Below are 121,896 nucleotides of genomic sequence, written 5' to 3' on the forward strand. Positions count from 1 at the left end.
GAGGACTATTATCCTCTCAGGGGTCCAACATTAAATATAAAGAAGAGATTTTACATTTACTACAAGCAGTTCGGAAACCAACTGCAGTAGCAATCATGCACTGTAAAGCACATCAATCAGGGAATACAAAAGAGATTGTAGGGAACAGATTAGCAGATAAATCAGCTAGAGAAGCAGCCAAAAGGAATGCCCTACAAATGGCATTAATTCCTACAAAAACTATTGCAATACCAAAGGAAAAACCTAAATATTCAGAGGAGGATGAGAAATTGGGGAAATTATTAAATGCAAGGAAAAATTTGGAAGGATGGTGGGTGACATCAAAAGGACAAGTAGTAATTCCACCATCTGTAATGAGGGAAATAATACAGACAAAACATAAGGAATGTCATTGGAGGACAGAAGCATTAATAACTCTTTTGAAAAGGCAAGTAATATCAGTAAAAATGCTAGAAATAGCTAAAATGACAACTACGAAATGTGAGATATGTTTAAAGAATAATCCAGTTGTAAAAAGGAAGGTTCAAATGAGAATGTTGAAATCAGGAATGGAACCAGGGGATTATTGGCAAATAGATTTTTCGGAGTTACCTCGACAGAATGGGTATCGATACATTCTAGTGGGGGTTGATACTTTTACAGGATGGCCGGAAGCCTTTCCCAGTCGAACTAATCAAGCAAAGGAAGTCATTAAATGGTTATTACAAGAGATTATCCCGAGATTTGGGGTACCTATTAGAATCTCGTCTGACAGAGGTTCCCATTTTGTTGCAGAAGTGGTCCAGGGTGTTAGTAGAATTTTAGGAATTACGTGGAACTTGCACACACCTTGGAGACCACAATCTAGTGGGAAGGTGGAAAGAATGAATCAAACATTGAAAAAACAAATTAGTAAAATATGTCAGGAAACTAATTTGAAATGGCCTCAGGCCCTCCCACTAACCCTTTTACGAATTCGGGTTCAGCCAAAGAGTGGGACATTAATCAGTCCCTATGAACTATTATATGGTAAACCTTATGAATCTCCTGAGCCAAATCTGAACATACATTTAAAAGGAAAGCAAGATGTGTATAACTATCTGCTCTCTTTAGGAAAAACTCTAACTGCGCTTCGGAGTACAATTGTTTGGAACAGACCTTTATCTTTGGAAAATCCAGTACATGATTTCCAACCAAGTGATTATGTCTATGTGAAGACATGGACTTCTAAACCCCCTCAGGAACGCTGGAAAGGACCCTTCCAAATATTGTTGACCACCTTCACCGCTGTCAAGATTGCGGAGTCAGATGCATGGATTCATTATACTCGAGTAAAGAAAACACTAACAGGGAACTGGAAGACTAAAGAAACTGGTCCTTTAAAATTGAAAATTTATAAATAGTTGGCATGTTGTTTATTGAATTATGAGTCACTTAATTAGACTGATAACACTTTTTTTGTATCTCACCCCTAATTTGTAGCCAAAGAAATACAGAATGGCCATGGTCACAAACTATTGTTCAGTATACTCAGAGTATGGGACGATATCCCAAAGGCCGTTTCCCAAGCTTAGCCACTGTAGTAATGCATGATTCTGAAGTGTACCACCCATTTGAATGGGGGGAATGGGACAGAAAAGACTGGGTCCGTGTCTTGACTGGAACGGTTGGAGAACAAATCCAAGTGGGATGCAGAAAAGTGGAAGGATCTCTTTATGAGAAAGCCTCTTCAATTACCATCTCTGGAAATTTATTGGACCCAAGTTCCAACATCACTACGAAATTCTGTCCTACTACAGAATGGAGATGTAACAAACAGGATTCTATCATTATGTGTTGCCGTCAAAAGAATGTCGGTAACTACTCCCTAGACCCAAGTACCAGCAATGTTGAAATTACCAAATCCTGTATTAAGGAACAAGGAGATTGTTGGTACAATTTCACTCTGACCAAACCAGTCTATGTGGTGTGCAATTGGCGATCTAATCCACCGATAGGAGAACTATCAGGCCTAACATTTAAATTCAAAATGAATGCTGTAACTAGACCTATAGTGATGCTTGTTGCAGTAGTCACACACGATGACATAGATACCCTCTTTCCGCTAACTGACAAAGATGAAGTTATACCCTCTTTTACGGTGATACAAGGAGATAACATCGCAATAAGATGTAGACTGATCACTGAATCTCACATTGAATCCACAAATAGTTATGGGATTGGACCATATGGCCCTACTTTGTTGTGTAAAAATCAAAATCTAGACTGTTGGTTAAATTTGACTGCTGTACAATATTCTTATAAAGTCATGTGTGGAAAAAACAATACCAAATATTGGGGAGGATTTAAAATAGATGTTACAATACCTACTACTCAACCAATTGTTGTACTTAGCCCAAAAATCTTTGAAATTGGACCGTATGTGATCAGAAATACGGGCCTACAACAAATGCTGCTTAACCCGGCATGGTCTCTCAAACGGGTTGAATTGTCGATGCAGAACAATGTTTCAGACATTCAGCCAGCTTGCTCACCTTTCCTAAAGACTTCTTACGAGGGATGGACAACCTGGCTACAAAAACGAACTCTTTCCATGAGAAGAACGCGGAGAGACCTAACCGGTGTTTTGGGAACAGGATTGGGAGTTTTAAATAGCATCGATTCGGAAGTAATAATGAACAAGTTGGCTATTTCAATTAGTGATTTGACCAAATTACAACAACCTTTACGATCCTCGTTATTGGCTTTGGGGACCAACCAGTGGCTGTTGTCCAATATATTACCAAAATGGGAAGAGGTAAATGTAAGGGACCACGAATTGATTACTGATGCACTTGGGGTAGTCCAAAATAACCTTTCTTTGGCTCTTAGTTGTATCCAGGCTCAAATATGGATGCAGTCGGTAGCCGCCTCAATTATAAGGGAAGGTGAAGAAGGCATTCTCCCTACTGAAATTCGGAAAATAATTTGGGACAGTGCCACTGATTTTGAGAAAGAACTCCAATCTTGGTGGAACCTGGTAAACTTTACTTATGATCCCGTTACAAATACAGCTACAACTTTTGTACTTACTATATATAATGCTACCATATACCCAATTTATCCCATTATTGCATTAGGGTTAAACCACAACGGAACTATACTCTATCCTTTTGAACATAGAGTATGGGCTCGAAAGGTGAATGAAAAATGGCAAACTGTTAATTTGGAATCTTGCATTGTACGGGAACAACAAGGATTTGTTTGTGAAGGTAATGCAATTGAGGCACAAGATATTTGTTTAGATACTGAACAAAATATTTGCCATTTTGAGATTCATCCTAATGAAAACCCTGAAACAGTACTTATATATATTGGCAAAGGCTGTGTATGTTTGAGGACTGTTTGTGACTTTTTATCTGTAGATGAGATAGTTGTAGAGACTAAAAATCATTCAAATTATTGTGTTTGCAATTTTACTAAGATTGTAGGATGTGACTTTTCCTATTCGGCCCCGGTCATGTCTCACCAACTTTTGCAATCTAACTACATGTTGATTCATGAATTACTACCTATACCCATCGGAATGAATCTTGCTTTGGTAAAACAGTTATTACAACACAAGGATTTAGTTGAGATTTTGGAGAAAATTAGGGAAAATGGACAGAAAACCTTAATAACTGTTCATAACAATGTGAAAGAAATACACCGAATTTTTGAAAGAGTGCAAAAAGATGTAGAACATAAATGGTGGGACACACTTTTCGGATGGTCACCTACTGCTACAGGCATCCTGAACAAGTTGTGTCACCCCATCGTGGTTCTTTTGATATTGGTTTTGATCAGTTTGACTCTGTCGGCAATATTATATATCCTAACTTGGAGAATGATGAATCGACTAACACGTTTGACTCGTGAAAGTTCTTTTAATCACATGATCGTCCAAGCTGTTGCAAAACAACAAAATGAACAAAGAATCCCAGAACCTCCTCCAATAGTAACTGATCAGTAAAATTATAGTGAAAGTATTGAAATGATTTTCAAAACTTTCAAAGGGGGGAATGTTGAAAATATTCTGATAAAGAAATTAAAATCTAATTATATATATATAAGAGTTTGGTTTGATTAAGAAGTAGAAAATTGTGAAGCATAGGTATGGGAGTGTTAAGTTTGAAATGTAGTCATAGGAACTTAGGAACTTTAGGAAATGTACTATATGTGACTATAAGAATTCAAGTATTGTCTAAAATCAGTTAACCACAGAAACTTTGACAAAGATTTGTTGGTTTGTAGTGTTTTGTTCTAGGAAGCTAAGGAAACCGTCATGGACACCAGTTTGCTGCTTGGAAACCCTTTACCTCTCTCATCTCGATCTGAGTATCGAGGATTCTAATCAGTAGAGTTAAGAGAGATTAACCAATGATTGTTTTAACATAAGAATATTAATAAAATGGTGTGACTGAAGGACCAATCAATATAAAGGTTAAATTTAAGAATAGACATAGTATGCATTTTTATGTAAACTAATATAGATGATGGTGAGAATCGTACTGCGCAGAATCACCTGAGAGGTCAAGAAGCGGACAAGTGAGGAAGACTATGGAAGACCACCAGAGGGCTTCTGAAGACCACCAGAGACCTTTACTGCGCTTTCGTAAAGGACATTTACATATGTTAATAGTTTCCCGGAAAACTAATGATTATGTATAATGTTTCTCGGAAATCTAGTGAATATGTATAACAGGTGTGTATTTAACTGTATCGTTAGACAAGACAGGTGCACACGATAGGTGGAGCGATCCCCCGTGTGCCCAGCGCTGCAATAAAGGAGTGCCTGCTTCTTAACTTCTCATTGCTGTTAAGGAGTTTTATTCCGGATTTCGGCAACAATTGTCTGTAAGCCATTACCAGAGTTATTAGGACATCAGACCAGCTTTGCAGTAATACCAAAATTATGCTAAGGATTTTTTTTGCAAATGCAGAAAATATTTTTTTGGTAGTGTTTTCATCTGTATCTCAGAAGTGGTGTTAAAAATATGGCAGATCTCACTGTAGTCACCACCTCATAGAGTGACCAGGGAATACATTGCAGTCAAAATGGCTTCTTGCCTAAAAGAGGGAAAAAGAACCAAGAGCCAGTTATGCTAGAACCAGCCTCCCCCCTTTCAGTTTTCTGTGTGAGAGAAGAGCCTTTTTCTTCACCTGATAATTTGAGCTCTGAAGTAAATGAAGAGGAAAAATATTAATCTTTGGAGCAGTCACCAGCAAAAAGCCATTATCTGCATTCAGATCTGCTCATATCTGGGAAATAAATGGATGTTGAGAAATTAAGTGATTGGGTTGGGTTTTTACTGTTAGGGTTGGTGGTTTTTTTCTTAAGATAAATGTCTCCTAAATGTTTTAAGGCATCTGACTTCCACATAGATATTGACTGAAAGGAGAGGGGGGTACCAACAGTAGGTTTTGTTTGGTTTGCTCTGAGAAAGTCTTGTAGACAGTAGTCATTCTAACTGTAGCAAGAGACTGAAGTTCCTTGCAGCTGTATGAAAATATAGCTGGAAAAGTATATTGCCAAATACCTGTCTTCAAAGAGAAAAAAAATCCTTTTTGGACTGCTCTAAAACTACTCTCGTTTGTTGTTGCTTTTGGGTTTTGGTTTGGTTTTTTTTTTGAAGTAGCTGCATTTCAAACACATCATGGTGTTTCATGCAGAAAAGGTTGACAGACTGCATCTTTTTTATGTATGCTTTTGTGAAGTATAAAATATTGAGAAAAATGCCTTGAGAAGTAATATCTGTAGACAGGATTGCCCCCCTTTTTTTGCCTTTCACTGTTGTTTTGTTTTCAGGCAGAGCAAGGTAACTTGTTCCTGGAGAGCCCCAAAATCCCCTTGTAATGGAGATGATAGCCTTCTGTTTTGAATCAAGAAAGAGTTGTTACATCTCATTCTGCAACTGACATTGTTTCTGAAGCAGCCCCTTCCGTGAGTTTCAGAATCTTTTTCTCTCTTTTCTGTCTTACTCAGCATATTCCCATTAAAGCTGTATCCTTCAGAGTTATAGTCTGTTGAGAGCTAATTGATTATTCTTTCTCCTGGAGCCTGGGAGAGAAAGCAGGAGAAAGATAATCCTAGTAATTACATCTGGTGCATTAGACTTAAGACTGGTCTCCCTTCTATTATTATACTTTGCCCTTTATCAATATAGAACTAATAATGTCTTCCATTCTTTTAGGGATTCTGTTTTTGATTGTAATGCTATTTTTTTCTTCAGTAAAGGTAAATGTTTTAAGGCATCCACATGTGTAGGGAGCATGTCAGTCTTAGCTCAATTACACTGGAGAAGGTTTCATTACATAGGGGATATAATATTATGCACTAACCTAGAATCTCTGTGAGAATACATGCATCATAAGAGTGCTAACTGTCACGACCCGGGCTGGACAGACCAGGGAGGGGTCGTGGTGAATTCGGAATTCCCTCGGGCTAAATTAAGGTGAAACGACAACAAAAGATCAGTTAAACATTTTATTCATGGCAGAAGCAACCTGAACTTGGAGGGCGTTAACAGTAGGTGGCGTGGTTTCTCTCAACAGGAATTGGCATGGAACTACCTCAGTAAACCGTGTAACCCGTGATAAACACATACATCAATTCAGGGGAGAAAATAAGGAGATCCCTCCTGTTGAGTCACGAGGTTCAGAGTGGATCCCCTTGCTTTCTAGACTCCTTCACAGAGAAGAGCCTAGGGGCGGCTAGATCCACTCCTAGTCCCAGACTTGGTCAAAAGTTTTATGTCTTAAAGGGATGAGGTGTAGGTATTTGTTGTGGTTTAACCCCAGCCAGCAACTAAACACCACGCAGCTGCTCACTCACTCCCCCCCACCCAGTGGGATGGGGGAGAAAATCGGGAAAAGAAGCAAAACCCGTGGGTTGAGATAAGAACGGTTTAATAGAACAGAAAAGAAGAAACTAATAATGATAATGATAACACTAATAAAATGACAACAGTAATAATGAAAGGATTGGAATGTACAAATGATGCACAGTGCAATTGCTCACCACCCGCCGACCGACACCCAGCTAGTCCCTGAGCGGCGATTCCCTACCCCCACTTCCCCGTTCCTATACTAGATGGGACGTCACATGGTATGGAATACCCTGTTGGCCAGTTTGGGCCAGGTGCCCTGGCTGTGTCCTGTGCCAACTTCTTGTGCCCCTCCAGCTTTCTCGCTGGCTGGGCATGAGAAGCTGAAAAATCCTTGACATTAGTCTAAACACTACTGAGCAACAACTGAAGACATCAGTGTTATCAACATTCTTCACATACTGAACTCAAAACATAGCACTGTACCAGCTACTAGGAAGACAGTTAACTCTATCCCAGCTGAAACCAGGACAGTATTATGAAAAAGGAAAGAGAAAGAGAGAGAGCAAGACAGAGAGAGAAAAAGCAAGAGAAAAGAGAAAGATTTCACCGGTCCTGGGTCCAGCGTTGGTCCAGTCAGCCTAGGGGTCCAGTTCCCAGTAGGCACGCATGCGTGGGGCTTCAGTTTGTGTCCTTTTATCATCTCCTTGCCCCTCCTTCGGGCAGGTACTTGAACTCATTAGGCTAATTAGGTGTCATGCACAGTTTGTGCTTTCAGAACCTTCAGGAAATGGGTCGGTGGGCTTGGGGGTCGTTTGGGGAGTAACTTCCCCTTCCCAGCAGACGTGATCTTTGGCCATGCATAGTGAGCTGCCCTGCTCAGCATATCAGAACAGCACATCAGAACATGGAACTGCGCATCCTTGGGCATGCCCTCCTGGTCCTGTTGCTGATGTCCTGTGCTGATCGGCTTCTTTTCACCTGTGGTTCGTTGCTCTGCAATAGCTATGGTTCCACACAATTTAATACAGTTATAAACAAAACACTGCCTTTGTTACAGCTCTTTCAGCTCATGACCTCAGAAGCAATTATGTTCAGTGGCAAAGCAATTTACAGCTTCTTATGACAGTGAAAAGGCCCTGTTGGTATGGTTTTATATTTCTGTGGTTATGGCCCTGCAAAGGATGTGCAAACCTCTTGTGTTTTGCCTTTTCCCCAAAGCAGACAGTTGCTGCTAGGACCTGGCAACAGAGAACTGGGCCCAAGCCCTTGGCTTTGGGAGCATGTGCCATTGACCACTTAAGATGCAAATCAGGAGATTAGATACTACTCTTAATAGCAGCAGTAAATCTATTTTTCTGGAGCAGTTTAGAAGGGAGACTGTGTATTTCCCAAAGCTTAAAGATGCATAAGATCACGTTAAAGCAGTTGATACCCCATTTCTAATGCAGTAGTGATGTTGCTTGGCTTCAGACACCTAACAAGTACCTGCATTAGGAATCTAGGCTCCCATCAGCTTTCTAGTTAGCAAAGAAACCCCTCCTGGGAATGATGTCTAGCCTGGGTTTTCTAAATTGCCCCCCAAGTGATACTCTTTGCCCCCCTTAAATTGCCCCCCCAAAAGTGACTCTCTTTCTCCACTGAGTGTATAAAGAGGACTAAACTCCTAAATTATGCTTTTAAGCTACACTGTTGAAGACTTCCTTTAGAAGCCATGAGTTTTATTTGACTAGTGTCCTCTGTATTAATAACTTCTGGTCACAAGGAAGCTATAATTATAGTCATGCATATATATATGCACTTAGAAAAAGTGATAACATGGAAAAAATGATGAACCAAAATATCAAAGAAGTTCTGTGTCAAACTCAGCAATAAACCATCAATACACCGAGCCAGCCAGTCTGTATTTCCCTAAAGCAATTTTTGCTACAATAGCCCAGTGCTTATGGGGGCTTACAGTTGTGTGTAGCTGTGGTAGTAATATTAAGAGTAAAGTAGGATTGGGACTAATGGGCAGAGGTGTACAAGATGCCACAAATTTAGGGATTTCAGGTCCATTAAACATATTAAAGTGGTGACAGATATACAGACTGTCCCTTTCCACCCCAGTTAGTAACGCTGTCTTTAAAATGCCTTCAATGAGCATGTTGCCGAAATCCGGAATAAAACTCCTTAACAGCAATGAGAAGTTAAGAAGCAGGCACTCCTTTATTGCAGCGCTGGGCACATGGGGGATCGCTCCACCTATCGTGTGCACCTGTCTTGTCTAACAATACAGTTAAATACACACCTGTTATACATATTCACTAGATTTCCAAGCAAAATGTTAATTCCTTTTCAATGATTGGTCTTTTAATCATACCACCTTATTAATATTCCTATGTTAAAACAATCATTGGTCAATTTCACTTAACTCTACGAGATGGGAAGGGTAAGGGGGTTTCCAAGCAGCAAACTGGTGTCCATGACGGTTTCCTTAGTTTTTGAAACAAAACATAGAAAGACCAGTATCTTCCTGGTGAGGTTTCTATGGTTTGCTTATTTCAAACTTAACAATACTAAGGTTCCTATAGTCACACATAACACAGTTCCTAAAGTTTCTATGACTACATTTCAAACTTAACACTGCTATACATTATGCTTCACAATTTTCTACTTCTTAATCAAACCAAACTCTTATATATATAAAATTGGATTTTAATTTCTTTATCAGAATATTTTCAACATTCCCCCCTTTGAAAGTTTTGAAAATCATTTCAATACTTTCACTATCATTTTACTAATCACTCACTATATGGTGGGGGAAACTCTGAGATTGTTTGTCCATCTTGCTGTCTTACAACAGCTTGGATGATCATGCGATTAAAAGAAGTTTTACGAGTAATTTGCCTTTTCAAAAAGTAATAAATCAAAATGATCATTACAAAAATTATCAACAAGGTTAATATTGTACTAATCAATGATTTGATCCAAGAACTCAGATTCTAACCTAATCCCTTAAAGATCTTGTCTATCCAACTCTCTTGCATATCTTGTTGCAACTCTTGAGTGTCTTTCTCAATTTTTCCCAATAATTCCAAATCATGTTCCACATCCTGAGTTACATTCGGAATGTGTATACAACAATGGTCTATTCTGTCTTTTAAATATCCACACACTCCGTGTTCTTTGAGTAAAAGCATATCTGAAGCCATTCTATTTTGCAGAGTCATTTTGGAAGTGGCCTGTAATTGTATATTTAGATCTCTAAATCCTTTTCTGGTCACATTGGCCAGTTTCTCTACTTGTCCTGTTAGTTGGTACAGCCAGTCTCGATTCCTATATATTGCCAAAGGGGTTAGTAGAGATTCTAGGGCTCAACTAATTCTAACTCCAGTGGAGGGTTCATTCCATTCATCATCTATTTCTGACCTTTTTGCCCGTTCCAATTTCAAATTTTCTAATGATCCTTTAAAAGGAGACTTTTTCCAAATTGGGCATAATGTTGGCATTCCCAAAGTGATTTGTTTTACCTTCCCATCAAGAGGCAGGTGGGTTGTCTAGGTTTCATCACTCATTGCCTAAACTAAGTGTCCTGGACTCTGAATAGTAGTTTTTCTGCAACTAAATATTGTTCCTCTTTTAGGTTTAAAGGTTTCAGTCAATTGAAGATCATTTTTAAGTCCTCTACACAAGCAGCCATACTTCACGGCTGCTGCTAAAGGTGGAATTCTTTGGATTGCCATGTCTTTAGTACTGCAATTGTATATTTTCTCACATTTCCACCAAGGTATTGAATTTTCCTTCTTTCTTAATGTACTCCCTTTGTCATTTACTGATGGTCAAGTTGTAAAAATGGTTCCATCCCAAGTAAAACACCAAGGAGCTTTAGCCATATATTGGAATTGAGACAGTATAGTCATAGACCACACTGAGTTCTCAACTAATTGTCCTTTCTAACATTGTCTGATTAGCCTTGTCACATTTCCATTCCATGATCATTCGAGTTGTATTTTTCTTAACTTGTTCATCATAAGTACAATATCCTACATTATGAAATCTCCCAACTTTAATAAAAACAGAATTTAATAATTTTTCACAATCTGCCCTGCTCCCTGGAGACTTCCATTGCTTCTTGATAATTGTCACTTGTTCTTGTCATCCAACTACTGGCCTTTGTTCACAGTGGGTAGTCACATTTCTATGTTCTAAATTAGTCAAATTCATTGTCAAAATTCCCCATGGAACGGATTCACCAACTGCCCTTGGTATTGGTAAACAGGCAGTAATTTGTGTTACATTCTGGAAATTAGTAAATCCCTTAATCAATCCTACCATCAAATTTTCTTCCTGAGTTTTCTTTGGGAGGTAAATTAATTGTTCAGCTTGTCTCTTATTTTTTGTCTTTTTCTTCAGTTCAATTTGTCTTGTTAGATACTTGCCTTTTCCCTTATCTCTCATCTAACTAATTTCTAATTTGTCAAGATTAAATTCTGGAATCTGAGTAAAATTACATCCCAATCCCAAAGTACCTCCATAGTTCACTGTTACTTGTTGTTTAGCCACAATCTCAGACCAGACTCCCACCAATATTATTTTCTAAATCAAAATCCATTTCTCCCAGATTCCAAAATGATATGGAAGATTAGACATGCTTCAAAGTCAGTTTTAAGGTTCTAGGGTCTCTATATACAACTTTCCAAGATGATGGAGCTTTCTTCACCCGAGTATAATGGATCCATGCATCTGATTCAGCAATCTTGACAGTGGTGAAAGTAGTCAACAATATTTGAAAGGGTCCTTTCCAGCGTTCCTGAAGAGGTTCAGAAGTCTATGTCTTCATATAGACATAATCACCTGGTTGAAAATCAGGTACTGGATTTTCCAAAGATAGAGGTCTGTTCCAAACAACCGCACTCCGAAGTGCAGTTAAAGTTTTTCCTAAAGAAAGCAGATAGTTATATACATCTTGTTTTCCTTTTAAATGTATGCTCACATTTGGTTCAGGAGATTCATAAGGTTTACCATATAATAGCTCATAGGGACTGATTAATGTCCCACTCTTTGGCTGAACCCGAATTCGTAAAAGGGCCAGTGGGAGTGCTTGAGGCCATTTCAAATTAGTTTCCTGACATATTTTACTAATTTGTCTTTTCAATGTTTGATTCATTTTTTCCACCTTCCCACTAGATTGTGGTCTCCAAGGTGTGTGTAAAAGTCCCATGTAATTCCCAAAATTCTACTAACACCCTGGACCACTTCTGCAACAAAATGGGAACCTCTATCAGAAGAGATTCCAATTGGTACTCCAAATCTCGGGATAATTTCTTGTAATAACCATTTAATGACCTCCTTTGCTTGATTGGTCCGACAGGGAAAGGCTTCTGGCCATCCTGTAAACGTATCAACCCCCACCAGAATGTATCGATACCCATTCTGTCGAGGTAACTCCGAAAAATCTATTTGCCAATAATCCCCTGGTTCCATTCCTGATTTCAACATTCTCATTTGAACCTTCCTTTTTACAACTGGATTATTCTTTAAACATATCTCACATTTCGCAGTTGTCATTTTAGCTATTTCTAGCATTTTTACTGATATTACTTGCCTTTTTAAAAGAGTTACTAATGCTTCTGCTCCCCAATGACATTCCTTATGTTTTGTTTGTACTATTTCCCTCATTACAAATGGTGGAATTACTACTTGTCCTTTTGATGTCACCTACCATCCTTCCAAATTTTTCCTTGCATTTAATAATTTCCCCAATTTCTCATCCTCCTCTGAATATTTAGGTTTTTCCTTTGGTATTGCAATAGTTTTTGTAGGAATTAATGCCATTTGTAGGGTATTCCTTTTGGCTGCTTCTCTAGCTGATTTATCTGCTAATCTGTTCCCTATAATCTCTTTTGTATTCCCTGATTGATGTGCTTTACAGTGCATGATTGCTACTGCAGTTGGTTTCCGAACTGCTTGTAGTAAATGCAAAATCTCCTCTTTATATTTAATGTTGGACCCCTGAGAGGATAATAGTCCTCTCTCCTTCCATAAAATCCCATGGACATGGACCACACTAAATGCATATTTCGAATCAGTCCAGATATTCACTTTCTTTTCTTCATTCAATTCTAGAGCCCTTGTCAAAGCCACTAATTCCGCCTTCTGAGCTGAAGCTGTGCTTGGCAAAGCATTGGCTTCTATAACTGATTTTTCAGTTGTTACCGCATATCCTTCATAGCGGATTCCATTTTCGACGAAACTGCTACCATCTGTGTACAATTCCCAGTCTGGATTGTCCATAGGTACATCCTTCAGATCCTCTCGACTGGAATATACATACTCAATGGTAGTCAGGCAATCATGTTCCAGTTGTCCTTCTTCCTGTATAGAACTCAAAAAGACTGCAGGATTAGTCAAATTAGTGGTTTTCAAAAGTACATCATCTTGCTCCATTAAAATTACCTGATATTTCATCATTCTGCTTGGGGAGAGCCAATGGCCCCCCTTTTGCTCTAACACTGATATCACCATATGTGGTACATATACCACCATCATCCTTCCCAAAGTCAATTTTCGGGCCTCCTGTATCATCATCACAGTGGCTGTTACTGCTCTCAAACAAGCAGGCCAGCCCTTACTTACAAAGTCCAATTGTTTGGAAAAATATCCAACCGGTCGCTTTCAACTTCCCATCTTCTGAGTCAGCACTCCCAGTGCAATGTGTTGTTTCTCATGTACGAATAGCTGGAAGTCTTTAGTTAGATCTGGAAGTCCCAGGGTTGGTGCTGTCATCAGGGCCTGTTTTAGATTCTTGAAAGCTCTCTGCTGATCTGGACCCCATTCAAATGGTGGACCCTTAAGAGCTTCATATAATGGTTTAGCCAACAGACCATAGTTCATTATCCATAGCTGACACCACCCAGTCATTCCCAAGAAGGTTCTCAATTCGTGGGTATTTCTCGGCTCCGGGATACTGCAAATTGCTTCTTTGCGGTCTGTTCCCAACTGTCTTTGCCCTTGTGAGATTTCAAAACCCAGATATATCACAGTCTGTTTTGCTATCTGGGCCTTAGTTCTAGAGACTTTGTATCCGCTTAACCCCAAAAAGTTTAAAAGATCAATTGTTACCTTTATACACGCTGGTCTCTCCTCTGTTGCTATCAATATGTCGTCTACATACTGTAGGAGCAAATGTCCAGGTTTGGGACCATCTCATTTCCACATCTCAAGTTCTTTTGCTAATTGGCTCCCAAAAATTGTTGGACTGTTCTTGAATCCTTGCGGCAATCTTGTCCATGTCAATTGTGTCTTTTCGTCCTGTTTTTGGATTTTCCCACTCGAAAGCAAATAATTTTCGACTTCCTTCTTCCAGGGGTATACAAAAGAAAGCATCCTTCAAATCAAGCACTGTAAACCACTGGTGATTCTCCCCTAGAGCTGTTAAAAGTGTATATGGATTGGCCACTACAGGATGTATGTCTTTCACTATCTGATTTATCGCCCTCAGATCCTGTACTAATCTATATTCTCCTGATGGTTTTTTTCACTGGTAAAATTGGAGTATTATATTCAGATTCACACTCTTCTCAAATTCCATATTCCAAAAATTTATCAATTAATTTCTTGTTTCCCAATCTAGCCTCAGGTTTAACTGGATACTGCTTTAATCTCACTGGCTTCACATCTTCTTTCAGTTCTCCAGGTATCTCTGTGTTCCAAACTGTAGGGATCACAGCATCATCAACTTCTTGTGGCATCTTCTGAATCTTAACCTTCTCCTGTATCATCAATATTTCTCCTGTCTTTGATTCTGGTATCTTTAAAAGAATTTCTCCTCCCTCAAAAGCTATCTGTGCATTTAATTTGGATAACAAATCTCAACCCAACAAGGGTATCGGACATTCTGGCACATACAAAAATTCATGTGTAATTGCCTTATTTCCAAATTTTAAATCAAGGGGTTGAAAGAATGGTCTATTTTCCTGTTTCCCAGTCGCTCCAATTATGTTAGCTGTTTTATTTCCCAATTTCCCTTTATAAGTATTCAAAACAGAATATACTGCTCCCGTATCAACTAAAAATTCAACTTTATCATTTCCCAGCTTAATTGTAACCAGAGGTTCAGCTGGGTTCCCCTCCGGTCCCCTTCATTCATTTAAAGTCATCATTTTTGCTGACTGCCCCATAAAAATCAAAGTCAATTGCTGTTGTTCTGCCTCTGTTTCCAATTTCAAATCAGTATATTTTCTAACAGTTTCCTTCAATTTTTCCAAAAACACAGAGGGAGATTCATTTTTATCTTGCTTTATCTCATATAATTTAGACCAATTCAAAGCTTTCGGCATTGCATGTTTTACTCCATACAATACCCATTTTTGATATCGAGTTAACCTTCTCCTGTGTACAGGGTCATTTGGATCCCACTGGGGATCTCCCGAAGGAAAACTCTGTTCCAAAGTTCCAGAGAGCATTTCATTCATAAGTGCTGCCTTGCTTGTGCTTTTCCAGTTTTTAATACCATCTGTTTTTCAGTACTATCCAATAAATTATTCTCCCTGACTCAATACTCCTTTCCCGTGAATGTGAGGGAGAGAGATCCTGCTCCTCCCTTGGTGGGGTTATTTCTAATTCTAGTTCCATTTCATCTTCTTTTGGTACCGTACATCTAATGCACCTCCTTCCAATATCACAAGCCGAACAACAACTCAGCTTTCTTATTTTCTGAAGTTAATGTCATCACCAAATTGTCTCGACTAATTAACTTGCATTCCTTTTGCCAATCCGTTCTCTGCCTCAAATAAAAGAACAGATCCACATATGGCACTTTACTCCATTTACCCTCTCTCCTACAAAATAACATTAACTGTAATATAGTATTATAACTTAAAGTTCCATTTGTTGGCCACTTTTCCTGCTCTTCCAAAACATACAAAGGCCACCAATGATTACAATATTCAATCATTTGACTTTTACGTAAATCATCATGTAATTCACTCCAATGTGCCAATAAACATCCCAATGGTGATGTTTTCGGTATCTTTTCATCAGTGGTTATATTTCCCATACTCTTACTCTTAAATAATTTGGCTAATGCCATTATGCTTATATATCAATTACCAAATACACCAAATATCAATTATCAAAGTTCCAAATATTAATAACCAAATATCAAATACCAAATATCAAATACCAAATATCAAATACCAAATATCAAATATCAAATACCAAATAAATGTAAATGACAATTGTCCCAGATACACAGATGTCCAACCCAGCAATAGCTTTCGCTTATGACTTACGGGCAGACTTATCCCAGATACACAGATGTCCAACCCAGCAATAGCTTTCGCTTATGACTTACGGGCAGATGCCTAGGCTTCTCCACAGACGGGTACCCTCTGAGCCCCAACCCTGCGAAGCTTTCGCCGCGCCTTACGGGCAGGCTATCCGAACAGATTCCAGAGAAGAAGTGCCTTACCCTTTCTCCAGGGAACGTTGCGAGGAGCTTTGCGAGTCGAGAGCGATGGTTCCCCCCGAGAATCCCTCGGTGCCGGCTGGAGTTCGATCACCACTCGATCTCGTCCAGTCTCACTCGCAAGGCCCCATCTGGGTCGCCAAAACTGTTGCCGAAATCCGGAATAAAACTCCTTAACAGCAATGAGAAGTTAAGAAGCAGGCACTCCTTTATTGCAGCGCTGGGCACATGGGGGATCGCTCCACCTATCGTGTGCACCTGTCTTGTCTAACAATACAGTTAAATACACACCTGTTATACATATTCACTAGATTTCCAAGCAAAATGTTAATTCCTTTTCAATGATTGGTCTTTTAATCATACCACCTTATTAATATTCCTATGTTAAAACAATCATTGGTCAATTTCACTTAACTCTACGAGATGGGAAGGGTAAGGGGGTTTCCAAGCAGCAAACTGGTGTCCATGACGGTTTCCTTAGTTTTTGAAACAAAACATAGAAAGACCAGTATCTTCCTGGTGAGGTTTCTATGGTTTGCTTATTTCAAACTTAACAATACTAAGGTTCCTATAGTCACACATAACACAGTTCCTAAAGTTTCTAAGTTCCTATGACTACATTTCAAACTTAACACTCCCATACCTATGCTTCACAATTTTCTACTTCTTAATCAAACCAAACTCTTATATATATATAATTGGATTTTAATTTCTTTATCAGAATATTTTCAACAGTGATATGCGCATTTTGAGTCATCATTTTAAATCTTAAGAATTCTTAAGTTGGCTGTGTAGTATTAATTCCCCTTACATCATTGAGCCTGTGGTTTACAAAATGTTACCAGCGTTCTAACTAACTTTTTACTGAAGAATAAATCTGAGCTTTAACACCTGTTGCATTTGATTGTTCCTCCGTAACAACATCTAGTATATAAACTGAGGGGACTGGGGGTGGGGGATTGCCGCTCGGGGACTAACTGGGTGTCGATCGGCGGGTGGTGAGCAATTGCATTGTGCATCACTTGTATATTCCAATCCTTTTTATTATTACTATTGTCATTTTATTAGTGTTATCATTATCATTATTAGTTTCTTCTTTTCTGTTCTATTGAACCGTTCTTATCTCAACCCACAAGTTTTACTTCTTTTCCTGATTTTCTCCCCCATCCCATTGGGTGGGGGGGGCGGATTGAGTGAGCGGCTGCATGGTGCTTAGTTGCTGGCTGGGGTTAAACCACAACAGTCCACTTTGGCACCCAATATAGGGCTTAAAGTGTTGAGATAATGACAAACCTGACCAGAGCTTGTTAAAACAAATTTGTTATAAGCATTCATTGTATTGGTCTAATAGTCGCTGGTCACTATGTTGATTTATGTGTTCTTAGAACTGTTGCTCTGGTTTTTAAAGTTCTGTTATATATCACCTCACTTGCTGTATGTAGTCCCTTTTCTGCTGCTTATCACCTGTGGGAGGTGGATTAAGGTTTTTGCTTTGATGTATTGTGTAATACTGGTTTATGGTATGATAAAGTCATCGTTTGTGGGATTAATCCGGTATTTGCACTCAGCATTGTTGTCACCTCTATACTTCAGGAGCCATCTCTGGGAAACTATTAATAATTACACAATTTACCTTTCCTCCTCAGAGAGCCAGTCTATGGGTGGGTTACCTTTCTTGCCCTTTCACTTCTCCTTCAGTCCAGTTAAAATGGTGTTTGAGAATTTTGAAAAATTTGAATACCCTTGGGATGTTGAGATCAGCACAGTCCTAGTCCTACGCTAGTAACTATCATGCTCCTGAATGTGGTTCAGCTCTTGCAACTACTTAAGAAGATCACCCAGAGATCTGCCCCGAGGCTGGATAATTATGAGTGCAGGGTGTGTGGGGTAGTATGGGCAAGTACCTAGAACAGTGGGCACCTCGAGTGTTTTGGAAATTCACCCCTGAACAAGTGCATAATCCAGAAGAACTAGTAAAATATTTGAAAAGGTATGCTGTCACCCTGGCAACTCCAGAGAGATACAAATTGCTGCAACATGCTGGGGCCTGGCCCATGCCTATCAAGCCCTGTTCGACACCACTCAGTACCCTCAAGGGGAACAGGAGGTCTCTGGATCTAACAAGACAACAGGCACTGCGGATACGCAAAGCCTGCAACAGGCACTGCGGTCCTCCAACCCTGGCGACGAGCACTACGGCTACCCAAACTCTGGTGACGGGCAGTGCAACTGAACCAGTGGACCAACCCACACCAGTATCAGTTGCCCCCATACAGAAGATGAAATATACAAAAAAATCAGTTCGCTTAGCGAAGGATGAAGGTGAACCAGGGTCATCATGGGAACAGGAGGAAGAGGCAGAACCAGAGGTAATCACCCGATCCCTATCCTTGAGTGAGCTGCAGGATATGCGAAAAGATTTCGGCCGTTATATAGGTGAGCATATGTCCTGGGTTCAGCTGGGATAAAGTTAATTTTTACAGGAACCTGGGAGGTGGGGGGGCATAGCCGGGGCAGCTGACCTGAACTAGCCAAGCAGCTATTCCATACCATGTGACATCATGCTCAGTATATAAATGGGGAGTGGGCCGGGGGGAGTTCTCTCGACTTTCGGTGGGGGAAGCGGTGGAGCGTCGGGTTCCGGGTGGTGAGCAGTTGCACTGTGCATCACTCGTTTTGTATATTCTTTTATTAGTACCGTTGTTGTTGTTGTAACTTCTCTTCTTTTTTTTTTTGTGTTGTCCCAGTAAACTGCCCTTATCTCAACCCTCGAGGTTCCAGTTTTTTTTTTTCTTTTCTCTTCTCCGACTCCTCCCTATCCCACCGGAGGGGGGCGGGAGGAGTGAGCGAGCGGCTGCATGGTCCTTTGTTACCGGCTGGGCTGAAACCACGACAGCATATTATCACCTGGCTTCTCCAATGCTGGGACAATGGGGCTAATAGCTTGGAATTAGAAGGTAGGGAAGCCAAGCAGCTGGGATCGCTTGCCAGGGAAGGTGACTTTGACAAGGCAATTGGAAAAGGGACACAAGCCATCAGCCTCTGGAGGCGACTCCTGTCAAGTGTGAAGGAAAGGTACCCCTTTAAGGAAGATGTTATATGTCAATCAAGGAAGTGGACTACCATGGAAAGAGGTATCCAATATCTGAGGGAATTAGCTGTGCTAGAGACGATTCATTATGACCCGGACAACCCACAATTACCCAAAGATCCAGACGAAGTCCAATGCACACAACCCATGTGGCGGAAGTTTGTATGGAGCGCACCATTGTCCTATGCCAACTCATTGGTGATAATGACCTGGAAAGACGAAGAGGCATCGACGGTGGATGAAATGGCTCACCAACTCTGGCAATACGAAGAAAATCTCTCCTCCTCCCTACAAGCTTGCATTTCGGCTGTGGAGAAGCTATCCCAGGATGTCCAGCAAATCAAAGAGGAGATGTCCTACTCCCCACCTGTAAGGACCAATGTCTCAGCTATTAGGGGTGAGCGTTCCTCTGCCCAATAGAGAGAATATAGAAGGTAAACACCACGAGGTGCCCTGTGGTTTTACCTATGTGACCACGGAGAGGACATGAGGAAATGGGAAGGAAAACCTATCTCGGTCCTTGTCATGACCCAGACTGGACAGACCAGGGAGTCATGTTTAATTTGAAATTCCCTCGGGCTAAATTAAGGTGAAACGACACCAAACGATCAGTTAAAGATTTTATTCATGACAGAAGCAAACTGCACTGGGGAGGCGTGGTAGTAGGTGGCAGGGTTTCTCACAACAGGAATTGGCATAAGACTACTTCTGTAAACCGTGTAACCCAGGGTAACCATATACATCAATTCAGGGAATAAGGAGATCCCTCCCGTTGAGTCACGAGGTTCAGAGCAGACCCCCTTGCTTTCTAGACTCCTCCTCAGAGAAGGGCCTAGGGGCAGCAGGATCCACTCTTAGTCTCAGACTCGGTCAACAGTTTATGTCTTGGAACTACCTCAGTAAACCAGGTAACCCATGGTAACCATATACATCGATTCAGGGAATAAGGAGATCCCTCCCGTTGAGTGTCCCGATCCAATGTTGGGGAAGGTTTCGATATGATCCCAAGAGCGAGATTAAGACACAAACGAGGTCAAATGCCATATACCCAAAAGAGTTTTTATTATCCAAAGTATCAAAAGTAGAAAATAGTAGCGATAGGATAGAATGGAAGAAAAGGCAGAAATCAAGCAAGCAGTCGGGATAGAGTCGCAAGGATAGTCACTACCATGGATCCAGTGGCGTCCCGTTGGTCCTCAGTCTTCAATTCTTCGGTGGTGGGTGCACACCACGGCTTGTCTCCACGTTTTTTTATAGGGCATATTTCGATGATGTATGCACAAACGAATTGTTCATGCACTGTTCACACACTGCAGGTTTCGTCTATCACACGACCTTCCTGTGATCAACAGGAGAAACCAGTATCTTATCTCAAAGACTACAGTTTCCATGGTAGTCTCCACATTCTTGCATGCTTCATCTGCTCCAGCCCCATTTCCTCCCCTGGATGCCTCAGTGGCCTGGTAATCGCCCTTATGGACAGAGGAGTGTCCTGCTTAAACAGGCCATCTCAGAGACAAAGGGCTCCAGATAAACAGTTCACAGTTCCTTGAGATGAATGGCTTGAGATGACAGTCCACTCCCTCACACCTAACAGTCTTTGAGAAAAATGGCTGGAGATAACAATTCAGTCTCTTACAGTGAGTCAGGAGGTTCAGAGCAGTCCCCCTTGCTTTCTAGACTCCTCCTCAGAGAAGGGCCCAGGAGCGGCTGGATCCACTCTTAGTCTCAGACTTGGTCAACGGTTTATGTCTTGAAACAGATGAGGTGTAGGGATTGTGGAAAAGGAAAAGAAAAAAGAGAAGAAGACAGAGAGAGAAAAAGGAAGAGAGAAAGATTTCACTGGTCCTGGGTCCAGCGTTGGTTCAGTCAGCCGAGGGGTCCAGTCAGCCGAGGGGTCCAGTTCCGGTGGGCTTGCGCACCTGGGGCTTCAGTTTGTGTCCTTTTATCATCCTTGCCCCTCCTTCGGGCGGGCACCCGAACTCCTCAGGTTAATAAGCAGTTTGTGAGCCTTTGGGCTTGGGGGTCGTTTGTGGAGTAACTTCTCCTTCCCTGCAGAAGTGGCCATTGTTTGATCTTTGTATCAGAACAGCTTATCAGACCAGGGAGCTGGGCACCCTCCAGCACGCCCTCCCCCTCCTGTTGCTGATGTCTGAGCTGATGGGCTGTCGTGGTTTAACCCCAGCCAGCAACTAAACACCACACAGCCGCTCACTCACTCCCCCTCACCCAGTGGGATGGGGGAGAAAATCGGGAAAAGAAGCAAAACCCGTGGGTTGAGATAAGAACGGTTTAATAGAACAGAAAAGAAGAAACTAATAATGATAATGATAACACCAATAAAATGACAACAGCAATAATGAAAGGATTGGAATGTACAAATGATGCGCAGTGCAATTGCTCACCACCCGCCGACCGACACCCAGCCAGTCCCCGAGCGGCGAATCCCTGCCCCCCCCACTTCCCCGTTCCTATACTGGATGGGACGTCACATGGTATGGAATACCCCTTTGGCCACTTTGGGTCAGCTGCCCTGGCTGTGTCCCCTCACAACTTCTTGTGCCCCTCCAGCTTTCTCACTGGCTGGGCATGAGAAGCTGAAAAATCCTTGACATTAGTCTAAACACTACTGAGCAACAACTGAAAACATCAGTGTTATCAATATTCTTCGCTCTGAACTCAAAACATAGCACTGTACCAGCTACTAGGAAGACAGTTAACTCTATCCCAGCTGAAACCAGGACATGGGCTTTTCACCTTGGTTCCTTGCTGTGCAGGGTTTGTCTTTAAGCAGAACTTGCCCCACCACAATGTTTGAGACATTAACTCTTTCAGTCTCTCGCAGTCCTAAATGCACGGCTATGTCAGTTGCGAGGAAAAACCACCACAAAAGGGGATTCTACCAGGAAAAATGCCGCTCCGGTTTCCAAGCAGAGTAGAAGGGCTGATCTTATTTCTGATCCTCTTGAAGGGACTTCTAAGTCAGTTTTAAAAGAAGTGGGTAATAGACACTCCGACCAGAATTAGAGGGGCCCTGCCTCCAGCCAGGTGGAGGAAAGGGATAACCGGGTCTATTGGGCTCTGTGGATTCGATGGCCTGGCACGTTAGACCCACAGGAGTATAAGGCTCTAGTAGACACCGGCGCACAGTGTACCCTAATGCCATCAAGTTATAAAAGGGCAGAACCCATTTGTATTTCTGGCGTGACAGGAGGATCCCAAGAGTTAACTGTATTGGAAGCTGAAGTAAGCCTAACTGGGAATGAATGGCAGAAACACCCCATTGTGACTGGTCCAGAGGATCCGTGCATCCTTGGCATAGACTATCTCAGGAGAGGATATTTTAAGGATCCAAAGGGGTATCAATGGGCTTTTGGTATAGCTGCCTTGGAGACGGAGGACATTGAACAGCTGTCTACCCTGCCTGGTCTCTCTCAAGACCCTTCGATTGTGGGGTTGCTGAGGGTTGAAGAACAACAAGTGACAACTGCTACCACAACGGTGCACCGGCGCCAATATCGCACCAACCGAGACTCCCCGATTCCCATCCACAAGTTGATTCGTCAACTGGAGAGCCAAGGAGTGATCAGCAAAACTCGCTCACCCTTTAATAGTCCCATAAGGCCTGTGCGGAAATCTAATGGGGAGTGGAGACTAACAGGTGACTATCATGGCCTGAACGAAGTCACGCCACCACTGAGTGCTGCTGTGCCAGATATGCTAGAACTTCAATATGAACTAGAGTCAAAGGCAGCCAAGTGGTATGCCACAATTGACATTGCTAATGCGTTTTTCTCAATCCCTCTGGCAGTAGAGTGCCGTCCACAATTTGCCTTTACTTGGAGGGGTGTCCAGTACACTTGGAATCGATTGCCCCAGGGGTGGAAACACAGCCCCACCATTTGCCATGGACTAATCCAGACTGCACTGGAGAAGGGTGAAGCTCCAGAACACCTGCAATACATTGATGACATCATCGTATGGGGCAACACAGCAGAAGAAGTCTTTGAGAAGGGGAAGAAAATAATCCAAATCCTTCTGAAAGCCTGTTTTGCCATAAAAGAAAGGAAGGTCAAGGGACCTGCACAGGAGACCCAGTTTTTAGGAATAAAATGGCAAGATGGACATCGTCAGATCCCAATGGACGTGATCAACAAAATAGCAGCTATGTCTCCACTGACTAATAAAAAGGAAACACAGGCCTTCTTAGGTGTTGTGGGTTTTTGGAGAATGCATATTCCAAATTACAGTCTGATTGTAAGCCCTCTATATCAAGTTACCTGGAAGAAGAATGATTTTAAATGGGGCCCTGAGCAACAACAAGCCTTTGAACAAATTAAATGGGAGATTGTTCATGCAGTAGCCCTTGGGCCAGTCCGGGCAGGACAAGATGTTAAAAATGTGCTCTACACTGCAGCTGGGGAGAATGGCCCTACCTGGAGCCTCTGGCAGAAAGCCCCTGGGGAGACCCGAGGCCGACCCCTGGGGTTTTGGAGTCGGGGATACAGAGGATCCGAGGCTCGCTATACTCCAACTGAAAAAGAGATATTGGCAGCATATGAAGGAGTTCAAGCTGCCTCAGAAGTGGTTGGTACTGAAACACAGCTCCTCTTAGCACCCCGACTGCCAGTGCTAGGCTGGATGTTCAAAGGGAGGGTCTCCTCTACACATCATGCAACTGATGCCACATGGAGTAAGTGGGCCGCACTGATCACACAACAGGCTCGCGTAAGAAACCCCAGATGCCCAGGAATTGTGGAAGTGATCATGGACTGGCCAGAAGGCAAAGATTTTGGAATGTCACCAGAGGAGGAGGTGACACATGCTAAAGAGGCCCCGCTGTATAATAAACTGCCAGAAAATGAGAGGCAATATGCCCTGTTCACTGATGGGTCCTGTCGCATTGTGGGAAAGCATCGGAGGTGGAAGGCTGCTGTATGGAGTCCTACACGACAAGTTGCAGAAACTGCTGAAGGAGAAGGTGAATCGAGTCAGTTTGCAGAAGTGAAAGCCATCCAGTTAGCGTTAGATATTGCTGAAAGAGAAAAGTGGCCAGTGCTCTCTATCTCTATACTGACTCATGGATGGTGGCAAATGCCCTGTGGGGGTGGCTACAGCAATGGAACCAGAGCAACTGGCAGCGCAGAGGTAAACCCATTTGGGCTGTTGCACTGTGGCAAGATATTGCTGTTCGGATAGAGAAGCTAGTGGTAAAAGTACGTCACGTAGATGCTCATGTACCCAAGAGTCAGGCCACTGAAGAACATCAAAATAACCAACAGGTGGATCAGGCTGCCAAGATTGAAGTGGGTCAGGTGGACCTGGACTGGCAACATAAGGGTGAGCTATTCATGGCTCAGTGGGACCATGATACCTCAGGCCATCAGGGAAGAGATGCAACATATAGATGGGCTCGCGATCGAGGGGTGGACTTGACCATGGACACTATTGCACAAGTTATCCATGAATGTGAAACATGTGCTGCAATTATGCAAGCCAAGTGCTTAAAGCCTCTTTGGTATGGAGGGCGATGGCTGAAATAGAAATATGGGGAGGCCTGGCAGATTAACTATATCACACTCCCACAAAACCACCAAGGCAAGTGCCATGTGCTTACAATGGTGGAAGCAACCACTGGGTGGCTGGAAACATATCCTGTGGCCCATGCCACTGCCCGGAACACTATCCTGGGCCTTGGAAAGCAAGTCTTGTGGCAACACGGCACCCCAGAAAGAATTGAGTCAGACAACTGGACTCATTTCTGAAACCACCTCATAGACACCTGGGCCAAAGAGCATGGCATTGAGTGGGTGTATCATATCCCCTATCATGCACCAGCCTCTGGGAAATCGAACAGTACAATGGACTGTTAAAGACTACATTGAGAGCAATGGGGGGTGGAACCTTCAAACACTGGGATGCACATTTAACAAAAGCCACCTGGTTAGTCAACACCAGAGGATCTGCCAGTCGGGGTGGTCCTGCCCAGTCAGAACTTTTACGTACTGTAGAAGGGGATAAAGTCCCTGTAGTGCACATAAAAAATATGTTAGGGAAGACAGTCTGGGTCACTCCTGCCTCAGGCAAAGTAAACCCATTCGTGGGATTGCTTTTGCTCAAGAACCTGGGTGCACTTGGGCGATGCGAAAAGATGGGGAAGTCCGATGTGTGCCTCAAGGGGATTGGATTTTAGGTGAGAATAGCCAATGAATCAAATTGTATGATGTTAGTTGCTACATAACCCTGCCACTGTATGTTATCATTACTATAATTGTTATATGCTATATCCATAGTACTATAGTAAGAATCACTTAGACCAAGCACGAATGAACTGTGATAAAACCGAGCAAAGCGCAGTAGTGATGGAACCAGAACTGACTCCAGCATGCAACAATCCAACGGTGCACACCATCCTCCTGCTGCGTCCAATGTCACCCGCTTGTCACACTGCACAGAAGCCCAATCCTGCTCTGTCGACTGAGAGGACTTTGCACCATCCCTCCTGCCCAGGAAGTCTGGTATGACAGATGGACCCCAGAGTTGGGGACTAAATGAACTCAACGAACATTTTATAAACATGGCCCATAGACTAAGGGAATGATATTTGTGTGTGTATACATATATATATCTCAAAGGACGGAAAAGGTGATGATGAGTAATTAGGATGCATTGGAAAGTATGGGATCTGAGCATGACGTCAACGGTATAGAATAAGGGGTGGATACTGTCCTGGTTTCAGCTGGGATAGAGTTAATTGTCTTCCTAGTAGCTGGTATAGTGCTATGTTTTGGGTTCAGTATGAGAAGAATGTTGATAACACACTGATGTTTTCAGTTGTTGCTAAGTAATGTTTAGTCTAAAGTCAAGGATTTTTCAGCTTCTGATGCCCAGCCAACAAGAAGGCTGGAGCGGCACAAGAAGTTGGGAGGGGACACAGCCAGGGCAGCTGACCCAAAGTGGCCAAAGGGGTATTCCATACCATGTGACGTCATGCCCAGTATATAAACTGGGGGGAGTTGGCCTGGGGGGATCGCTGCTCGGGAACTAACTGGGCATCGGTCGGCGAGTGGTGAGCAATTGCATCGTGCATCACTTGTTTTGCATATTCCAGTCCTTGTATTATTATTGTCATTCTGTTATTGTTATTATTATCATTATTATTTTCTTCCTTTCTGTTCTATTAAACTGTTCTTATCTCAGCCCATGAGTTCTACCTTTTTCCTTCTGATTCTCTCCCCCATCCCACTGGGTGGGGGGAGGAGTGAGTGAGCGGCTGTGTGGTGCTTAGTTGCTGGCTGGGGTTAAACCACGACAGAAGGGATCCCCTAAAGAAAGATAAATTAAAAGCTTATTGTGCACAATGGTGGCTGATGTATGAATTGGATGGTGGAGAAAAATGGCCAGAGAATGGATCATTGAACTATAACACTATTTTACAGTTTATGTTGTTTTGTAGAAGGATGGATAAATGGGATGAAGTTGTGTATGTCGATTTGTTTTTCGTGATCATGAAACCTGTAAAAACGTAGATTGTTGATGGATGATGCTGATGGAATGTATGTATTAGCAGAAAGTGGTAATGGAAATGGAAAGAAAAAGAATTGTTGTAAAAATTGTGAAATTGGAAAAGAATGTAAAAGGAATTGTGTTAAGGATGGTGGGGAGGCTGAAGATGTGCAGATATTGGTCCCAAAGGGGAATCTGGTAAATGTAGAACAAAGGGATGAGAAAAGGAAATCACAGGATAGTAGCAATAGAGAAGATAAAGACCAGCCCACTTCAAGCTCAAGAGCAGGGAGTGAGAACTTTAGCCCAATCTCAGGGAGAATGAGGGGACAGCGTCCCGTTATACAAGCTCCCTTGGGACAGGCAATAGGGGTGGAGGGACAGCCAGTATTTGTACATTTCCCGTTCACTACCTCAGATCTATTGAATTGGAAGCAGTCAGTGGGGTCCTATGAAGAAAATGCGGAAGGAATGCCCACAGAAAGAAAAATTATTTGCTGAATCCTCAGGAAAAGGGGGACCGGAGTCAGATGTTAATCTGATTATGTTAGAGACATCTGATACCAAATGAACGGGACCGTGGGAGAATAATGAGATTTCCCCAGCCGATCCCCTGCTTCCTGTAAAGCTGGGGAATGAAGTTATAGACTTCCTAGTAGATAGTGGGGCAACCCATTTGGCAGTAACTAGTTGTAAGGGGCCTTTAAGTAAAATGCATATGCCAGCTGTTGGGGTCACAGGAAAGTGAGCTCTTAAGCCATTTTTAAAACCTATGGAATGTACAATTGGAAATACTACATTGACTCATGAATTTCTATATATGCCAGAATGCCCCCTCCCATTGCTGGGACGTGACCTATTGTGTAAATTGGAAGCACAACTAACATTTTCTGATAAGTCTATTCAGCTACATGTGCCTGAAGAGACAGCATGGAGAGCTCAGTTGTGTCTATTGACCAAAAAGAAACAAGGGGGGACTGAAATCTCAGAGGAAATTTTGGATGCTGTAATACCACTGGTATGGGCCTCCAAGAAACCTGGATGAGCAAAAAATGCTACTCCAGTAAAAGATGAATTAAAATGGGGACCTCAACCAGTAAGGAAAAAAGAATATCCTATGAAATTAGAGGCCAGAGTGGGATTAGAACCATTGATTAATACTTTTGTACAGTATGGACTGTTGCAGGAATGTCAGAGTATAACACCCCATCTTACCAGTTAAGAAACCTCGAACTCAGGAGCATCGGTTGGTACAAGACTTGAGAGAAGTTAATAAAATCATGGTTGATGTACATACAGTTGTCCCAAATCCTTATACCTTGTTGTCATAAATACCAGAAGATAGTGTGTATTTTACAGTGTTAGATCTAAAAGATGCTTTCTTTTGCATCCCCTTGGAAGAAGAAAGCCAGAAGATATTCGCCTTTGAGTGGGAGAGTCCTACCACAGGGAGGAAAATACAACTCTGGTGGACCGTGCTGCCACAAGGATTCAAGAATAGCCCGACGCTGTTTGGTAATGTACTTGCCAAGGAATTGGAAAATTGGCAAGGTAAGAATCTTTCCATTCCTTTGCTACAGTATGTAGATTACATCCTACTTGGGGCAAAGACTGAACAAGAATGTAAAATTGCAACTATAGATTTGCTGAATTTCTTGGGACTGGCTGGATATCGAGTAGCTCAGAAAAAGGCTCAAATAATACAGACCACTGTAACTTACTTGGGATTTGAGATATCTCAGGGAAAGAGGGAACTAGGAGCAGAAAGAAAAGAAGCTATTTGTCGAATAGCTCCCCCCCGATCTAAGAGAGAACTACAAGGGTTCTTGGGAATGGCTGGATGGTGTAGACTCTGGATACCAAATTTCAGCCTGATTGCCAAACCATTATATGTGGCTATGAAGGGGCCTGGAGAAACTTTGGAATGAACACCAGAGTGCTGGAAAGGATTTGATTCCATTAAAACTGAACTAATGAGAGCCCCTGTTCTGGGTCTGCTGGACTTAAGCAAACCCTTTACGTTATACGTGCATGAGAGGCAACATGTAGCATTGGGAGTCCTGACTCAAACTCTGGGAGACTGGAAAAGACCGGTAGCTTACTTCTCCAAGCAGTTAGACGAAGTAAGCAAAGGATGGCCTGCATGTTTGAGAGCTGTGGCTGCAGTAGTGTTGTTAGTTAAAGAAGCCCAGAAATTAATCTTGGGGCATCCTATCACAGTTTTTGTACCACATGCAGTGATAGCTGTACTTGAACAAAAGGGGCACCACTGGATCTCTCCTAGTGGGTTAGCCCAATATCAGATGGTGCTAATCGAACAGGACGATGTCACTTTAAAAATGTCTTCAACCTTGAATCCTGCCATTTTAATGCCAGTAGATGAAAAGGGAGAGCTGGAACATTACTGTCTGCGGGTTATGGAACAGGTATACTCTAGCCGACCTGATTTGAAAGATGTACCATTAATCAATTCAGAAATTGAACTTTTTACAGATGGAAGTAGCTTCATGGTGAATGGAGAATGGAAAGCTGGGTATGCTGTGGTAACCCTACAAGAGGAGGTTGAAGCATGAGCATTGCCACCCAATACCTCCACTCAGAAAGCAGAGATCATAGCTCTAACTTGAGCTTTAGAGCTATCCAAAGATAAAAAGGTAAACATATACACAGACTCCAAATATGCGTTTGGAGTGGTCCATGAACATGGAGCCATTTGGAAAGAGCGTGGATTGTTATCCGCTCAAGGAATCCCTATCAAATATGGACCAGAGATTTTAAAACTGCTGCAAGCTGTTCTAGGACCACAAGAAGTTGCAATTGTACATTGCAAAGCTCACCAGAAAGGACAAACTGAGATAATCAAAGGAAATCGAAAGGCAGATGAAATGGCTAAATGAGTTACAGAAAGGGGATCCTTGACTGGGGCATTGATCCCACCATGAGAAGTTCAAAGGGAACCTCTGGAATATTCTGAAGAAGAGGATCACCTTGCGAAATATTTGGAACGTATCAAATCAGAGGAAGGTTGGTGGGTAACTAAAGATGGACAGGTTGTCACGACAGGGCTGGAGAGACCAGGGAGGGGTCGTGGTGAATTTGGAATTCCCTCGGGCTAAATTAAGGTGAAACGACAACAAAAGATCAGTTAAACATTTTATTCATGGCAGAAGCAACCTGAACTTGGAGGGCGTTAACAGTAGGTGGCGTGGTTTCTCATAACAGGAATTGGCATGGAACTACCTCAGTAAACCACGTATCCCATGGTAACCATACACATCAATTAAGGGAATAAGGAGAGCCCTCCCGTTGAGCCACAAGGTTCAGAGTGGACCCCCTTGCTTTCTAGACTCCTTCACAGAGAAGAGCCTAGGGGCGGCTAGATCCACTCCTAGTCCCAGACTTGGTCAACGGTTTTATGTCTTAAAGGGATGAAGTGTAGGGATTATGAAAAGGAGAGAGAAAGAGAGACAGAGGAAAAGATAAGAGAAAGATTTCACTGGTCCTGGGTCCAATGTTGGTCCAGTCAGCCAAGGGGTCCAGTTCTGGTGGGCGTGTGCACGTGGGGCTTCAATTTGTGTCCTTTTATCATCCTTGCCCCTCCTTCAGGCAGGCACTCAAACTCATTAGGCTAATTAGGTGTCATGCGTGGTTTGTGCTTTCAGAACCTTCGGGAAATGGGTCGGTGGGCTTGGGGGTCATTTGGGGAGTAACTTCTGATAGCATATTTCCATACATTCTGTATGGTATGTCTAAATAATTTTATGGTTTTAATATTTTGTACCAGCCGTGGAAACTGGTTTGCTGCTAGATGACTGTAAAGGTGAGATTTGGTAAATAATTATTAGAAATCTTATACTAACACTATGATTGAAACAATACACAAAAGTGTAGCCAAATAATTAACTAGTAGAGGTAGTTACTCATAAGTTTGGCAGTTCTTTGCTCTTATGACTGGATGTTCCTGTACATTAGATAAGAATAATATTGAAACTGACCATATGTGACTGAAACCATGTTAAGCTCCAAGATCAAAGAACAAGGATGACAAACAAAGATTGAAGGTCAGCCAACAGAATCTCAAATGGGTCGGTGGTCGCAAAAGCAGCCCTTCGACTCAAATGAAGAACCATTGTGCATGATCGGATCTAGGCAGTACTATGATAATCAGTTACAATAATTTTTATGTAATTTAAGAGTCTTGTCTGGTAGTTTTCCATCAGGCTCAGGCTTCATATGTATACTAATCTGATTAATATGTAATTAGTTACTCCATATAACCTGTTTGTGCTGAAGCTGTGGTATGCACGCTAGGTGGAATTATCCCCTGTGCATCCAGCGCTGCAATAAAGAATGCCTGCTTTCTAAAACTCCAAAATGAGTCTTAGAGAGTTTCTTCGACCGGCTTTTCAGTATTACTCCTTCCCTGCAGACATGACCATTGTTTGATCTTTGGCCATGCATGGTGAGCTGCCCTGCTCAGCATATCAGAACAGCATATCAGAACACAGAGCTGAGCACCCTCTGGCATGCCCTCCCGGTCCTGTTGCTGATGTCCTGTGCCGATGGTTCGTTGTTAGGCAGAACTTGCCCCACCACAATGTTTGAGACATTAACTCTTTCAGTCTCTCACACAGGTATTGATCACCACCCCAATGGTAAGAGAAATATTGAAGAAAACCCATAATGAATCCCATATGGGAGCAGATGCTCTGGTTGCGAGCATTAAAAGATATGCTGTAGGACCAAAAATGCAGAAGTTAGCTGATATAATTGTACGACAATGTCAGCAGTGTTGCAAGAATAATCCAAAAATTCAAAGAAAGCCTCCTTTTGGAGAAGTGAGACAAGATCAAACCCCAGGGGAATACTGGCAAATAGATTTTTCTGAATTACCGTAATGTAATCAGTTTAAGTATCTTTCAGTTTTGGTAGATACTTTTTCTGGGTGGCCTGAAGCCTTCCCATGCTGTATCAACAAACCTAGAGAAGTAGTTAGAATCTTGCTGAAAGAAGTGATTCCGAGATTCGAGATTCGGCATCCCAGAAGGGATGTCATCAGACAATGGGCCTCACTTTATAGCTGATGTAGTTCAGGGTGTCTCTTAAGTTTCTACAAATACAATGGGATCTACATACACCATGGAGACCCCAGTCAAATGGGAAGGTAGAAAGGATGAATCAAACCCTAAAGAGACAGACCTCGAAGCTGTGTCAAGAAATGCAAATTAAGTGGGTAGATGTCCTACCTATAGCATTAATGAGAATTCCGGTTCAAAACCAGTACTGTTGTGGTTTCAGCCCAGCCGGTAACAAAGGACCACGCAGCTGCTCATTCACTCCTCCCCACCCCTCTCCGGTGGGATGGGGAGGAGAATCACAAAGGAGAAAAGAAAAAAAAAATGGAACCTCATGGGTTGAGATAAGGACAATTTACTGGGACAACACAAAAAGAGAAGTTACAACAACAACAACAACGGTACTAATAAAAGAATATACAAAACGAGTGATGCACAGTGCAACTGCTCACCACCTGGAACCCGACGCTCCGCCACTTCCCCCACCGAGAGAGAGAGCACCCCCCCCAGCCCGCTCCCCATTTATATACTGAGCATGATGTCACATGGTATGGAATAGCTCCTTGGCCAGTTCAGGTCAGCTGTCCTGGCTGTGCCCCCTCCCAGGTTCCTGTGAAAATTAACTCTATCCCAGCTGAACCCAGGACAAGTACAAATGGCAAACAAGTCTAATTGTTGGATCTGTACTCATTGCCCCAAGCATTCTAACAAAGGTATTCCTTTAATAGTAATACCCCTCAATTTCTCTTTCCTGGAATTTGTAAAGCATGTGCAGAATAACAGTGACCAAACATCATACAATGACACAATAGGACAAGAATGGAAAGTTCACAATTTACCAGGAAATTATTATCAATGTCTAGAGAGATGTAATCATAACACAGACTGGCTGCCAAGACCTAAACTTAACTGTACTGGAGCTACATATGTAGGAAAATATGCAAATTGTTCCAAAGGTACATTTGAAATAAGATACTGAAGTTGGTCTGAAAAACAAAGAACTGGCTGGCAGGTTCCGAAGGGAAGTGGTTGGTATTGGCTTTGTGGTGACGAGGCTCATAAAACCCTACCTCCTAACTGGTCAGGAACATGTACCTTAGGAGCGGTAGTACCTAATGTCATGATAATTGAAAAATTAGAATCCCGAGTATGGATGAGAACCTACCTTTGAAGAAGTAAAAGAACTTCTAATCCATTGATTGATAGACCCACAGGATTTCACTCCTTCATGAGGTGGTTTATTCCCTGGTTAGGAGTTAATGAATTGGAAAAAGCTATAGTAAACGTTTCAGCTACAATTGAGAAAATTGGAAACGAGACTTATGATGCTATTAAACCTTTACAGGAAGAAGTATCAGAATTGGCCAAAATCACTTTGCAAGATAGGATGGCTCTCGATATGATGTTGACCTCTCAGGGAGGGGTATGCACAGTTCTAAATACTGGTTGCTGTGTATATGTGGATCAGAGTGGTAGAATTTCTACAGACCTAGAAGAAACCTGGAGACAGACTAAAACACTCCATGAGATACAAAAGGATGACACATCTTACAGATTTGAAGAAACATTTAAATGGTTGACTTCCTTGTTCCCCAATTTAAGTTTATGGGTAAAAAGCTTACTGAGCTATATAATAGTTGCTAAGGTTTATGAGAAAATAATTTGAGATGAGACTGATATAAGAGAAACCACATTGAGGTTCCTCTTTTATAGTCTCAAAGGGGGAAAATGTAGCCATGTGTTTGAGTTAATGCCTAGGCTGTGGTGATACTACTTAATTTAGGGTTAAACATGATGCGTTGTCCTTTAAGGAGGACCATTACTCAATAGTTTCACTATGCAGGCCTGATTACTTTGTATCATACCTTACTAACAACTATGCCCTTGAAGAAGAACTAAGACTGATAAAAAGGAAACATCCTGCTCCAGAAGGCACCGAAAGCCAGATGATTGCTAAAGAAACATGAACTGGGGGAAAAGTAAAGGCGGCAGGGGGAGATCATGACCACCAACTCAATTCAAGACTGGAAAGACCCACACCTGCAAGGAGCATGCTTGCTAATTTACATAGCAAGCGAGGCTAATTTAAATATAACTAACCAATAGTAGATGAGATGGTGACTACTAACCAATGAATGTAAATTTAGGCGGGGTTTTACTAATCATGTAACAGGATAAATATGTTGTAGCTCTTTGGTGTAGAGTGCTAGTTTTGTGGAATTATCATCTAGCACCCATCTTTGTGCAAACATGAAATAAATAAATATCTCATCTCTGTGTGTAAGATTGGCTTATTGCACACTGGGTATCAAACCCTGCTTGTGGGACAACACAGCTAGGCGGGCATTTGGCTGTTAGCCAAGGCTAACCCACCACATTAACCATATCCCAAACCTATAACTTGGCAGGACTGCCTTAAGCCTGTGGGAGCAGCTCAGAACACCTGGCATTTGTTTTCAAGAGTGACTGTTAGAATTTGTTGTGCTGTATGTTTGCCAAGCCTTGAAGAACTAGTTTTACAAGGTCAGGTTGGAGGATGGCCTTGTGTAGGCCTGGGAAGATGTGGCTGAAGACAGTCACGAGTATGTGTGTGGAATGTTTTTATCTTTAACTGTTCTGAGGACTGGCAAACATCCCAGCTGAGCCAGATATGCACTCCTGTGTTAGTAATATTGGCTGTATGCCATTAGTTCTTTCTAGATCTTTGTTGAAACATATATAAGTTGGATTCTTTTGTGAAATAAACGGAATCTTGTACAGATAGCTTGAGCGCTTAATTCAGTCGCCGCAAAGCCCCTTACACAGGCAAAGTATGAAAGCCTCCCCTGTCATGCTGTCCCCTAGACACATCTGCTCTGCCTCTTGCACTTTCATTTATCTTCAGGTTGTAGTAACCCTCCAGCAACATACCTAGTTTACAGCCCTCCTCAGTATGTTAGCAAGCCTTTTTGCAAAGACACTCTTGCCCCACTTTGTCAAATGTATCCCATCCCTGCTCAGCAGTCCTCACTCCTCAAATAGGGTCCCATAGTTATAGAAGCCAAAGCCCTATCTGTGTGACACCAGCCCCACAGCCAGGTGTTGATCTGCTGAATGAATCTGGTTCTACATGAGCCTTTCCCCTTCACTGACAGGACTGAGGAGACACCATCTGAGCCCCCATGCCCTTTACCCTCATCCCCAGAGCTCTGTAGTCGCTCTTGATATACTTTGGGATACCCTTGACTGTACTGTTTCTGCCTACATGGAAGAACAGGAAAGGGGTAATACTCGGAGGGCCAGACAAGCCGTAGCAGTCCCTCTGCAGCATCTTGGATCCTAGCTGCTGGCAAGCAACAAACCTCCTGAGACATCAGGTCAGGTTGGCAGATTGATGCCTCCATCACCTGCAGGAAGGCATCTCCAGTAACTATCACATGCCTTTTCTCCTTTGTGCAGACAGAAGGCTTTGGTTCACCTAGCTCTGATGAATCCCCTGAAGGGTCTTGTTTGTCCTCACCAGTGCCCAGAGAATTATTCCTATTCTGAAGTGCTTGGTCCCTCTGTGCCCCTGCTCTATCTGTTGTTCTCTGTAAGGAGGAGTTTAAGAGAATGGGGTGTGTCAAAAGGATCAGAGAGACACAAAGAAGTTTGAACATGCACAAGGGCTATGGACCCCTCCTAGGAAGCTACTCAAGGGGCATCCATCTAACCTCTGCTCTGGGGCAAAGAAGAGACCAATCTTGTGAGCTGAAACAAGAGGCCCTCACAGCCAGACCCAAACCACCAGGATGACCATTGTGCTGGTTTTGGCTGGGATAGAGTTAATTTTCTTCACAGTAGCTGGTAAGGGGCTATGTTTTAGATTTGTGTTGAAAACAGTGCTGATAATACAGGGATGTTTTAGTTGCTGCTGAGCAGTGCTTACACAGAGTCAAGGCCTTTTGTGCTCTTCACACTGCCACGCCAGCTAGTAGGCTGGGGGTGCACAAGAAGTTGGGAGGGGACACAGCCGGGACAGCTGACCCCAACTGACTAAAGGGATATTCCATACCATACAATGTCATGCTCAGCAATAAAACTAGGGGGGAAGTTGGTGGGGGGGCCGCTGCTCAGGGACTGGCTGAGCATCAGTCAGTTGGTGGTGAGCAATTGTTTTCATTTGCATCACTTGCCTTTCTTGGGTTTTATTTCTCTCTCTCTGTCTCTGTTATTTTCCTTTTCATTACAATTTATTATTATTATTTTATTTCAATTATTAAACTGTTTTTATCTCAACCCACAAGTTTTCACACTTTTACCCTTCTGATTCTCTCCCCCCATCCCTCTGGGGGGGAGTGAGTTAGTGGCTGTGTGGTGCTTAGTTGCTGTCTGGGGTTAAACCATGACAACCATGCAATATTACCGGGGCAACCTTTGGGCTTTGCGCTGTGCTGCAAGACACAGGCAACACCGTCTACTAAAATGGAAACCCAGAACAAAATGCCAACTTCAAAAGAACGTGTGCACTGTGATGTAGTGATCCTAACTAGAAGACAATTGTACATCGAGGAGTTAGTGATCCACACAACAATTAACCTAAGTAAGCCTAGGCCTGCATTGTGCTGCGCATATCCCTTAGCCACAGGATAAACTTAGGCAGCTCATTGTAACAGAGGAGCCTGCAGGCAGCTCCCACCTGGTACCAGTGATTACACCCCCTGCATTTCCTTGCCTTGATCTAAAAGTAAAGCAGTGAGTTCTCATGTAAACATCCTTTCTGTTTGACAGTAGAAATGAACAGAGTTGTTTTCTTGTAAGAAAACCCTATAAGAGCTCAGATGACCAAAATGGGGTAACCCTTTCTACAGACAGGGTTTGCATGGTGTGCTGCACCCTGATCAGAGGCCCATTCAATGCTGCACAACTCGGGGTTCCCAACGTCTTAAGGGACATAACATTATCTATACTATACTATCCTCTCCTTTATAGTGTTAGCTCTAATAAATAGCATTTTAAATGATACATTACAGAGTCTAAGCACCTTTCTTACCGGGATCATTATGAACCAGCACCTCCTGGTGCAAAACACCCTCCTCCCTCTCTACTCCCGAATCCCTATCCCCCCAATCCCCTTCTGCCCTCTCCCCAACCCCTCCCTCTAGCCACCTCCCCACACTCCCTCGCCCTTACCCCCAACCCCCTTCTCCACAACCCCCCTCTCCCTACTTTCCCCTCTTCCCCTTCCCTTCAAGCCCACACACCTGTCTCCTCCCCCTACCCTCTTACCTACTCTCCCTTCTTCCTCCCTCCCCATACCTCCCTCTCACTTCCTGTCCCCCTCCCATCTCCCTCTCTCTCTTACCCCTCCCCCTTCTCCCCTTCCCTCCTCCTCTCCCTACCCCCTCCTTCCTTCCCCCTACCACACCTCCCCCATCCGATCCATTCTTCCCCCTTCCCCCCATCTCCCTCTCCCCTCCCATGATAGGTGTTTTACCTTTACAATTTCTTCTCTAGACTAATGTCTTCTCGCAAAAGACAAAAAGTTGCAGGGAAAGCAATCTGCAAGTCACAAACTTTTTGCTTTTTCATCATTCTTTATAAGGTTCTGCCTCCCCCCTTCCCAGCTATGTGGCTCCCACTTCTCAGGACATATGGAAAGCTCCTGCAGCAGTCAGGAACTGTGCAAGGTTTGCTCCCCCTCCCCATTCTGAAACACACATCCCTATCCTTTGGAGCCTAACACTAGTAAGAGGCAGATTGAAAGAAAAAATGCACAGAAAAGTATGAGAATATCCCACTAAAATGGCTTAGTTCATCTATGGACAAAATCAGTATGTTACTGTGGCCACAAGGTCGCCCTCTCTTCACCTCTCAGCACTTTGCAGCCTAAGCAGAAACACTGAGACTAGGTAAACATCAAGACTAGGTAAAACCCACGCGTGTGCAATATGGCACCTGTTGCAGGCAGGCTGGCATTTGCCTTTCTCGGCTGATTAAAAAGTTACCCGAGCACCCTCAGCATTGCAGGAGTCAGGCAGCCAGGACGGGGCAGGAAGTCAGGGCATGTGTCAGATTCATCACTGCTCACTACACCTCCCCGAATTACAGAGAGGGTTTTGCAAGCCACACTGGAAAGGAGAGAGAATGGGAAGTACCGTGAACCACCTCGCTGAACTTGCCCCATTCCTCAAGGCTGCTGTCGGGTCGCTGCCATTCCTCGCTCTCTGGCGTCCTTACTAGGGGACGAGGGAGATCTCCGTGCACCCGCAAAGGTACAGCCCCACCGCTACAGCAGTGTGTTCTACAACAGGGGCGAGCGGGGGGACTCTTCTCCCTGCCTCCCGCGGCACGCGGGCAGTTGTCAGAGGCCGAAATGGTGGAGGAGGCTGTGTCTCTGGTGAATGCCTGGAGACAGCAGTCTTTCCTAGTTTGGAGGAAGAAAGGGAGAGCCCCATCCAGTACATACAAGCTACGCTCAACGCCGCGGCTTTCCCTGCGTTGGGTGGTGCCGATCCTCCTTTCCATTGGCTATGTATTTCCTCTTCCTTCCTGTGCGCAGTAGCAACGGCTATTGGACAGAGAAGGAATGAAGAAAAAAAGAGAGAAAGAATTAAAAAAAAAACCAAAACAGGTGGAGAAGAAAAGAAACAGGGAGACCTTGAGCTTAGGACAGGAAAGGGCTGAGGGATGCAAGAAGGAATCAGTGTTCTTACAGTAACAACAATAGAAGAGGGAACAGAGGTGGGGACTCAGAAAGAGGGGTGTAGATTAAAGCGACGGAAGAGGAAGAGGGGCCTAAGATTCACTGTATCGCGGAGCCTGGGAAGTCACTGCTGGTGGATCCGCCCCCCTACGGGAGGGAGGGAGAGAGTGAGACAGGCCGGCCGGCTGGCTGGCTGCTGGCTGGCTGGGGCCGTTAGAACAGATATCTCTTTGCTTCACACTCCCCCCCCTCCCCGATTTCTTTCCCCTTTTTGTTGCTTGTTCGCTTCGCGCTTGGGGGTCAGTGCGTAAGGAGGGAGGGACCTAGGCTAAAGCGCCGCCCGAGCAGCCCAGCGGGAGCCTAGGGACAGGCCTGGGCTGCAGCCTCAAAATTAGGATGTCCCGACACGAAGGTGAGAGACCTAAGGCTCCGGGGGGGGAGGGGGGAGGGAGAGGGGAGATGTCCTTGAGCCCTGTACGGCGTGTACGGTGTTAGGGCCTCGCATGCCGCCGTGTGAGGTGGGTCAACATGGCGGCGCCGTCGCTGAGAGCGGGGCCTGTGGAGTCGGTCGCGGAAAGTGGCCATGGTGGGAGGAGGAAGGCGGCGGCCAGACCTCGCTTTGCAGTGTCGCGGGAGGGGAGGTGGTGGCCGTGTCTGTTACGGGTAGGCCCCGAGTCCCTTTTCTGTCGCTACTAAGCACGCACACCAGGCCTGTGCTCGCTGAGGTTGAAGGGCCTGCTGCAGCTTGAAGTGGGCCTGGTCTCTGTCACCCCTCATTAGCCTGCAACTCGGACCTTGCCTCGCCCCGGATAAGGAGTGTGTCCGAGGTAGATAATAGAGGGGAGGAGATAGGAGAGCTGTTTATTTTCACTCCTCTTATTTCACTGTTTGATGGGCCTGAGAGGTGGGCCTAAAGGAATCTGGTCTAGGGGAAAAGAGGAAGGTGTAAGGGGGGTGGGAGGTGTGTGTCAGGGTGGCTTGCTGATGTGTCCTGGGAGTTGTAAATGGCATGATGTGAAGGGAGAAGGGGTGCAGGAGGGGAAGGGGAGGCAGGCTTAGCATGATATGCACCCTGTGAGGGGGAAGTACCCCCAGGTTTCTTAGGGTAGGGAGGAGAAGGGACTGTGGGGCATGAGGCACGAGGAGAGTAGTGCTTGAGGGGAGGTAATGCAAGGAGGGTAGCCTGGCATCTAGGGGAAGTGGATTGGGGTGTGGTCTGCTTTGGTATAATGAAGGGAGGTGCGTGTTGTGTGACAGGTGTAAAAGGAACTCATGTATGTAATTGGCTGTGGTGTTGGGATCAGAAAAAAGGGTTTATGCAGTCTTTGTGCCCTTGTTCAGGTGTAGTTTGTATTTTGGTAGCTTTGGCAGATTGAGAAGTAATATATTCTTTTTTTAGTTTTGTATTTTAAAAGAGGAAACATGCTACTGTAGCAGCTTTTGTAGAGAGGTCATCATACAATTATTTTGTGTGTTTGTCCTTGTTCTTCTGTTTGGGGGGGGGGGTTGTGTGGTTTTTTTTTTTTGCTATGGGTAAGTGTAGTGGATAGTTAAGGATTTAAAAAGTGAGAAGAATGGAGAGAAAAATGAAAGAAGGGAATTTATGTAGAGAGAAGTTGTGTGTGATATTTGTAAAGAAACTTGTTTGGTTTTCTACTTCTTCTTACTGGTAGTTGCACTAGTATAAAATATTCTGTAGAAGTTCTGCCTTGTATCTTGAAAGGATAATTTTTTGCTCTGTTAGGAGCTAAATTTAGCACCTGTCTCCATACACAAGTTTGAGTCTTCTAGAGTTGTGAAAATAATCTTTTTAAAAGAAATGGAGATATCTTTATTTAATCTTAATGTTTTGAAAGCAATGTGCTAGAGGATGTCAATGTTTGGGAGTAATAATACTGACTTCTAGATGGAGGGTTGGTAGCTTGATGCTGAACTGGAGTAAGTATGATGACTATTTGGTGTATAGCTACAGCATTTTGTTAGTGTGTGTACTTGCCTATCTAAGACCAGTCTTGCCTGAATCTACTAACACTTTTTTTTCTAGTAAAGATACCAAATCCTCTTGGTTTTTTTCTGATTAAGATATGGTTTTGTGTGCGTTTGTTTTTTGGTGGTGTGTGTTTTTGTGGGTTTTTGTTTGTTTGTGGGGGGGGTGTTTTGTTTGTTTGTTTGTGGGGGGGTTTTGTTTGTTTGTTTGTGGGGGGGTTTTTGTTTGTTTGTTTGTGGGGGGGGTTTTGTTTGTTTGTTTGTGGGGGGGGTTTTGTTTGTTTGTTTGTGGGGGGGGTTTTGTTTGTTTGTGGGGGGGGTTTTGTTTGTTTGTTTGGGGGGGGTTTTGTTTGTTTGTTTGGGGGGGGGGTTTGTTTGTTTGGGGGGGGTTGGTGGGTTTTGGGTTTTTTTGGGTTGGTTTTTTTTTTTTCTTCAAAGAGGGTGGGTGGGGTTGTTGGATTATCTGCATCCTATGCAGATAATGAGGCAAATGCTAACAACAGTGGGTAAAATGAGGGTTAATAAAAAGTTTTGTTTGTGGCTTTGTTGGAGAAAGTACTCTGTAAACTGCTGCTGTAATAGCTATCCATGGTATGTGACTTAAAGCAGGGTAGTAGGGTGTGGACTTGTTAGATTGCACTGGTTAAAGCTACAAAAGTGGTGTTATGTGTTGTTCAGTGTTGCAATGTTTTAATAAAGGAGAAGAATTATCAAAATACTTTTTAAAAAATGTGTTTCTGATGGAGGATATGTTTTGAGGTTTTTCTAGTGGATGTTAGGTTTTGTTTAGCACGGGAAATAATGTTTTTCTCAGTCTTTATTCATCAGCAGAAATCAAAGTATGGAAACAATGTTAAGTGTGGTTTTGTTAAATTGGAAACAGGTATATCGATGTTCTTTGAAGTTGCATGTTTTAAAAAATGAAAATAGTTATCTTCTAATAAACTGTTGATGGTAATGTTGCATTGTTGACATAAATCTTTTTATATAAAGAAGGAAAAACCCCATCAAAACTGAAAAGATATAAAGCTGCAGTAACAGTTGTACTTTGATAGATTTTTATAGGAACCTGGTTTGTCTTGAGTTTTCTTAATGTTTTTCTTTTATTTGCCATTTAACATGTTTTAAGTGTTAATTGTATATTAGTTATAAGGTTAGAATAAGTTGCCTTGATGTAGGCTCTGTGGTTGGCTGAGAGTTGTCAATCTGTAAGTTGATGGAAGTTGTTTTTGCAAGGATAAGGTATAGGAGAAAAGCAAGTTTCAAACATGTTAATAAACTGTATCTCTGCTGTGTGCTTTTTGTCAAAATGGCTTATTTTTGCCAGAATTGGTTTTGTGATGGTGTCCTGGTTTCAGCTGGGATAGAGTTAATTGTCTTCCTAGTAGCTGGTATAGTGCTATGTTTTTGAGTTAGGTATGAGAAAAATGTTGATAACACTGATGTTTTCAGTTGTTGCTAAGTAATGTTTAGTCTCAAGTCAAGGATTTTTCAGCTTCTGATGCCCAGCCAACAAGAAGGCTGGAGGGGCACAAGAAGTTGGGAGGGGACACAGCCAGGGCAGCTGACCCAAAGTGGCCAATGGAGTATTCCATACCATGTGACATCATGCCTAGTATATAAACTGGGGGGAGTGGGGGGATTGCCGCTCGGGGACTAACTGGGCGTCGGGTGGTGAGCAATTGTATTGTGCATCACTTGCATGTTCCAATCCTTTTATTATTGCTGTTGTCATTTTATTAGTGTTATCATTATCATTATTGGTTTCTTTTCTGTTCTATGAAACCCTTCTTATCTCAATCCATGAGTCTTACTTTTTTTTCCCTGATTCTCTTCCCCATCCTATTGGTTGGGGGGAAGTGAGTGAGCGGCTGTGTGGTGCTTAGTTGCTGGCTGGGGTTAAACCATGACAGATGGGGAAGGATGTATTTGAGAAGATAAATGCTGGAGAAGTTGGTATTCCAATGTGTTGTCTCAGGGCTCTAAATAAGTATCTTTTGGAGGTATAAGCTTACTTTTCATCAGGGTCTCTTGGCAATTTTCTTTGCTTTGTGGCAAGAAATTAATTCACGTTGTGGATCAGAAGTTGGTTAGGAGACGGGGAAAAAGAGAGAGTAGAATTCAACCATTGACCTTTTGCCATTGACTGTTTAATACCTTCAGAAACGGAACTGGTATAGAACTTTAAAAATTATCTAGAGAGTGAAGGATGTGGGGGAAGGGAATAGTGGAATAGAAACACTTGCAAATAAGACAGTTATTTGAGCTAGGGGTGACTAGAAGGTCTTCCAAGGAACTTTAGAAAGAGCTAGATAAGCTCAATGCATGAGCAGCACAAGATGAGTGAAACTAACTTGTGTTAAAAGGAAAAGCAATAGGGACAAATTAATTTTTTAGGTATCTTAAAGTGTCTACTTCAGTGGTATCAACTTGGGAAAGGTTGTGGAGTATCACTGTAGATAATCATGCTTCTGTTTTTACTGCTACTGTGTGTGTTGGCAAGATGTGAAAAACGTTACTGCGTTCAAGAAGCTGTTCAGAACAGCAAGGTTGTCAAGTTGAGCACTTGGGAGTTGGGATGTGCCAGAACTAGCTTGTGCAGAGAAACCTAATTCAGCCCTCTTTGAGTACATGCACTGTGAAATTACATAGCTGCATATTATCTTCTCTGTTGTGCTCTGCCTTGTCAAGGGTGTATAGGGAAGGAGGCTGTTATATGTAGGGGAGGACCAGATGAGGCATTATAGAAAGAAAGTATTTTTGGGATGTTGATAGTTGAGTTTTGTTGTGGAAAGCTGGATTCATTCCTGCCTCTTCTATGGAGTTCTTAGGAAATGCCAGGCAAATCACTTGGACAAGAGTTTACAGGTGGCTGCTATCTGTGTGTTTCTTGTTTCATGAAGGCTCAATTGAAAATTTTGGGCGTTCACAGCTGCAGCTCTAATACCTGCAAATTAGTGGTTTTTCTCTTATTTTAGTTCTTAGAAATGTTTTGGTTGAAACTTCCAAACAAAATGCATGCATGGCCTAGAGAACTTTAACTAGGTGGACAAATGTGGTAGTTAAAGGCTGTGAAAATTAGTCATAAGGAGAAGACCAACAAACAGTTAAATTCAGGCAGCACTGTCAGATTTCAGTATAATAGTGTTATAAACTATTGTATGCAGCTTGAATCCCCTCCAAAGAACTCAAGAAGTGATGTGACTCAGGGTTGGGGGGGAGAGACAAAGGACTACTGCATGAATAGAGACTGAAAAAAATCTTTATCTTCAAGGTTGACAAAGAGAATCTAAAAAGAATGAATAGCTTAATATAGATGAAGAGTGTCTATAACTTTTTTTCATAACATAAGAACAGGAGGTTATACAATTAAAGAGGCTGATGATTCAAAACTGATTAATAGAAGTGCTTTTTCACACAGTGTGTAACTAGATTGTGTAATACTTTTTCACAGGAAAAAGTTATACCACCTGGTTTCTGGTTTGAAGGATTAAAACTTTGGATTCTATCTCAAACTTTGTATTTCATGTCTCTACTTGAGACTAAAAGGTTGCTGTTGAGAATCTAATGTCTGATATTCTGTGATGTTCTTACAACTTTCCATGAATAGTCAGCTGAATCTCTGATCTGAACTTATGCTAATTCCTATGTTCTTATGTAAACATGATCCTTAATGTCATTCACATGTATTGGGTTTATGGCAAGGTTTTGGTGGGGGGGAGCTGTAGGGGTGGCCTCAGTGAGAAGAGACATGGGGCTGCCCATGTGCTGGACAGAGCTGGTTCTAGCTGGCTCTGTAAAGGACCCACTGCTGGCCAAAACTGAGCCAGTCATTGAAGCTGATGGCACCTCTGTGAAAACAAATTTAAGAAAGGGTAAAAATGCTGTGCAGCAGTGTGTGTAAGAAAGGGGGGAGGGCAGTGGAGGTATAAGAAACAATCTTGCAGACAGCAAGGTCAGAAAAAAGGAGGGGGAGGAGGTGCTCTGGGTGCTATAGCAGGTATATTTCCCTGCAGCCTATGGAGAAGAGTGGGAGCAGGCCAGTGATGGGGCCTGTGGAGAGGACCACAACGGAGCAAGCTCCAGGAGGGAACTGCGGCCTGTGGAAAGGATCTGGTGCAGGAGCAGGCTAGTGGCAGAAACTGCATCCCATGGAGAGGACTTTTCCTGAAGTCTTTTCCTGAAGGACTGTAGTCCACGGAGAGGACCTGTGCTGGAGCAGGGGAAAAGTGTGAGGAGAAGGAGTGGCAGAGACAAACTGTTATGAACTGACTGCAACCCCCAATTCCACATCCCTCCTGTGCCTCAGTTTGGGGGGAGGAAGTAGAAGAATTGGGAGTGAAGGAGTAAAGTTGAGCCTGGGAAGAAGGGGGGGAAGGGAGGGAAGGTGTTTTAGTTTTTTGGGTTTATTTCTTGCCATCCTACTTTTTTAATTGGCAATAAATTAAATCAATTTTCTCCAAGCCAAGTCTGTTTTGCCTGTGACAGTAATTGGTAAGCGATCTCCCTATCTTTATCTCTACCCATGAGCTTTTCCATCCTATTCCACAACCCTGCCCTCTTGAGGAGGGGGAGTGAGAGTGTCTGGGTGGCTATCTGGTAGCCAGCTGAGGTTAGCCCACCACCACATGTTTGTTTCAAAGTTAGTTATGATAACACTATGATAAAGTAACAATGAAATAAGGTGATTTTGAATTTCTTTCAGTGCAGAGTATAGTGACATGCTCAGTAGTTTCACTGGTTTCCAGTACGTGTAAATGAATTTTTTTGTTTTGAGCTATTTCATGAAGCTTTATTTTGCATAAGCTTGACAACTGTCTAGAGCCTAGAAGTGAGGTCTCTGCAAAGTTAAAATATTGGTTTTTCCCCTCATAGAAGTGCCTTCAACTTTTCTTATCACTTGTGTAAGTGCTCTTCATTCATAGAGTTCAGAAGTGAGTGCAAGCAGTTGCTTGACTCATACCTTTTGCAGTCTTTGGTTCAAAGTTGGAGCCCTTTTTGAACATGAATAAAACCCTCAAGGTACTTTGAAAGGTGACTAGGTTTGTTGTTTAAACTAAAGCTGTCTTCTCTACCTCTGCAAAACATTTGAGTTGCTCTACAGATTTATGGTAGTGTGGCAGGAAATTGGTGGTAGCCTCTGTGAATAAATATATGGGCATGTGCAAGTGTGCTAGAAAGCCTTCAGTATTGCTTGGGGTCTGGTCATAAGTGTCTTGGAGGTATCTAACTGGATAGTTACGCTCTAAACTGCTTTACTAGTGATGTTGTATGGATACCTATCTCAAGTATCCCAGCCCCAGAAGCAGTAGATCATAGGAGTTGCTCAAGGTTGGAAATGTATTAGGAGATATTAGTAGAAGGACTCATTGTGTACCTGTCGGTAATTTTAATCTTTGCTGGGAAAAAAATTTATTAAAAATAGTGTTCAGACTTATTGGCTACACATTTACTGCATAATTTATATATTTCTGTGTACACTGGTTGTATTTTAGAAATTTTTTTGCTTTGGTGGATCTTGAAATTGTTGGGAGTCTCAATATAGATAAGCCTTTGTCAGCTGGACTTCCATGATTGTTAGAAAGTCCTTGTAGCCAGACAACAGATTCATTTACAGCAGATTCTAAATTTGACTATGGGAAGGTAGGTGTCTGAAAGAAAAATTCAAGGTGCCCTTTAAGAAGGGCACCAAAGCTTTGCCAAAGCAAGCTGTAAAGAACACAACTCTTTGTAGTTTAAACTCTTAAAACACCCCCCCACCCACTCTTAAGATCATGTGAACTACCTTATATACATCTTAATTCTGTCCCTGTCCCCTGCTTTTGTATGTATTGCCCATGTAAGATGAAAATATCAACAAATGTAAGTTGACTTGATTGCTGTACAGATGGAAGGCTCATCCCCAGACTCTTACTCCTGCTGTAAACAATGACCATCTTTCATCTTATAGACTTGTAACTGTAAACTATATTCATTAAATCAATTGCAGATTTATTAAGTTGTATTGGGAGCTGGGTGGTATCAGTTGACTCCTAAAGGCTTTAGATATGCTTCCCAGCACTATTTTCCTTTGGTTATCTTCAACTTCAGAGAACTCTAAGGATGAAAAGTTTTTTGCCCTGCATTTTTGGATACTGAAGGCAGAATAGATGCAATGATCTGCAAAATGTTCTCTTTTGGGTCTCTTGGTATAAGGCCTACAAATTGCCAGACTATTTGGTAGGCAGGACCTGACAGTATTAAAAAAACAAACAAACAAACAAAAAAAACCAAAAAAAACCAACCAAACAAAAAACCCCAAAACCAAACACCACCAACACCCCCCCCCCCCCAAATAAAAAAAAAAAAAAACCACAAACAACCAACCCCAACTTCTAGGATAAGGAAGACTTAGTGTGACGAGCTGAAAAAGCAATATGGAACCTTCTTATAGAAGAGGGCTTTATAAGTAAAGGATGTTCTTAGAGTAGTTCTGTGATCCTCATGGGTCAAACTAGTAGTGGTAGGTGTTGCTATAGATGTTATTCCAGATAGCTGTCTGAAGGAACAGGAGATCTGCAGAGCACAAGTTATTAGGCTTAATGTGTGGTGGCATATTAAAGAAATATTTAAATGGTGTTTTCACATATATGGGTGTTTTTTATAGTCTGTAATGGTGTGAGAAAAGTAAATTATTCAGTCTTTTACATAATGGAGAATCATGGCTTTCCAGTAACTGGTTCCTTGTAATATAGAGCTTATTACTCTTTTGTTTCTTGTATTCTGGAAGTAGGAATGATTTAAGCAGTGTGACCAGAAAGCTGAATAAGGAGCTCATCTCTGATAGGATTGTTGAGAATCATATGTAAAAATACAATAGTCTATTCGGGAATTAAAAAAAAAAACAAACCAACGACTTTGAAATAATAATTGGTTGGGGGTATAGAACTCTGAATTCTGTCTTGGAGGGATGCCATGATGGATGCTTTCTGAGCAACTGCATCAGATCAGCAGCTAATGGCTTCTGTTTGTGATGCTTGCATTGAATTTCATGTTAAACTTGCTCCAAACACATTTTTCCCTTTCCTCAAATGTTCTTTTTGTTAATTGATGCTTTTGAAGACAAAGGATATTTTTTTTTAACTATGTAGGATAATGTGTTAAACTTCTCCTAGACTGCAAGAAGTTGCCTGCATTATTTTTTGTGGCACTAAGGACTTGGATCTCAGCTGTATGATGCAGTTATAGTAGTCTATGCTGCTTTAGTTTCTTTTGGTTAAAATGAGGCAATACCTTTGAATTATTAGACTTATATAGTTCAAGCAAAAAAAAAAAATTAGAAGTTCAGGAGGCTAGAGAAGTTGTATATAAACAATAAGGTTGAAAATACTTTTGTTTTCTACCTGTGGTTGTTCTAAGGCCTCTGCAAATGGTGCAGAAGAAAAGCAGGCCTGTTCGTAGGCTCTAACTTGAAAAAGCTTGAGCTATTTTTGTAAAATACATTCTGTGGTCAATATTACAGCTGCTACACTAGGGCCTTTCCTGTATCATACCTCTCTTTTCTTTGACAGGCTAATGCAGGATTTAAAAAGTTTTGGACATCTGTTGGTATTGTCAGGAGGCTGGTATGAGGTGCTGAGCTGCTTCTGAATTAGTGTTCTGCAAAGCAATGTTGCCAGTGCTGTAAGGTGGTGACTGCGATAGTGTGTGTGTCTCAGAACATAGGAGAGCAATTAATCCTTAGGATCTCCTGCAGGAGCCAGGGTGGGCTCTATATAGAGAGCTCATAAAAGATGTGAAAATAAGTCTAAAGTAGTACTAGGAATATGAAAGTTCTGTGCTACAGGTAGACTTACTCTGTAGGCTAGAGTGCCCCCCAAATGCCACCTTCATGAAAATTGCTCAGAAATGTATTGATGGAATATCAAGCTCATGTATGTGTGTACATAATTTCCTAGACTAGAGAACTGTGCTGTAAAACAGTAGGGTGATAGTTGTATGTTTCTGTGATGTGCATTCTTAAAAGGAAACTTGAGAATACAGCTCACGGGTGAGACCGTCTTATGTGCAGCATCAAATCGAAGAATGGTTTAGGTTGGAAGGGACCTTTAAAGATCATCTAGTCCAATCCCCCTGCCATGGGCAGGGACATCTTTAGCTAGATCAGGTTGCTCAGAGCCCTGTCCAACCTGACCTTGAATGTTTCCAGGGATGGGGCAACATTCCAACTTCTCTAGGCAACCTGTTCCAGTGTCTCACCACCCTCATCGTAAAAAAATTTTCTTCTTTATGTCCAATCTAAATCTACCCTCTTTCAGTTTGTAACCATTGCCCCTTGTCCTGTCACTACAGGCCTTGGTAGAAAGTCTCTCTCTGTCTTCCTTATAAGCCCCCTTTTAAGTATTGAAAGGCTGCAATAAGGTCTACCCCAACTCTCTCAGCCTTTCTTCATAGGAGAGGTGTTCTATCCCTCTGTTTTTGTGGCTCTCATCTGAACCCTCTCCAACAGGTCCATGTCTGTCTTGTGCTGGGGACCCCAGAGGTGGATGCAGTACTCCAGGTGGGGTCTCATGAGAGCAGAGTAGAGGGGGAGAATCGCCTCCCTTGACCTGCTGGCCACGCTTCTTTTGATGCAGCCCAGGATATGATTGGCTTTCTGGGCTGCAAGCACACATTACTAGCTCATGTCCAATTTTTCATCCACCAGTATATCCCTGAGTCCTTCTCTGCAGGGCTGCTCTCAATCCATTCGTCCTCAGTCTGTATTGATATTGGGGATTGCCCCAACCCAGGTGCAGGACCTTGCACTTGGCCTTGTTGAACTTCATGAGGTTTGCATGGGCCCACTCCTCAAGCCTGCCAAGGTCCCTCTGGATGGCATCCCTTCCCTTTAGGGAATCAACTGCACCACTCAGCTTGGTGTTGTCTGCAAACTTGCTGAGGGTGTACTCGATCCCCCTGTCTATGTCTTTGATGAAGATATTAAATAGTATCAGTCCCAGTACGGACCCCTGAGGGACACTGCTCTCGTTACTGGTTTCCACTTGGACGTTGAGCCATTGACATCTTATGTGCATCTTATCTTTTTAAAGAAGGTGCTAACTACTGAAGGTGCATTTCCTCACAGGCATCTGATGATTTCAGATTGCTCATAAATGTACTGAGCAAAAACGACCCTTTTGAATGGCATTTGAGTGAAGCTCAATAGAAAACAAGATAGGGCTTATAGACTAGTTCTTCGAAATTTAAAGTTGGAGCTGTTTGCTCTTCAGTGTTTCAGCTGTCATATATCTCTTTCCCTGAGATACTTGTATATTGTTACCTCATGGTTTTTTTCTGTGTTTTCAGTGTGTCCCCTCCCTTTATTATCTAGGTTTTCTTCCTGATTTCCTTTCTACTTCTAGTGGTCGATACGTGTGAAAACATACTGTGCTTGTAGCAAGAGAGCACTGGACCTTTATTTTGAACTAACTTACAGCATTGTCTTTCCTCCTACATTTTATATGCAGATCAGACTCATGCTTTTCCTGTTTCGTGACATTAACATAGTCCAGAGATCACAATATTTTCATATCCTAGCTTCTACAGGCAGTTTTTACCATATTGCTATTTATTGTTCAGTTGTGAGCCTCAATCAAATCTATATTCTTTCATGTTATTTATCAGAACTATTTGGTCTTATTTTGCCACCTAACAAACTTTTAAAGTCTGAAGTGCTGACTGTATCTCAATTGTTATCCAATTCCTTTAGCTAAATATATCAAAAAACTTGCTTCTCTGAATAAGTGAACAAGACTAAAATATACTGACTTAAAGATCAAGGGGAATCTTAGCTAATCATGATTTTTCTGAACATGACTCTGCATCATATAAAAGGTATAATTGACAGAGTAGCTGTTTCTAGATACTAGTAGCTGTTTCTTCAGTACTTAAAGGGGGCGTATAAGAAAGATGGGGACAAACTTTTTAATAGGGCCTGTTGCGATAGGACAAGGGGTAATGGTTTTAAACTAAAAGAGGGTAGATTCAGACTAGATATAAGGAAGAAATTTTTTTACTATGAGGGTGGTGAAACACTGGAACAGGTTGCCCAGAGAAGTTGGAATGTTGCCCCATCCCTGGAAACATTCAAGGTCAGGTTGGACAGGGCTCTGAGCAACCTGATCTAGTTGAAGATGTCCCTGCCCATGGCAGGGGGATTGGACTATGTCCTGGGTTCAGCTGGGATAGAGTTAATTTTTTCAGGAACCTGGGAGGTGAGGGGGTATAGCCGGGGCAGCTGACCTGAACTAGCCAAGGAGCTATTCCATACCATGTGACATCATGCTCAGTATATAAATGGGGAGCGGGCCGGGGGGAGGGCTCTGGACTTTCGGTGGGGGGGCGTCGGGTTCCGGGTGGTGAGCAGTTGCACTGTGCATCACTCTTTTTTTGTATATTCTTTCATTAGTACCGTTGTTGTTGTTGTAACCTTTTTTTTGTGTTGTCCCAGTAAACTGCCCTTATCTCAACCCTCGAGGTTCCAGGTTTTTTTTCTTTTCTCTCCTCCGTCTCCTCCCTATCCCACCGGAGGGGGGCGGGAGGAGTGAGCGAGCGGCTGCGTGGTCCTTTGTTACCGGCTGGGCTGAAACCACGACAGACTAGATGATCTTTAAAGGTCCCTTCCAACCCAAACCGTTCTATGACATTGGAGTGAGTCTAGCGGGGGCCACCACAATAGTTGGGGACTAGAGCATGTGATATGCGAAGAGAGGCTGAACAAACCCAGATGTCTTGAAGAAAAGGCTCAGGGAGATCTCGTTGCTGTCTAAAATTACCTAATGGGAGGGAATAGAGAAGATGGAGCCAGCCTCCTCTCAGAGGTGTGCAAGGATAGGACAAGAGGAAATGGGCAACAAGTTGGAACGTGGGAAATCCTGATTAGATATAAGGAAAAACATTTTTCTGCTTGAGGGTGGTTAAATGCTGGAACAGGGTCCCAGAGAGGTTGTGATATATTCATCCTTGGAGGTATTCAGACCTCAACTGGAGAAGGCCCTGCACAATCTTCTTTCATTGGCCCTACTTTGAGTAGGGGGTTAGACCAGAAACCTTCAGAAGTCCCTTCCCACATAAGTTATTCTGTGATTGCATCAACTGTGATCCATAGGTCAGTGATGGCTCTTAAAGTCTTTATTGGTATATGTAAAGTTGTTTTTTCATTTGTTTTTACTACTTTCCTTGTGTTCATGGTACTGTTAGGGAGGAATGTTTAGCCACTTTATGTTGAGAAATAGGTCTGAGGCACGTAAAAATGATGCGAGACTGGAAGGGGATCGTATTGTGGTGTATTTTGGATACTTCCTGTGTATGCCAATAGGATAGAAATTAGAAACTTTGAATTATGAAGCCAACGGGGTGACCCTTGCTTTTGAGACCAAGAGAAAGCAAGATGGATGTGTGGTATGGCAGGCAGATGTTTGGGTTGTGTATTTGGGGAAAGTAAAAGCCAATAGCGAAGAAGCATGTACAGTGGTGAGTGAAAGAAGGGGGGGAGAGGAACAGAGCAAGTTTAAAGCTTGACTGAAGTAGGCATGAAAGTTCTTGAGGCTTTTTATTATAAAGACAGTACTTTCCTAGTATTGCTTTTCCTTGTAAGCAATTGTAGTTTCTGTGGGTGTGTTATCTGACTGAAAAGAGAGATTCTCTGTGATGGTAAGTGGGAGTGATTGTGAAGCCATTCTCTTTGTTATGTTTCCATTGTAAGAAAATGAGAATTCCTCAAGGTAGAACATGGGTAATATTTAAATGATCCAGTGTATGGTTTTTTTTATGTTCTATAATTTTTTTCAGTACACTTGTATTATTTTGGGTTCAAAGAAACTCTTATTATTGCAAGTCAGCCCATTGTCTGGGTGTGAGACCTGCTGAGAGGAGTCAACAAGAGAGGCTCTCCTTATATTACTGTGCAGACTCTGGGGGATGGGGGGTGTGTGTGTTCTGCCTTGAGGGATATAGGACTCGTAGGATGCAGGGGAAGAGCATTTTGGGATTGTGCAAGACTTAGTATGGGGTATTTAGGGGAAGGCCCAAAGGCAAGTGTTGCGGATGGAGTGACGCACTTCACTCGTAAGAGAGAAGTAGCAATATATTTATTGATGTAAAACAGCAATTTAACAAAGTTTGACAGTAAATGTGACGGGTTTAACAAGATTCAATGGCAAGGTACGCTTGAGTATTTACTGCATGGAGGACAGGGTCAGATGAAACTGTCAGGGAGACCCTCCCATTGAGTCATGAGGTTCAGAAAGGACCCCCTTGCATTCTAAACTCCTTCTCGGAGAGGAGTCTAAGTGCGGCTGGATCCAGACTTAGTCCCAGACTTGGTCAACGGTTTACGTCTAAAGGATTATATATGCACAATCAATCCTTGATATCACTTAGCTAAGATTTCAAAGTTTCAGTGCTCTTATTCCCAATTCACTTACCAAGTATCTGATGCGATAAGGATTCTCTCAGCCTCGAGGAGTAACTTTGAGAAGTGTCCCTACTCAAGGGGAGATCTCGGCATGCAGCCTGCTGCCATGCAGGAGAGCTCAACAGGCCCTGGGCTGTCCACTATTTATGGAGTAAGATAATTGACTTATAGTCATATTTACATACTGACTACAGGTGTTAGTTTCTTCCAAATTTGTCTCGAGTCAGACATTGACCAGCACTGTGATTAGGTGGGTGCATTGTTCAAATTAACCCTTGGCTACTGTGGCTTTATCTCTCTCCCCCGAGAATCCACTTTGAGCCAGATGCAGCCATCAGGACCAGACACATCCATTATGATTGCCACTGGTGGTTATTGCTTGATCAGGATTATGGGAAATACAGGTCTGGCTGGGGAGGGGGGTGGGGGGAGCACACCGCCACAGCAAGGGAAGGGAGGTATCAAGGTGGATTGGAGAGGAATAAGCATGGGAAAATAGAGGGATAAGGGGATAAAAGGCCCAGTCACATGTAAACAGGTTGCTGATCAGTATGCTTGTCTGGCCATGCCCTGTGCCTGATCAACGCAGTCTGTCCTGTCTTATTAAACTCCCTAACTATTTTTCCTGGGTGAGGAGGTTCTCTGTTTTGTGTGCGCGTGTGTGTGTGGAGGTCTAAATGCTAGCAACTGGAAAAGGGGCCATGGAATTATAGGGGCTTATGAGCCTGAGGTCCCAACAACTGAAGTGCCTTTGAGTTGTGTGGGTGTGTGTAATAGCTAGTAAACTTCAAGCTGGACTAGCCGGAAAGTAGGATGAGAGGCTTGGGAGCCAGGTATCGGAGATGTTGTAAATCTGGGTCAGTTACTGGAGAGATGAGAGGGTCTTGAGAGACAAGTACTGGAAAGGCCATAAGTCCAGATGAGCTACTGGAGAGACCTATTTGTGTGTGTGTCTTTTGTGTGAGACAACTGGAAGACCAGGGGATCCAGGGGCCAGTTACTGGAGGAATCCACAGTATGTGTGTGCGTATGTGTGCATGCATGATGTCTGAGTACCAGCAGCTGGAGTGGGGCTTCTGGCCTTGGGAGTTCACATGCCCAGTTGCCAGAAATGGGAGAGACTAGGGATCTAGGGGCCAGCTACTGGAGGGATTCATATTGTACATACGTCTGTATTTTCCATTAATGGGCTTTCGTCCTGATCAGCCAGAGAGAGGAACAGGAACAGGCCATTGGTGCTGTTTGTGAGAGTGCTGCTGTGTTTTTCTGTCAGTGTTGATCTGTGTGGCTGGCTTTGTATTGTGTGCTTGTGTGCCTATTGGAAATACATGCTCACTCAGTCTTGCTACTCTCTGGACCTGGGGGTATAGCACTGTGGTAGCCTTGCCTTTATTGAGCTACTAGCTTCAGCACCTCCTAATAGAGTGTACCTTTTAAATAGAATAGCCAATTTCCACATAGCCTTGTGTAAAGGTAAGAGTTTACAAGGAAAATTGAGTTGTACTATTGCCAGATGTGTTAAGTAATCAGTGGCTGAAAGAAAAAGCTTGGTTAAGTCTATAAAAGTATGAGTTAAGATGAAGGCAGTTTTTTTCTGCTCAACTGAGCCGTACTACTTAGTTCTCTGAAGCCTAATCAGGTATATCACTTGTTCCCATTGTTTGCTTTCTCCTTTTTTGTCACTCTTCTGTGTGTGTTTTGTTGTGTGTTAAGGCAAGTTCTTAAAAACCTTCAAAGCTTTTCTTCAAGAAGACAACCCCTAAGCCTTGCAGGACTCAACAGAGAAATGTCAGTTCTTAATTTTTGTTTTGTCTACCCTCAGGACTTTCTGTGTTCCTTCTTTTCACACTTATTCTAATTATAAAATTATTTTTCAGGTGATTCCTCTTCCTTCCCCCAGCCTGTGTTCTCCCAAGCTGAATCTTTATTGTCCTTTCCACAACTACAAAAACCTCAGGACCTTCATCCCGTGCTATTAAATGAGAAACTTCACCATTGATTTTAATGAGTGCAAGGTTAAGGTGCTGCTATTAATATTTTCTTGCACTTGTTACTATTTAGAGCTCTCCTCAGTTCAAGTATTCCCTGTTCATAGAATTCATTTGCTGTTTACCAATTTCTAAACTAACAGAAATGTTAAGTAAGACCACGCACAGTGCCAGTTCTTATGCTGCCACATAAGTCTTTCTGTGCTGATACAATGCATTGCTGTTTACTTAAATTACTGTATTTATAGTAGTTAAGCAAGCTTTCATGTTGTGATGGTGTTTGAAGACTAAATTATCTTAATTGAAAGATAAGGCTACTGAGAGACAACATCAGATATTTAATCAAACCAAAGTCTGCTTGATTACAAGTCCTTGCGTTGTCCGCTAAGTTTGTAATTCTATTTTATAAATTTATTAGGTATGAAAACAACTCTTATTGTAAATAAGTTTTGCTTACAGCTTATGACTTCTGTTATCTTCTAAATGTTTAGATATGGTAAATGTAATATTTTGAGAAGATACCTAATTTTTTTCTTAAATGCAGAGGTCCATAGTAGTCTGAATACAGGCATATCTGTGTGCTGTAGGAGGAAGTGCTTTATTAATAGTTCTTTAACTCAGCAAAGTAGACTATAATCATAAAGAGACTGATTAGGGCATAAGGCATAAAGAATAAATTTTGGATGGTTAGTATTACCAATGTGAAGTTCTTTGCTTATTTAACTGTGAAAAACATGGTTTGTCTCTCTTGCAGTGTTTTCCGGAAGTTGTAAAGCTAGTGAAAACATGTATAGAAGGCAGCAAATAGAGGTGTTATTCTTGGAGGTTTCAGCAATAACAGCTCTTCTCCAATAATGTAAATTAAGCAATTGCATGTTGCTAAACAAACTAAAGCATTTTTGAGATGAAGAGAGTTTTCTGCAGCTGTTTTATCCTATCTAGATGAGTTGCCTGGGAATCCTATAAGCATATTAAAATTGTCATCTCATCCATGGTTGCTTTCTGAATGTGGCATGAGGGTGTCCAGGTTTTTTGTCTGTGTTTTCTCTGTAAAGTGGATAAAGGTTTGCTCTTCATTAGAGCTGAGACTGGGAAGTGTTCATACTGGCTTGTCAGGAAGATAGTTGTATTAGATTGTAGGCCATGTAATGATTTTTTTTTTTTTTTTCTTTGGGGGGGTGGGTGTCAAATGCTCTCCAGAGAACAGGTCCGGTTTTCAAAAGTGTCTAACTAGAGGAGTCTGATTCATGTGCTTGGTGTCCCATAGGTATACTTGAAAAGCTGAAAGCATCTGCGGATTTGCATGTAAATCCTCAGAACTGATTTATCTTCTTGGCTTATTGAGAGAGAGTATGTGTTTAATATTGGCAGAAACTGATCCAAGTTATACCTAGAGTGTTTTGGTATAGAACCCATTCTGGTATACTTAATTATAAATGGGTAATGTTTATATTTTATCCCGTAGAAGTATTTGTATTGTATCCTCTCAGTGGCTTGGTTCTTGTGATAATCAACTTGATAACATCAGTAGTTTAGTGATTTGTGGGGTTAGGGGGGGGGCACAAAGTTCAGTGAACTTGATCACTTGTTTGAACGTAACCTTGTATTGAATACATTTTAAAATAAACTGCATTCCCTGGGTCTACTAGTAATCTGTGTTATGGCATCTAGCTAGAACTGTAAGAAAACAACTTTGGTCAACAGACTGTTCCACCTAGGGTGGTAGTGAAACTGTTTCGGTGATATAAAAGGGAAAAATTAAGCATTTGGTGTTTATACTTGGGTTGCAAGATTATTCTTAGGCTTGTAGCATTGGTGTTAGTTGTGGCATGCCCTCTCCTGGTGTGATAGATGTACTCAACAATTTTTTTGCCTCAGTTTTCACTGACAATCTCTCTTCCCACATCTCTCAAGCCCTTGAATCTCAAAGCAGGGATGGGGAACGAAGTCCCTCCCATTGCAAGAAAAGATCAAGTTTGAGACTGCCTGAGGAACCTGAACGTACACAAGTCCATGGGACCTGACGAGATGTATCCCAGGGTCATGAGGGAATAGGCTGATGTAGTTGCCAAGCCACTCTCCATCATATTTGAAAATTCACGGCAGTCAGGGGAAGTCCCCAGTGACTGGAGAAAAGGGAAACAACATGCCCATTTTTAAAAAGGGTAATAAGGATGACCCTAGGAACTCCTGACCAGTCAGCCTCACCTCTGTGCCTGGTAAGATCATGGAACAGATCCTCCTGGAAGACATGTCAAGGCGTATGGAAGGCAGGGAGGTGATTAGAGATAGCCAACATGGCTTCAGCAAGGGCAAATCATGCCTGACTAATCTAGTGGTGTTCTACGATGGAGTGACTGCATCAGTGGACAAGGGAAGAGCTACAGGTGTCATCTACGTGGACTTCTGTAAGGCCTTTGATACAGTTCCTCGCAACATTCTTGCCTCTAAATTGGAGAGAGATGGGTTTGATGGATGGACTGTTGGGTGGATAAGGAACTGGCTGGATGGCCACGTCCAAAGAATTTCAGTCAATGGCTCAATGTCCAAGTGGAAACCAGTAACAAGTGGTGTCCCTCAAGGGTCTGTACTAGGACCGATACTGTTTAATAGCTTCATCAATGACGTAGACAGTATGATTGACTGTACCCTCAGCAAGTTTGTGGATGACACCAAGCTGAGTGGTGCAGTTGATTCCCTAAAGGGAAGGGACGCCATCCAGAGGGACCTTGGCAGGCTTGAGGAGTGGGCCCATGCAAACCTCATGAAGTTCAACAAGGCCAAGTGCAAGGTCCTGCACCTGGGTTGGGGCAATCCCTAATATCAATACAGACTGAGGATGAATGGATTGAGAGCAGCCCTGCAGAGAAGGACTTGAGGATACTGGTGGATGAAAAATTGGACATGAGCTAGTAATGTGTGCTTGCAGCCCAGAAAGCCAATCGTATCCTGGGTTGCATCAAAAGAAGCATGGCCAGCAGGTCAAGGGAGGTGAATTCCCCCCCCCCCCCCCCCCCCCCCCAAAAAAAAAAATCGTTGCTGCTTTTCTTGCAAGAGCTGATATGTGTGTCAGGAAGTTCAGGAAGGAAAACAATAGATTCATGTTTAAGATATTGCTTTGGAGAACTAACTGTACCTCTGCCACATGTCTATTGTAGAGTGTTGGGCAAGTCAAACTTTATTGGGTGCTTATTAATCACTTGTTACTTGCTTTCTAGATGACTTTCACTTTTTATGTGTAACTTCTGGAATTGAGTGTGAAAGTGAAGTGAAACAACTCCTTTTAACATTGTGTTTACACCCATTATTGTTATGAGCAGAGCTGAAACTCACTGGCTCAGCAGTACTGGATGGTGCTCATATCTTTAGAATAGGCTCAGACAAGTATCAGATGCTGTAACAGTGGACTCAAGTTTGTTGTTAACAGAGAGAACAAGATCTGGGGATCTGCTTCTACTCCAGGTTGGGGTGGGGGAGAGAAGAGTCATCTCATTTGGAGAACAATAACTCTTCTGCCATACTGGCCTAATATCTGTCTGGTTTTCTTCCTCCTTTCTATTCAACTACAAATCTACCTTGCCTTTGGCTGCAGCCTCAGTCCTACCAATTAATTTTGGAAACACTTTAGTCTGGTTGCTTCCTTTTCCATGCTGCTGTAAGCTGATGTTGCATGTTGAAATTAAGTGGTATTCTTACATGTAATTCCATTAATCTTTGAGAAGGATCAACCTGCTTAGCACTCTGTATAATTTAGGAAGAAAAGTTTAGATAACTGGCACTCTTCTTCTGGAAAAGAGACTGTTGTTAGGCTAGTTTTGTATGTAGGATACCAAAAGGATTTGGTAATCCTTACTTTGTGTATTAATGACGGAAGGACTGTGATCAAGTTATAGGCCAGAAGGCTAATTCTTGAACACTTAACTGGAATGTTACATTAGTGGAACTACCCACAAACATTGCATTGCTTCAGTGTCCTGCTAAAACTAAAGGGATTTAGTCTAAATTGTTTTTCTAACCTTGAGATACTGTTCTGTATCCACAGCTAAATCTTCCTGTCCTCATTGAGCTTTCTTAACCAGGAACATTTTCTACTTGAATACCTCAGATGCAGGTTTCATGCCCATTTTAAATAGGTTTTATGGCGATTAGGGGATAATCTTTTCTCCCTTTGGTATTTCTGAAAGTTAAATATGCATCACAAAATATTGTTAAATATGCAATGCTTCATAATGTTTGAGGCAGAGAAAGCAAGAAACAACTGAATATTTCAGTTTCACTGTATGATTCCCCTTGACCATGCATTCTTCATAAGAAAACTAGCTACTGAGTTCTAGTCCTGACTTAGTCTATTGATGAGTGAAGTTTGCACTGCTTTATAGTCTTGGCAGCTTAGATCTTGAGCTTTTCACTTCAGATGACAAGTCATCTTTGAGACATATTTCATGTGGTTTGAAAATATCCTTCATGTGGTTGCTTTAAGTCATGCTAATTGAAATAGAATCACAGAATAATTTAGGTTGGAAAAGACCTTTAAGATCATCCAGTCCAACTGTTAACCATGGCCAAGTCCACCACTAAACCATGTCCCTAAGCACCACATATACACCTCCTAAATACCTCCAGGGATGGGACTCAACCACCTCCCTGGCATTGTGGTTTAACCCCAGCCAGCGACTAAGCACCATGCAGCTGCTCACTCACTTCCCCCCAACCAATAGGATGGGGGAGAGAATTGGGGGGGGGGGGAAACAAACCCCTCTTGGGTTGAGATAAGAACAGTTTAATAGAACAGAAAGGAAGAAACTAATAATGATGATGGCAACACTAATAAAATGACAATAGTAATAATAAAAGGATTGGAATATGCAAGTGATGCACAATGCAATTGCTCACCACTCGCCGACCGATGCCCAGTTAATCCCTGAGCAGGGATCCCCCCCACCCCCACTCCCCCCAGTTTATATACTAGATGTGACATCACATGGTATGGAATACCCCTTTGGCCACTTTGGGTCAGCTGCCCTGGCTGTGTCCCCTCCCAACTTCTTGGGCCCCTCCAGCCTTCTTGTTGGCTGGGCATCAGAAGCTGAAAAATCCTTGACTTTAGTCTAAACATTACTTAACACACTGATGTTTTCAGTTGTTGCTATCAACATTCTTCTCATACCTAACTCAAAACATAGCACTGTAGCAGCTACTAGGAAGACAATTAATGCTATCCCAGCTGAAACCAGGACAGTATCCACCCCTTATTCTGTACCGTTGATGTCATGCTCAGTTCCCATACCTTCAGTCACATCCTAGTCAATCATAATCACCTTTTCCGTCCTTTGAGAGACAGAGAGATACACACACACACAGATATCATTCTTCGAGTTTATAGGTCATGTTCATAAAAAAGTTCGTTGAGTTCATTTAGTCCCCAACTCTGGGGTCTATCTGTCATACCAGTCTTTTTGGGCAGGAGGGATGGTACAAAGTCCTCTCAGTCGACAGAGCAGGATTGGGCTTCAGTGCAGTGTGACAAGCGGGTGACATTGGACACAGCAGGAGGATGGTGTGCACTGTTGGATTGTTGCATGCTGGAGTCAGTTCTGGTTCCATCACTACTGCGCTTTGCTCGGTTTTATCACAGTTCATTCTTGCTTGGTCTAAGTGATTCTTACTGTAGTACTATGGATATAGCATATAACAATTATAGTAATGATAACATACAGTGGCAGGGTTATGTAGCAACTAAAATCATACATTTTGATTCCTTGGCTATTCTCACCTAAAATCCAGTCCCCTTGAGGCACACATTGGACTTCCCCATCTTTTCACATCACCCACCAAGCGCACCCAGGCCCTTGAGCAAAAGCAATCCCACGAATGGGTTTACCTTTGCCTGAGGCAGGAGTGACCCAGACTGTCTTCCCTAACATATTTTTTATGTGCACTACAGGGACTTTATCCCCTTCTACAGTAAGTAAAATTTCTGACTGGGCAGGACCACCCTGATTGGCAGATCCTCTGGTGTTGACTAACCAGGTGGCTTTTGCTAAATGAGCATCCCAGTGTTTGAAGGTTCCACCCCCCATTGCTCTCAATGTAGTCTTTAACAGTCCATTGTATTGTTCGATTTCCCAGAGGCTGGTGCATGATAGGGGATATGATATACCCACTCAATGCCATGTTCTTTGGCCCAGGTGTCTATGAGGTTGTTTCAGAAATGAGTCCAGTTGTCTGACTCAATTCTTTCTGGGGTGCCGTGTTGCCACAAGACTTGCTTTCCAAGGCCCAGGATAGTGTTCTGGGCAGTGGCATGGGCCACAGGATATGTTTCCAGCCACCTGGTGGTTGCTTCCACCATTGTAAGCGCATGGCACTTGCCTTGGTGGTTTTGTGGGAGTGTGATATAGTTAATCTGCCAGGCCTCCCCATATTTCTATTTCAACCATCACCCTCCATACCAAAGAGGCTTTAAGCACTTGGCTTGCTTAATTGCAGCACATTTCACATTCATGGATAACTTGTGCAATAGTGTCCATGGTCAAGTCCACCCCTCGATCGCGAGCCCATCTATATGTTGCATCTCTTCCCTGATGGCCTGAGGTGTCATAGGCTCACCGAGCCATGAATAGCTCACCCTTATGTTGCCAGTCCAGGTCCACCTGACCCACTTCAATCTTGGCAGCCTGATCCACCTGTTGGTTATTTTGATGTTCTTCAGTGGCCTGACTCTTGGGTACGTGAGCATCTATGTGATGTACTTTTACAACCAGATTCTCAAGCCGGGACGCAATATCTTGCCACAGTGTGGCAGCCCAAATGGGTTTACCTCTGCGCTGCCAGTTGCTCTGGTTCCATTGCTGTAACTACCCCCACAGGGCATTTGCCACCATCCATGAGTCAGTACAGAGATAGAGCACTGGCCACTTTTCTCTTTCAGCAATATCTAATGCTAGCTGGATGGCTTTCACCTCTGCAAACTGACTCGATTCACCTTCTCCTTCAGCAGTTTCTGCGACTTGTCGTGTAGGACTCCATACAGCAGCCTTCCACCTCCGATGCTTTCCCACAATGTGACAGGACCCATCAGTGAACAGGGCATATTGCCTATCATTTTCTGGCAGTTTATTATACAGTGGGGCCTCTTTAGTCTGTGTTACCTCTTCCCCTGGCGACATTCCAAAATCTTTGCCTCCTGGCCACTCCGTGACCACTTCCACAATTCCTGGGCAACTGGGGTTTCCTATGCGAGCCCGTTGTGTGATCAGTGCGACCCACTTACTCCATGTGGCATCAGTTGCATGATGTGTAGAGGAGACCCTCCCTTTGAACATCCAGCCCAGCACTGGCAGTCGGGGTGCTAAGAGGAGCTGTGTTTCAGTACCAACCACTTCTGAGGCAGCTTGAACTCCTTCATATGCTGCCAGTATCTCTTTTTCAGTTGGAGTATAGCGAGCCTCGGATCCTCGATATCCCCGACTCCAAAACCCCAGGGGTCGGCCTCAGGTCTCCCCAGGTGCTTTCTGCTAGAGGCTCTAGGTAGGATCATTCTCTCCGGCAGTGGTATAGAGTACATTTTTAACATCTTGTCCTGCCCAGACTGGCCCAAGGGCTACTGCATGAACAATCTCCCATTTAATTTGTTCAAAGGCTTGTTGTTGCTCAGGGCCCCATTTAAAATCATTCTTCTTTCGGGTCACTTGATAGAGAGGGCTTACAATCAGACTGTAATTTGGAATATGCATTCTCCAAAACCCCACAACACCTAAGAAAGCCTGTGTTTCCTTTTTATTAGTCAGTGGAGACATAGCTGCTGTTTTGTTGATCGCATCCATTGGGATCTGATGATGCCCATCTTGCCATTTTACTCCTAAAAACTGGATCTCCTGTGCAGGTCCCTTGACCTTCCTTTCTCTTATGGCAAAACAGGCTTTCAGAAGGATTTGGATTAATTTCCTCCCTTTTTCGAAGACGACTTGTCCTGTGTTGCCCCATACAATGATGTCATCAATGTATTGCAGGTGTTCTAGAGCTTCACCCTTCTCCAGTGCAGTCTGGATTAGTCCATGGCAAATGGTGGGGCTGTGTTTCCACCCCTGGGGCAATCAATTCCAAGTGTACTGGACACCCCTCCAAGTAAAGGCAAATTGTGGACGACACTCTGCTGCCAGAGGGATTGAGAAAAACGCATTAGCAATGTCAATTGTGGCATACCATTTGGGTGCTTTTGATTCTAGTTTGTATTGAAGTTCTAGCATATCCAGCACGGCAGCACTCAGTGGTGGCGTGACTTCACTCGGGCCACGATAGTCAACTGTTAGTCTCCACTCCCCATTAGACTTTCGCACTGGCCATATGGGACTATTAAAGGGTGAGTGAGTTTTGCTGATCACTCTTTGGCTCTCTAGTTGGCGAATCAACTTGTGGATGGGAATCAGAGAATCTCGGTTGGTGCGATATTGGCGCCGGTGCACCGTCGTGGTAGCAATTGGCACTTGTTGCTGAGGGTGGAAGAACAACCCCAGAATCGAAGGGTCTTGAGAGAGACCAGGCAGGGTAGACAGCTGTTCAATGCCCTCCGTCTCCAAGGCAGCTATACCAAAAGCCCATTGATACCCCTTTGGATCCTTAAAATACCCTCTCCTGAGACAGTCTATGCCAAGGATGCCTGGAGCCTCTGGGCCAGTCACAATGGGGTGTTGTTGTGGTTTAACCCCAGCCAGCAGCTAAGCACCACGCAGGTGCTCGCTCACTCCCCCCCACCCAGTGGGATGGGGGAGAAAATCGGGAAAAGAAGCAAAACCAGTGGGTTGAGATAAGAACGATTTAATAGAACAGAAAAGAAGAAACTAATAATGATAATGATAACACTAATAAAATGAAAACAGCAATAATAAAAGGATTGGAATGTACAAATGATGCGCAGTGCAATTGCTTACCACCTGCTGACTGACACCAGGTAGTCCCTGAGCAGTGATTCCCTGCCCCCACTTCCCAGTTCCTATACTAGATGGGACGTCATATGGTATGGAATATCCCGTTGGCCAGTTTGGGTCAGGTTCCCTGGCTGTATCCTGTGCCAACTTCTTGTGCCCCTCCAGCTTTCTTGCTGGCTGGGCATGAGAAGCTGAGAAATCCTTGACTTCAGACTAAACATTACTTCGCAACAACTGAAGACATCAGTGTTATCAACATTCTTTGCATACTGAACTCAAAACATAGCACTGTACCAGATACTAGGAAGACAGTTAACTTTATCCTAGCTGAAACCAGGACAGGTGTTTCTGCCATTCATTCGCAGTTAGGCTTACTTCAGCCTCCAATACAGTTAACTCTTGGGATCCCCCTGTCACACCAGAAATACAGATGGGTTCTGCCCCTTTATAGCTTGATGCCATTAGGGTACATTTTGCACCAGTGTCTACTAGAGCCTTGTACTCCTGTGGGTCTGATGTGCCAGGCCATTGAATCCACACAGTCCAACAGACCCAGTTGTCCCTTTTCTCCACCTGGCTGGAGGCAGGGCCCCTCTAATTCTGGTCGGAGTGTCTATTACCCACTTCTTTTAAAACTGACTGAGAAGTCCCTTCAAGAGGATCAGAAGTAAGATCAGTCCTCCTACTCTGTTTGGAAACTGGAGCAGAATTTTTTTCTGGGAAAATCCCTTTTTGTGGTGGTTTTTCCTCACAACTGATGTACCTGTGCATCTAGGACCGAGGTAGGTTTTCCATCCCATTTTCTCATGTTTTCTCCGTGGTCACATAGGTAAAACCATAGGGCACCTCGTGGTGTATGCCTTCTCTATTGTCTCTCTTGGGCAGAGGAATACTCACTCCTAATAGCTGAGACATTGGTCCTTGCAACTGGGGTCATATTCTCTTTGAATTGCTGGAAATTCTGGGACAGCTTTTCTACAGCCAAAATGCAGGCTTGTAGGGAGGAGGAGAGATTTTTTTCAAATTGCCCAAGTTGGCAAGGAGTTTCATCCACCGTCGCTGCCTCTTTGTCTTTCCAGGTCATTATCGCCAGTGAGTTGGCATAGGACGATGGCGCGCTCCATACAAACTTCTGCCACATGGGTCATGTGCGTTGGACTTTGTCTGGATCTTTAGGTGATTGTGCATTGTCTGAGTCACAATATAATCATTTCTAGCATGGCTAATTCCCTCAGATATTGGATATCTCTCTCCATGGTGGTCCACTTGCTTGATTGACGTATAATATCATCCTTTAAAAGGATACCTTTCCTTCACGCTTGACAGGAGTCGCCTCCAGAAGCTGAGGGCTTGTGTCCCTTTTCCAATTGCCTTGTCAATGCCACCTTCCCTGGCAAGCGATCCCAGCTGCTTGGCTTCCCTACCTTCTAATTCCAAGCTATTAGCCCCATTGTCCCAGCATTGGAGAAGCCAGGTGATAATATGCTCACCTATGTAATGGCCGAAATCTTTTCGCATATCCCGCAGCTCACTCAAGGATAGGGACCGGGTGATTACCTCTGGTTCTGCCTCTTCCTCCTGTTCCTGTGATGACCCTGGTTCACCTTCATCCTTCACTAAGTGAACTGATTTTTTTGTATATTACTACTTCTGTATTGGGGCAACTGATACTGATGTGGGGGTTGGAGTGGCTGCAGTGCCTGTCACCTTGTTAGATCCAGAGACTTTTTCTTCCCCTTGAGGATACTGAGTGGTATTAAACAGGGTTCGATAGGCATGGGCTAGGCCCTAGCATATTGCAGTGAGTTGTGTCTCCCTGGAATTGTCGGGGTGATGACAGCATTCTTTTTTCAAATGTTCTGCTCGTCTTTCAGGATTCTGCGCTTGTTCAAGGGTGAAGTTCCAAAACACTGGAGGTGTTTTGGAACACCGCCCTAGGCATTTGCCCATACTACCCCATATACCCTGCCACTCATAATTATCCAACCTCAGGGCAGACCTCTGGGTGATCTTCTTAAATAGTTGTTTAACTCTAAACAAGACCTGAATCACATTCAGGAACATGCTAGGTCCTAGCAATAGGACCATACTCATCTCAACATCCCAAGGGTATTCAAATTTTCCAAAATTCTCAAATGTCATTGTAACTAGACTGGGGAAGAAAGTTGCCTCACCCATACATTGGCTCTCTGAGGAGGAAAGGTAAATGGTGTAATTATTAATAGTTTCCCATAGATGGCTCCCAAAGCCTAGAGGTGACAACAATGCTGAGTGCAAACACCAGATTAGTCCCACGAACGATAATTTTATCATACCATAAGCCAGTATTACACAATACATCACAGCGAAAACCTTAATCCACTTCCCACAGATGATAAGCAGCAGCACAGGGACTACATACAGCAAGTGAGATGATACATAACAGAAGTCTAAAAACAAGTGCCACAACTCTAAGAACTCATAAATCAACATAGAGACCAGCAACTATTAGACCAATGTAACGAATGCTTGTAACAAATTCATTTTAACAGTCTCTGGTTTGGCTTGTCATTATCTCAACCCTTTGAGCCCTCTGTTGGGTGCCAAAATGGACTGTTGTGGTTTAACCCCAGCCAGCAACTAAGCACCACGCAGCTGCTCACCCACTTCCCCCCCACCCAGTGGGATGGGGGAGAGAATCGGGGAAAAAAAAAGTAAAACTTGTGGGTTGAGATAAGAACAATTTAATAGAACAGAAAAGGAGAAACTAATGATGATGATAACACTAATGACAATAATAATAAAAGGATTGGAGTATGCAATTGCTCACCACCTGCTGCCCAATGCCCAGTTAGTCCCCAAGCGGTGATCTCCTCACCCCCAGTTTATATACTAAATGTGACATCACATGGTATGGAATATCCCGTTGGCCAGTTTGGGTCAGCTGCCCTGGCTGTGTCCCCTCCCAACTTCTTGTGCCCCTCCAGCTTTCTTGCTGGCTGGGCATGAGAAGCTGAAAAATCCTTGACTTTAGTCTAAACATTACTTAGCAACAACTGAAAACATCAGTGTGTTATCAACATTCTTCTCATACCAAACTCAAAAACATAGCACTGTACCAGCTACTAGGAAGAAAATTAACTCTACCCCAGCTGAAACCAGGACACTGGGCAGCCTGTTCCAATGCTTGACAACCCTTTTGGTGAAGACATTTTTCCTAATATCCAATCTAAACCTCCTCTGGTACAACTTGAGGCCGTTTCCTCTTGTCCTATCACTTGTTATTTGGGAGAAGAAACTGACACCCACCTTGCTACAACCTCCTTTCAGGTAGTTGTAGAGAGCGATAAGGTCTCCTTTGAGCCTCCTTTTCTCCAGACTAAACAACCCCAGTTCCCTCAGCCGCTCCTCATAAGACTTGTTCTCTAGACCCTTCACTAGCTTCATTGCTCTTCTTTGGATGTGCTCCAGCACCTCAATGCCTTTCTTGTAGCAAGGGGCCCAAAACTGAACACAGTATTCAAGGTGCAGCCTCACCAGTGCTGAGTACAGGGGGACAATTACTTCCCTAGTCCTGCTGGCCACACTATTTCTGATACAAGCCAGGATGCTATTGGCCTTGGCCACCTGGGCACACTGCTGGCTCATATTCAGCCGGCTTTAGACCAGCACCCCCAGGTCCTTTTCTGCTGGGCAGCTTTCCAGCCACTCTTCCCCAAGCCTTTAGCATTTCATGGGGTTGTTGTGACCCAAGTGCAGGACGTGGCACTTGGTCTTGTTGAATCTCATACAATTGGCCTTGGCCCATTGATGCAGCCTGTCCAGATCCCTCTGTAGAGCCTTCCTACCGTCAAGCAGATCAACACTCCCACCCAACTTGGTGTCGTCTGCAAACTTACTGAGGGTGTGCTCGATCCCCTCATCTAGATCACTGATAAAGATATTAAACAGAACTGGCCCCAATACTGAGCCCTGGGGAACACCACTTGTGACCGGCTGCCAACTGGATTTAACTCCATTCACCACAACTCTTTGGGCCTGGCCATCCAGCCAGTTTTTTACCCAGCAAAGAGTATGCCCATCCAAGCCATGAGCAGCCAGTTTCTCCAGGAGAATGCTGTGGGAAATGGTGTCAAAGGCCTTACTGAAGTCCAGGTAAACAACATCCACAGCCTTTCCCTCATCCACTAAGCGGGTCACCTTGTCATAGAAGGAGATCAGGTTCATCAAGCAGGACCTGCCTTTCATGAACCCATGCTGACTGGGCCTGATCGCCTGGTTGTCCTGTACATGCTGCGTGATGGCACTCAAGATGAGCTGCTCCATAACTTTCCCCAGCACTGAGGTCAGACTGACAGGCCTGTAGTTCCCCAGATCCTCCTTCTGGCCCTTCTTGTAGATGGGCATCACATTTGCTAACCTCCAGTCCACTGGGACCTCCCCAGTTAGGTGGGACTGCTGATAAATGATTGCAAGTGGCTTGGTGAGCACTTCCACCAGCTCCCTCAGTACCCTTGGGTAGATCCCATCTGGCCCCATAGACTTGTGTGAGTCCAAGAGGTGTAGCTGGTTGCTAACCATTTTCCCTTTGATTACAGGGGCTTCATTCTGCTCCTCGTCCCTGTCTTCCAGCTCAGGGGGCTGGGTACCCTGAGAACAACTGGTCTTACTATTAAAGACTGAGGCAAAGAAGGCATTAAGTACCTCAGCCTTTGTTACTATGTTTCTTCTTGCATCCAATAAAGGATGGAGATGCTCCTTGGCCCTCCTTTTGTTGTTAATGTATTTATAGAAACTTTTTTTTATTGTCTTTTACCACAGTAGCCAGATTAAGTTCTAGTTGGGCTTTGGCCCTTCTAATTTTCTCCCTGCAGAACCTCGTGATATCTTTGTAGTCCTCCTGAGTTGCCTGCCCCTTCTTCCAAAGGTCATAAACTCTCCTTTTTTTCCTGAGTTGCAGCCAAAGCGCTCTGTTCAGCCAGGCCAGTCTTCTTCCCTGCCAGCTCATCTTTTGGCACATAGGGACGGCCTGCCCCTGCACCTTTAAGATTTCCTTCTTGAAGAATGTTCCAGCCTTCCTGGGCTCCTTTGCCCTTCAGGACTGCCTCCCAAGGGACTCTCTCAACCAGTGTCCTGAACAGGCCAAAGTCTGCCCTCCAGAAGTCCAAGGTAGCAGTTCTGCTAACCCCCCTCCTTACTTCTCTGAGAATTGAAAACTCTATCATTTCGTGATTGCTATGCCCAAGACGGCCTCCAACCATCACATCACCCACAAGTCCTTCTCTGTTCGCAAACAACAGGTCCAGTGGGGTGCCTTCCCTAGTTGGCTCCCTCACCAGCTGTGTCAGGAAGTCCTTCCACACACTTCAGGAACCTCCTAGACTGTTTTCTCTCTGCTGTATTGTATTTCCAGCAGTCATCTGGTAAGTTGAAGTCCCCCACGAGAACAAGGGCTAGCGATCGTGAGACTTCTCCCAGCTGCTTATAGAATATTTCATCTGTCTCTTCATCCTGGTTGGATGGTCTATAACAGACTCCCACCATGATATCTGCCTTGTTGGCCTTTCCCCTGATTCTTACCCATAAACACTCAACCCTATTGTCACCATCATTAAGCTCTAGACAAAGCACTCCCTAACATACAGGGCTACCCCACCGCCTCTCCTTCCTTGCCTATCCCTTCTGAAGAGTTTATAGCCATCCATTGCAGCACTCCAGTTGCGTGAGTCAACCCACCATCTTTCTGCGATAGCAGCTATATCATAGTTTTCCAGCTGCACAATGGCTTCCAGCTCCTCCTGTTTGTTGCCCATGCTGTGTGCATTGGTCTAGATTCACTTCAGTTAGGCTATTGATGCTGCCACCTTTTTTGGGGGAGAAGCCCTAATTCCTACATGACTGTTCTCAGGTGCTTCTGTGGTTTCTAACACATCAATAACCCTTGTGTCTGCTGACATGGGGATCTCCATCACCTGCCTCTATGGAGATGGCTAAGGTGCTGCGTGCATTAGTACAGAGATATTTCATATATGATCCAGTGTGCTCAGCACATCGTGGAGCAGACTGAAGGACCTCGCTAGCATGCCATCCCTCAAACACTGGCATGCCGCCCCCAGGCTTATCACTAGCGAGCCTGGTTTTGTCCCTTTCCTCCTTCAAATTTGGTTTAAAGCTCTTTCAATGAGCCCTGATAACTCCTGTGCAAAGATCCTTTTCCCCCTTTGAGAAATGTGTACCCCATCTGTTGCCAGCAGGCCTGGTGTCATGTAGACTGACCCATGATCAAAAACCCCGAAATTCCGCTGGTAACACCAGGCTCGGAGCCAGTTATTGATCAGCTGTGTCTTCCTGTTTCTTCTAACATCATTCCCTGGAATTAGAAGGATAGAGGGAAAAAAAACCACTTGTGCTTCTGATCCCTTAACCGGTCATCCCAAGGCCCTGAAATCTCTTTTGATTGGCCTTGGACTTCTTATTGCAAATTCATTGCTGCCTACATGAAAAAGCAATAATGGATAATAATCCAAGGGCCGTACCAGGGTAGGAAGTTTCCTTTTCACATCTATAACCTGGGCCCCGGGGAGGCAGCAAACTTCCCTAAGAAATTGGGTCTTTTGTTCCCCTCAGAAGAGAGTCTTCTATGACAATAACTCATTTTTTTTCCTTTATGGAAGTGGTTTTGACATAATGCATAGGCTGACTTAACCTTGGTGACATCTTGTCACGACCCAGACTGGACAGACCAGGGAGTCGTGTTTAATTTGAAATTCCCTCGGGCTAAATTAAGGTGAAACGACACCAAATGATCAGTTAAAGATTTTATTCATGACAGAAGCAAACTGAACTGGGTAGGCGTGGTAGTAGGTGGCAGGGTTTCTCACAACAGGAATTGGTATAAGACTACTTCTGTAAACCGTGTAACCCAGGGTAACCATATACATCAATTCAGGGAATAAGGAGATCCCTCCCGTTGAGTCACGAGGTTCAGAGCAGACCCCCTTGCTTTCCAGACTCCTCCTCAGAGAAGGGCCCAGGGGCGGCAGGATCCACTCTTAGTCTCAGACTTGGTCAACAGTTTATGTCTTGAAACAGATGAGGTGTAGGGATTGTGGAAAAGGAAGAGAGAAGAAGACAGAGAGAGAAAAAGGAAGAGAGAAAGATTTCACCGGTCCTGGGTCCAGCGTTGGTTCAGTCAGCCAAGGGGTCCATTTCCAGTGGGCTTGCGCACCTGGGGCTTCAGTTTGTGTCCTTTTATCATCCTTGCCCCTCCTTTGGGCGGACACCCAAACTCATCAGGTTAATGAGCAGTTTGTGAGCCTTTGGGCTTGGGGGTTGTTTGTGGAGTAACTTCTCCTTCCCTGCAAAAGTGGCCATTGTCTGATCTTTGTATCAGAACAGCTTATCAGACCAGGGAGCTGGGTACCCTCCAGCACGCCCTCCCCCTCCTGTTGCTGATGTCTGAGCTGATGGGCTTTTCACCCTGGTTCCTTGCTGTGCAGGGTTTGTCTTTAAGCAGAACTTGCCCCACCACAATGTTTGAGACATTAACTCTTTCAGTCTCTCATACATCTCCAACCTAGATGAACCACCATCCTCATCATTGTTTGGTTCTACTTGCAGAGCCTTGTACCTATTATGCAAGGGCACCTAGGAAGGCGAGGTAGTCATGGAGGAGATGCGCCTGTTGCACTTGGCAGGAACTTGTCGCCATTGCCCCCTATCCCTTAAGTCACTGCGTTCTGCTGGCTGGAGAGAGGATAGGGAATCTTCCATATCATGTGTCCTGTCTGCCTGACAGGCCTGTCCCAGGGCTGGTAGGGTGTAATTCCAGTAGCATCTCCTCTCAGACTCCCTGCTACTCCTCAACCTACTCACCTCCTCCTGGAGCTCTGCCACCAAGTGGAGTTCCTATACCTGGGTGCACCTCCCATAGGTATACTCACTACTGCCATCTGATACTGGCATAAGAGTAGGGCACACCCTGCAGCCTGACACCTGGGTAGCAGCATGTTCCCATAGGAGGTCTGTCTGGTTAGCTGTGTCAGTCATGGTGGGTGCAGAGTTTAGAGAGGCCATGGCTTTCTGCCGGGTGGATACCATTGCTCCCTGGTCAGGCCTGGAGAGTTACAACACCCTTCCGCACAATCTGCCACACCATGCCCTGTTTAACCACCCTGGTTGCTAGCGCTCCCTAGGGGCTTCTTTTATACGTGTATGGGCTTGGCCAGCGTTGCTCCTGGCCCCAGCCAGGTCTCGTCAGCCGCTGTTACGCAACCTGCGGGCTCCTGGCGGCTCTCTCGGCTCCCCTGAGGTTTCCCTGGTTCAGGAACCCCCCCTGTACACAACGCTAGATCGCTCCGCTGCAGGTCGTGCCAGCACCGGAGCTGCTCGTCTTAGGGACCATAGACCATGTCTTTTAATTTGATTGTGAAGGGATGAGTTATTATTCTCTACTTTACAACTGTTACTTATTCTAATTAAAATCTGTTATCTTTCTTGGGTATACGTTCTGAGTAGGAAGTAATTGTGGCTTAATGCCTTCAAGTAGAGTGCTGCTTTGTTTACAATGGATGTATTCTCTTTAACTGTTTTATATTTACATCTAAGTGTTATTCCTACTTTGTCTAGTGGTTAAGTGGAATTCAGTATTTCTGTGCTTTTTCTGTGAAATACTGAAACAGGATAGAACTAGTCTTGGATAAGACTGACAAAGGAAGCAAGTTATTTAAAAATTTATCTCAGACTGATGTTCTCAAAATGCTATTCCTGAGGTCTTTTGATAAGCCTGAAGTCTTGTGTATCCTGTGTGACCTGAATGTGAAATTTCCAATGTTATTTTTACCTGCTCCTAACATTATCTTGATTGTCCATAGCATTTGGGGAAGTCAAATGGAAAAGTATTTTACTGTTCAGAGAGAAAACAAGCTGTTACTTCTGCTTATTCAAGGCTACTAATTTTTTCATTTTGGATGTTCAGGTTATCTTATTAGATTTCACACCTGAGTTTTGTTTGTAGTTTTAAAAATCGATCCTAGTATGAGGTGGTATTTGAACCCTAATATTATTCAGTACTATTCTTCTCCTTTTCTTGATGTTGGATCAGACGTTCATCTTAATCTGATAAATATTTAGTTCTTCTGTTTATTTTTATTAAGGATTAACCAAATGTTATAGCATAAGAATAAATGTCCTAGTTTCAGCTGGGATAGAGTTAATTGTCTTCCTAGTAGCTGGTACAGTGCTATGTTTTGAGTTCAGTATGCGAAGAATGTTGATAACACTGATGTTTTCAGTTGTTGCTAAGTAGTGTTTAGTCTAAAGTCAAGGATTTTTCAGCTTCTCATCCCCAGCCAGCGAGAAAGCTGGAGGGGCACAAGAAGTTGGCACAGGACACAGCCAGGGCAGCTGACCCAAACTGGCCAACGGGGTATTCCATACCATGTGATGCCACATCTGGTGTATAATCTGGGGGGAGTGGGGGCGGGGGGATGGCCGCTCGGGGACTAGCTGGGTGTCGATCGGTGGGTGGTGAGCAATTGCACTGCGCATCATTTGTACATTCCAATCCTTTCATTATTACTGTTGTCATTTTATTAGTGTTATCATTATTAGTTTCTCCTTTTCTGTTCTATTAAACCGTTCTTATCTCAACCCATGGGTTTTGCTTCTTTTCCCAATTTTCTCCCCCATCCCACTGGGTGGGGGGGAGGGAGGGAGCGGCTGCGTGGTGCTTAGTTGCTGGCTGGGGTTAAACCACGACAGTCCATTTTGGCGCCCAATGTGGGGCCCGAAGGGTTGAGATAATGACAAACCTGACCAGAGCTTGCTAAAACAAATTTGTTATAAGCATTCATTATATTGGTCTAATAGTCGCTGGTCATTATGTTGATTTATGTGTTCTTAGAGTTGTTCCTCTGGTTTTTAAAGTTCTGTTATGTATCGCCTCGCTTGCTGTATGTAGTCCCTTTTCTGCTGCTTATCATCCGTGGGAGGTGGATTAAGGTTTTTGCTTTGATGTATTGTGTAACACTGGTTTATGGTATGATAAAGTCATCGTTTGTGGGATTAATCCTGTATTTGCACTCAGCATTGTCACCTTTATACTTCGGGAGCCATCTGTGGGAAACTATTAATAATTATACCATTTACCTTTCCTCCTTGGAAAACCAGCCTATGGGTGGGGTACCTTTCTTCCCCTCTCCTTTCTCCTTCGGTCCAGTTACAATGGTGTTTGAGGATTTTGAAAAAATTGAATACTCTTGGGATGTTGGGACCAGCACGGTCCTAGCCCTACTGCTAGGAATTAGCATGCTTCTGAATGTGGTTCAGCTCTTGTTTAAGGTTAAACAACTATTTAAGAAAATCACCCAGAGATCTGCCCCAAGGCTGGATAATTATGAGTGGCAGGGTGTGTGGGGTAGTATGGGCAAGTACCTAGAAAAGTGGGCACCTCCAATGTTTTGGAAATTCACCCCTGAACAAGTGCAGAATCCAGAAGAACTAGTAAAATATTTGGAAAAGGTATGCTGTCACCCCAGCAGCTCCAGAGAGATACAAATCACTGCAACGTGCTGGGGCCTAGCCCATGCCTATCGAGCCCAGTTCGACTCCACTCAGTACCCTCAAGGGGAAGAAAAGGTCTCTGGACCTAACAACAAAACGATGAGCACTGCGGTCACTCAAACCTCGGTAACGGGCGCTGCAACCCCTCCAGCCCTGGCGACGAGCACTGTGGCTACCCAAACCTCAGCAACAGGCACTGCAGCCCCTCCGGCCACGGCAACGAGCACAGCAGCTACCCAAACCTTGGCAATGGGCACTGCGGTCCCTCCAGCCCCGGCGACGAGCACTGCTGCTACCCAAACTCCGGCGACAGACACTGCGGTTATCCAAAACCCGGTGAGCGGTACTGCGACTGAACCAGCGGACCAACCTGCACCAGTATCAGTTGCCCCCGTACATAAAAAGAAATATATAAAAAAATCAGTTCGCTTAGCGAAGGATGAAGGTGAACCAGGGTCATCACGGGAACAGGAGGAAGAGGCAGAACCAGAGGTAATCACCCGGTCCCTATCGTTGAGTGAGCTGCGGGATATGCGAAAAGATTTCGGCCGTTACATAGGTGAGCATATTATCACCTGGCTTCTCCGATGCTGGGACAATGGGGCTAATAGCTTGGAATTAGAAGGTAGGGAAGCCAAGCAGCTGGGATCGCTTGCCAGGGAAGGTGGCATTGACAAGGCAATCGGAAAAGGGACACAAGCCCTCAGCCTCTGGAGGCGACTCCTGTCAAGTGTGAAGGAAAGGTACCCCTTTAAGGAAGTTGTTATATGTCAATCAAGGAAGTGGACCACCATGGAAAGAGGTATCCAATATCTGAGGGAATTAGCTGTGCTAGAGACGATTCATTATGACCCGGACAACCCACAATTACCCAAAGATCCAGACGAAGTCCAGTGCACATGACCCATGTGGCTGAAGTTTGTACGGAGCGCACCATTGTCCTATGCCAACTCACTGGTGATAATGACCTGGAAAGACGAAGAGTCATCGACAGTGGATGAAATGGCTCGCCAACTCTGGCAATACGAAGAAAATCTCTCCTCCTCCCTACAAGCTTGCATTTTGGCTGTGGAGAAGCTGTCCCGGGATGTCCAGTGTTGACGCGGAAGTCCCGGACACTGCACACAATCAATATGATCAAGCAGATGCCACTTTATTGCCCAAATAGCTCGGTTTATATACTCACTCTGGTTCCTGTTCACGCATAAGCAAATTAAAGATTGGTTAGCATGTGTTGTCCACGCACCTAGTTACACCTAATGATTGGTTATATCAACACTGTACACGCGCATAAACATAAGACATAATTGGTTATATTAACTAAAACATGCGAAACTTGTCTCAGTCTAATTGGTCAAGATAAACTGCCGAATTGAGGTTCTTCGTGCCAAGTTCCCTTTATCGTGGAATGCGCACCTGTTTTCTTCTAATTGGTATTTTTCTTTTTTTGTCTTCTTGTTTATTCTGTTCAAGGCCTTCTAAAGGCGTCTGGAATGCTCTTGTGACCATTAGCTAAATATGTGTCCACAATTCCCCCTTTTTTGTTTTTCATCAATTAACACAGCCTTACTTGATCTATCAATTAATTTTTAAACACATTGCAACATACAAGGCACACAAAATACAAAAAAAACCCACTGCGAGATAAATCAAAACTATCTTAATTAATGATTTAAGAGCAGCTCTATTTTGTAAGGTTGTGTGTCTAATACTATCTACATCTAACAGTAAATCAGATAATACTACACCAATCTGTATTCAGGGACCACAGAATTTGTGATTCCTGGGGTGGCAATGAGGCTGAATGCCCGATCCGTGGAAACCAGGCATTCCCATCCATTGAGTCCATGATCTGCTGTACAGGGGTCTCCATCAATAAGTTCTTAAACTTCGTTGATGCCAGTGGAACCCCCTATTAAACCTTTGAAAAAGGGATTGCTTGGTGCTGCTGTACGGAGGCATAAGCAATCTTGTCCAGTCACGTCAGCCAGGGTCATCCAGATGTTTTCTTTGGCTTGCGGCGGTATCCATGACTATGTCCATCCGAGGACTGCGAGGAAGATGGACCATCCGTACATTCTTGTGCCGTCTTGCGCCGCAAACTCAGCCCAGCAATCGGTAGGTGCCAGCTTTACGTGGGCATCCCCATGGAGGCAACGATGGCCTTGCCGTACACCAGCCCGATGCTCTTCGGAAAATCCCGGTATTTATACATTTGCAGAGGAACGGATTTCAGCACACGTGGCCAGCGGGTGCCAAAATCTGCCTCGGTTGTAACATGGGGAGCCTATGACGCAGGCGCTCGCTGGCCAGGCGCGCTGCACGAGTCATAGCCATCCTGTCTATTGGTTCATGGGCTTTGTGATGCGATTGCAATGCACAGAGAATCTTGACCTGTTATGTTGGCCAAGGTGACCTACAAGATCTATGAACACAATTAATTAAACACAGTAAAAGCAACATTATACCTAATAAAATACACAAGAATAAAAGAAACCCCGATTTTTAACAAAGATACAAGCTAACTCCTCAGTCCCCATCCCGCAGCTAAATGCTGTAAGCCGAAATGACAGCTTTCTTAATTGCATTAAAGCTCTTGCAGTTCCTTCTTGCCTCTGCAGTTCTGTTATCTTGTTTATTAATTGCTCCACTGTCCAAGTTCCTCATGTCCGTTGTTTTTCTGGTGGTTCAAAGTCCTTTCATACTGCAGCTGTCACGTACTCCGGCCCACTCACGCTAACTGCGGCCTACTTATGCTAACTCTAAATAATCAGGCTCAAAGAAATGTCCCCCATTTTCCATGAAATCTCTCACAATTCCCCCTTTTTGTTTTTGTGTAAGCCAAGTTACATGAAATGTTTTTGCAATCATATGTTCAACTATTTTTATGATACGTGGTATAATCATTACAACTGCTAATATTACAATTAAAATAACTAAGCCATGTATAAGCAAATCTTTCAACCATCTCGTAATTCTTAAACTTGTTAGTCATTCACTTAACCCTGTGTTAGTTATCGTGAGTCTTTTACTGGGAATCATATTGATATCGGGTGTCAGTAACGTAAGTCGTCCGAGGCTACATGGCCTCCCATTAAGTTTCGATGGAATTCCCCCTCACGCTCTATCTCCACAAATTAAAAACATCTCCGTAGGTAAAGCAGCTGGAATAGAAAAAGAGCATTATATTCTGGAATAGATATAGTTACACTAAGCTGTAGCATTTCTATATACAAGCAAAATAGATAGCTTCTTGATGTGTTATGTTCGCCAAGATTACCCATACATTCTGTTTTGGTTGTTGGATCATCCATTCTTCACTTATGTGTATCACCCGTAACAGGCCAAATGCAGTGAGGAGGAGGAAAGCGAGGGGGGGGGGGAAAGGGGTGTATCAAAGGATACGGTTGGCGGTTTTTCTCGCTTCACAGCAGCCTCCAGCTGTGCCAGCTTTTCTATTACTGACTGTAACTGCTGCAAAGTGAGCTCTGGCCGCTCTTCATGCTCTTGAGGCGACCCAGGCGTAGACGGAGGCAACAGAGGGTATATGTTAGGTATAATTTGTTCATGTTGAGTGGCAATATCTGGGGGCTGTTTTCTCGTAGGCGGATTTTTACTCGCTTCCTGATTCTGTAGGGTTTACAAGCTCCAAAAGTCTCTCTCGCTGCATTATGTTTTTCTCCCCGTGTTTCTCCTTCGCTTGCGGTTGGAGAGAGAGCAGCAAAAGCAGACGCAGCCGCTTTACGATCTGCTTTCATTTCTTGCAGAGTTGTCTTAATTAATTTCCATAAAGTTGCAAGACCTTTAACTTCTTTAGACCTATCGCTAATTTCATCCCATAGGGAGGTTCCGATAGCTTCCCAGGTACTAAACTCAACAGTTGTACCCACACTAATTAAAAGGTTTCTGTTCAATGCTTTAAAAGCTAAGTCTTGACTGAGTTGTAAAACTTCTATGGCAAATTGTGCCTGCCATCCTGATCTGGCATAAGGACCTGCCCCCAATAACATTTGAGCTTGCACTCCAAACAAAGGATCCCCGTTCTGTCGTGGGATAGCGGCTGCATTTTCACAGGCTGCTTGCCACTTTTGATAAAATTGGATCTGCTGGGATGGAAGCAGTAACATTTGCACAATCATTTTAACATTGTATGGTGTCAATAAATGTGCAGAAAATACATGTTGAATAACAGATTGACTGTATGGTGATTTTAACCCATATTGAGTGACTGCTGCCTTAGCTTCTTTTAAAACTTTCCAGTCTAACGTTTCCCAAACAGGACCCCCATGTGCCCCCGCCAACACTGGAAACGCAGATGGAATAATTTCACCTTCAATTAAAGCATCTCTGATTACCCCCTTCCATCTTTTTGCCGGATCTCCCACCCCACCCCCTGTTAATAAGGTCACCGGAGGTGGCGGTGGCAAAGGAGCCACGGCACCGATCTCACCCGATATGTCCTGGGAAACACAAGGATTCGTTGGAGGTGGTTGCGGGGAACGACGAAAATCCTGTGTTGAAAGGTGGTGGAGGTGCAGGAAAAGGTGAAGATGACGGCTCGGACTTCACCGACGGCTCCAGGCGGGCTTCAAGAGCCTCCAGCCTTTGTAACAGTTCCTTTAGTTGCAGATCCCCCGAACCTATCGCCTGTTCCTCCTTTCCCTCGAGCGGGGATGGGGGAGTGGATGGTGGCAGTGGTGGATACAGGGATGAGGTAACTGGTTTATGTGATGAAGAACGAGAATTAGAGACTAAGTTGTTTTCCGTCTCTTCTGCTGGTGGTGGTGGAAATTCTGCCAGGCTGTCGGCTTTTTCCAAGGGCTGATCTCTGGGCTCTGGATCTGCTACCGCAGATTTCCTGATTGCACTAACCCCTGCCCCGGATACACGGGTTGGAACAGCGGCTGAAATTTGTGGTGGCGCAAAGGTGAAGCTCGCCGGGGATGGCATCCCTTGTGGCCCTTCGGGCTGCAGTGCGGCAAAAGCAGAAGCTACTGCTGAACGTTCAGCTTTCATATCTTTTAAAGTTTCTATAACTAACTTCCACATGGTGGAGTATCTGCTCGCCTCTTTTGAACCCGAACTTATGTTATGCCATAGTTCTTGTCCTATCTTTTCCCAAGTAGGGATGGCAAAAGCATCTCCAAAGGTAGGGAGTAAGCCTTTTTCTCTCGCCCACAGTAACAGGGCTTTCAGGGTAGACGAGTCATAACTTAATCCTCTCGCAGAGAGCATATGTTGGAGGAGCTTAACCACTGCTGCCTCTTCCTTGGACATAGTGGACCCCATCTCCTCCCCGGCCGCTTGCCTGATCAGGACGAGATTTCCACGACGGTACCGTTTTTTCCCGAGTGCCGGGGCAGCACTCACCTACGGCCGGCTTCCGCACCCTCTCTCCGTCGGCTCCTGTCGTAGAATTCAACACCGATCCGAGGGTCCCTGTTTGGGCGCTACTTGTTGACGCGGAAGTCCCGGACACTGCACACAATCAATATGACCAAGCAGATGCCACTTTATTGCCCAAATAGCTCGGTTTATATACTCACTCTGGTTCCTGTTCACGCATAAGCAAATTAAAGATTGGTTAGCATGTGTTGTCCACGCGCCTAGTTACACCTAATGATTGGTTATATCAACACTGTACACGCGCATAAACATAAGACATAATTGGTTATATTAACTAAAACATGCGAAACTTGTCTCAGTCTAATTGGTCAAGATAAACTGCCGAATTGAGGTTCTTCGTGCCAAGTTCCCTTTATCGTGGAATGCGCACCTGTGTTCTTCTAATTGGTATTTTTCTTTTTTTGTCTTCTTGTTTATTCTGTTCAAGGCCTTCTAAAGGCGTCTGGAATGCTCTTGTGACCATTAGCTAAATATGTGTCCACAGTCCAGCAACTCAAAGATGATATGTCCTATTCCCCACCTGTAAGGACCAATGTCTCAGCTATTAGGAGTGAGCGTTCCTCTGCCCAAGAGAGAGAATATAGAAGGTACACACCACGAGGTGCCCTGTGGTTTTACCTATGTGATCATGGAGAGGACATGAGGAAATGGGATGGAAAACTTACCTCAGCCCTAGATGCACAGGTACGTGAGCTGCGAGGAAAAAACACCACAAAAGGGGATTCTACTAGGAAAAATGCCGCTCCAGTTTCCAAGCAGCATAGAAGGGCTGATCTTATTTCTGATCCTCTTGAAGGGACTTCTGAGCCAATTTTATGAGAAGTGAGTACTGGATACTCTGGCCAGAATTAGAGGGGCCCTGCCTCCAGCCAGGTGGAGGAAAGGGATAACCGGGTCTATTGGGCTCTGTGGATTCGATGGCCTGGCACATCAGACCCACAGGAGTATAAGGCTCTAGTAGACACCAGCGCACAGTGCATTCTAATGCCATCAAGTTATAAAGGGGCAGAACCCATCTGTATTTCTGGTGTGACAGGGGGATCCCAAGAGTTAACTGTATTGGAAGCTGAAGTAAGCCTAACTGGGAATGAATGGCAGAAACACCCCATTGTGACTGGTCCAGAGGATCCGTGCATCCTTGGCATAGACTATCTCAGGAGAGGATATTTTAAGGATCCAAAGGGGTATCGATGGGCTTTTGGTATAGCTGCCTTGGAGATGGAGGGCATTGAACAGCTGTCTACCCTGCCTGGTCTCTCTCAAGACCCTTCGATTCTGGGGTTGCTGAGGGTTGAAGAACAACAAGTACCAATTGCTACCACAACAGTGCACTGGTGCCAATATCGCACCAACCGAGACACTCTGATTCCCATCCACAAGCTGATTCGTCAGCTGGAGAGCCAAGGAGTGATCAGCAAAACTCGCTCACCCTTTAATAGTCCCATATGGCCAGTGCGAAAGTCTAATGGGGAGTGGAGACTAACAGTTGACTATCGCGGCCTGAATGAAGTTACGCCACTGCTGAGTGCTGCCGTGCCGGACATGCTAGAACTTCAATACAAACTAGAATCAAAAGCACCCAAATGGTACGCCACAACTGGCATCGCTAATGCGTTTTTCTCAATCCCTCTGGCAGCAGAGTGTCGTCCACAATTTGCCTTTACTTGGAGGGGTGTCCAGTACACTTGGAATCGATTGCCCCAGGGGTGGAAACACAGCCCCACCATTTGCCATGGACTAATCCAGACTGCACTGGAAAAAGGTGAAGCTCCGGAACACCTGCAATACATTGATGGCATCATCGTATGGGGCAACACGGCAGAAGAAGTCTTTGAGAAAGGGAAGAAAATAATCCAAATCCTTCTGAAAGCCTGTTTTGCCATAAAAGAAAGGAAGGTCAAGGGACCTGCACAGGAGACCCAGTTTTTAGGAATAAAATGGCAAGACGGGCGTCGTCAGATCCCTATGGATGTGATCAACAAAATAGCAGCTATGTCCCCACCGACTAATAAAAAGGAAACACAGGCCTTCTAGGTGTTGTGGGTTTTTGGAGAATGCGTATTCCAAATTACAGTCTGATTGTAAGCCCTCTCTATCAAGTGACCCGGAAGAAGAATGATTTTAAATGGGGCCCTGAGCAACAACAAGCCTTTGAACAAATTAAATGGGAGATTGTTCATGCAGTAGCCCTTGGGCCAGTCTGGGCAGGACAAGATGTTAAAAATGTGCTCTATACTGCAGCCAGAGATAATGGCCCTACCTGGAGCCTCTGGCAGAAAGCACCTGGGGAGACCCGAGGCTGACCCCTGGGGTTTTGGAGTCGAGGATACAGAGGATCCGAGGCTCGCTATACTCCAACTGAAAAAGAGATATTGGCAGCATATGAAGGAGTTCGAGCTGCCTCAGAAGTGGTTGGTACTGAAACACAGCTCCTCTTAGCACCCCGACTGCCAGTGCTGGGCTGGATGTTCAAAGGGAGGGTCTCCTCTACACATCATGCAACTGATGCCACGTGGAGTAAGTGGGCCGCACTGATCACACAACAAGCTCGCATAGGAAACCCCAGTCGCCCAGGAATTTTGGAAGTGATCACGGACTGGCCAGAAGGCAACGATTTTGGAATGTCGCCAGAGGAGGAGGTGACACGGGCTGAAGAGGCCCCGCTGTATAATAAACTGCTAGAAAATGAGAGGCAATATGCCCTGTTCACTGATGGGTCCTGTCGCATTGTGGGAAGGCATCGGAGGTGGAAGGCTGCTGTATGGAGTCCTACACGACAAGTTGCAGAAACTGCTGAAGGAGAAGGTGAATCGAGTCAATTTGCAGAGATGAAAGCCATCCAGTTAGCGTTAGATATTGCTGAAAGAGAAAAGTGGCCAGTGCTTTATCTCTGTACTGACTCATGGATGGTGGCAAATGCCCTGTGGGGGTGGTTACAGCAATGGAACCAGAGCAACTGGCAGCGCAGAGGTAAACCCATTTGGGCTGCCACACTGTGGCAAGATATTGCGTCCCGGCTAGAGAATCTGGTTGTAAAAGTACGTCACGTAGATGCTCACATACCCAAGAGTCAGGCCACTGAAGAACATCAAAATAACCAACAGGTGGATCAGGCTGCCAAGATTGAAGTGGGTCAGGTGGACCTGGACTGGCAACATAAGGGTGAGTTATTCATGGCTCAGTGGGCTCATGACACCTCAGGCCATCAGGGACGAGATGCAACATATAGATGGGCTCGCGATCGAGGGGTGGACTTGACCATGGACACTATTGCACAAGTTATCCATGAATGTGAAACATGTGCTGCAATTATGCAAGCCAAGTGCTTAAAGCCTCTTTGGTATGGAGGGCGATGGCTGAAATAGAAATATGGGGAGGCCTGGCAGATTGACTATATCACACTCCCACAAAACCACCAAGGCAAGTGCCATGCGCTTACAATGGTGGAAGCAACCACCAGGTGGCTGGAAACATATCCTGTGGCCCATGCCACTGCCCAGAACACTGTCCTGGTCCTTGGAAAGCAAGTCTTGTGGCAACACGGCACCCCAGAAAGAATTGAGTCAGACAACGGGACTCATTTCCGAAACAATCTCATAGACACCTGGGCCAAAGAGCATGGCATTGAGTGGGTGTATCATATCCCCTATCATGCACCAGCCTCTGGGAAATCGAACAATACAATGGACTGTTAAAGACTACATTGAGAGCAATGGGGGGTGGAACTTTCAAACATTGGGATACACATTTAACAAAAGCCACCTGGTTAGTCAACACCAGAGGATCTGCCAGTCGGGGTGGTCCTGCCCAGTCAGAACTTTTACGTACTGTAGAAGGGGATAAAGTCCCTGTAGTGCACATAAAAAATATGTTAGGGAAGACAGTCTGGGTCACTCCTGCCTCAGGCAAAGGTAAACCCATTCGTGGGATTGCTTTTGCTCAAGGGCCTGGGTGCACTTGGTGGGTGATGCGAAAAGATGGGGAAGTCCGATGTGTGCCTCAAGGGGATTTAATTTTAGGTGAGAACAGCCAGAATTAAACTGTTATGATGTTAGTTGCTATATAACCCTGCTACTGTATGTTATCATTACTATAATTGTTATATGCTATATCCATAATACTATAGTAAGAATCACTTAGACCAAGCAAGAATGAACTGTGATAAAACTGAGCAAAATGCAGTAGTGATGGAACCAGAACTGACTCCAGCATGCAACAATCCAACGGTGCACACCATCCTCCTGCTGCGTCCAATGTCACCCGCTTGTCACACTGCACTGAAGCCCAATTCTGTTCTGTCGACTGAGAGGACTTTGCACTATCCCTCCTGCCCAGAAAGACTGGTATGACAGATGGAGCCCAGAGTCAGGAACTAAATGAACTCAACGAACATTTTATGAACATGACCCATGAACTAAAGGAATGATATCTCTGTGTGTGTATACATATATACATATATATATATCATTGTTCATATGTCTCAAAGGGACGGAAAAGATGATGATGATTGACCAGGATGTCACTAAAGGTATGGGAACTGAGCATGACATCAATGGTATAGAATAAGGGGTGGATACTCTCCTGGTTTCAGCTGGGATAGCATTAATTGTCTTCCTAGTAGCTGGTATGGTGCTATGTTTTTGAGTTCAGTATGCGAAGAATGTTGATAACACTGATGTTTTCAGTTGTTGCTAAGTAGTGTTTAGTCTAAAGTCAAGGATTTTTCAGCTTCTCATGCCCAGCCAGCGAGAAAGCTGGAGGGGCACAAGAAGTTGGCACAGGATACAGCCAGGGCAGCTGACCCAAAGTGGCCAACAGGGTATTCCATACCATGTGATGCCACATCTAGTGTATAATCTGGGGGGAGTGGGGGCGGGGGGATGGCCGCTCGGGGACTAGCTGGGTGTCGGTCAGCAGGTGGTGAGCAATTGCATTGTGCATCACTTGTATATTCCAATCCTTTTATTATTGCTGTTGTCATTTTATTAGTGTTATCATTATCATCATTAGTTTCTTCTTTTCTGTTCTATTAAACTGTTCTTATCTCAGCCCTCGAGTTTTACTTTTTTTCCCGATTTTCTCCCCCATCCCACTGGGTGGGGGGAGTGAGTGAGCGGCTGCATGGTGCTTAGTTGCTGGCTGGGGTTAAACCACGACAATAAATTATATTTGATTGGGAAGGTGAGAATAAATGTGGAACTATATATATTTTTTAATATGTTAGTATTAAGTATGTTGCATATAAAATGCTTGTGTGATAACTTCTCTGAAATTTTGAGTCATGATAGAGATGAAAAATGTGGTTAATTTGACATACCAGAATTGTGAGTTGAATGTGTTAAAGGAAAACAACCTTTTTTCTTTTTTTTTTTTTAATGGGACTGTTATGTATCTCTTGATTCATCCATAAATTCAAAATGCTTACTTCTAGAAATTGTTTTATATTACCAAGAAGGGAATATTTTTGAAGATGCCTTTAGGAGTGAGGTTGGATCATTAAAAGGTATAATGAGTCAAAAATCTTTAGGGTTTTAGCTCAATGCTACCCTTTAGTGGACTACTGTTGCATTAAAAAGCAAGCACTTTTTTATCTATGAACAACAAGTTTCTTAACTAGACCTTGTAGCCCCAGTTATTCTGATTGTGAGGAGAGGGTACATTGGTATAAATGTCATTATTTGGGCCTTTTTATCATTCTACATGTGCGTTTATGTATTGATAATTGACAGTAGAAAAACTGAAAAAGTTTCCTTGCTATTCTCTAAGGTAAAATGTATCAAAAACTTTATTTTAAAATAAACCGGATTATTTCTCTTCTGTGATCATTTCCATAAGGTCATTCTGGGGGAGATGTAGAACAGTTTTCATTGAATAGGAATTAATTTTAAAAGCTTTTAAGATGTCACTAACATGTCATGTAAATCAGAACTTCATGAAGAATCTGAATTCTTTTCACAACTTGTTTATTCGTTCATTCTTTTTGTTCCCTGCTAATAACAGAACCCTTCCTGAGTGTGTGTTTTTTCTCAAAACCTGAGATTAATATGAATGCTTCCAGTTCATTTTGGCATTCTGTTATCTTTCAGTGTGGGGTTGGTGTTTTTTGTTTTGTTTTTTTTTAAGGGGCAGAGAGGCAAACTTCTAAAATTTTAATTAACACTGTATGGGTTAAAAAGAACAGAGCTGAACTTATGAGGCGCTTTTTTTCTTGACATTTTTCTCTCCTGTTACATTAAAGGATATGAAAGTAGTGGGTTTATGCCACCTGCTGTCAGTTTATCAAAATGAAAACACGGTAATTTAGAGTGATATGAAGAAATACTAGCTTGGAGAGATGTTGAGAGAATTTTCTATATGTAATTTAATTTTGTCCTCTGGACCTGATATTGCAAGTAGTGGTGGTGACTTTTGTTAATACTAGATTTTTATCTGATCATAGAATTTATAGTTTGGAAATGATCATTGGGATATTTGCAGTTTTGAGATGTTGTTGATCTTCCTCTACTAATCCTCTTGGAGTCAATGTCAGTGCTTTCTTCCAATAACCTTGTTTCTGTAATGTTTTCTGCATTTGCACTGAAGTATGAAAAGCTTGTTTAAATTGATCCTGAAGGAGGACTTTGATCAAAATATTGCATGTGTCATACACACTAGTTATTTTCATGAAGGCTCTTAATTTACTACTGCAAGTGAAAGAAGTTTTCATGGGCCTTGACAGATGAAAAGATGATGATGCTTCCTTTGCCCTTATCTAAATTAACAGCAGAGAGCTGAAATGACACAGAGAAAATTGCAAAAACCTTTAGAAGATAGTGAAGCCTTTTCCTGACACAGGCAGTGTGAGTGATTTACAGTGCAAAGATTGAACTTCCAAAAGGAAGAAGCTGAAGAGCTGATGCAACATAAAATTTAGATGTATTTAAAGTTCTTCTGTACTTCAAAATAGAAGACCCAAATTTCTGCTCCCAGATATGTATATATTGTGATAAATGGTTTTGGCATTCTTCAGAATTGAACTATTAGAAAATATAAAAATGAACACAGAAGCCATGGAGGGATGGTGTTATGTAGTGGTGGTGTGTGTTTTTGTGTGGCTTGTGGGATGGTCTGCTGTGGGCTTTTTCTTTGTTTGCTTGTTTTCACAAAACTTCCAGATCAACCACTGTACTATTTGACCTCAAGAGTGTTTTGAACCAAGCTTCTGAACAGGGGAAAAAAGCGATTAAAAAGAATTTATAGTCTAACCAATTGTCATTTTGAATGCTTGACTGGTTTTTATTTTACTTTGAGTTGGACTTTCACTTTAGATGATTATTGCCTTTTTAAAGATATAAATATGCTTAAAATTGAGTCTTATTGTGTATCAGCTGCATAAACGCTTCTTGGCCGAATTCCTTTTGTTGTTGGGGGGCAATAGCAACAAATCTGTATCATTAAAACAATGTGAAATTATTGTTGTTTTCAAGCAGTTTTCTTTGTTCACAGGTGTCAGCTGTGATGCATGTTTAAAAGGAAATTTTCGAGGTCGCAGATACAAGTGTTTAATTTGCTACGATTACGATTTGTGTGCAACTTGTTATGAAAGTGGTGCAACAACAACGAGGCATACAACTGACCATCCAATGCAGTGCATACTAACAAGAGTAGATTTTGGTAAGTAATATTTTAATTCATATTAGAGCTATTTGCAGTAGTTAAAAACTTGTATTTTTGTTTCACTACTTAGGAACTTTTTTCTCCAAATAGCATGCTGAAAATTATGGTAAGTTCCTATCTGATAAAAAGCTTGTTTTCTCTTTGGTTCTAGCATATGAAATCTGCTTTACTCTTTTGGGTTAAGTGTTTTGGCACACAGCAAATTATCAGACTATTAGATATATATCTGATAAAAAGGATTACTCTTAAATTAACTTCCAATTCAAAAGGTACAACAAAACTACATGCACCCATCCCCTCCTTCCCCCAATACATTGTACCAGAAAGTACTATGGTGAAGAAGAGAAATAGTGGTGAGAGTTTGGGGAAAATGTTGTTTTCTAGTTACGTCAGGGGTTGTTAATGCAGTAGGGGTGGTAGGCTGTACTGAATGTGGAAGGCTAGTGGCAAGGGCTAGAAAGTAATCCTCTTAGTTGCTGTTTTCCCCGAGTCATTTCTATCGCATCATATTTATAACACCAGTGTTGTAATTCAGGAGATACTTCCATAGCAAATCTTTGCATTAAGATGATGTTGACATTGGATGCTTATTTCTTTTTATACCTGTTTTAAGCCCACAAGGCTAATGTTTTGGTAAAAACTGTTTGTAGTGATTCAAACTATATTGTTTTTGAAGTTCTTTAGCTCTTTTAGTCTTTTTTTTACCTTTTTGATTTAAAAAAAAGTATTGAATATACACGTTATGCTACTTCCTACATGCATTTAAAGCTCAGAACAGGTGAATATACCAATATACAGCTTCTTTCTCAGAGCTCTCTTTGAGCAGAGAAGTATCTCGTTCACATGTAATTCTCAAGTAGCTGCTTGCCCTAAGCCTGCCTTGTAATGACTTTGAAATCTGTGCTCTGAGAATCCAGAGTTTGAAAAGACAATTCTAAATATATAAATGCATTTTTGAAAATCATATCATTTAAGTTTCTAGATATTTCTTCTTGGGCTTCACTTTTTTGCTTATTCATGAGGTAAAAATATTTGTGTAACAGTATATATTAATTCAATGTTGTGGTCACTGTTTGAGATATATGGTTCAGACTTATTTGTCCCCTGATGACAGTTATTCTTGTATATTGTGTATAGGGTTAAATGGTAGCATCATCATAAACATTGCATACATGATTCATAGGGAAAAGAGGACTGATGTATGCTTGCTATGGAGCCATAAGTTAACATTCAATGCTAAAAGTTTGAATGTAATACAATGGGAAAATTTATTGCAAGTCATTTAACTTTTTAAAAGTCCTTCCAACCAATCTTGTGAATGTTCTGTGCATCTAGAAAACATTTTGTTTCTTGAAAACCTCAATATTTTTCTTTTAAAGCCTCTAAGTAAACACACCTTTGGATTAGGGTGTGTTACTCATATAATTTTAAAAACCCCATGTGGGATAGAGGCTTGTCTGAATAGGGGGCGTTCCCCAAGCAACTGACCCCGGACCCGCTGATTGGAAGAGACAGCAAGGGGCGGAGCCTGCATCTGGCAGTGCAGGAGATTTAAGCAGGTGAAAAACGATCAGTCTAGCGGATCGCAAGGGATGAGCTTATATATTCCCAACGGGCAGACGTGTGGCAGCATGGTGACCACCCGGCAAAAAGCAGTGTCCTCTGCTTCTCCTGAGCTTCTAGCACCTGGTAGAACGAATGCAGCCACACAGGCAGAGCTCCTGTTCAAGCATGCAACCACCCAGGTTTCTGGCTGTGGGATGTGTGAAGGGACATTCCTAGAGGTGGAAAGTGATTGCAAGCAAGACTGTCGAGGTGTGACCAGATTGATGAACTGCTCTGCTTGGTGGCTGAGCTGCAGGAGGAGGTGAGCAGACCGAGGAGTATTTGAGAGTCTGGGAGGGAGATTGATCAGTGAAGCCATACTCTGCCATCTATGATGCATAGAAGCCAACTCAGTGTGGCCACCATGGAGGCAGGTCCTGGATCTGCTTTCTGCCAGGAGGAAGGCAGTGTCACAAGGGATAAGGAGGAGTGGAAGAAGGTTACAGCATGGAGCACTAAGAGAAACCCCTCTTTACCTTCTAAGTTACCCTCTCAGCTACCTTTACAGAATAGGTATGAGGCCCTGGCTTTGGTAGGTGAAGCACATAATGAGAAAGAGGAGGAACCTGCACAAGCAGTCTTGCCAAGATCAGAGACACCAACCCCTCGCAACAAAACCTGCATTAAGATCAGCGCCGAGAAGAAACAAGGGTGAGTTATTGTCATTGGCGATTCCCTCCTGTGTGGAACGGAAGCACCCGTGTGCAGACCGGACCCTCTTTTCAGGGAAGCTTGCTGCCTCCCTGGGGCCTGAATTAGGGATGTCACCACAAGACTGAAGAGCCTAGTTCAACCTTCAGACTACTGTCCACTCCTGCTCTTTCATGTGGGTACAAATGATGTCACAACAAAAGTCTAAGGTCAATCAAAAGAGACTTCAGAGCCCTGGGAAGAATGCTAAAAAAATCAGGAGCACAAGTAGTGTTTTCCTCAATCCTCCCAGTAATGGGGGGAGACTCTGGAAGAAACAGGCGAGCCCAGGATATCAGTACCTGGCTCCAGGACTGGTGCCTTGCCTACACCAAAACTTTGAGTTTTTAAACCATGGAAGAGCCTTCAAGAGAGACAAGGTATGCTGGGGCCTGACGGGATCCACCTGTCTCGATGGGGAAAATGGGTCTTTGGGCGTAAGCTGGCAGGGCTGATCGAAAGAGCTTTAAACTAGAATCAGTGGGGGAAGGGGATACCAACAGGATTGCAGTAGGTAAGCCAAGGGTTGGCATGGTATCGCCTGAGGGTGGCAATGCTAGTGGGAATGTTTACACTGCTCCTGGGAGCATGGAGGGCTCAGGAGCATATCCAAAATGCTTGTACACCAACACACGCAGTATGAGAAACAAACAGGATGAACTGGAAGGCATTGGTCAGTTCCCAGAGCTATGATGTCATTGGCATTAGTGAGACTTGGTGGAATGAGTCCCATGACTGGAGTGCTTGGATGGAGGGCTACAGGCTGTTCAGGAGGGATAGGAAGAGCAGGCGAGGTGGAGGTGTCGCACTGTATGTAAGGGAGAGCTTTGATTGTATAGCCCTTACAGTTAGTGATGATGTGGTGGAGAGCCTCTGGGTGAGGATTAGGGGAATGGAAAACAAAGCAGATGATGTAGTGGGTGTCTACTACCGATCGCCCAGCCAGGATGTAAGCACTGATGAGTTATTCTATAGACAATTAGGAGAAATTTCTGGATCGGTAGCCCTTGTCCTTATAGGAGATTTCAACTTCCCAGGCATCACCTGGGAATATCATACTACTGTGATGAGCAGGTCTTGGAAATTCTTGAAGTTTGTAGGAAATAACTTGTACTCAGTGACTGTGATGGGTTAACCCTGGCTGAACGCCAGGTGCCCACCAGAGCCCTTCTATCACTCCCCCTCCTTCTCAGCTGGACAGGGGAGAGAAAATATAACAAAGAGCTTGTGGGTCGAGATAAGGACAGGAGAGATCACTCACCAATTACTGTCACAGGCAAAACAGACTCAAGTTGGGGAAAATTAACTCAATTTATTACCAATCAACCAGAGTAGGGTAATGAGAAATAAAACCAAATCTCAGAACACCTTCCCTCCACCCCTCCCTTCTTCCTGGGCACAACTTCACTCCCGGATTCTCTACCAACCCCCCAGCGGCACAGGGGGACGGGGATGGGGTTTACGGTCAGTTCATCACACGTTATTTTCTGCTGCTTCATCCTCCTCAGGGGGAGGACTCATCACACTCTTCCCCTGCTCCAGCGTGGGGTCCCACCCACGGGAGACAGTCCTCCACGAACTTCTCCAACGTGGGTCCTTCCCACGGGCTGCAGTTCTTCACGAACTGCTCCAGCATGGGTCCTTTCCACGGTGTGCAGTCCTTCAGGCACAGACTGCTCCAGCGTGGGCCCCCCACGGGGTCACAAGTCCTGCCAGAAAACCTGCTCCGTGGGCTCCTCTCTCCACAGATCCACAGGTCCTGCCAGGAGCCTGCTCCAGCGCGGGGTTCCCACAGGGTCACAGCCTCCTTTGGGAACCCACCTGCTCCGGCGTGGGGTCCTCCACGGGCTGCAGGTGGATATCTGCTCCACCGTGGACCTCCATGGACTGCAGGGGGACAGCCTGCCTCACCATGGTCTTCACCACGGGCTGCAGGGGAATCTCTGCTCCGGCGCCTGGAGCATCTCCTCCCCCTCCTTCTTCACTGACCTTGGTGTCCGCAGGGTTGTTTCTCTTACATTTTCTCACTCCTCTCTCCGGCTGCCGAATACCGTCTGTCCCAAATTTTTTTTCCTTCTTAAAAATGTTATCACAGAGGCGTTACCACTACCGCTGATTGGCTCGGCCTTGGCCGGCGGCAGGTCCGTCTTAGAGCCGGCTGGTATGGGCTCTCTCGAACACAGGGGAAGCTTCCAGCAGCTTCTTACAGAAGCCACCCCTGTAAACCCCCCCCGCTACCAAAACTTTGCCACACAAAGCCAGTACAGTGACCAACTAAGAAAGATGTCCTCCTAGACTTGTTGTTTGTGAGTAGAGAAGGACTCATGGGGGATGTGATGGTAGGTGGCTGTCTTGGCCACAATGATCGCAAAATAGTTGAGTTTAAAATTTTTGGTGTAGTGAGAAAAAAGGTCAGCAGAGTTGCTACCCTGGATTTCAAGAGAGCAAACTTTAAGCTACTTGGGGAGTTACTTAGGAGAGTCCCCTGAGAATCTGCCTTTGAGGGTTTAGGAGTCCATGAGTGCTGGTCAGTTTTTAAGAAGCACCTTTTAGAAGCACAGGAGCAGGCAATCCCTTTGTGTTGGAAGTCAAGCAAGGGGGGCAGAAGACCAGCTCGGCTGAACAGGGAACTCCTCATGGAGCTCAGGAGGAAAAATAAATTGTATGATCTCTGGAAGCGAGGTCAGGCTTCGCAGGAAGATTACAGAGCTGTGGTTCATTTATGCAGGGAGAAGACACGAAAGACCAAAGCCAAACTAGAGCTGAAACTGGCCAGTGTTGTGTCAGACAACACGAAAGGCTTTTTTAAGTACGTTAATAGCAAGAGGAAGTCTAAGGAAAACATTGGACTGATACTTGTTGGTCACCTGACTAATAGGGATGAAGAAAAAGCAGAGGTATTTAATGTTTTGGGTTTTGGTTTTTTTTTTGCCTCAGTCTTTAATAATACTGATAGACCTTGGGCTGCCTGGTCCTCTGAGTCAGAGGACCACAAGTGCAGGAGCAGTGACTTTCCATTTCTGGACACTGAAATTGTAAGGGACCAGCTGTATCAGCTGAATGTTCACAAGTCCATGGGGCCTGATGGGATTCATCCCAGAGTACTGAAGGAACTAGCGGATGTTACGGCAGGACCCCTCTCGATCATCTACCAAAGGTCTTGTGAGTCTGGGGAGGTCCCTGCTGACTGGAAGCTAGCCAATGTTATTCCAATCCACAAGAAGGGCGTGAGGGAAGACCCAGGAAACTACAGACCTGTTAGTCTAACCTCAGTTCCTGGAAAAATTATGGAGAAGATCATACTGGGTACTATTGAAAGGCATTTAAAGAATAATGCAATCCTCAGGCACAGTCAACGTGTTCACAAAGGGAAAGTCCTGTCTAACTAATTTGATCTCCTTCTATGATAAGGTCACCTGCCTAGTGGATGAAGGGAAGGCTGTGGATGTAGTTTTTCTGGATTTAAAGTAAGGCTTTTGGTACTGTCCCTCACAGCATCCTTCTGGACAAGTTGTCCAACTGTGAGATGAGCAGGTTCACAGTGCACTGGGTGAAGAACTGGCTGAAGGGCACGGCTCAAAGGGTTGTAGAGAATGGGGCTACATCTGGCTGCTGACTGGTCACCAGCGGTGTTCCTCAGGGCTCAATTCCAGGGCCAGTTCTGTTCAATCTTTTTATCAACGATCTGGATGCAGGAGTTGAATGCACCATTAGCAAGTTTGCTGATGATACCGAACTGGGAGGTGCTGTTGACTCTCTTGAGGGGCAAGAGGCCTTGCAGAAGGATCTAGATAGATTGGAGCATTGGACAATCATCAGTGGCATGAAAATTAACAAGTCCAAATGCCGGATTCTGCACCTAGGATGGAGTAATGCTGGGCACTGGGAGAGGAGTGGCTGGAGAGCAGCCCTGCAGAAAGGGATCTGGGGGTGCTGGTTGACAGCAGGCTCAATATGAGTCAGCAGTGTGCCCTGGCAGCCAGGAGGGCAAACCGCATCCCGGGGTGCATCAAACATGGCATAAACAGCTGGTCAAGAGAGGTGATTATCCCACTGTATTCAGCATTGATGTGGCCTCACCTTGAATATTGTGTGCATTTCTGGGCCCCACAATTTAAGAAGGATGTGAAGGTCCTTGAATGTGTCCAGAGGAGGGCAACAAAGCTGGTGAAAGGGCTGGAAGGCATGTCCTATGAGGAGCAGCTAAGAACTTTGGGCTTGTCTAGTTTGGAGAAAAGGAGCCTGAGGGGTGACCCCATTGCTCTCTACAGCTTCCTGAGGAGAGCAAGTGGGGAGGGAGGTGCTGATCTCTTCTCCCTGGTATCCAGTGATAGGACATGTGGGAATGGTTCAAAGCTGCATCAGGGGAGGTTTAGACTGGACATTAGGAAGCATTTCTTTACTGAGAGGGTAGTCAAACACTGGAACAGGCTTCCTAGGGAGATGGTCGATGCCCCATGCCTGTCAGTGTTTAAGAGGCATTTGGACAATGCCCTTAATAACATGCTTTAACTTTTGGTCAAGCAGTTGGACTAGTTGGTTGTTTTAAGTCCCTTCCAACTGAAATAGGCTATTTTATTCTAAATCTGCATTAAGAATCAAACCAGAAGGGTGGAAGAAACTTTGCAGTGAAGTAGGGAGGGGGGCTGATCCAAAAGATTTTTAGGGCTACTTCCAAATTGTTTGGGTTCTTCGGAGTATAGGAGACATTTCTGTTTCTATAGCTTCTTTAAGTAAGAAGAATTAAAAATATATTCTTCTAGCGTTTTCATGTGGCTTAATACTTGAACACTGTTCCCTTAGAACCAGTGTTAGTAAGAGGAGAAGAAAATGCTCAAGCTCGGCCCTTCAACAAAACTTTTTGTTTTTTTAATCCTGGAACAGCATGAGAGGAAAGCATGTCAATGTATTCTGAACTGCAACAAGGGCTAATGGCAGAGAACACCACAGTACAAGTCACCTTGTTGATTTATGCAGCAGAGTAAAATAAAGAATGTTTATAAATGTCTTTCTGCTTAGGCTTTAGGAAGGTTTATGAGTGCATTCTGAAAATATTTATGCCTTGTATTACAATCCTGTATGGAATGTAAGGTAAGAAAGAGTATATGCAGTGTGGTTAAAAATCAGATGCCTAGAGAAAGTGTAGTAACTTTTTAAAGGGCATTTTATAAATAAGGAGATCATATGGCTTAGAGGAAGGAACATAGAGTAATTTAGTAGATAAGGGAAAAAAAATTAATGCTGGAGTTTGTCTAAACTTGTTTCAGAGTTGTCAGGTTAGCTGTTCTAGTGAAACTAAAAATCATGAAGCAAAGATGTACACAAAGGTTAAAAGAAAACATCCTGAAGGGAAACATCAACAGTATAAAACTAAATGGAAAAAAGATGGAACTGGATGGAGATGTCATTTGCTGTCTACGGAAGTATGAGTGGGAAACATAAGAATAAAGAACACTGGGAGGAATACATCTGAAGTAAAAACATAGAATGGAAGGCTGTTTATGGAGGTAGATGTGTGACTGCTACAATACCTTTCCATTGACAAAATTCAGAATTATTGCTTGCAGTCAGATTTGAATAAAAGATGCAAGGTTGTGCATGTGTGAAGACTGTTTTAATGGGAATAAACTCATTGTGGTTGTTACTAGTTGATGGAGTTGGGGAGTGGACAGTAGGCAAGATGGTGAACACTTTATTTTGTGGTAAAGAGGGAGGCAGGAGACTATATATATTTTTTTTTTAATTGCAAAACTGAAAGTTCAGAAGAGGTCAATATCCCCCATCCCTTTTAAAGATGGGGAGGGAAGATGTGTCATAGGAATGGTTTGTTCAATACCCATCTGTAGTTGATGACAAAGATGGACCTAAGGGAAGGACCTAAGTATCAATAGTTCCATTCATCATGCTATCCAGTAGGCAGCATTGTCTCTATATAGAAACCTGTGGAGACTGTACTGGTAATCTGTGCTTGAAACTTTATTCAAGCTTCTGGGTTGTGATGGGGCAATGAACCCAGTAGATTCTCCTAAGTGTCAGGGATAGCTTGGACATCTAAAGAAATTAGTGTGCAGTTGTATAACTCTGTAAGAATACTTGCCATGTAAACACAATACACCAGGATTTGGTAGTGGGGTGGGGGACGGGGGGCCGCATGGGTGGCTTCTGTGACAAGACACCAGAAGCTGCCCCCGTGTAGGATAGAGTCATTTCTAGCTGGCTCCAGGACAGACCCACCACTGGCCAAAGCTGAGCCAATCAGCAGTGCTGGTGGTGCCTCTGTGATAACATATTTAAGAAAGGGTAAAAAACACTGTGCAGGAGCTGTGAGAGAAACAACCCTGCAGACACCAAGGTTGGTGAAGAAGGAGGGGGAGGAGGCACTCCAGGCTCCGGAGCAGAGGTTCCCCTGCAGCCCATGGAGGACCACATCAGACCACATATCCACACTGCAGCCTGTGGAGGACCACACATCAGAGCAGGCTCCCAGCAGGAACTGTGGCCTGTGGAGAAGAGCCTATGTAGGAGCAGGTTTTTCTGGCAGGATCTGTGGCCCATGGGGGACCCATGCTGGAACAGTCTGTTCCTGAAGGACTGTACCCAGTGGAAAAGGACCCATGTTGGAGCAGTTTGTGAAGGACTGAATTCTGTGGGTGGGACCCCACACTGGAGCAGGGGAAGAGCGTGAGGAGGAATTAGCGGCAGAGAGGAAGTGTTATGAACTGACTGCAACCCCTCATTCCCCATCCCCCTGTGCTGCTCGGGAGGAAGGAGGTACAAGAATCATGAGTGAACTTGAGCCTGGGAAGAAGAGGAGAGTGGGGGGGGAATGTGTTTTTAGTTTTGTCTTTGTTCGTTACCATCCTACTCTATTTTTAGTTGGCAATAAAGTAAGTTAATTTTCCCTGTGTAAGAGTCTGTTTTGCCCACAACAATAACTGGTAAGCGATCTCCCTGTCTTTATCTCAACCCATGAGCTTTTCCATCTTATTTCTTCCCCATGTCCTGTTGAGGAGGGGGAGAGTGAGAGCAGCTTGGTGGGCACTTGGTGGCCAGCCAAGGCCAACCTGCCACACCTGGTCAATTATTATAGTGCTTAGGAGCCTTAAAATGCTGTGAAATACATACTAATGAGAGGTTCCTGGAGGAGCTTTAGTCATGGCCTTGAATTTCCAGAGACTTGGACCAGTATAGGAACTCATGTGAGACTGCTAGAAATTAATAAGAAGCACTACTGTGACTTCTAGTTTCACCCGTGTTTGTGTTTATGAGCCTAGTTGGCTCACTTCTGTAAGTCAATGCACAATCTAGTATTTCTTCTGAATGAGGAAGGTGGAATTCTGAACGGTGACAGTTGTATTGTTCTTCAGTTCCTAGAGTGATGCTGGGAAAAGATGCTTGTTAGACATAAACTTTAAAATGCTGAATGGGCACAAACATTGGTATGCTGTCATAGCAAAGGACAGTAAGCATTGCAATAGGTCTGTCTATTTAAAGAATAGAGATGTGCGTATCTAGTAGTCTCTGTAGAAATTATACTTTTTGCTAGAACAGCATAGAAGTTCAGAGCAGACTTCCCCATTTTGGCATTCCTGAAAAAGAATTGCTAGCAGTGAGCCTTAAACTCTACATTCTAAGCTGTTAGGATGCTTTATGATTTGTATTATGTGGAAGCATGTTGATTCCTCGCTATCCCTGCCATTTTCAAGGGGTTAGACTAGGCAAAGAAAGTAATATGGTTTTCCTGGAAAATTGTATTAAGAATTTATGTTGTGTTACTTCTGTTTAAGTCCCCAGTGTAAGTTCAGCTCAGGTGCTTATAGGGTACAAGATCAAAACCCTCCAGCTACCTTTGCAAAAATGTGAGCTGCTTACATGATGCTAAGCTTTAAAATGCTAAGTCTGAGGTCTGGATAGATTGACTAGAATTCAGCTTGAGGCTTTACCAGTCTTAAACTATATTAAAAGGTGATCCATTTATTCTTGCATGTCTTGCTAAGTCAAGTAGTGACAGCTGTGTTGGCAGTGTTAGGTGTTGACAACTGGGCATCAAATCAAATCCTTTGTAATCTGTATCATCACCTGTGTGTGTTCATGGCTTTGGTATGTGGTATCAACAACAGAATGTCCAGCTACTGCTGGATGAATTAACTGAATCCCTGCCATGGGGTCTCTGTCAGACCCAGCAGAGTGTTTCTGATTATCAAGTAGTTAGCCCAGCAAGCACTACTTAGTTCTGTAGCTGAACACTGAGAAACTGATGAATTTGTATGAAGAAAAACAGAGAACATGCTGTTTCTTGCTACTGGACATGGCTATGCTCTGAGATATTTCAAAAAGGTTGAAATATTGATGCGCTATATGGAAGCAATTGGCAACTTTTTCCAGACTCTGCCAAACTTACGTTTTACTCTAGCAAATGTGGCTCTTGTGCTGCATTTTTATCGAAAAGGGAGGTTTCTGTCAGAGAGTTCTAAATAAGGTGAATAGAAATTCTAATTGTTGGGATATGAATGATGTAGCTATATTATTATATGTCTTTATCCGAGTATTTGGGGGGGGGGGGGGGGATATAAAGAGGTATGCATTGTTTCTTTATGTTTTTGGCATGGTACCTAGCCAGAGGTCTTGGGAAGCTTTTTAGCTAGAAAATGTGAAGCACAATGGAAGATGCAGTAGCTTTAAGGGTAATACTGTTCTGATTAATGAAGCTTATTGATCAGTGTTAAAGTACCACCTCAAAAAAAAAAACAAAAAAGGAGGGGCAAAAAGCTTGTCAGCATTCAGTTTCTTCACCTTTTTAGTTCAAATATTAGTGTGAAATCAGCATATTACTTGTATGATGTCAATATTTTTAGTTTACATATATTAAATTGAAATGAAGTTGCACTTGTATGAAAATAAGTGCTATTAAAATTCCTCTGTTTTCTGTGCACCTTCTTAAAGTAATATGTCTCCTCGGTCTACAAGGACAAATTGTTACATTTAGTTCTGAATCAGCTTGTTGCGGATGCACAACTAACCAAATCCAACAGGTGTTAAAACTCAGATTTATTCTTCAGCAAAAGTTAGTTAGAAGTCCGGTAACATTTTATAAAACCACAGGCTCAATGATGTAAAGAGAATTAATACTACACGGCCGACTTAAGAATTCCCAAGATTTAAAGTGATGGCTCAAAACGCACGTATCACTCACCTAAAAGCTGAGGGCTCTCTCCCTCGAGGAGTTACCTCGGGCGGTGCCCCCGCCCGAGGGGGAGTCCCCGACTGCAGACCCGCTGCTCCGAGGAGGACTGCCAACGTGTCCTCCGGCGGGACCCCGTTTATACCCCTGTTGAATCTGACCTGTGGTCATTTAATTCTATTGGCTAGGAGGGTCACCTTGGTGTACCTGGTGCATCTCGATTGGCCAGTTCAAATTTCAACCTGCAGCCTCCAGGGTTTCCTTCCTGGAGAAGTTTCGTTTCCTGCTGGCAGGATGGGGGGGGCGGGATGTACTGCCACACAGCTCCTTGAAATACTGGTTTTGTCTGAGGAATGCTAGTGTATTTCTGAATGAGTGCCAGGAGGTTTGCAACCAGAGAGAAGAACGTGCTAGCTCTGTGGTTGATGAAGCAAAATTGTTCTTTTTCTTCCCCATTGAGATTGTCAGATGTCCTAAAGCCATTTCCTTTAGGAAACACTATACTTTCCAAATACCCTTAGGCTTGAAATCTAATTTAGTATGCCATCAAGTCCCCTTTAGAGAGCATTCTGAGCCTAAGCATCATCTTAGTGCTCTTCCTCTATAAGCAGTGAAGGAAACTTTTCTTGGAGTGATGCAATTTAGTATGAATTTAGCATAGTTTGTTAAATTTTCATGATCGGTTTGGCTCATGTTAATTGCTAAATTAGCAGTTTAAGGGAGGCTGCTACTTCGGTAGTCAAGAAGTGCTGAAGTATTGAAACTGGTACATAACATCTCACTCCTTTTGCTTTACTAAAATTTCCCCTTATCGTTAAACACTGGTTCAGCTATGGCACCAATATCAACATATGGAGTGCTGGTGTCAGTGAGGCATTTTAAATTATGATATTTAACATAGATTTGCTGCAAGTAAGGCTGTGAGAGCACAGTGCACCTACAGTGATCTTATCTGTAGTACAAGCTCACCTATGGTAAAAACAAGGATGGGGGGGAAAAGTGACAGTTCGGCAGCACCATCAGACTTTGCTCTTCCTGAATATTAGAAAGTTATGTTGTTTGCTAGTGAAAATTGTGTAGTCTGTCTATTCTTTTGGAAGTTGAGTCATTGAACAACTTTATAATATTGGCATATGCACTTTGTGCAGAATTAAAATGTTTATTTTGATTAAATAATGAGTGAATATGACAGTGATTACATGCACATAGGTGTATATATAAAGAGGTTATATAAATAAAATGAGCTATGCTGCTTGAAAATAACCCCTCCTAAAACATCATCTTTTTCCAGATTTGTATTATGGTGGAGAAGCTTTCTCTGTAGAGCAGCCACAGTCCTTTACTTGTCCTTATTGTGGAAAGATGGGTTATACAGAAATGTCTCTTCAAGAACATGTTGCTTCTGAACATGCAGAAACATCAACAGAGGTGGTAAGCCGCTTCAGCATTGTTTTTCAATTACAATGAAAGTATATGGAAATTTCCAGAAAATGAGGGGTTGGTGTTTTGTTTTTTTTCTTGAAGTATGTGTTCATTTAAATGCTGACTAGGAAGGTATGTACCATACATACATACACACCATGCTGGTATTTTCCCTCTTGACTCCTTGAGCTACTAACAGTCCCCAAATCAACGATCCTACATCTGCCTACAACATCACCTTTACCTCTCTACAGACTTTCTCACAGCACGCTCTCAGCAGTCTGAGTCAAGGTTATGTAGCTGAGTCCTTGGATCCTTGGTACGCAGGCCACTAAATCCTGGTGTTACAGAGAGGGTTAAACCCTTGTAAAAATAAATAGCTTTTAAATATATTGACTTTTTATAAAGTGGCCCTTGCTGTTTCCCTTTACCATACCACTTGATTTTCCTGATGATTTCAACAGTAGTAATTGGCGCAGAGCAATTATACACCATATAATCGACTACTGGAACAATTGTTTTGCTTCTGGTTTTGTCAGTAAGTGTTCTGATCTCCTCAAGTTTTTATATCTAGATGTTACTGTTGCTTGTGCCAGAAGGTCTGAAATTTTTCCAAAATGTGAGGTGATGACTTTGCTATGTAAACAATAAAATAATAAATAACTTGGATTTTGATACTATTAGAAATGCTTTGTTCTCAACCTTCATTACAATGTTGAGAAACTACATGCTTGCACTGCTTAGTGTTCAGGCTACTTCCTTTTTAGAAAAGTCTGTAGCCCTGTTTTTAGATTTCCCTTTATGGTGCAGGGGTATGTTTAGTATTTATTTTTAAAGCCCACTTCACTAATTCAGCAGTTATGTGTGTTAGCAAACCTAGGTTAAATTCTTGACCAAGAAGTTTGGGTATCTTCCAGCAGTGGGGGATATATTCACGTTTGTGTGTGAATACTGTTTATGCCTGGGGAAAGCATGATTATAGAAGGACATTCAGGGAACTGCTGTCTATTTATTTTTGCTGTAGATTCCTATAAAAATGTGCATGTGTCCTAGTTTCAGCTGGGATAGAGTTAATTGTCTTCCTAGTAGCTGGTATAGTGCTATGTTTTTGAGCTAGGTATGAGAAGAATGTTGATAACACACTGATGTTTTCAGTTGTTGCTAAGTAGTGTTTAGTCTAAAGTCAAGGATTTTTCAGCTTCTCATGCCCAGCCAACAAGAAGGCTGGAGGGGCACAAGAAGTTGGGAGGGGACACAGCCAGGGCAGCTGACCCAAAGTGGCCAATGGGGTATTCCATACCATGTGATGTCATGTCTAGTATATAAACTGGGGGGATTGGGGGTGGGGGGATCGCCACTTGGGAACTAACTGGGCGTCGGTCGGCGGGTGGTGAGCAATTGCATTGTGCATCATTTGTATATTCCAATCCTTTTATTATTACTGCTGTCATTTTATTAGTGTTATCATTATCATTATTAGTTTCTTCTTTTCTGTTCTATTAAACCATTCTTATCTCAACCCACGAGTTTTACTTCTTTTCCTGATTTTCTTCCCCATCCCACTGGGTGTGGGGGGGGAGTGAGTGAGCGGCTGCGTGGTGCTTAGTTGCTGGCTGGGGTTAAACCACGACAGCATGCTTGAGGAAAATTATTAAAATCTTAGTAAGTTGTGGAGAAATGACTCGTGATTTTGAACTTGTTTGTTCTGACCTCTAAGCTCTTTTCACTTTTTGAGAAATTACGTGGGAGAAGGAGAATCTCTCTCCTTAGAGCCTGTAAGGGCCTTATGTGAAGGAATAGTAGAGGAGGTAAAATTGGTCAACCTGTTCTGAGACTCAAAGTTGTCCTGGTCTTTCCTAAGAACATATGAACTATTGGCATATATTTCTTTATTTTTAGAACTAAAACCTCAGTAATTACTTCTCCAATAAATGATCAAGGATAATGGTCAGCAATACAGGGCAAGTGCAGATGGACGTGGCTGGCATTATGATGATTGTTACTGTTGCTATTGGGTTTCAGTAGAGTGGAGTAATTAACAAATAAAACACAGGTAGAAGTTTTTTAGGGTTGCAGCTCTGAAAATTGTAAGAAATGCCATCAGATATAAACTTTGAATCAAGTTTCAGAATGAAGACATCAGTTTTCTGCTACTCAATCATACTTAGCGGATTCATTCTGTATTTAGTGAGGCAGCAACTTAGACTGAAGTGAAAGGACCAGGTGGGGTGGGTTGACCTTGGCTGGCTGCCAGGTGCCCACCAAGCTGCTCTATCTCACCTCCCTCCTCAGCAACAGGATGGGTAGAAAACATGGCGAAAAGCTCGTGGGTTGAGATAAGGACAGGGAGATCACTCAGCAATTACAGTCACGGGCGAAACAGACTCGACTGGGGGAAATTAGTTTAATTTATTGCCAACTAACAGAGTAGGACAATGAGAAATAAGAACAAATCTAAAAACACCTTCCCCCTACCCCTCCCTTCTTCCCAGGCTCAACTTCATTCCCAATTCTTCTACCTCCTTTTCCTTCCCTGAGCAGCACAGGGGGACAGAGAATGGAGGTTGCGGTCAGTTCATAACTCTTCATCTCTCCTGCTCTTTCCTTCTCACACTCTTCCCCTGCTCCAGCATGGGATCCCTCCCACGGGATACAGTCCTTCATGAACTGCTCCAACATGGGTCCTTCCCATGGGGTACAGTCCTTCAGGAACAGACTGCTCCTGCATGGGTCCTTTCCACAGGGTCACAAGTCCTGCCAGCAAACCTGCTCCCGAGTGGGCTCCTCTCCATGGGCTGCAGCTTCCTTCAGGGCACATCCACCTGCTCTGGTGTGGGGTCCTCCACAGGCTGTAGTGTGGATATGTGGTCTGATGTGGTCCTCCATGGGCTGCAGGGGGACAACCTGCATCACCATGGTCTTCTCCACAGGCTGCAGGGGAATCTCTGCTCTGCTGCCTGGAGTGTCTCCTCCCCTTCCTTTTTCACTGACCTTGGTGTCTGCAGGGTTGTTTCTCTTGCATTTCCTCACTCCTCTCTCACAGCTGCTGCTGTGCAGCTTTTTTTTACCCTTTCTTGAATGTGTTATCACAGAGGTGCTACCACAATCACTGATTGGCTCAGCTTTGGCCAGGGGCAGGTCTTTCTTGGAGCTGATTGGAACTGGCACTGTCGGCCATGAGGGCAGCTTCTGGTGTTTTCTCAAGCCAAAAAAGTCTTTAACATGTACAGCAAAAAAGGGAGCATGACACAGATCAGATAAACTAATATCAAGAACAGATAAGTTAATATCGTGGTCAGCAACAGTTAAACAGCTATAAGAATTATATGTTCTCTCTAATATGCTCTGGTCAAATCTGTCATCTTAAACCCTTTGAGCCCCACGTTGGGTGCCAAAAATGCTGGTTGTGGTTTAACCCTGGCTGGCAACTAAGCACCACACAGCTGCTTGCTCACTTCCCCCCTTCCCCTAGTGGGATGGGGGGAGAATAAGAAGGGTAAAAGTGCAAAAACTTGTGGGTTGAGATAAAGACAGTTTAATAGGGAAAGCAAAAGCTGCCTATGCAAGCAAAGTAAAATAAGCAATTCATTCACTCCTTCCCATTGGCAGGCAGATGTTTAGCCATCTCTGGGAAAGCAGGGCTCCATCATGCATAATGGTTACTTAGGAAGAAAAACACCATAACTCTGAACATCCCCCCTTCTTTCTTCCCTGTGGTTTTTATTGCTAAGCATGATAGCATATGGTATGGAATATCCCTTCGGTAAGTTGGGATCAGCTGTGCCTCCTCCCAACTTCTTGTACACCCCCAGTCTACCTGCTGTTGGGGCAGTGTGAGAGACAGAAAAGGTCTTAATGCTGTGTGAGAGCTGTTCAGCAATAGCTAAAACACTGGTGTGTTATCAACGCTCTTTTGGTCACAAAGCCAAAGCATAGCACTATATGGGCTACTATGAAGAAATTTAACTCTGTCCCAGCCAAAACCAGTATACTTGTATAAATAGGGGAGGTGGTGGTGGTAATAAGAGAACAGATCTAGAAACTGTCGAGTCAACTGTGATGTTTGGAGCCTAACTGGCTTAAGGCTTTTTAATCGTCTCCTGGATTTCATTCAAAGTAATATGGTGATCTGTTAATTTTAATGGATGTTAAGAGTGCGGCCACCTTCTCCAGCCCAGGACTCCCTTCTGCTCAGCTGCTGAAGCCCAGCCTGGGGACCTGGGGCCTCTGCCTAGGCTGAGGGATGCAGCTGCCACTTTCTCGTTTGCAGGTTCAACCAGTAGTGAAGCTGAGCATGTATTCCAGAGACTCATATGCACGCAGAAGACACTGACATGGCCCGTCACACAGACAACCACAGACACGGTGCTGCTTTCAACAGCACCTACATGTAGGACTTGCATAAAACATAAGTATAGGCAGCCAAGTCCCCTTCTTCCTCTTCAGCTGGTAGAGATAGAAGGTCGCTAGTGAAGGTACACACATGATACTCTCCAGATTCACAAGCACACACACATTCACTGTGATCCCTTGAGTACTGGCATGGCCCCCTTTGTCTGTCCAGTATCCCTGCCTGGATCCCAGTCACTCTTACCTGCTTCACAGGTCTCCTACTTGCCAGCTAGTCGAGCTTGATGCTCACTAGCAAACACATACACACAGGCACTTCACATTCGCAAGTCCCCCTGGGCATACCAGCACAGACCCTTGCCTGCTTCATACTCCTGCCTAGACTTGAGGCTCCTCCCTACTCATTAGCTGGTCCAGCTTGAAGTGTGGTAGCCAGTACACATGCACACCAGGTTTGGGGAAGATGCAGACACCCATCCACCCCCCCCTTTCCCCCAGCAGCTGGCACCAGGCACCACATGGGCTGTGACTGGTGGTCTTGCTCCAGCCACCAGTGCTGGGCCCCTCACTTATGCTAGTCCCCCATTAGCTGGTTTTTGGGACACATGCGATTCCCACCCTAGTGGCTGGAGGCAGAGACCACGACTCATTCCAGTAGCTGATGTTAAGACCTCACTCAGTCCAGTAGCTGACACTACAGGCCAGGGGTGCCTGCACCCCTGGTCTGACTGGAGTAGTTGGCACCAAATCCTCTCATGACAGCCCCCCCTAGTAGCTAGCACCTCAGGCACAAAGTTTGTAGTACCTGCCCTAGGTCTAGAGAGCTATGGCCCCTCCAACTACTGTTGCTGGGATCCTCACTTGTTCTAGTAGCTGATGCCACAGGGGCACCTACAGCCCCAGTCTGACTCCAGTATCTGGCACCAAATTTCATTCACACACAGGTCTCACCAGTAGCTGGCACTTAGTCCTTGCAGCATACACACACATGGGATAGAGTGTGAGATTATGTAGAGAGATTGTTAAGATTTAATAAGAAGATATAAGATGACAGGACAGACTGCGGTGATCAGGCTCAGGGCTCAGCCAGACAAACATACTGACCAGCTCTGTTTTATATGTGACCGGCCCACTTTATACCCCTTTCTGTCTACCCTCCTCTTTGTTCCTCCCTGCTCTCCTTTCCCCTTGTATGTCTCTCTATCGGTTTGTATGGTTCTATTGATTCCCTTATTCCTCCCAGTCTGGTGTCAGGGGTCTCCCCCCTAGTTTACAGTCTTATTAGTTGCAAAGTCCAGGTTGGTCTCCCTGGAAGAGTAGTTAAGACCTAACATACTGTGTGGAAGTTTCTCCTTTCTGGCTTATTAACCTGTGATCTGGCCTGCAAAACTGTTGCAAAGGACTTTTAAGGCACACTTCTCTCAGGTGGATGCAAAGTCATTGGGAGGAAAAATAAAAATAATAAATGAAGGTTGCTATGGCAGTAAGTGTCCCTAGACTTTTTTAAAATGTGTGTTTAGGCTTAAGGAAAAAAACAAAACTATAATGCCATCTCCCAAAATACTTGGTAGGAGTTTCTCTTCTCTGCCAAATCTCTACTTGCATGTTACCTCAGTGGGTGGTCTCAGTGGTGATACTTTAATGAATATTCACATCTGGTTTCATTCTCCTTCCCACACTTGTCTGGTGAGATGAATGAAGAGCAGTAAATGAACTTGATAATGTCATATGCAGGTACACACAAGCAGTAATCCTGTGTAACCAGACCTACTGTCTGTGCTGGAATTGACATATAAAGACAAGTTTGAAAGCCAAAACATTGCAGCTAGGATTTGAAAATTTTACTTTTTGGTTTCCATGGTATTATTAAAAGCATAATTACAAGGAAAAGTGGGTCTTAAAAAGATACTAACATTAACAGCTGCATTTGAACACATTTACTGTTTTAAACCTGTGGCTGTTTAGATATAGGATTAGAATGTGATATTTAAAGTATAAGAATCCATGTCAAGTGATCAGCTCTGAATTATGTGTTTTGTGATTTGTGTAAAGTTAGTTGTGTTTGGTTTTTTTCTCACTTTGTTGTTTCAGATCTGTCCAATATGTGCAGCATTACCTGGAGGGGATCCTAATCATGTCACAGATGACTTTGCAGCTCATCTTACACTGGAACACAGAGCTCCTAGAGATTTAATATCCTTTCTTAAGTTGAGGGAAAAGGGATAGACTGTTCCTTATGATAGCTGTAACTACTTGTTTTGACTTCTGTAGTCAAGTGGCTACATCAGTTTTGCTTATTTTTTAGAATTAGTGTTTAGTTATAGGGGATCTGTATGTATGAATTTTTTATATGTATATATATTTATATCTATCAGACTGTGAATGGGCTTTAGGTGTAGCTTGACAATGTGGGTGTGTGGTTTTGTTTTATTCCTGATAGCAAAACCTTTTAAAGATGTTTTTGACACCCAGCTGCTTCTTTCTGCACTGCAGTTTTTACCCTTCTTGGTCATTAGTTCCGATGCCATTTTGTGTATGGGAAAGCAGCAATCCAGATGCAATAGTGTATTACGGATAATTACAAGACTGAAAGCAGTAAATTTCACCAAAAGCAAATGTGTTAGAGAATGCTTTGAACTTTGAAATTGAGTGATTTTAAGTGTTTGATTAGTTTTATCACCGTATTTCAATAGGGTAGTTTCAGCCTGTTATTTATTGACTTTTTTTAAGATATAACTAGAAGAGCTATCAGGAGACTTCCTAGGGATTAGGGCTGTCTTTCAGTTATCTGCAGATTGTAGTGATATAACTACTCTTAATGACTGAAGAGCTCAAACTGTCAGTTTCTTTGCACTTTAAGTACAATTTTCTTTTGCATTACTTGGTCTTAAGAATAGTGATGTGGCTTGTTTTTTGCTGTACAAATACCTAAAACATAATTTCAGAAGGTACTCTTCATGGAAGTACAGGCCATCATGAAAAACTCGTTAAGTGATCTCTATAAATTATTTATCTTTCTGTATCTCATTTAAAAAAAAATACATTCCTAGTGTAATTTGTTAGTGCCTTTTTTGTTCAGGGCTTCTTAAAAGAAAAAAAAAGGTCTAACAACTCAAGTTCATTATATCTACTGCTAGCAACATTGGAGGAAATGGTTTCACTTTGGTTGTGATCTGTATTTACATTTAAATTTGTTAGCATTTAAATTATCAGTCCCAATTACACAGTGAAATTAACTTCCTATTGAAGTGGATGAGGTGTTGGATTAGAATTTACACTTCTGGAGCTTTTCCTCCCCCTCCCACATCAGTTATGTCAGATAACTTTTAATTGGGAAATGTATGTTTATTACTAGCTACGTAAGAGCTGGAGAAATAAGAATAATCTTTTCAGTTACTGAGTAAGGCCACAGTGTCAGTCATCACAAAACTGTTGGGGGGGAGCTTTATAAATTGGACTATGTTATAAATAACTATAGAAAATGCATGTGGAAGTTTCTGTACAGCGTTGCTTTAGCGATCAGTGTTGCCAAGTCCACAAAACTTGACAGAGAAAATTTTTCTGGACTAGCTGTTCCATGTTGGGTGCTATTTCACGTCTTCTGACAGCTAAAACTAAAAGGAAGAAAAAAGGGGAGAGATTTCCCCCTGCCCAGTTGCTAGCAGTTTAGGAAAGGATATTGTCTTCTGTGTAGCAGTTAGAAGGGGGTTTTAAGCTGTTTTAAATGGCTGGACATATTTCTTGTGAAGAATCCCATGCAGCCACTGCAAGATATCACCTTTATCCCTGGAGACTCTGGACAGCTCTTTAAATTCCAGTTTCTTTCTTAAACAATTTTCAACTATTTTACTGTTTAAAACATGACTTTAGTCTTCACCGTGTAAATGGTTCTAGCTTGGTTGTTTTCAGTATATGTTTGCAATGAGTTAAGAGTTCCAAATGCTTTTTTAACCCCAGCATAGTTGGGTGAGACATCAATATACTCTTAACTAGTATTTAAATAATGATCTTTATCTTAAAAACACTTTGAAAAGTGCAGTTAGCAAGCTACTAAAATCCTTTTCTAAATGAGACCAAGGCTGGAATTTTTCAAAGGATTTATATTAAGGATGTTCTAATTGTTTTCCAAGTTTACTTTAAAAAAAATCCCAGAATGGGGGCATTTTTCTGTCAGATGTAGCTATGGAAAGCTTCCCAAACTGCATGAGAGCAGTAGTCAATCAGTAAAATATTAGTGACAATGTTCTGTCGCTACCAGTATCCAGTATCAACAGATTCAAAGGAGGAACAAACCAATCTGTGCTAGACAACTATATTCTGTCCCAAGGGAGACTCCCCCCCCCCCCAAACCCTGCAAGTGAAGTGGTTTATGCTCTATAGCATAATAGATTTGAAAGAGTCAATTCTTCCTGAAAGTATTTATTATAGTAACTGGATATTCTTACTTGCCAAAAGAAGTCTAATAATTTTTCAGTCTTAAATTTCTCAACTTGGTGATATCATGAGGAAATGAATTCTACACCATAATCGTACATTGTGGGATAAGTACATTGGGCACCAGTCTGATAAAAATAATAGATTTTATACAAGTGATAAACATGCTATTTTTGAAAATAAGAAAATTGGAGATAAGGTGAGCTAAAGCTACTAATTTAGAAATTGGAAAAATAAGATATGTCCAAGTACATTATTTCCTAGCTTAGTAGTTAATTGCACTAGTGCCTCTTAAGATAAAAGGAAGCTTTAGCTAGACTGTCTTGGGAGAACTCATGTTAACACTGTTCTGGGAAAGATCATCTTTTTTGCTGATAGTCTCTTAGTATGTATGAAAAAGCTTATATTTCAAGTCATAGCTTTTATAGACATCTAAGAAATGTGGGAAATAAATAAAGTGAAAGGGCTCGTTTTCATAATTGGAGCAAATGGAATTTGTGTGGAGAAAGAGAGGGAAGATGAAGCAAAGGGGTATGAGAGAAGTGCTGAATCCTCTGTTGACCTGCAATTTCTCCAAGACTGGAGTGGGTGAAATTCCTTGGATAAAAGTATAAAATGCAATAATTACTGTGTGCTCTTGGTAAGAATGGCAATAAAACTTTGTAGATTATTTTCAGTATTTAAATACCCTTCTTTCCCAATTTTGATGTTAAAATCCTTATGTCTATTGAGTAATGTGTTCTGCTGAATATGTATCATCAGTTTAAATTACCTAGTAGAAAACTTTGATCCAGAAGGCAGGAAATCCATCCTGACATTTTTTTAGACATGGTAAAAAGCCTGGGAAAGATGAATTTGGTGCAAGCAGCCCTGGGTGCCTTGGGTTCAGATCTATAGGCCTGACTGGCACCATAGCTATGATTGCATTATGCTTATAAAGTTGAATCATTGTTTTATGAATGAGGAATAGTGTGTTGCCTGACTATTCCCTAGTAAATGTTCTTGCTGTTTAATACTTAATAGCAAAAGATTTTTCTTAACTGCTTGGTTACGATGAATCTAGTGGCGTTCGTCATGTACGTAGAATGTTTCACCCAGGCCGGGGTTTGGGAGGCCCCCGTGCACGTAGATCAAACATGCACTTTACTAGCAGTTCCACTGGTGGGCTTTCATCTTCTCAGAGTTCATATTCTCCAAGCAATAGAGAAACCATGGATCCTATAGCTGGTAAGAGCTGTAACCACTGATTTTAGCTCAGAGTCCTTAAATAGACTTTGCAACAAAATCCAAGATGATAATGGTTGCCTTGATTTTCTGTGGGTTTTTTTTTTTAAATTATATATATATATGCTTTCCAATGTTGTAATTGATGGGTGTTTACTGATGAAAAGTATCCTTAATTGGATTGTCTACAGGGATTGAACCCGGAACTTCTGAAATGAAAAACACTGCCCCTTTAGCTTGTGCTTTTAAATTTAGAGACTTCTAGGCTCATTCCTATGACTGACCTGTACACAGGTGGTATCACAGAATGGTTGAGGCTGGAAGGGACCTTTCAAGATCATCTAATCCAAACCACCACCCCCACCCCCCTAACCAGGGCCACCTAGAGCAGGTTGCCCAGGACCACGTCCAGTCAGGTTTTGAATATCTCCATAGATGGACTCCACAGCCTCTCTGGGCAACCTGTTACAGCGTTTGACCACCCTCACAGTAAAAAGTGTTTTCTTGTGTTCAGATGGATTTAATTTGTGCCTGTCAGTGGGCAGTACAGAGGAGAGTCTGGCTCCCTTTCCTTCATTCCCTCCCATCAGGTATTTATATACACTGATAAGATTCCTCCCCCTTGAGCCTTCTCTTTTCCAGGCTGAAGAGTCCCAGGTCTCTTAGCCTCTCCTCATATGATATGTATATATGTATTTTTAAATGTAATTGTTTGTAACCATCATTACCTACTTCAATGCATCTAGCTTTAATTTGCCATGTGCATAGAGGTGTTAGAGATGAATCTTAATTTTTTTAGCACAAACCAAGTGCTGCACTTCAGTTCATCAAGATGAAATTGGTTCAATTGGAATATTATTGATAGACATTTAAAATGTGCTCAGTTTGCTTTCAGATTATGGTTTGGATGACAGGCTTGCTGATTTTTAGGAGGTCTTCTAACTCTCTTTTAAAATTCTTAAATAACTGTATTTTAATAAGCATTTTATATAGAGCTGAGCAACAGCCCTGCCTTAAGGTTGTGCAAGGGGAAGGTAAGCCTGAATTCAACCTCAAGCTGACTGACACAAGAAACTCACAAGATGAAGGAGACTGGACCCTTGTCTCTGCTCAGGGCAGAAGGAAGAACCTTCCCCCTTCCCCTAAAGTGCCCCTGCATAACAGAGATGGTGCTCTGGGGTTGGAGAACGAAGAGCATGTGAGTAATGGACAGGATCCAGGAAAAGCTGACCATGCAAAATTGATCCAACCACCCATCCGCATTAGAACCAGTGCCACCAGAAAAGCACGTAAAGTATTAGTAAATGGAGATTCCTTACTGAGAGGCACTGAAGCACCCATTTGCCATCCAGACAATTTCTCTAGAGAAGTTTGCTGCCTACCAGGAGCTCACATTTGCAATGTCACTGAGGGGCTGCTGAGCCTGGTGAACCCTGCAGATTATCATCTGCTCCTACTATTCCACATAGGGTCCAACAACACTGCAATGAGGCAACTTAGAACCATTAAAAGAGACCGTATGTCCCTTGGAGCAATGTTTAAAGGATCTGGAGCACAGGTGGTGTTCTCTATCCTCCCAGTCAGAGGAAGGGGTTCAGGAAGGAGGAAATTAATTGAACAGGTGAATGCCTGGCTGCATGGCTGGTGCTATACTCAAGGTTTTGGCTTCTATGATCATGGATCTACCTTTGAGAAGCTGGGTCTGTTGGGAGCTGATGGGATTCACCTGACCAAGTGGGGCAAGAGGGTCTTCACCAACAAGCTGGCCAGACTTATAAGGAGAGCTTTAAACTAGATTTAGTGGGGGATGGAGTTTTGAGCAGCAGACAAGAGTCAGGGGTTGCTGATGTATTAGGAACCAACAGGGAAACACCTGTGAAAAGCCTCAAAGGAATTAGGGCATGTTCCTCTAAAAAGGTGACAAGGCTGATAGCCCAGCTGAAGTGCCTCTATACCAATGCAAGCAGCATGGGTAACAAACAGGAGGAGCTGGAAGCCACTGTGCAGCTGGAAAACTATGATCTGATTGCTATCACTGAAACATGGTGAGATAAATCGTGTGACTGGAGCTCTGCAATTGATGGCTATAGGCTACTCAGAAGGGACAGGCAAGGAAGGAGGGGTGGGGGGGGTTGCCCTCTATGTGGGGAAAAAAAAAGGATTGACTGTACAGAGCTGTCTTTGAAAAACAGTGATGAGCAGGTTAAGAGCTTATGGGTAAAAATTAGGGGCCAAGCCAACAAAGGAAACCTTGTGGCTGGTGTTTACTACAGGCCACCTGATCAAGGGGAGCCTATTGATGAAGTGTTCTTACTTCAACTGCAGGAAGCATCACGCTTGCAGGCTCTGATCCTGCTGGGGGATGTGAAGAAGGCTGAGGTGCTCAACAATTTTTTGCCTCAGTTTTCAGTGGTAATCTCTCTTCCCACATATCTCAGGCCCCTGAACCTCAGGGTGGGGACTGGGGGAGCAAAGTCCCTCCCACTGTAAGAGAAGATCAGGTTCGAGACCACCTGAGGAACCTGAACATACATAAGTCTATGGGACCTGAGAAGATGCATCCCAGTGCCCTGTGGGAATTGGCTGATATAGTTGCCAAGCTGCTCTCCATCATATTTGAAAAGACATGACGCTCAGGTGAAGCCCTCAGTGACTGGAAAAAGGGAAACATCACACCCATTTTTAAAAAGGAGGACCCTGGGAACTACTGACCAGTCAGCCTCACCTCTGTGCCCAGTAAGATCATGGAACAGATCCTCCTGGAAGACATGTCAAGGCATACGGAAGGCAGGGAGGAGATTAGAGACAGCCAACATGGCTTCAGCAAGGGCAAATCATGCCCGACTAATCTAGTGGTGTTCTACGATGGAGTGACTGCATCAGTGGACAAGGGAAGAGCTACAGGTGTCATCTACGTGGACTTCTGTAAGGCCTTTGATACAGTTCCTCGCAACATTCTTGCCTCTAAATTGGAGAGAGATGGGTTTGATGGAAGTACTGTTAGATGGATGAGGAATTGGCTGGATGGCTGCATCCAAAGAGTTTTAGTCAATGGCTCAATGTCCAAGTGGAAACCAGTAACAAGTGGTGTCCCTCAAGGGTCTGTACTGGGACCAGTACTATTTAATATCTTTATCAATGATATAGACAGTGGGATTGAGTGCATCCTCAGCAAGTTTGTGGATGACACCAAGCTGAGTGGTGCAGTTGATTCCCTAGAGGGAAGGGATGCCATCCAGAAGGACCTTGGCAGGCTTGAAGAGTGGGCCCATGGGAACCTCATGAAGTTCAACAAGGCCAAGTGCAAGGTCCTGCATCCAGCTCTGGGGTCCCCAGTACAATAAAGACATGGACCTGTTAGAGCAGGTCCAGAGGAGGACCACAAAAGTGGTCAGAGGGCTGGAACACCCCTCCTATGAAGAAAGGCTGAGTGAGTTGGGGTTGTTCAGCCTGGAGAAGAGAAGGCTCTGTGGAGACCTTATTCCGGCCTTTCAATATATAAAGGGGGGCTTATAAGAAAGAGAAAGTTGTTTTGTTTTTTTTTATCAGGGCCTGTTGTGATAGGGCAAGGGGCAATGGTTTTAAACCAAAAGTGTAGGTTTAGATTGGACATAAGGAAGAAATTTTTTTACGATGAGGGTGGTGAGACACTGGGATGGGTTTCCCAGGGAAGTTGTGGATGCCCCATCCCTGGAAGTGTTCAAGGTCAGGTCGGACGGGGCTTTGAGCAACCCGATCTAGTGAAAGATGTCCCTGCCCATGGCAGGGGGGGTTGGACTAGATGATCTTTAAAGGTCCCTTCCAACCCAAACCATTCTTTGATTTCTGTGTCATATTTTGGTCAGGTTTAGGAGAATTTTCAAGGGGAAGGTGTCTCATTTTTAACTTCCAACAGTCACGCAGGGATGTTTTTAGGATTTACAGATATAATCTGTAAGTATTTTTTCAACTTTGTGATTTTCAAGAATAAGTTCTCTGTAAAGATGTAAAAATAAAAATTGACCAAGAAGTTGATTTTTAAGAGAGCTATAATTTGTCCTAATGTAAAATCTTAAGACATCAATCTTACACTCGTATAGTGGAAGATGGTAAGTGTCAGGGAAACTTCAGAACTTCCTGCACTTAGATAAGTTCCTGATATTATCTGCCTTTGCTTCAGTTCCTGGATGGGCATGAATGTTTAAAGTGGAGCTTCTTATTGTTAGGCTATGATTCCTTGAGAGGCAGTGAACCAACTTTGAGAGTGCATTGCTTTTGAAAGAGGAAGCTGCAACTCCACACCCCATCCCACCCCCCCTTTCCATAGGCATAGTTCCTTTGCCTCTGTTGTGCTGGCTGCTCTTCAGGCCCTCTGTGAGCTGATTTAACTTATTGAAATGGCAGAAAAATAATAGAAAAATTTCATTTGGAATTGACCTCTGCAGGTTGTCTATTTCCAAACCCTTTCTCAAAGGAGGTCTATTTAGATCAGGTTGATCAGGTTGCTCAAGGCCTCATTCAGTTGAGTTTTGAATGCCTCCAAGGACAGAGATCCTACAACCTCTCTGGGAAACCTGTTCTAGTATTTAAAAACCTTCATGTTTTAAAAGGGGGGAGTGGGGGGGATACAAAAAATAAAACCCTTTGAATGTAATTGGAATTTCCCATGTTCCCTTTGCTGACTCTTGTCCTATTGCTGTATGCCTCTGGGAAGAGTCTAGCTTAGTCTTCTCTGTATCTTCTAATCGGGTAGATTCAGACAGCAATAAGGTATCTTCCAAAGTATTCTTTTCCAGGCTGAACAAACCCAGTTCTCCCACTCTTTCCTCATGCACTATGTTCCAGCATCTTGATCATCTTGGTGGCCCTCCACTGGACTTGCTCCATTATTTCCATGTGTGTCTTGTCCTGGGGAGCCTAAAACTGGACACAGCACTCTGGATGTGGCTTCACCAGTGCCAAATAGAGGGGAAGAATCACTTCCCGGGACCTGCTGGCTGCACTCCTACTACTAAAAATATCCCAGCAAAAGAGGATGAAAAATTTTCTGTCATCTTAATGAGTTAAGTTAGGTTTTGGATCTGCAAAGCACTAAAGTTGGTGCAAGAAGGGAGGATGTTTGTGTGTCCTGTGTCCTGGAGTGCAAGACTTCCTCTTACTGTTACAGCGGGTGTTAGTTCAGCTGAGTTAAATGTGAAGTGGCTGCCTTGTTTTGTTTCAGCCTCACAAGGCCTTCCCATTTAGGAGCATGTGTAATAAAATAGTATTCCTTTGAGTCTTGTCTGTCATCTTTTTTTTTTTTGGTGAAAGTAATATATTTTTTGTGTTCAGAGAATGTAGTGCAGCCTGGCTGAGTGTCTGTGTCATGCCAAGCCTGTGTCTCAAATTCACATCTGCTACCAGGGTTCTGTTAAGTTGTACTCAAAGTGATCTTACAAACAGTGAGGAAAAATACATGTCTTACCTGGCAGTGTTGTTTATAAGTCTTCCTTTGTATTGGAGTAATAATTAGTACATACTACCAGAAGTTAGAATTTGTGCTTGTAACAGACCTGTAAACATTATTTATTTATTTTTCTCCTTGTGGTGGTTATCAGTAATTAGTGAAACAAAATATTATTGGCAGTTAATCTTGATATGATTAGCTGTGCTGATTAAAAGTGACTTAAGCATTAACTGTTGGCATTCCAAGCGTTCCTGATGCAAAGAGCTACTGTATTGTGCTTTATTCCCCTAAGAAAAGCCTAGTTTCAAAGGATTATATCTTGAAAGTAAGATGGAAGGAAAATTTTTATGACCTGTAATAACAACTTGCAGCTTTAATGAGGGTTGGATGGATAGGGGAAAAAAATAATCTACTACTACTTCCCTCCTTGCATCAAACACAACAAAGTAGTACTCTCAACTTTGTGTGGAATATAATCTGTAGTAAATCACTGAGCAATAACTTATTATTAACATTTATTTTGGGAAATGCTTAGCATGGACAGGATTTGTCACAGTCTTGAACTCTGGAGCAAAGGAATCCAGGCTTGACTTATTTATTTAATTTTTTTATTTTTAGAATTTATCTCTTTCCAGCAGAGGTTGAAAGTCTCACAAAAAAGCCCTGCTGTGGTCAAATATTTTTCATATAATACAACATTTGAAAAACCTTTCTGAACTGAATATTTTCTAAAAATGTCTGAAATGATGCTGTAATATTTGTCTTTTCTGCAGCACAGCTTCCCTCTGGAATATGCATTGAAGGTACCACCAACTGAAGTCAGAATTGAAGTGATTTCTTAGTCAATAACTATTTTGACTTGAAGATAAAATTTTAGAGAATTGTTGCACAGGATATTGCTTATATGGTATTCCCCATAGGTTAACTCTTATTGGTTTAAAAAGCTTTAAGCTTTAACCCTCTTATTTATGCACAGTTCTTTACTCTAGATGATTCTTAATCTTCCTTACCCTATGGGCTTTGAGATATGGGATTCTTGTAACAGATAGCCCATGAAGCTTTTCAAATCAATATGATTTGTTCATTAATTTCTTTGATGAAAGGTTTTAGAAAGCAAAGGAATTGATATACTGGTGTTCAGGAAATATTTATGCTGTTGTGGGATATATATTTAAGCAGATTTCACTGTAGAAACTTTTCTCTTTTCTGGCAGAGCTTTTATCTCAGTTATCAGGTGTGAGACGTTCTGCAGGGCAGCTCAATTCTTCTGGCCCTTCTGCTTCTCAGTTACAGCAGCTGCAGATGCAACTGCAGTTGGAGCGACAGCATGCACAGGCAGCAAGACAACAACTGGAGACTGCACGCAATGCAACTAGACGCACTAACACAAGCAACATCCCAACCACTCTTGCACAATCTATAGCATCAACCAATACATCTAACATAGAAAACAATCAGCAGACTATACAGAATTCCCAGTTTCTTCTTACAAGGTAACTTGTTCTGTGGTTTTAACTCTTCTGCCATTTCTGTTTTCCTTGGTCTTCTTATGGACATAGAGTCCAGTGAAACTTCTTCTGCCAGATCCCTAATGAAGTTTGTAGTTGAGATACTATGCTTTTGTTTGCATTTGTAACATCTCCTTTTCAACCCTGCTGTGTATTTGTTCCTAGGCAATGAATAAATATTACTTGCTGTTTCTCAATTTGAAGAGAAACATAAGGGATATTACTTTGGTAAACTGTGCTTCTTTACCCTACTACTTCTGATAAAACAAGAGCCTTTACAATAATATGTTTCAAACTTTTATGCTGATAATGTGAGGGGACAGAAGTTAAAAGGCAGTTTTATTTAATAGGAAATGAATCTTTAATGAGGGCTGAAGGTTGAATAGAGGTTTGTATATAAAGTATCTTGGATGAAAAAAGCAAATAAGGAATGTGCTATTAATAAGCAGAATATATATCTGTTTCAGAAGGTATACTTAGATCCTAGAGTTCTATAGAATAGAATAGTTCAGTTGGAAGGGACCTACAATGATCATCTAGTCCATTCTGCTATAGAATAGTTGCCCACTCTCGTTCCAGCTCTTTTTGGAGGTTTAGAATATTGATTTTCTGGATTCAAGGGGGTGTGTGTGTGTGGTTTTCAATTACATGTTGAGAAAGAGCACAGGCATTTAAACAGTTTCTGTGTCTAGAAACCTAGGTCGGGACAAGTTATTGCTGTCATGCTGATTTTTATCAAAACTTGTCATAATATCTCAATCCAAAACTTTTTGAAAATAATAACTTTAATGAAAGTATCTGCAAATGTCAGTCACTGATCTTGTGAGCTAGGATACAACTGGAGCAAGCAATTTCCTTGCTTCTATTAGGTGATGGTGCATGCACTGATAAGTGAAGTGAATGATGTACTGTGCTTTGGGAATCTCTGGGCATTATGTGTGTAGTAATGTATTTTGTGTCATGCTTGCATTTAGAAGTTGTCCTGGGGACAAAATGAGCACTTAAGGGATGACTAGAGAGTTTTAACACCCCTTAAAAGAAAACCCTTCTGAAGGGAAAGAAACTTCAGAAATAGCTATTTTTTTTCTTCAGTCTTAGAATCTACTTCTATGAAGTTTTTTTTGAAGCATCTAGGAATAAGTTTGTTAAATGTCTGTATTCTTGCATCAGGAGTGCCAGGTATTGTCAGACCTGTACATGTCAAAAGAAGTGCAGCAGTACCTAGGTTGTTTCTCAAAGGAATGGCTTTCAAATGTTATTCAGCATGCGTCAGTCCAGCTGTTTAGGCAATTAGGGAAAGCCCATTTTGTTGATGATACTACTAAGCCTGTCTTCTCTCTTTCTGTGATGCTATGCAGGTTGAATGATCCTAAGATGTCAGAAGCAGAGCGTCAGTCAAAGGAAAGCGAACGGGCAGACCGCAGCTTGTTTGTTCAAGAGCTTCTACTGTCCACTTTGATGCAGGAAGAAAGTTCCTCCTCAGATGAGGATGAACGGGGAGAAATTGCTGATTTTGGTGCTATGGGCTGTGTAGATATTATGCCTCTAGATGTTGCTTTAGAAAACCTAAATTTAAAAGAGAATAATAAAGGAAATGAGCCTCCTCTTTGATAGCATCCCACTTTGCAGACAATGTCCTCTGTGCTGTATTTGCCAATGAAAGTGGACAACAACTATCTTGGGTTTGTTTTGGTGATTGTAATTTCAGGTCTGTCACTCTTGTTACATTGTGTACATTCAAAGGAAGAGAGAAAAGATATATACGATAATCATTTCCACTTAACCAATTTTTACTTTTAGCAGGTAAATATAGGTTGCAGCGCGGAGAAAAAAGCTCTGCATCCTGTAGCTCGACGTGCAAAAAGCTCTCCTAATACTCCACATTCAAACTGAAGAGGAAAAAAAGAAAAATCTCTAATGAAGCTGCTGTGTGTATTTATGAATATTAATGAATAAAAATTGCTTGGATGGTTTACCTTAACTACTGCATGATTGTGGTTTTTTTTTTTTTTTTGCAGCGTGCATGAGTTCTAGTGACCTTGTCATTTAAAAAATGTAAGTACAAGGAGTAAAACTATAAAACCCTAAAGCTTTTCCATTATTCAAAGGTAATGTGACAAAAAAAAAAAAAAGATTAATGCTCACTAGCAGTTTGTGGCCATGAAGTAGCCTTTGAGTAACACATGACCAATGACCTTTTTATGTGCTCTCCCTGCGTATTAATGCAAACTCTGCAGTGGGCTATATTTTTGCTTCCAGAGTGTGACATTTTGCTATATTGTGACCACTATGTTGCCCTATTAGACATCATATCCATGTAGAATTGAACTTTGTATTCATCTGTAGGAGACAAAAACCAAGGGCCACTACTGGAATCTACTACAAAGGGCTTCTGTGTGCCCTAAAACCAAATTTTGTTCACCTTTCTTTAAAGTTTTCCTTTTTGTGTTAAATATACTTTATTTAGGTGGAAATGATTCATATATTCACTGTTGGGGGGGGGGTGACCTTGATTATGTTGTCTTAGTTCTAAGCCTTCACAATCCTTATCATTTTGAGTTATTTATATATTTGCTTCATAGTTTGCAGAGACTCCTTAGTATCAGGAGAGCTTGAGGATTTGACTTCCCGGATATCTCCATATGTTACAATTGAATTCTTAATGCTAACTTCCTATCAACCTTTATTTATTGGGGTTTTGGGTTATATTTCTGACAAAAAAATAAAGCCTTTTTAACTGAGTCATGCTACATATTTGCCTATACTGTTAATCCTATAAGGTTTTTTTATATGGATTATTATAATAGCCCCAAAGCAAGGGACAGCAAGGCTTTAGTTGTTTGGAATGTAAAGTTAGCTTATAAAGATAAAAATGCACACAACTTCTGAAAATTAGACTTGAAAACCTGATGATGTTCCCAAGAGAACTGTGATATGTATGTTAATCTAACAGTAACAAAAGAAGCTACCCCATAGGTTGACATTTGAGTTCCATTCTCATTTTCTCAATTCTCAAATTCTGATTGTTTCCATTTAGTACTGTATTAGCATTGTTTTTCTTTTAGTCTCTGCAACAGAAAATGTTTTAAGGGAACTTTTTACACTAGTCTTCTGGTTATCTCAGAAGTTACCCTCAATAAAGATTCATTTTTAATTGATTGTTGAGAATGTTTAAAAAAAAAAATCAAACTGCAGTCTTTTCGAACACATATTCTGCACATTACAAAAAGACTCAGTTCAATAAAGCATTTTAAGGGCTGCTGTTCAGTTGATTCTTTGGTGATGATGTATTATCCAGATAGCTGTAGAAGAAATTCTGGAATTAAACTGTCCTTCACGACTGTACACAAAGCCATTTACTTGTACGCACCCATTAACCCTGGGTGATTTACATAAACACTTTTTTAAAAGTGCATATTCTGTGCAGTGCATGTAGCAGTGATTAAGCATGTAATCTTATAGCTTCATAGGTACATGCATTGAATTTCTAGAAAAGACTTGTTTAAAAACAGTATCTTAATGAATATTAATTTTTATTTAAAAATCTATATATAGCTGGTCTATTGAGGATGTTTACGTCACAGGGTTTGCAAACTCCATTCTGCTTTTACATAAAGCACTTGGAAAGCCTGCGAACTCTTACTGTCCATGTTTATTATTGGAATCAGTATCAGCTAGCTTACATTTAAAATTAAATTTAGTTACTGCTTTAACTCTTCTAAGAATCACAGGTGTGTTAGATTTTGTTAGCTTAGAAATAATGCCAAACAGCGACTGATAGAGTGTCGTTCTAGCACTCTGCTGATGAGTATTTGCAGGGAAGTGTTCTTCGTTGAATGTTCCCCAGAATTATATTTTTGTTACTTTCAAAATACTGATGTTTATTTTCATAATGCTGTGGGCTATAGTGAAAATAGCCTTTGAGAACTTTTCAAGGGGAGCTTGGAGGGGATATCACATAATTCCCTACCTTAAGACCACCGCTTTAGAAAACAGGGCCCTAGCATTCGGCATGCCTGACATTCACAAGAAGTCTGTTGAATACTGTGCATTTGTGTGAGAGAAGTTTGTTTTCCCAAAAATGTGACGCAGCCTGTGACAATCTTTGCAGAGAGGCTACATCTATGAATAGAGAGCATATCTGGAATTTGGTGTGCTCTCCTATGAATTTGCACCTCAGAGCTCAGACATGGCTTGCTTCTGCTTCCTCTGTTTAATCAGCCAAGAATCTATGTTGCCTTATGGAGTATGGAAGTTGTGTTGAATTTTGCAGGGGAGGGTAGGGTGCCCATGTGCACTTAGACTGAGTCTTGCAAGATGGCAAATGAGAATCTACCTGTGTGAGGATGTTGACCTTTGTGTGTGTGTGTTAGCTCTGGAGACCAGTGGACTGTTAGGTCAGCTTGGTCTTTTACCTGCATTCTGTGCTGACTGAAAGCACTATAGCTGTCCTTAGTATGATGCTGATACTGAGCTTACAAATGCTGCAAAAATGATCCCTTCAG

The 121,896-nt window shown here is 43.1% G+C and overlaps 1 protein-coding gene across 4 annotated transcripts; it reads left to right on the forward strand.

Moving 5' to 3' along the window:
- Positions 1-38,507: 38,507 nt before the first annotated feature.
- On the forward strand, positions 38,508-120,099 carry LOC128136080 (E3 ubiquitin-protein ligase KCMF1-like). 4 transcript variants are annotated; one of them, XM_052775182.1, is made up of 8 exons: positions 38,917-39,023; positions 65,028-65,124; positions 87,382-87,549; positions 100,320-100,456; positions 106,892-106,993; positions 110,287-110,461; positions 117,097-117,376; positions 118,750-120,099. In XM_052775182.1, the coding sequence occupies exons 2-8, from the start codon at positions 65,088-65,090 to the stop codon at positions 119,000-119,002; spliced, it is 1,152 nt and encodes a 383-aa protein (XP_052631142.1). In that variant the 5' UTR covers positions 38,917-39,023; positions 65,028-65,087; the 3' UTR covers positions 119,003-120,099. The 4 variants fall into 4 exon arrangements, with proteins under 4 accessions (XP_052631143.1, XP_052631142.1, XP_052631141.1 ...); XM_052775181.1 differs by having other exon boundaries at positions 100,320-100,459; positions 118,750-120,096; XM_052775183.1 differs by lacking the exon at positions 65,028-65,124 and having other exon boundaries at positions 38,508-39,023; positions 100,320-100,459; positions 118,750-120,095.
- Positions 120,100-121,896: the final 1,797 nt, after the last annotated feature.

The sequence above is a fragment of the Harpia harpyja genome, chromosome W, assembly GCF_026419915.1.
Source record: "Harpia harpyja isolate bHarHar1 chromosome W, bHarHar1 primary haplotype, whole genome shotgun sequence".
In the NCBI taxonomy this organism is placed as follows: domain Eukaryota; kingdom Metazoa; phylum Chordata; class Aves; order Accipitriformes; family Accipitridae; genus Harpia; species Harpia harpyja.

Bases quoted from the DNA above. Each gene is read 5' to 3' on its own strand.
- LOC128136080 (XM_052775181.1), top strand. From the start codon at position 65,088: ATGGGTCATGTGCGTTGGACTTTGTCTGGATCTTTAG. The intron at 65,125-87,381 runs GTGATTGTGCAT...CTTTGTTCACAG, and splicing joins GACTTTGTCTGGATCTTTAG to GTGTCAGCTGTGATGCATGT. The intron at 117,377-118,749 runs GTAACTTGTTCT...GATGCTATGCAG, and splicing joins TCCCAGTTTCTTCTTACAAG to GTTGAATGATCCTAAGATGT.